The sequence below is a fragment of the Dendrobates tinctorius genome, unplaced genomic scaffold (genome assembly GCF_039654945.1).
Source record: "Dendrobates tinctorius isolate UK_male_01 unplaced genomic scaffold, ASM3965494v1 ptg000186l, whole genome shotgun sequence".
Taxonomy (NCBI): Eukaryota; Metazoa; Chordata; class Amphibia; order Anura; family Dendrobatidae; genus Dendrobates; species Dendrobates tinctorius.
Window position 1 is genome coordinate 4,272,727 of NW_027361853.1, and position 117,195 is coordinate 4,389,921.

The 117,195-nt window shown below is 44.7% G+C and overlaps 2 protein-coding genes across 5 annotated transcripts; one reads left to right on the plus strand and one right to left on the minus strand.

Moving 5' to 3' along the window:
• Window positions 1-821: 821 nt before the first annotated feature.
• EXD2 (exonuclease 3'-5' domain containing 2) lies at window positions 822-17,679 on the minus strand. 4 transcript variants are annotated; one of them, XM_073552168.1, is made up of 9 exons: window positions 17,526-17,679; window positions 14,621-14,969; window positions 10,058-10,314; window positions 9,060-9,186; window positions 8,175-8,449; window positions 6,043-6,149; window positions 5,830-5,965; window positions 4,855-5,211; window positions 822-3,713 (listed from the first exon to the last, which is right to left on the minus strand). In XM_073552168.1, the coding sequence occupies exons 2-9, from the start codon at window positions 14,954-14,956 to the stop codon at window positions 3,497-3,499; spliced, it is 1,812 nt and encodes a 603-aa protein (XP_073408269.1). In that variant the 5' UTR covers window positions 14,957-14,969; window positions 17,526-17,679; the 3' UTR covers window positions 822-3,496. The 4 variants fall into 4 exon arrangements, with proteins under 4 accessions (XP_073408269.1, XP_073408270.1, XP_073408271.1 ...); XM_073552169.1 differs by having other exon boundaries at window positions 14,915-14,969; window positions 17,526-17,676; XM_073552170.1 differs by having other exon boundaries at window positions 14,941-14,969; window positions 17,526-17,675.
• A 2,111-nt stretch (window positions 17,680-19,790) lies between these two features.
• On the plus strand, window positions 19,791-99,612 carry DCAF5 (DDB1 and CUL4 associated factor 5). Its single transcript, XM_073552167.1, has 9 exons — window positions 19,791-20,157; window positions 47,667-47,810; window positions 49,037-49,073; window positions 49,158-49,297; window positions 59,679-59,808; window positions 71,085-71,298; window positions 89,282-89,348; window positions 93,777-93,904; window positions 94,718-99,612. The coding sequence occupies exons 1-9, from the start codon at window positions 19,950-19,952 to the stop codon at window positions 96,404-96,406; spliced, it is 2,757 nt and encodes a 918-aa protein (XP_073408268.1). The 5' UTR covers window positions 19,791-19,949; the 3' UTR covers window positions 96,407-99,612.
• Window positions 99,613-117,195: the final 17,583 nt, after the last annotated feature.

Here is a 117,195-nt window from a genome sequence, read left to right on the forward strand (position 1 = left end):
TATCTTCAGTAGGGTTCCTGTCCTGGCTGGGCGGATCCCCTCTCTCATGTGTGCCGTCATGGGAGACAGGAAAACAGACCATATTTCAGCAACATTTTTCAATTGCTCTCAGAAGAAGAGTTCAATTGTTCACCAAAACTGACTGTACATAAGGCAATTCCTTTTACACCCTGAAATTGTCAGATGTTGCCCATGTGGTTACTGATTTACCACTAATTCAAGTTAGTGAAGGGAGGTTGTTTTCTAGCCTTAAAATAATTAAGTCAGATTTGAGGTCATCGATGAAGGATCTGATGGAGCCACTACTATTTCTCAGAACAAATTCAGAGACTTCAACCAAAGTGTACTGAATATCATTTGTGCAGACTCTCTCTCCCCCCCCCCCCCCATGCAGTGTATAATAAATTTTAAATCTTCAAGAGTTTTCTAAAGTTATAGTCCAACAAATGGATTGAAAATAAAATATAAGTGGCTTGATTATTGTATCAATGATGAAAAGCCTAATGTTACCTTTTTACTACAGTAAATTTATCACTTAAACATGAGCCATTTTTGAGGGATTCTGCATTTTGGAGTCAGAGTCAGGGAAACTGAGGAGTTGGAGGTTTGGCTTACCGACTCCACAGCCCTGGTTTGCTGCATCCTGAGACCGCATTAGTTCTGAGACCTGGGCAGGTAACACTGCTACCCCTTTTTTGCTATATTAACATTAGAGTCACATTAGCTAATAGACATCCAATTTCTAGTCTCACATTCCAAATCTGGAACCAGCCAAGTTTAGATTGATGGCAGACCCAAAAATCCCAGACCACTCCTGACAGTATGGAGAGATTCCACTTAATTTTATTGTGCAAGAATTGTTATACCATAGGGAAAAGAAACATATACAAAAACAAATGTCAGACGCAGCCTCAAGGTCTTGCACCTGCAGGACATTTTATATAACACTCATGTCAATGGAATAATACAATGAAGTAACAGTAAGGAGGCTTGATATAAAAGGTTGTTAGCATTAGGTGTCTGGCCAGGGTACTGAAAACATGGCTACTATGAGAAAACACTTTATATCCTCCTAGGAGCCACAGACTGCTATACGGGTGTGCTGGTGCAGCTACCAGCATTGCGAGTGGCACCTCAAGGAACACCTGACTGACAGCAGTGTTGTGAGCAGAGACTACTAGCAAACCTGTCAATTAGCAGCTTCCAGGAGGAACAAAGTTCATTTTCTCCCAGTAGCTGTGCTTTCCATACAGGAAACTTCCTAATACTATTAACCTGCAGATTTATAGATTCCCTTTATTAAAGTCATAATGCAATGGGGAGCCATTTAAATTAAGGTTTGGTTTTAAAAAAAAAAAAAAAAAAAAAAAAAAAAAAAAGTGTAATATTGTTCAAAGTAAAGCCCAGATTTAGGCCCCAATTCATCAAGCATGGCGATCTTCATCCAGAGGTGGAGTGGAGCACAATGCTCTTTGTTCATTAGAAATCTTAGGAGCTTTGGATAAGTGGCTGGCACCTCCCCACAAACATTACTCCAGTGCCTGCAGGAGTAAGAATTATGGAGTAGTGAAAGCAGCCACTTGTTATGAACTCCATACCATTTTCTTACCAGCACTTCCAAAAAGGTTTCAAAGTTTTAGCCTAGCTTCAAGATACACAAAAAAAAAAAAAAAAAAAAAATTCAGTATGCCAGAACTCTGGTGCAAATGCTTGAGTTGGCCCTTCGGTCTGTGTAGGCAGGTTTTGAGATGTAACTTAAGTTTGCCGTGAGCGGAGTTGGGGAGATTGACCACCATTTTTAGCTGCCCCTTTGGAGTCTTGTAGTCTAATTACAAACATATTATATATAAAACAGTGTAAACTGACCTGCAGTGCATGTTTGAAATCCACAACATAAGTTTCTCTTGTGGGTACACCTAATTCTACATATATTTTTCCCCATGGAATTGCATTAGATGCAGGAAATCCACAAGTAAAAACCTCTTATGCATTCAGGTTGAGAAAACACATGTAAATCCATACAGAGACTATCAATAAAGTTCTGGCAATACCAAGAAGAATCAAACAAAGCAGCTTTATTTAAAAGAAAAAAAAAAAAAAAAAAAAAAAGAAAGTAACCCAATAGGTGCACAAATGCTGCAACAGCAAAACCCAGCAGATACTCGTGGGTACAAAGCCTGGGTGTGGCATTCAGTAGGTTGCACTGACGACACATTGGCTCCCATCACTGCTGTGTATGGACAGAACTGAGCTCCTAAACCCATGCATGTGATGTGGGGTTCTGGCACCAGATTTATGCAGCCCTATGCAAGTCACATTGGACTAGAGGAGAGGCATCATCGCTCTGGTAGTACTGATAAAAATCACTGCTTACCAACTGCAGTGATAACCAAGCACTCTAGTCCTTCCTTTTACATGAAAGCAGAGTGGAGTCCACAGCATTCAGGAGAAGTGGCTGCCACCAAGCTCCTAGTCCCATGGCTCCAGCTAAATGGATTATTAATACAAGAAAAAAAAAACCCAGAAAGAAAAACAAACAATGATTGGACAAGCAGCCATGTTAAATACTTATGCTCTTCCATTGCATGGCTTTAAGAAAAATCAGATTTCTCCACACTAGTAATAAATAAGTCACATGGGAGAATTAAAACATAAATAAGGAAATTAATGCACATAAAACAGGAAACCCTGTTAATTGCCAAATAGTATGGCACTCAAGAGTAAAGAACATAAATATCAGCCTTAAAGAGAAACTAAACCAGAGAAAAATAAATAAGGCATCACAATTAAAAGCATGATGTCCTCAGCCAACATAGAACGGAAGTGCCCGGGATCAAAAAGTCATTAAAATGACTGCATCGGCCATTATACGAGCCAAAGCATAAGGGGGCACAAAGCCTATAGAATCTAGATGGCTTCATGGATTTAATTCTAGTGCAGATCCAACATTCAATATCACATAATGCAGCCAGATTTTCACTTACTATCCAAGTCACAAAATAAAACGTGGCAGGTTGACAAAGAAGTATCAGTGTTTGTTCACTGCACCAGTTTTAAAACATGGTCAACTAACATAGTCAGTCCAAGAAAATCAGAAGCCAGAAAGTATATATACACACACTGCATAAAATAGTCAGCTGATACACCAAACAATTAATAGGATTAGTTTTCTTTAGAGAGCAAGATTAGCACACCACTCCATATACTAGCTGGATGCCAGCACTAAGGTAAAAAGTGTTTTTTCCTAGTTTTTTGCTTCAGTATTTTTTTTTTTTTTTTCATGCTTAGAGCCAAACAAGGCTTTTTTTCCAATTTTTTTTAAAAATAAATTTACCCAGCAAAAGCGGGATTCACAGTTTCAAAACTATGGAAATGTTAACGACAAGTCACTTGTAGCATTGTAGAGTGTAGCTATTGTTTCAGCACATTAGACTGGACCATTCCCTGCGTTAGTGTCAGACAGCCTTTACAACAAACTGTCCAGAGAGTAGGCTTTTTATCCGAGCTGAACCGGCAGATCTACACCGTACTTCTTGATCAGTTTACTATGATTATGATCAACAGACCACTGCTTTGGAAGAAATTTGGGTGTCATCCTGTCCAGGAAGTGTTGACGCCAGCGTCTCTCCAATCCCATTAGAGATGTCAGGCCGCCCCTTGCAAAGCACTGCACCACTTTCAGTCCATGTGGTGTATAGGTCTCATTGAAGATTCTAAGAATGGAATTTGACAGAAGTTAATAAGGGTAGAAAGACTTTGGCTATAAGATTCATCTTACCATAGCACACACCTGGTTTAGACCACAAAAAAGGAAAAACAATTAAACTTCTGTGACAGTGTAAAGCGGAGGGGGTCATCATCACCAATTTTAATGTACTAGGGTAGAATAAGGAGCTTAAGGACTTTCCACTAATATTAACTCAAGGACCTTTAAGGTTATGTGAACAGGAACACTACTTGAAAGGTCCTTGAATTAACCAGAGGAAAAGGTCTTTCAGCCTCAGTTCATTCCCAGTAACTTCATTTCCTGCTGTGCAATGGTCACAAAGATCAGCGTGAGGCAGGAGGGGATCTGTTCTCTCAGTGATCGGGAAGGATGTGGTGTAAGTGTTCTCCATCACAGGAAGTTGATTCTGGACTAAAATGCACACACTTTAACAATAGTTTGTTAAAAAGTACATTTAAGTCAGAAAACTAGAGTATTTTAACTGCTATAAATAGACAACCATGGTTCAATTTAGAGACCGTTCAGGTTTTTGCATTGACCAATATTTCACCCCATAGCCCAGTAGATAGTAAGACTTAGGCTAGAGTGGCAAGGGGGAACGTAAATTGCTTTAAAAAGAAGTATGGTTGAAGCCTGATTCAGAAGAAGGATGCATAATATCCAGTTTACATTAGGTACAAGGACTTATCCCATAGTTAAAAGGGATTTTTGGTCTACATTTAAAAAAAAAAAAAAAAAATAGATAAACAAAAACATGTCTGAACATCAACCTAATCCGAGACAGAATCTCAATCTACAATTTTACATACATTATAGCAGTATGGATTTTCTTCTCCAGCCTCTTTACAGATCTCAAAGTCAGAAAACTGAAGGTTGAAGTGACAGATGTCACATTTATTTGGAAGAGTAACTAAAGACTCAGTGCTACCCTGCAGACAAGTGGTTATGGCAGGGAGAAACAGGTCTTTAAAGAGGGGACTAGCCAATAGCAAAAGAACCATGATGATTTACCATAAAGGCATGCGTGATACATGCACACAGCTAGAAGATCAAAAAATAAACCCCCCACACAAGTGTCTGAATAAGGGCCTCGCCTGACTTGTCAAACAACTTATTATGGTTCTTACCTGGTCTCCAGGTTTGCAGCTTCCCGCAAGGTCTCCTCAGTAACTATATTGATTAAGTAAAACGCTCTGATCTCAGCCAGCAGCTGTTGTCTGCGGTTCTCTGGTAGGCTAGTTGCATGGAGAATTGCTCTTGCTGCCGAACGCACCTGCCGCCTTACAGGATCCTCCAACATGCGCACCCCCTCTTCACAGCCAATTGGTGCAGAGAACTCGATGGCCAATTGTTGTTTTAAGTTGTTGTCATGATAGTTGGACACAGCATGGCAAGCTGTGCAGAGCAGCAAGACATCATGAGAATTATGGTCCTTCATCTGAATAGGAAAGTGGCGTCTGTACTCGTGAGGTACAATATTCTTCCTACACAGAGGAAATTAGAGTGAGGTTCAGATTTAGAGATACAAACATCTACAGCTGGGTTAAAAAAACAAAAAACAAAAGAAAAGGCAGTACTTCCATGGTTCCATTTGCATTTTGTGTGTTAAATACTAATAGCACTGCGGTATATACACACACTGAGTAGACTCAAGCTTTTACACCTCCAAACTCTGGTGTAAGAAGCTTTGAAAAGTCACAAGTTTTGGCACAACACTGCTGAAGTTATGTGACTCACCATGCTCACAAAGTGGGTGGAAGTGGGGCGAGACAACCTCTGCATGTCAAATTCATGACAAGTGGTGGCAATCCTTACACCACTACTCCTGCCTGGAGCAAGGTATACAGTGAGGTGCACATCACTTGTCGGATGCTTTTGATTCATTAAGAGGCTTGTGTCCATCAATAAATCAGGAGCATCTTCCCTCCAGCATGCCACCTCATTTTCAAGACTGGTGTGAGAAGTGATGAATCAGGGTCATAGACGCAAGTCACACTGACTGTTCAGTATAAGGCACAAAGAAACAGGACATCCAAATTCATGAAACAAGCAAATGCCAGGAAGTGAGCATGAAACCGAGGAGACCAATCACAAATACCTACCGTATATAGGACTCCTTTTTCCCGCAAACGACACAAATATTTTCCTTCACAGTTAGGTAGTAGTCCACACTTGACTCCGGACGACCAGAAGGTTCAAAGCGTAGTCTCACCACAAACGGGTCACTGCTGATCAAGTCTAGGAACATAAAACAATATTAGGAAGCAAAGGCAAGGTGCAGCAATACATTTTTCACACACTCGAGGCACACAGACCTCCAATGCCCTTGTCAAGATACCACTGGGCTTTCTTCCTATCACAAGTACACAGGGGCTGCCCATCAGGAGCATGCAGGAAACAGTTGTCATACAGCGGTGACTTCCTGCAGGGACAAATTAAACTGTTATTTAAAAGAAAAAAAAGGTTTTATAGAATCAGGTTGGCACAAAAATGCAGCCTGCGTTTCCCAAAAACACGCATCATGCTTAATTATGAGGAAAAAAACCCAAGCAAGCCACAAAATCCTGACAAACTCCCAAGCTGTGTGCATGTGATTTCTGAAGTCTCAGGCTTTGAAAACTGCAGCTGAAAGCATAAACCCCCCCCCCCCCTCACATTTGGGGTCTGGCAGATGGTGCCACGTCTTGTGAAGGGCAAGGATCTGCTGATGTGGCCACGTCCTGGTGCCAGTGTATAGACTATTAAACGTATGGCTAGATGTTAGCACAGCCAGTGGAGGAGGTGCCGTGCAGTAGGTTCCCAAACCTTAAGTATATATAGCAAATACTGGGCACACTCGTGAATTGCAGATGTGAAGCCATGACCTCTCTCACCTTCTCATACAATCCTGAAGAGGCATCCAACATTACTGCCTTATCTAAAGTCCCCAGTGACTTTTTAAATATCCCCCCAGTGAATCTGGAGGACGGGACTGGGAGAGAGAACTCCGTCACCTTACGAGCTTAGAACGGCATGGGGCTACACTGACGGAGTATCTCAAAGCTAGTTGAATACCACTGGGTCTCATTAAGCCCCACACTTTAGTGACTCTGTGGATTTTTGCTCAAAGTTTGAGTTAATTCTTAAATGCTCTTTCGATCTTATAGTCCTCACACTAGAGAATCTTCACAAGAACATCTCCATTAGCCAAGAAAGAGTAAAGACTATAGAGAACCAACTATCCACAACCACTCCCGCTGAGGAGTTCATCTCCCTCAAAACCAAGATAGAGAAGATTACCCAACATCACTGGGACATTGAACAATGCAAGAGAGCCAAGTTTCAGTGGGACCTTGCTTGTAGTCAATATGTCGTCCAAATCTTTGGGCGTGGCAGAACACCAGGTCTTCCAAAAGGGCCTGTCGTTCTGCCCCAGCTATAAAAATAATACCTTTAACCTCGGTATGAACCTCCAATGCTTCTATAGACTACTACGTCTTAAAGTACATTTTGCAAATACCACTGAAAGTACCATGTTGTCCACATCTCCACCAGATACATATCTATCTGCGAGAAGCCTTGGGCTACACAATAATAGTACCTATAGGCCACCCCTGGGCTCTCATGCGGCAGAGACTTATTCAATTTGATACCAAATTGCCAAAATTACAGCATGACACGGATAGGGGCCTATTACACTACCCCTCAAACCTCTCCGCTTTGAACCGACAGGCACTCTGTTCCCTACAACAACACAAAGAACTATTTTAATATAATTTTTCACATCCGCAATTCACGAGTGTGCCCAGTATTTGCTATATATAGACTTTTAAAGACTGGGGAAATCATTGGCCACGTAGGATTGTGATGTCTTGCCCACCCTTCTGGATTTGAGAAACTAGTCTGAGGACTGTTGTTGCATTTTGATTGGCATTGGATTACCAACTAGCACCACTGGGTTTATTCCTTTTGTTGCAGCCACATTGCAGACTAAGGAATCATATCTATGTTTGGTGGAAAATTCTTCCTGTTCCAATAAAGGTCTTTTGGATCATTCACTGGTCTGCTGTCCCTGCCTGGTCACAAGGTCTTCACTTTGGGGAGATGGGAAAATCTCTTTAATAAGAGGGATGCTAGGCGTCAGGAACACCAAACCAACATACGGATATGTAGCTGGGCTTTAGTGGATGTTCGTGAGCAAGAGCTTTTAAGCTTTACCCCACATGAGTTGAGGCCTCTCGTGCAGCACAACTGAGCACATGCACTAGTAATCAGATGGCAGTAGCAGTACCCCTTCTTACAGAGTAAGGAACAGGAGTACAGAGCTGGTCTGCATCTAGGAATGGACATTATGTGGTTGGAGAGGTGACCCCCTAATTTAGACAAGCAATGTTTTTTTTTTTTAACCCTATACTACCCCATGTAAAACAGCTTATCAAGTACTTCTGTGAAAGTCAAACTTAAATACCTCACAGAATATCCCACTCCCAGAGGTTTCTTCTTATTTTTGCGGGGATCACCCTGGGAATTTGTGCTGGACTGTTCTTGAAGACCTTCCTTCTTCTGTCTGGGAATAATGTTTATATCTCCATTTACACCTTTTCCTTTAAACGGAACATCAACCAGCCCTTGGCATTTGCTCAGAATGAAATCCCATGGGGTCGGAGAATCAGAAGAGAAGAAGCCAAGTAGCTGTAGGAAAAGCGCAACAGAAACCTGGGCATCTCTGGCAGCATAAAACACCTTAAAAAAAAAAAAAAAAAAAAAAAAGAAAATGTAATTTATGATTGTGAGGAAGCAAGCCAACTAACTCAGCTGTAGTGTTAAGACGCTGAAGGTCTCACCCAGACTTTGCGTTGAAAGCTTTAAGGAAATCTGTCCCCATGTTTTTGTAACCCCATCAGAGCAACAAAGTAAAAGGAAGCGGCCTCGATTACAGCAATGTTATTGTGCTGCTTACCTTCATTTTCATAAAATCACTGGCCTGCTGCAGATCTAGCAATGCACTGAATGTTGAGCTCTATATAACTCCAACCTCACCTGATTGGCATCTTTCTGTGTACACTGTACATAGGCAGAAAGTGGCTCATCAGTGGTGGGGTTATACTGATCTCACGAATATGGATCACTATACGGCAGCAAGTTTACTAGTCCTCTAATGACAAAATCAGTTTTAGCAGCCGGAAATCAAAGGTAGCCTACACAGTCCAGCAAGTGACATCTACGGAATCAGTCTGACTGTTATGGTGCCCTTAGGTTAGATGGCAAACCTGGTGACAGTCACTTCAAAAACAAAGTTGATAGATGTATTATGCAAGCGGCAAAGGAAAGTCCATACTGTGTACATGCACACCTGATCCTGTGTGAATTCTTCAGCGTCCCAGTTACTGCAACGAAGCTGAAAAGATTTGTCCAGAGGATAGCACAGGATCGTTTCAGACAAAGATTTAAGACTCAGGCTGTTTTGAAAAATGTCCCTCCTGAGAAAAAATAAATAAATAAAATAATTAATATAAAAATCGCTTGACTAAATATTTTAGAGGTGCTGAATAGGCTTGATATGAGAATGCAGTTGCCATGAGACTGCAGGCTTTTGAATTCTCAGCGATGAAGGGCAGTCATTTGACTGCAAGCATGATTTACATACATGCAGTCATGCACCAGCTAGACATGTCTGGTTTTGCACACATCTAGTAGGAACGTGGCTAGAAGTAGGCAAATCACATACTTGCCTGTTCAGAGAATCCTGACACGTTGCACCCACTGTACTCTTCAGAAGTCTGCAGTCTTTAACAGATCCATCGCAAGTCTGCACAACCCCCTTTAAGACCTTTGACAGTGTTACAACATTGCATAGCTTGTTTCTGAACAAGACATACTTTAAATCAATAAGCTAAACTTGAGTTAAGGTACTGTCACACCTAGTGATGTACCAGCGATATGACGCGGTCAGGATCGCTGGTACATCGCTAAGTGGTCGCTAGTGAGCTGCCACACAGGCAGATCTCACCAGCGACATCGCTGGGGACGGGAGTCGCTACATACCTGTCATAGTAGGTGATCCTGCATCCTCCCGCCCGGCTCCACAGGAAGCTGACGACGAGAAACAGTCCTGGACATTCTCACGCGATCAGCAGCGGGTCGTAGGCAAGTATCACACACACAGCAATATCGCTATAATGTCACAAGTTATAGCGATATCGCTTAGTGTGATAGTACCTTTAGTCTAGAACTTTAAAGCAACCCCTAAATTACTGTGGCATCACGTACTGTATGAGAAGTATTACAATAACTGGCTAATCCCAATTTGCACAACTGTTGGGCAAATACAAAACTTTAATAGACACTTACCTATGTCTCATTGCAAGATAGCGTATGTCAACAATGCCCTTCACAGAGAGCCCATACTCATTCATCAGTTTGGAGGCATCATCCCAACAACCTACTCCGACTTTCAGAACATTACTGGACGCCAGAAGAGCCACTAAGGTGTTGGGAATGTTGCAGCTAGTGCTGACCAAGCGAGGCAGACGTACCAGTACACAGAAGCCACTGTGGGAGGCCATCTGTAGCAGGGAGATGGGGTTTGCTCTCCCATCTACAGATACCTGGAACAAAAAAAAAAAAAAAATTATATATATGAGATAAAGGATTACAATGTGCAGTTAGAATACATCTCAATTAGATTCAGCAACTTGTGCTAAGAAGAATACCGCATACTCATGTAGTAAAGAGTTTGCAGACAAAGCTAGTTACTACAGCTAAACAAATAATCTGTAGAGGCGGTGCTGGAAAGTGTCCGCAGGAGGATACTGGTTAATTTCCTCCCTTTAGCCACTGCTCTCGTATGGCTGTCCAACATGATTTTAAAGTGAACTGGATTTGTGCACAGTAACCTACAGACACTGTTAGATTTTAATTAGTGTAGCTGCACCAATGATACCTGGGGTAATGAAATCATTCTTGAGGTTGTTGTGGAATCAGTGTTACATGTTTTCCGTTAATGAGATGCCAGTGCTCCGGGGCGAGATAGTAGGCAGAGTTGTCTTCCTGCTCTAAGCCAGGGAAGACAAAAAGGAAAGACCCAGGCAGCCCCAAAGTACAAACATGTTCCTCATCATAGCAACAGACCACTTGGGCTTCAGGGCAGCCTGGTCAGGTCTTTCCTTGGTTTCTCTGGCATAGAAGAGCAAGATAAGGGTGTGTGCACACGCTGCGGATTCTGCTGCAGATTCGCAGCAGAATTAGCTGCGTTGTACAGTACCATAATATCCTATGGGAAATGGAAACCGCTGTGCAGACGGTGTGGATTTTTCCGCGCGGATTTGCTGTGGATTCTAATCCACAGAAAGAATTGACATGTCAATTCTCTCTGCGGATTCTGCTGCGGTTTACCATTTCCTCCATTGTAGAGGTGATAAACCGCAGGGGAAAACTGCAGGCTAATCCACAGATAAACCTTTGCTAAATCCGCGCGGATCAATCCACAGCGTGTGCACGTACCCTGAGACTGTCTACAGTCTCATCCCGAAGCACAGGCAACTCATTAGCTGCAAACTTCTAACACTGATTACACAACAAGATGGATTTCTTCACCCCCAGTATCATTTTAATCAGTACAACAGCAGCAACATGACAATGTCTGTAGTTTACTCAGCATAATCCTGCCGAGAGGTTCGCTTTAATGCAGTTTACCTTCAAGTTAACCCTACATCTGCAAGTAAATAGTGTTTCTGGGCATGAAAAACCTTTAATATCTCAATAACGGCTGAAGGTTTTAATAAGCAGTAAATTACTTGTATTTACAAGCACTGACAGCACCCATTTATGAAGATGGGAATAATCCTTTAAAAAGGAATCTGTCCGTGGGATAAACCCTCTTAAGCTGTCTATATGAGCATGTAGGTCATAGGAACCTGAATAAAAAGATAAACTTCATATCTGCAATCAGAGGTCTTATGAATCTAGGTTTTTCTTAGCATTCAAGTGAGCTGCTCAGATCCATGGACCAGACATAGATCTCCCAAGAATCTGCCTCCAGAGCTTATTTTAAGTGAAAGGGATGTTATCAGTGTGAGACTTGTGATGACTGACAGTCTCTTCTCCTGATCTACAGTACCTGCAGAGTGAGCCTATAATATTGATTTTTACTGGTGAGTGCCATCTGCTTTTTCTTCTATATTTGGATTTAGTGGCTTGTTTTTGCTGGAGAGGCACCCGGATTCAAAAGCTGGAGCAATAGCCGCTGAACATATGCACATGGCTTAACCGACTTGGCAGCTGGGCTGAGGCTTGGATTCTTCACTGTGCGGACTAAGGTCTTTCTGGTGTACATTTATGTCTGCTCTACTCTGGTAATCAGGCAGTTCTGCAGTGATATGAGGAGAGAAGTCAGTCATTACTTGTCTCCCTGGTAGCTCCCACTTCCATTTAAATTAAGTTTTACAGGCAGAGATCAGGGAGATCCAGGCCCAGCCCAGAGGTCTTAGTAGCGCACTTACATACAGAAAAAAGGCAATTTCTCTTGAATAAAACATCGAATCGCAGATATCAAGGTGATCTTTTATTACCAACTTTCTATGACCTACATGCCCATAAGACAGCTTTGGAGGGTTGATTCAAATGACATTCTTTAACCCCTTAGTGACAGAGCCAATTTTTTAAATTCTGACCAATGTCACTTTATGTGGTGATAACTCTGGAACGCGTCAACAAATCCCAGTGATTTTGAGATTGTTTTTTCGTGGCACATTATAATTTATGATAATGGTAGATTTAGGTTGATAAACACAAAACATTTATAAAAAGTTTCAGAAAGTTGAATGATTATCCCTTTAATCCAGATCCTATATATTGGAAGACCCCAAATGTGATACCATTTTAAAAACAGCACCCCTCGACATATTGAAAACTGCTGTCAGGTAGTTTATTAACCCTTCAGGTGATTTTCAGGAATTAATGCAAAGTGGTATAGCAGGAATGAAAAAAAGTGTTTACCTCCTAAATGACGCTGACTTCTGAACTGACCGCTAGAGCCGGGAGACTCTAAAGGTACTGTCACACTTAGCGATGTACCAGCGATCCCGACCAGCGATATGACGCGGTCAGGATCGCTGGTACATCACTAAGTGGTTGCTAGTGAGCTACCACACAGGCAGATCTCACCAGCGACACCGCAGGGGTCGGGGTTCGCTACTTACGTATCAGACGAGGCGATCCTGACGTCCTCCCGCGTCCACGCGTCGCTCGTCTCTCCACACGAAGCTGACGACGAGAAACAGTCCAGGAGGTTCTCGCGCGATCAGCGATAACCAGCAGAGGAGCGGTCGGAGGCAAGTCTCAGACATGGCAGTATCGCTATGTCACAAAAACCAGTGACGTTATAGCGATATCGCTTAGGGTACCGTTACACCTAGCGACTCACCAGCGATCCCGACCAGCGATATGACGCGGTCAGGATCGCTGGTGAATCGCTAGGTGGTCGCTAGCGAGCTGCCACTCAGGCAGATCTCACCAGGGACGGGGATCGCTACTTACCTGTCAGACGCGGCGATCCTGCATCCACGCGTCGCTCGTCGTCACAGCAGGAAGCGCCGCAGGAAGCTGACGAGGAATGGTCCAGCAGCTTCTCGCGCGATCAGCGATAACCAGCGGGGGAGCCGGTCAGAGGCAAGTATCACATGCAGCGATATCGCTAGTAATATCGCTGTAACGTCACAAAATCGGTGACTTTACAGCGATATTGCTAGCGATATCGCAGTGTGTAACGGGGGCTTTAGTGTGACAAGCCCTTAAGGCTGCTATTTGGCCATGAACTGCTATAGAAAACATCAGGACCACACAATCATAATCTCGGTGTGTCCATTAGATTAAAGCAGAAGCCCCCACAACCTATTAACCATTTATTAGATGTAGTCACTTGACAGCAGCAACTAAAGCCCCCGTTACATAGCAGCGATATCGCTACATGTGATACTTAGCTCCGACCGGCTCCCCTGCTGATCGCGCAAGAAGGTCCTGGATCATTTATCGTCAGGCGCTTCCTGCTGGGCTTCCTGTGGCGCCGACGAGCGACGCGGGCGTGAGGACGTCAGGATCGCCTCGTCTGACAGGCAAGTAGCGACCCCAGCGATGTCGCTGGTGAGATCTGCCTGTGTGGCAGCTCAATAGCGACCACTTAGCGATGCACCAACGATCCATATAGTTGTCGGAATCGCTGGTGCATCGCTATGTGTAACGGTACCCTAAGGGGTTAAACATCTGGATGGTGCGAACACTAATCATTTGTGATACAGCAAGTTGTCAGCTATAGTGTACAGCTGCTGGATTGTCACTTGTGTGGGGATGATATTCTCTAATATCTCAGGTCAGTAAAAAGACGTATTGACTGTCATTAATGGGTTAAAGGAGAAATAGAGGCTAAAGAAATTTTATCCCCAAAAATCAATCTTGAAATAGGCATTTCACATTAGCTTTATTATTTGAGACATGCCTTCTCTGGTCACTTTACAGCAATCACGTATCCCCTCTGTTGTGATCCAACCACAAATCATCAGTTTTTCCAGTTTACACATGTGCCTTTCCAGTTTACACATGTGCCTTTCCAAATGCATACTGACATGCCAAGAAAAGGGATGTCGCTAATGACAACTCCGGTTACAAAGCTGGTCTAGTGTGTCTATATAACATGTGCTCAGTAACTGCAGCCAGATTACTACAGAGGGGTGAGGGAAAAGTCACATGACCATTATAAAGTGGGCAAAGCAGGCACTTTCAGAAACGTACTTGTAAGCAAGTCAAAGTTCACGTGGTGCTGGGCGACTGAAGATAACCATTTTATTCTTGAAAGTCTCTAAACTTTTCAATGTAAGTTAGCAAGAGTGGCTAGGAGAGTCCAAACATCTGAAAACATACCCACTCGCAGTCCACCCCAAGTACTGGGTATTCATCAAGATCTCGCTGTAATGAAGGCCACACCGCCTCCCATTCTTCAGCCTTAGAGACTATTTTTATTGGAGCCTGCAGAAGTTTTTCCACGGAAAATACAGATTGTTCTTTTTCTAAAGATTGATGCACGTTCTGATCCGATCCATGGATCTCTGCGGCCAACACAGTACACAAGTCTTTGTGGTCAACATTAGTACCCAGCTGCTGCCTCCGGCGATTAATAAGCTTCCACAGAACAAGACATCCAACTGTAGTACCCACCAGAGAGGCAACACCAAGAGTTATACCTGCATGTCTGGGCATTCTGCTGCAAGACCTGTTAAAGAGTAAAAACATCCTGAGGACACTTGTGCAAACTATGTATCATTTTGCTTTTAATATTTGACAGCTTGAAATTAGAGATGAATCTTCATTTTGGGGCTCAGGCTGGTTTCACACAACTTTCATGGTCCATGTACAGAATACGATGTTCAGAACACAGCTCACTCAACTCAGCCTTGTATATGACAATGAGGCTGTAGAGTTCAGGAAAACCATAGCCAGTCACTACATGGAAAGTTAGAGGTGTTAAGTCACCCTAAGTGTAGGTGCAGACAGTATTTTAATTTCCGATTTTTTTGTTGGATTGCACATGGATCAATGCGCATATCATTTTTTTTGTCTTTAGACCAATCCAATGGAGCGTGGGGAGAAAAAAAAAAAAAAGTTACCGAGTAAGTTCCAATATTTGGATCACGTTCAGCCATGGAAGTCAATAACCCAGTGGAAACCATGGAATGAGTTTTTTTTCTAATGTTTTTATTTATCACTTCTATAGCTCCAATAAGTCCATTACCATAATTGACCTAATTCAATCAGATGAGATTACACAGTGACTGCACCTGCCCCTAGTCTCAGCTACTTCTCTTTTTTCTAATGTTTTTATTTATATCACTTCTATAGCTCCATTAAAGGCCACACAGACAGCTTCACCAGCGATCAGCACAGCGATGCCGAGCGCCCGGCATCGCTGGCTATCGCTGTAGAAAATAGTATCAAAATAAAAAATATAGTTACTCTCACCTTCCGACGTCCCGTTTAGCCATCCCGCCTCTCTCCACGCTCTGGTCCCAGTGATCCTTTGCACGAATGACCGCGAGATGTCACTGTCTCGCGGGATAACAAAGTCTCGCGGTCATTCATGCAAAGGATCACTGGGACCGGAGCGTGGAGAGAGGCAGGATGGCTGAACGGGACATCGGAAGGTGAGAATAATTTATTTTTTTTATTTTTTTTTTTTTTAACACATGATCGCTGGTCTCCCGCTGTCACACACAGCGATGCGTGTTGGCCAGCGGGAGACCAGCGACCAAAGAAATGTCCAGAGGTTTCTTGCAGCGATCCCGGCAGAGGGGCCGCTCGCTGATCGCTGTCACACACAGCGATCTCGCTGGTGAGATCGCTGTTACGTCACAAAAGTTGTGACTCAGCAGACGGGGCCTTTAGTCCACTGCGCTTTACAGACATCACCACATGGAGAGAACATACAAACTCTTGCAGGTGTTGTCCTTGATTGGATTAGAACCCAGGACTCCAGTCCTGCAAAGCAACAATACTAGCCACTATGCTGCCCCCCCCCCCCCATAGAAGATCACTAATCAAAATCTGATCAGTGTGATTAGCATAATTGACCTAATTCAATCAGATGAGCATACACAGTGACTGCACCTGCCCCTAGTCTCAGCTACTGCTCTCCTGTGCATTAAACTCCATATAGGAATAACATGTGAGGGAAAGGAAGATGAGGCTTAAAGCATGTTCACATGGTTGTTGAACTGTGATATTTGAAAACCATAGCGACTCAGTGGTTAGCACTGCAGCAGAGGTTTCAAATCCCACCAAGAACAACATTTGCAAGGAGTATGTATGTTCTCCCCATGTTTGCACAGGTTTCTTTTGGGGGGGTTCTCCAGTTTTCTCCCACACTTCAATCACATACTGATAGGGAAATTAGGTTATCCCCAATAGGTGTGGTAATTATGTGAAGAGCAGCAGCCAGATAACCTCATAACAAATTGCTCAATGTGCTTTCTCAACAATATTATAATTGGGGCAAATCCTCTTTCATAGAATACTCATTTATAAGGTGACCTCAGCCACACAAAGTGGTAAAAACAGCTTTTGGTGCATAGGATCTAAGGTCTTGTGCAAAACATGACTCCATGAGACTAGTACAAAACACATGTCTTCCTTGTGCTACTCTCAACCACCCTCTCAGACTTGAATGTCCAAGCATGAACCAGAACACTGGACCAAAGTTGCACAATTTACAAGGTTGCTGTGTTTGGTTTTTTTAAGGTTTTTCACAAACAGGGTATATGGATCTAAAATGTAGTTTATATCCACACTATTACAGAACTGTACAGCAACCTGGAATAAATGAGCACTGCTCCTAAAAACCAACATGTTAGTTTATCCCCATTAATACCTGAAGCCTTTGAAAAAGGCTACATTGTAAGTCTGGAGAACCAAGTGGTGGTGTGCAGTCATGTTAAGGATGTGCTCGTTATTCCACCACCACAGATCAGCTTCAGGAAAACTGCACTTGCTAGGAAAAGAGATAGGTTCGTACTTAGATCATAGGCAGCTTTCAGTGCTACATAAGGGGACCAGATATAAGATACCAGGACACAGATCTGGACGAAATGCCTATGGTTTGTATATAAGAAGCAAAACCAGCATGGAGGACTATGCAGCACTAAACAGTAAAATAAAGCCCTCCCCAACGGGCTCCTATAATGTGTATTAATAATGGCTGCCACAAAGATAAACCACCCACAGCAGCCAGGACACGCACCAAACACAAAGCAGCCATACAGCACACGGAAAATACCTGCACACCGCCTGCGTTCCACCGCTTCATACACTTCCTCTTCCGGGTTTGACGTCAGCACGCATGCTACGTGATCCTCTTATACAGAACGACGTTCTGCTTAACCCCTTCCTGTCACACAGGCTCAAAACCTGGACAGGCCATTGCTCCATAGAGTAGAGTAATGTCTTCCCTCACCTGAGCGCAGCCATAGAAGAAACTCACCACCACAACATATTAATATATACGAGGCTGAAGTTGGTTTCTTATTCGTCCAGTTTCTTATTCGGGGCTGAAGTTGGTTTCTTATTCGTCCAGTTTCTTATTCGGGGCTGAAGTTGGTTTCTTATTCATCAGTTTCTTATTCGGCAATTTTTTCTTCTCCTGTTTTTACAGATTTAACAAAAAAAAAAAGCAACACAATAATAAAAAAAAACCAATGCACTGAGGTGCCCTGATGTGAATACACTTAAAATCAGCGTCAAAAATTATAAAACTGACACAAAAATGGGCATCAAAGTGGGCACCAAAGGGCATTAATGAAAGGGTTAAATGACTTTGGGCCACTGATATCACACTAAGAATACACAGATAGTGAAGCCCCGCATCAAACCCAGGTCCCTCCAGTCTAGCCCAAATGGGTTATTGGCACCAGAACTGGCATCAAAGTGGGCACACAGTCAATTTTCACAGATTTGAATAAGTAACTGATGTTTTTAAGGGGTTAAATGACTTTGGGCCACTCATGTCACAACAAAAATACACAGATAGTGATCCCTTGCATCAAACCCAGGTCCCTCCAGCCTGGCCCAAATGGGTTATTGGCATCAGAATTGGCATCAAAGTGGGCAAACAGCCAATTTTCACAGGTTTGAATAAGTGATGTTTTTAAGGGGTTAAATGACTTTGAGCCACTCATGTCACACTATGAATACACAGATCGTGATCCCCTGCATCAAACCTGTGCGGTAATGTGGGGTACAGTGTAATATATGAGACAATTTGGGGATCAGAAGGTAATGCGCCCACTAATGTGAAGGTAATAAGGTAGTAGTGGGATATGCGGAGCCCTACTGGGAATGTGAGGACATAATAGACAGTGATGACGGAGATGTCAGGTATTGGGGTGGCGCATTGTAGAGAATGCAAGGGTCGCACACTTAGGTGTGAGGTAATGTGGTGGATATAACATGGAGGTAATGTTGGGGGGTGTAAATATATTGGAGGTAATATTGGGGTACACACAGGTGTGAGGTAAACTTGGGATGCACCCATGTGTCACACACTGTAGGTATGAGTTAATATTGGGGTGTACACATACTTGAGGTAAATGGGGTGTGCATATGTTAGGTGATATTTGGTGTACACGTTTGAGGTGATATTGGGGTGCCCACACGAGATAATATTGCAGTACGCAGACATATAAGGTAATATTGGGGTGTAAGGTGATATTGAGGTTTACATGCATGAGTTTTAATGTTGCGGTCCATACACACAAGGTGAGGTTGGTGTGACACATAAGCAGTAATGTCAGGGTGCACACAAACCCTCAGTAATGTAGGGGTTCACACAGGTAAGCAGTCATGTTAGGATGCATACAGGTAAACAGTAATGTCTGGGTGCATACATATGAGGCGGTGTTGGGGAGTGCACCCCGATAAGCACTCAGTAATGTCAGGGTGCACACACATATCTGGTAATTTTGGGGTGTACTAGTAATGTTGGGATGAACACAAGCAGTCAGTAATGTCGGGGTGCACGCATGAGGCGGTGTTGTGGGGGCACCCCAACAAGCAGTCAGTAATGTCGGGGTGCACACATATGAGGCGGTGTTGTGGGGGCACCCCAACAAGCAGTCAGTAATGTCGGGGTGCACGCATGAGGCGGTGTTGTGGGGGCACCCCAACAAGCAGTCAGTAATGTCGGGGTGCACGCATGAGGCGGTGTTGTGGGGGCACCCCAACAAGCAGTCAGTAATGTCGGGGTGCACACATATGAGGCGGTGTTGTGGGGGCACCCCAACAAGCAGTCAGTAATGTCGGGGTGCACACATATGAGGCGGTGTTTGGGGGGCACCCCAACAAGCAGTCAGTAATGTCGGGGTGCACGCATGAGGTGGTGTTGGGGGGGCACCCCAACAAGCAGTCAGTAATGTTAGGGTGCAAACATAGGAGGTGTTGGGGGGCACCCTGACAAGCATTCGGTGATGTCGGGGTGCGCACGGGCCACACGCCGTTGCTGGTGACAACGGTGACCGTCGGCCTGGCCGTTGTTTGCTCCCGGGGACAGTCAGGGGGAGGAAGCGGAGGATCAGCTGAGGAGGCAGGAGGAGGAGCTCGCAGCGGCCCCGCAACTTGTGTCTAAACAGCTCGGTGCTTCCCTAGCTGCCATGTCTGTATGACGAGTCCCGGATCACAGGGCGAGCCCGGGCCGTGAGCTGCCGCCATGAGAAGGGACGGGGGTTGCGGCATGAGGTCGGTGGTCGGCTTCCTGTCCCGGAGGGGCCTACACGGGGACCCGCTGCTGAAGGAGGACTTACAGCGGCGGAGGCTGCAGGCCTGCAGAAACCTGTATAAGAAGGACCTGCTCGGCCACTTCGGTTGTGTCAATGCCATCGAGTTCTCCAACAACGGTGGACACATGCTGGTGTCAGGCAAGTAGCCCCCACATCTGCCGGCCGCACCCCGGGATCTGCGCCTCGGCCCTGTCTGCTGCCTGTGGGGGACTGCCAGTCCCAGCATTCCCTGACAGCTGCGCAGCCACAGGTTGTTTACCTCCGGCCTGTAACATGGTGTCTGACATATGAGGGGTCTCTGGTCACCCCCGAGGCTGAGTACTGGGGCTAGATGTGCTCTGTACTGCAGCCTTACGGGGGTCTCTGCTTTTTGGTTATGTATTGACATTGTCACAGTATGAAACATGAGTTGTGATCTGTGGGGGGTAAAGCGGTGGTCGTAGTGAAGGCCATCTTACGGGGTATCCCACCAGCCACATGTATCGGCTCCCCACCCCTGTGTAAGGCCATCTTACGGGTGTATCCCACCAGCCACATGTATCTGCTGCCCACCCCTGTGTAAGGCCATCTTACGGGGTATCCCACCAGCCACATGTATCTGCTGCCCACCCCTGTGTAAGGCCATCTTACGGGGTATCCCACCAGCCACATGTATCGGCTCCCCACCCCTGTGTAAGGCCATCTTACGGGTGTATCCCACCAGCCACATGTATCTGCTGCCCACCCCTGTGTAAGGCCATCTTACGGGGTATCCCACCAGCCACATGTATCTGCTGCCCACCCCTGTGTAAGGCCATCTTACGGGGTATCCCACCAGCCACATGTATCGGCTCCCCACCCCTGTGTAAGGCCATCTTACGGGGTATCCCACCAGCCACATGTATCTGCTGCCCACCCCTGTGTAAGGCCATCTTACGGGGCATCCCACCAGCCACATGTATCTGCTGCCCACCCCTGTGTAAAGCCATCTTACAGAGTATCCCACCAGCCACATGTATCTGCTCCCCACCCCTGTGTAAGCCAATCTTACGGGGTATCCCACCAGCCACATGTATCGGCTCCCCACCCCTGTGTAAGGCCATCTTACGGGGTATCCCACCAGCCACATGTATCTGCTGCCCACCCCTGTGTAAGGCCATCTTACAGAGTATCCCACCAGCCACATGTATCGGCTCCCCACCCCTGTGTAAGGCCATCTTACGGGGTATCCCACCAGCCACATGTATCGGCTCCCCACCCCTGTGTAAGGCCATCTTACGGGGTATCCTACCAGCGACATGTATCTGCTGCCCACCCCTGTGTAAGGCCATCTTACGGGGTATCCCACCAGCCACATGTATCTGCTGCCCACCCCTGTGTAAGGCCATCTTACGGGGTATCCCACCAGCCACATGTATCTGCTGCCCACCCCTGTGTAAGGCCATCTTACGGGGTATCCCACCAGCCACATGTATCTGCTGCCCACCCCTGTGTAAGGCCATCTTACGGGGTATCCCACCAGCCACATGTATCTGCTGCCCACCCCTGTGTAAGGCCATCTTACGGGGTATCCCACCAGCCACATGTATCGGCTCCCCACCCCTGTGTAAGGCCATCTTACAGAGTATCCCACCAGCCACATGTATCGGCTCCCCACCCCTGTGTAAGGCCATCTTACGGGGTATCCCACCAGCCACATGTATCGGCTCCCCCCCCCCCCTGTGTAAGGCCATCTTACGGAGTATCCCACCAGCCACATGTATCGGCTCCCCACCCCTGTGTAAGACCATCTTATAGAGTATCCCACCAGCCAGATGTATCGGCTCCCCACCCCTGTGTAAGGCCATCTTACGGGGTATCCCACCAGCCACATGTATCGGCTCCCCACCCCTGTGTAAGACCATCTTATAGAGTATCCCACCAGCCACATGTATCGGCTCCCCACCCCTGTGTAAGGCCATCTTACGGAGTATCCCACCAGCCACATGTATCTGCTGCCCACCCCTGTGTAAGGCCATCTTACGGGGTATCCCACCAGCCACATGTATCGGCTCCCCACCCCTGTGTAAGGCCATCTTACGGGGTATCCCACCAGCCACATGTATCGGCTCCCCACCCCTGTGTAAGGCCATCTTACGGAGTATCCCACCAGCCACATGTATCGGCTCCCCACCCCTGTGTAAGGCCATCTTACAGGGTATACCACCAGCCAAATGTATCTGCTGCCCACCCCTGTGTAAGGCCATCTTACAGGGTATACCACCAGCGACATGTCTCGCCTGCCAACCCCTGTGTCTGGTGGCGGAACAGCAGTTGGGTATATGCAGTGCAGGTAATGGCTGGAGAGCCCCCCCTATATCAGCTTCTGTACATGAGCAGATGGGTTATTGCCGGCAGATAATGCGACCCTCAGGAAGGTCCTGTACCTAGCATTGTTTATGGCTGATTTCTGCTCAGATATCAGTTTGGTTTGGGGCTGGTGATGACGATCCAACCTGCGATGTGACGGCTGCCGGCCGGACCTCAGATGTTGTGTGTAAACACCTCTGTTGTGATCACAACGTTACACAAAAACCTCTGATTGTCATTTCTAGACACCATTGGTTTTGTGAAGATTGCACATAAAGCCCACCCGGGATCAGAGAAGGTATCTGACCAGGTATTCACAGATAATTGTCCTGCTGATATCCTACAGAATGCGGTGTAGTTTTCAAACGTCCCTTGCTTGTTCAGTGTCTGCAATATCTGCCAGAGTGAACTATTTGCTAAAGAGGTTGTCCGGCATCATGATATCCATGACCTATTATTAAGGACAATAATATGGGGGACTTGGTGTTTGTAGGCCCCTCGAAACAGGTCAGCAATCGCCAAAAAACTGTTTCAAGACTTTCCAGCGTCACTCTGGCCTTTTTCAGAGTCACTTGATTTCAACTCCAACTAACCTGAACACACCAGGGTTTATGTGTAGTGATGAGCGAGCGTGCTGGGATAAGGTGTTATCTGGGCATGCTCGGGTGCCAACAGAGTGTCTTGGCATGCTCAAAAAATATGTTTGAATCCCCACGGCTGTTTGACAGCTGCAACACATGCAGGGACTGCCTAACAAACAGGCCATCCATGCATGTGTTGTAGCTGTCAAACAGCCGTGGGGACCCGAACATGTTATTCGAGCACACCGAAGACACTCGAGCATGCCCAGATAACACTTTATCCCAGCACCGCTCTCTCATCACTGTCACTGGAACAGCGCCGGCTTGGGAGGTGAGTATAAGGTTTATTATTTTATCTGGGCTCATCATTTACGGTACTTTAGGAATGGGTTGACCTTGTACTGGACGACCCTTTTCACTTACAGCTGCTCGTAGGTGACGCTGACTTTTCCTAAAACTATGTAAGTTAGAAGATATGTGCCCCAATTACTCCAGCGCCTCTAATAATCCAGACTAAAAAAAAAAAAGCAATGTTATGTGTAAATGTGATCCACAAGACATTATAAGCTTTATTCACACTGGTTATAGATTGTGCCAGATATCCATTTATTTTTGACAGGCAGATTTGTAGATGGCTGAAAACACAGGGTTTTATTTACTAGGAAGAATTATTACATAATTGTGTCCCCCACAACATACGAATTGTGGAACTTTATAGAAAAAAAAAAAAATTTCGGCAGAATTCTGGCATCCATGCCCTGTGCCACAAATATTTAACCCCTCCAGGACTGTGTGATTTTTTTTTTTTTACGTTCATTATTTCTTCGTCTTCTTCCAAGAGCCATAACTTTTTTTTTTATTGTGTTTTTCGTTGGCCAAGTTGTAGTTTACATAATTCGTTTTACCAAATTGATGGACTTGAAAACATTCCAAGTGCTGTGAAATGGCAACATTTGCGTTTCCTATTTTTTTTTTTTTTTTTTTTTGCAACATCCAATGTGTTGTAAAAATGACCTCCGGCATGCTTTTCCATGTCAGTATAATTATGATTCCATATATTTTTTTTCTTTAAGTTTGTATATTCTTTTGAGACCTGTAATGTTTTTGGGAGGGGAGACAACGGGGGGGGACTTGTTTTTTGCATGTTAATATCAGTTATAACACTTTGGGGTATAAATGATGTTTTCATAGTTCTTTGTTTACCTTTTTTTAGCGAGGTGTGACTGAAAAACTAGAATTCTAGTGTTTTGATTCATGTTTTTTTTTTTTTTGACATTATACCATATGGGTTAATTGATTTTTATGCAACATACTTTTACAGAAACAGCAATATCAAATACGTTTAATTTTAATTTCTTTATTTTTATTTGGGAAAAAGGTTTTATTCCATTTTTTTGTCTTTAAAATTTTTATTAAACATTTTTTAATTACATTTTTTTTTTTAGTTTCTTTAGGGGATTTGAGCCTGCTATTGTCTGAGTGCGCATTACGATGTACTGCAGTACAAAAGAATTGCAGTTTGTAGTGAAAATTCAGGTCTCATCTGAAGCTTTACCTGCAGCTGAGCGTCACAGGACTACCAAAATGGAAATGATGGGGTCTGGCTGCTATGGTAACCCATCGGTCTCCTAATGAGTGTGTCATGGACCACAAAGGGCCTATAGGAGCCAGAGCTCATGCGCCCTGGCAGTGACATCATTTAAAGGGAATCTGCCCGTTCAGTGCGATGCGGTTATCGCAGGAGAAATACGCCAGTGTGTCTCTGCCCTTAGGACAGAGACAGACTCCCGTATAACTCATGCGAAGATCCCATCGCACTGCACAGAGTGGCCTGGCACTTCTCCTGACCGGAGCATGACAGCTTGATGGATTTCTATGCAGCTGTCAAGCTCAGATCATGAGAGCAGACAGCCAGTACGAAGTTTGCGATGTGATCCTCACAAGAGACGTACGTAGTGCGCTGGCGCCAGACTCTCTCCTGATGCCTGCGCACTGCAGTACTCTGCTCTGCCCTCAACGGGGCAGAGCAGTGCGCTTGCGCCGGAGCTACTACAGGAAGGGAAGAAGAGGACGGCGTCGGACCGGACCGTGACACCCATCGGACCGGACCGCCCCCTCCGGTGAGTATAATCTAACGTCTTTTTCTTATCTTTCAGGTTACATCGGAGGCTTATCTACAGCATTACAGAATGCTGTAGATAAGCTCCTGATGTCTATGCCGGCAGGAGAAGTGCCAGGCCAGTCCGTGCAGTGTGATGTGATCTTCGCATGAGCTATATGGCAGTCTGTCTCTGCCCTTATGCTGAATCTTTTCCCACAAACCTACAGATCGATTTTGTGACGCAGCAGCGATATTGCTAGCGATATCGCTATGTGTGATACTTACCTCCGACCGGCTCCCTCGCTGGCTATCGCTGATCGCGCGAGATCGTCCATGTCCATTTCTCGTCGGGCGCTTCCTGCTGGCGCCGACGAGCGACACGTGGACGCAGGCGGGAGGGCGTCAGGATCGCCTCGTCTGAAAGGTAAGTAACGACCGCTGCTACGTCGCTGTGAGATCTGCCTGTTTGGCAGCTCACTAGCGACCATTTAGGCTGTGTTCACACAGCGGTTTTTTAGCGGTATTGATAGCAGATTTTCCTATAAAACCGCTAAAAATAAGCTTCCCATTCATTTCTATGCATTTTGCACTTTGTGCATACTGATGTGTTTTTTACCGCGAAAAAAACGCTTTGTGGTAAAAAACGCAGCATGCTCATTAATTTCGCGGATTTTTTTGCGTTTCTGGCTATTTCTTTGCGTCTTGAAAACGCGAGGAAAAAAACGAATAAAAACCGTGCATTTTTGTGCAGAAAACGCGCAGAAAAAAACGCGCGGTTTCTGGGAAGGGAGTCAGGTTTTTCAGCAGAAATTTTCTGCTACGTGTGCACTTAGCCTTAGCGATGCACCAGCGATCCTAACTGGGTCATATCGTTGTCAGGATCGCTGGTGCATCGCTAAATGTAAAAGGGGCTTTAGGCTATGTGCACACGCTGCGGATTTACCCGCAGATTTGTATCTGCGGATCCGCAGGTAAAACCGCAGCTAAAATGACTTGCGGTTTATCTGCGGATTGGCCTGCGGTTTTATATATATATCTCACAAACACAGTATATGTTAGGGTATGTGCACACGTTGCGGATTCGGCTGAATCCGCAGGTAAAATGACCTGCAGATTTTGTGCGGATTTCCCCTGCGTTTTTACATTGCGGATTCCTATAATGGAAGAGGTGTAAAAATGCTGCGGATTCCGCACAAAGAATTGACATGTTGCAGATTCAAAACTGCAGAAAATCCGCAACATGTGCACAGCGGATTTGGTTTTATAGGATAACATGGTACTGTACACCGCATGGAAAACTGCTGCGGATCCGCAGGGCCAAATCCGCTGTGGATCCACAGCCAAATCCGCAACGTGTGCATGTACTCTTAGGGTGTGTGCACACGTTGCGGATTCTGCTGCGGATCCACAGCGGATTTGGCCCTGCGGATCCACAGCAGATTCTGCTGCGTTGTACAGTACCATTAAAGTCTATCTAAAACCAAAAACGCCGTGCACATGCTGCGGATTTTTCCGCATGTATTTTCTGCGGATTTAAATCTGCAGCATGTCTTCTTTGTGTGGATCCGCAGCGTTTTTACACCTCTTCCATTATAGGAATCCGCAGGGGAAATCCGCACAAAATCTTCAGAAAATCAGCAGGTTATTTTACCTGCGGATTCAGCCAAATCCGCGCAGAAAAATCTGCAGCAGAATCCGCAACGTGTGCACATACCCTAAAAGTATGCAAAAATTCCACAGTACTGTATTACTGGACTGAGGGACTGGGACCGAGGCGCAGGTATGATTTTGGGGGGGCTCCTGGGGTGGGAGAGAACTGAACATGGCAGACATGATTTTGGGGACTCCGTCCTGGGGAGAACTGAAGCATGATGGCCTGGCTGCTCATGAATGGGGGGCCCCAGGCCTGGGGAGAAGGGAAGCATGGCCTTGGCTGCTCAAGAATGGGGGGGCCCCTGGGGAGAAGCATGGCTGCTCATGAATGGGGGGGTCCCTGGGGGAGATGCTTGGCTGCTCATGAATGGGGCGGCTCATGGGGGGAGAAGAAACATGAATCAGGCGGCCCACATTTATATCACCTGGAGGCTATGCTGGGCTGTATATATCACCTGGAGGCTGTGGTGGGCTGTATATATTAACTGAAGACTGTGCTGGGCTGTATACCATATTTTGTTTGGAGGCTCTGCTGGGCTGTATATATTAACAACTAGAGGCAATGCTGGGCTAGTGGGCTATATATGTTATTTGGAGAATGTGCTGGCCTGTATATTTAATTTGGAGGCTGCAACTGGCAAATAATAAATACAGCCCAGCAGCACCCTACAGATATTTTATCCAGCCCTGCATAGCCTGGTACATTTACAGTGGGAAAATCTGCAACAAAAATTGACATGGTGCAGATTTTCCCGCTCTAAAAAATGCAGCATATCCGCTGTATATTTTAGTGGCACCATGTAACGCGGATCTAGCACAACTGCACTTGCCGCGGCCGGCCGCAAGCCCGATAGAGAATGAATGGGGCTTGCTGGATCGGTGCCACAAGTCGCCCGTTAGGCGGCAGAGGTGCAGAAGTCTGCCAGATCTGCTGCTAGTGTCGAAAAACGCCAGTGTGAAAGCATCCTTAAGGGCAAAAAGAAAAACCGTATCAAGTCAGATGCAGTTTTTGCCTGATCTCATCGGATACAAAAAACTTGCCTATGTGAAGGCACCCTAACTTAAATATTACAATCGAAAAATTTCTTGCACAGGGGCCCACTACAGTCTGTGTCCGCCCCTGGACTGCTGTATATAAATAACAGGAGACATGGGGCTGCGGTATATACATCACAGTCGACATGGTGCTGGGACATATACATCACAGGAGACATGACACTGGAGCATAGATATCACAGATGTAGGGTTGCGGCATGGACATCTCAGGAGAGGTGTTGCTACGGCATGGTCATCTCAGGAGAGGTGTTGCTACGGCATGGACATCTCAGGAGAGGTGTTGCTACGGCATGGACATCTCAGGAGAGGTGGTGCTACGGCATGGACATCTCAGGAGAGGTGGTGCTACGGCATGGACATCTCAGGAGAGGTGGTGCTACGGCATGGACATCTCAGGAGAGGTGGTGCTACGGCATGGACATCTCAGGAGAGGTGGTGCTACGGCATGGACATCTCAGGAGAGGTGGTGCTACGGCATGGACATCTCAGGAGAGGTGGTGCTACGGCATGGACATCTCAGGAGAGGTGGTGCTACGGCATGGACATCTCAGGAGAGGTGGTGCTACGGCATGGACATCTCAGGAGAGGTGGTGCTACGGCATGGACATCTCAGGAGAGGTGGTGCTACGGCATGGACATCTCAGGAGAGGTGGTGCTACGGCATGGACATCTCAGGAGAGGTGGTGCTACGGCATGGACATCTCAGGAGAGGTGGTGCTACGGCATGGACATCTCAGGAGAGGTGGTGCTACGGCATGGACATCTCAGGAGAGGTGGTGCTACGGCATGGACATCTCAGGAGAGGTGGTGCTACGGCATGGACATCTCAGGAGAGGTGGTGCTACGGCATGGACATCTCAGGAGAGGTGGTGCTACGGCATGGACATCTCAGGAGAGATGGGACCTACGGCATGGACATCTCAGGAGAGGTGGTGCTACGGCATGGACATCTCAGGAGAGGTGGGACTACAGGCATGAACATCACAGCGGAGAGGTGGGACTACGGCATGGACGTCACAGCAGACGCTTTGGGGCCACGACATGGACGTCACAGCAGACGCTTTGGGGCCACGGCATGGACGTCACAGCAGACGCTTTGGGGCCACGACATGGACGTCACAGCAGACGCTTTGGGGCCACGGCATGGACGTCACAGCAGACGCTTTGGGGCCACGGCATGGACGTCACAGCAGACGCTTTGGGGCCACGGCATGGACGTCACAGCAGACGCTTTGGGGCCACGGCATGGACGTCACAGCAGACGCTTTGGGGCCACGGCATGGACGTCACAGCAGACGCTTTGGGGCCACGGCATGGACGTCACAGCAGACGCTTTGGGGCCACGGCATGGACGTCACAGCAGACGCTTTGGGGCCACGGCATGGACGTCACAGCAGACGCTTTGGGGCCACGGCATGGACGTCACAGCAGACGCTTTGGGGCCACGGCATGGACGTCACAGCAGACGCTTTGGGGCCACGGCATGGACGTCACAGCAGACGCTTTGGGGCCACGGCATGGACGTCACAGCAGACGCTTTGGGGCCACGGCATGGACGTCACAGCAGACGCTTTGGGACTGGGTAAGTCAAAACTCAAGGGCCAATAGCAATCAAAATGCAGCTGCTGACCTGAGGACTGCTGTCCCTGGGAATCTGCCCATGGGCCAGAGAAAAGTTCATCACGACGAGCCGTAAATGGCCTATGGGCCTCGGGTTCCCCACCTCTGATGCAAAGAATTAAAATGTTTATTCACCAACTCATCCATAAAGGGCATTTTTTACCCCAATAATTTATGTATACGAGCAGGACATTTCTGGGTCAGTGGTCAACACAATCCTGTTCATTTCTGCAGTATACAGCAAATAATAGCAATGCTCATAAAGAACTACAGATTGCAGCAGTTCTCACACGTGATAGCCATTTCACTACTATATAGATCTGAACAGAATTTGTTTATTAACTAATGAACTAGCAATGTCTTTCCCATAAACAGTATACAGATAAGCCACAGACTGTAAGCCCTTTTCTAATGCCTCACCCTCTTATAGGCCTCTGTGCCTTCTTATCTGTCCAGAACCAAGCGACAGCTACAACAGGCATAATCTAAGGCAGGTGTCTCAAACTAGGCCTGGTGAAATTTTAAGTTGACAGGCCACACTGCTTGTAGGATGAAATTATGTTTTCAGTGATACCATTTTTTTTCTGTACGACTTTTTGATCAGTTTTTACGGTAGATTCACACTATCGGAGTTAATTCAGCTGCGTGAAAACCTGAACATCCGCATGATTCCCACACCTCAGCTCACTTGCGTTTTTGTATGTGGCAAAAACACATTAGTTTTTTTGTAAAATATAGATAGATATGGGGTAGATAGATATTCATGAGATTAGTGTCTTGCATGTTTAGTTTACTGTACTTCTATTAACCTAATAAAGGGGAAAAAAACGACGTGGTATCCCCTCTATTTTTAATAACCAGCAAAGGTAAAGCAGACAGCTGCGGCCTTCTATTATTAGGCTTGGAAGGTCCCTGGTTATTGGGCTCTTCCCAGCCTAAAAATAGCAGCCTGCAGACACCCCAGAATTGGCGCATCACATTAGATTAGTAAGAGGCGAAAGTAAGAAAGGGTCGAATTCTAGAAATGTTTTTGAGGTGCAGATAACAAGAGCGAGCCAGTGATCTGATGTGGGGGGGGGTGAATGTACATTTGTGCATTTCTGTACAGCAACCTGTGGATTCTCGTTCAGAGAACAATATGTCATAGGTCGCTTCCAGTCATGTCTTATGAGTGTCATTGTTCGTACTTGTTGGCTGAGAAGGGCCAAATTGCCATTGGCCTTCCTAGCCTAATAATGTAAGCCCGCAGCTGTCTCTTTAACCTGGGCTGGTTATGAATGTGAATGTGGATCATATCACCCCATATCATTGATGAATGTGGACTATAAGATCTTCACTAAAATCCTGGCCACTAGATTAAATTCAGTGATACTAGAAATAATACATCCAGACCAGACCAGTTTCATGCCCGGGAAAAATACATCTATTAATATTAGGAGAGTTAAGTCAGTGGTCCAGTACAGTTCCCTAGTGCCAGATAATGAATGGGCCTTGGCTTTGCTGAATGCGACTAGGGCCTTCGATTCTCTGGAGTGGTCCTTCTTATGTGCGTGTTTACAAAAATATGAATTTGGTTCCAAATTTAGGAAGTGGATATGCGCGATGTACATGAAACCAAAAGCCCGAATAATAATAAATAACTGTAACCGAATCGTTCTCTTTGGCAAGAGGAACACGCCAGTTGTGCCCCCTTTCCCCGACCCTTTTCGCGCTTGCAATCGAAGCGTTGGCGATCCGTATAAGATCCACTCCAGTTATTAACCCCTTTCTGACATCAAATGTACTATCCCATCCACAGTACCTGGGCCCATATGACCGGGGACTGGATAGTACATCTAAGCGATCAGCGGCGCCCCCGTGGGGGATTGCGGCTGGGTGTCAGCTGATTATCACAGCTGACACCTGGCACTGTCAGCACGTTAACCCCTGGCACACTGCGAGTAAACATAAACAAAAAAATTAATTTATAAAAAATCCCTAAATAAATTTAAAAAAAAAATATTCCCTAATAAATTCGTTTTTTGGAAATAAAAAAACAAAACAATAAAAGTACACATATTTAGTATTGCCGCGTCCGTAACGACCCGCCCTATAAAACTGACCCACTAGTTAACCCCTTTAGTGAACCCCTTAAAAAAATAAAGTAAAAAGCAATGCTTTATCATCATACCGCCAAACAAAAAGTGCAATAACGCGCAATAAAAGACGTATATAAATAACCATGGTACCGCTGAAAACGTCATCTTGTCCTGCAAAAAACGAGCCGCCATACAGCGTCATCAGCAAAAAAATTAAAAAGTTATAGTTCGCAGAATAAAGCGATGCAAAAATAATTATTTTTTTATATAAAATTGTTTTTATTGCATAAAAGCGCCAAGACATAAATGAGGTATCGCTGTAATCGTACTGACCCAAAGAATAAAACTGCTTTATCAATTTTACCACACGTGAAACGGTGTAAACGCACCCCCCAAAAGAAATTCATGAAATGCTGGTTTTTGTTCATTCTGCGTCCCAAAAATCAGAATAAAAAGCGATCAAAAAATGTCACGTGCCCGAAAATGGTAACAATAAAAACGTCAACTCGTCCCGCAAAAAATAAGACCTCGCATGACTCGGTGAGTCAAAATATGGAAAAATTATAGCTCTCAAAATGTGGTGATGCAAAAACTATTTTTACAATAAAAAGCGTCTTTTAGTGTGTGACAGCTGCCAAATATAAAAACCCGCTATAAATAGTAAATCAAATCCCCAGTTAGGGAAAAATAATAAAATGTAAAAAATGTATTTATTTCCATTTTCCCATTAGGGCTAGGGCTGAGATTTTGGTTAGGGGTGTGTTGGGGTTAGGGTTAGGGCTAGGGTTAGGACTGAGATTAGGGTTAGGGGTGTGTTGGGGTTAGGGTTGGAGTTAGAATTGGGAGTTTCCACTGTTTGGGCACATCAGGTGCTCTCCAAACGCAACATGGCGTCTTATCTCAATTCCAGCCAATTCTGCGTTGAAAAAGTCAAATGATGCTCCTTCCTTTCCAAGCTCTGCCATGCGCCCAAACAGTGGCTTACCCCCACATATGGGGTATCGGCCTACTCAGGACAAATTGCACAACAACTTTTGGGGTCCAATTTCTCCTGTTACCCTTGGAAAAATAAAAAATTGGGGGCAAATATATCATTTTTGTGGAAAAAAATGATTTTTTTTATTTTTATGGCTCTACATTATAAACTTCTGTGAAGCACTTGGGGGTTCAAAGTGCTCACCACACATATAGATAAGTTCCTTGGGGGGTCTAGTTACCAAAACGGTGTCACTTGTGGGGAGTTTCCACAGATAAGGCACATCAGGGGCTCTCCAAAGGCAACATGACACCCGCAGACCATTCCATCAAAGTCTGCATTCCAAAACGTCACTACTTCCCTTCCGAGCCCCGACGTGTGCCCATACGGTAGTTTTCTCCCACATATGGGATATCAGCGTACTCAGGACAAATTGAACAACAACTTTTGGGGTCTAATTTCTCCTGTTACCCTTGGAAAAATAAAAAGAAATTGGGGACTAAAAGATCATGTTTGTGGAAAAAATTTGTTTTTTTTTGTTTTTTTTTATTTTCACGCCTGGGCGTTATAAACTTCTGTGAAGCCCTTGGGGGGGTTCAAATTGCTCACCACACATCTAGATAAGTTCCTTGGGGGGTCTAGTTACTAAAATGGTGTCATTTGTGGGGGATTTCCACTGTTTAGGCACATCAGGGGCTTTCCAAACGTGGCATAGCGTCCAATCTTGGTTCCAGCAAAAAAAAGTCAAATGGCGCTGCTTCCATTCCGAGCTCTGCCATGCGCCCAAATAGTGGTTTACCCCCACATATGGGGTATCAGCATACTCAGGACAAATTGGACAACAACTTTTGGAGTCTAATTTCTCCTGTTACCCTTGGGAAAATAAAAAATTGGGGATTAAGAGATCATGTTTGTGGAAAAAATGATTTTTTAATTTTACGGCTGTATGTTATAAACTTCTGTAAAGCCCTTGGGGGTTCAAAGTGCTCACTACATATATAGATAAATTCTTAAAGGGTCTAGTTTGCAAAATGGGGTCACTTGTGGGGGGTTTCCACTGTTTAGGCACATCGGGCTCTCCAAACGTGACATGGCGTCCAATCTGAATTCCAGCCAATTGCGTTGAAAAAGTAAAAACAGTGCTCCTTCCCTTCTGAGCTCTGCCATGCGCTGAAACAGTGGTTCCCCCCATATATGGGGGGTATCAGCGTACTCAGGAAAAATTGCACAATAACTTTTGCAGTATAATTTCTCCTGTTACCCTTGGTAAAATAAAAAATTGGACCTGAAATAATTTTTTTGTGAAAAAAAAAAAAAGTTAAATGTTCATTTTTTTTAAACATTAAAAAAATTCCTGTGAAGCACCTGAAGGGTTAATAAACTTCTTGAATGTGGTTTTGAGCACCTTGAAGGGTGCAGTTTTTAGAATGGTGTCACTTTTGGGTATTTTCGATCATATAGACCTCTCAAAGTGACTTCAAATGTGATGTGGCCCGTAAAAATAAAATGGTGTTGTAAACATGAGAAATTTCTGGTTAACTTTCAACCCTTATAACTTCCTAAAGAGAGAAAAAAAAAAAAAAAAAGGTTCCAAAATTGTGCTGATGTAAAGTAAACATGTGGGAAATGTTACTTATTAAGTTTTTTTTGTGTTCCATATCTGATTTAAGGGCATAAAAATTCAAAGTTGGAAAATTGCGACATTTTCGCCAAATTTCTGTTTTTTTCACAAACGCAAGTTATATCAATGAAATTGTACCACTAACATGAAGTACAATATGTCACCAGAAAACAGTGTCACAATCACTGGGGTCCATGGAAGCGTTCCAGAGTTATTACCTCATAAAGGGACAGTGGTCAGAATTGTAAAAATTGGGCCGGTCATGAACGTGCAAACCACCCTTGGGGTTAAAGGTATAGAAATAGCGGGCTGTTTAGATACCATTGGCTTATATGCTGATGATATGGTGATATTTATGGATAAAGCAGAAGAAACACTACCCCATGTGATTGCTACTATAGACAAATTTAGTAATTATTCGGGATTATACATAAATTGGGATAAATTCGCCTTGCTCCAATGGATCACCTTGAAACACTATCCCCATTGCCTGTTGTAACTAACTTTAAGTACCTGGGAATAAATATTTCAAAATATAGTAGACTTGACTTAAAAATGAATATTCTCCCGTTGTTAGATCTTATTAAACTTAAATTTGCAATCTGGAGTAAATTGCCATTATCTGTTTCCAGACATATTAACCTGATTACAATGATCCTACTCCCCAAACTTCGTTACTCCCTCCAACATAGTGCAGTACTGATCCCTACATCTTTTTTCTCAGATAAACATACTACCTAGGCCCATATCCTTAAACACAGGAAGGGCAACACTTAACAAAATGTTCAAACATATTGATCATGTGGCTGCTAGGCCACCCAAGTGATCAAGAAGTGATCAAACAGAAATAAGACAATAATATTTTTATTGAAATACACTGTAATAAAATAAATATTGGTGCCTCAAACCAGACAAAGAGAAAACAGAGTTCAGACCAATTTGAGGACCATAGAAAATTAATATTATACAGGCAAGCAAATTATGGTCATAAAAATATATATACACCCTTATCTCTTAATAAGAGCTTAGACATAAAAAAACAGTTTGCTTAAGTATAATTCAGTACCCTCACTATATTCATTCAAAAGATAGAGCACTCTAGTGAGATCCAGCACTGGAAAATAAACCTAAAAAAAGTGCATATGTATGTAGGAAAAATTCCACTCTAAATAAGAGTATGGCATGAGAAACAACCCACTTCAATCTAATTTAATGCACTTACTACATTTTTTAGGAAAAATAATTTTTTATAATCCAGTGCTGAAAAAATGCTCCCAAATAAGGTGTGTGTGTGTGTGTGTGTATATATATATATATATATATATATATATATATATATATATATATATATATATATGTGCCGCATTCATGCAGATACCATACCGAAATGGCTATTTGTGCAACAATCTGTTAAATCCCATTGGCAATTTGACCTTATAAATTCAATTGAGTCCCGCTCCTAATGAAATCCATATATCTAGACAGAGGGATAATCTATATGTGCTGCACAAATTCAGGCACATGAACCCATAAAAGATACGTATTACCTGAAAGATGTTCCCCGCAAATAGAATGTCAAATGACAGGCCAAACTCCTGGACCCCGACGCATGTTTCACACCGCAAGTGCTTCTTCCTGGGGGCGTGTCAATGGACAGGCAACGTAGGAGTTGTATACCCTGACTCAACCAATCAAGACTCACTGGGAGGGACCAAGATGTGTACACACAGACCGGGGCTGCGCGTGCGGCTCAAAATCACCCTGACAATCAGTGGAAGCGTGTGTGACGTAAGCCCGGCACGATACTACAAAGGTAACCTGAACAGTCAGGCTCAGATCACCACAGCGCATGCGGCTCTGAATCACAAGAACAACAGACTGGGATCGTGCATGCGGCTTAAAATCACTGTGACGTGACGTAAGCCCAGCACAATACTATAAAGGTAACCGAGCTATCAGGCTCCGATCACCACAGCGCATGCTGTTATGATTGAGTCACCGTAGGGGGCAAAAACAGAAATGCTAGCTAAGTCCAGAAAACCAGAGCAGTTGGCAGCTATCGGATTGCAGACCCCTGATCCTATCACAACAACTAACAGTAGCCGTGGGGGGTTCCTACGATGCCCTAGACCCCTCGATCACAGCCGGAGAATTAAATAGGCCTACAGAAAGAAAGGGGAAATCTAAACTGCCCCAGAGCAGACCCCAAAGCAATAGGCAGCCCCCAACATATAATGACGGTGAAGCAAGATGAAAACACTAACACAGACAGAAAGATAGACTGAGCAAAGACGGGGCCCAAACTACCTAGATAGGAAAGGACAGGAAGGCTGCTGTCTGCAATCCGTGAAAACCCCTATGAAAATAAGAGCCAACAGACTGACAGTGAAAAAGGCTCTGAAGACGCTAGGCTTCAAAAAAGCTATGTCAGTACTCAGGAATATTCTGAAGACAGATCAACAGGCAAAAGGAGATTCAGCTCACCCCAGCAGGGAATGGCAGAATCCAGAAAAGCAAGGAAAACAAAAACAAAACATAAATGCAAACAGGCAAAGCAAAAAACTTAGCTTTAGGGAAGCAGGAATCAGACTGGTGTCCTAGAAGTCCAAAGAGAAATCACCCGCAGGGCAGAAGGGCGTCGGCAGCCTTATATCCAGTCCGTGACTCCAGTCAGCCAGTCATCCTCATTAATCTCAAGTGCCTGACAATCAGGCTCACTACCTTCCTCCACCAGAATAGGGAGCTCACCAGACCCCAGTGACGAAGGGGAAAATGAACTCACAACAGCATGCGGCTCTGAATCACCACACCAGACAGGCTTAAATAAGCCGAAAGATATTAAATGAAACGGGCTGCTTCAATTTCAACTGCACACGCGGTTCAATCCAGACTAAGCTGGCAGAAATGTATATAGATAATAGAGAGCCTCACAATATAGTGTAGCGCCTACATGGGCTAAATGAGTCAGGTGCCAAAAATAATGAGATCTTATACATGGGCTCACACGGGGAGGAACTAGTGAGTCCACATATTAAACCACAACAAATAACCACTCAAGGTCAAGAAAGAGAAAAAGTTAATCCAATTAGATAAATACCCATACCCAGTTATTCTGTTAAGGATAATCAATAATAATCCCCTAAATAACAATTAGAACCTTTTGGGACAAAATATACATATACATGAAAACAGACACTAGGGGCCAAAAAGTGCAATGAAGTGCAAGTGAGTGCTAAAGAAATGAAAATAGTAGAAGTGAACAAATGCATAAAATGCAGCACCGAAGAGAGCACTGGGATCCACAACTGAAAGTGAGGACACAAGACAGCCACCCCTGCAGGAAAGAGGCCAGCCATTAGGCCATCACTCAGGGCGTGATCCAGCACTCATACTAATATGAATAATAAATAAAAATCAATATTATTATTAATAAAAAAGTGCAAAGATATGCTAAAGTGTACAGGTGCAGTACAAATACAAAGGTTATCGAAAGTGCAAAATACACGGAAAAGTGCCAAATGTAACACTGGGATACATGTACAAACCCTCAAAACATGAAAAAACTAGATTCATATTTTAATAGTGTAGTCATGTAGACCATAAAAAGGCCCTAAATGTCCCGCAAAATTCCATATATCTAAAAGAATAGTCCATAAAGGACTTAAACTGTTCATAATGAAAAATAATGAAACCCCAAAAAGAGCCAACAAAATAGATCAATTTATATGATCAACATAGTATAATGTTCATTTTAGACAGAATTCTTGATTGTAGAGCATACACGGATGTCTTTTGTCCAGGCATTTTCATTCTTCAACAGTTCTCTCCAAGAAACCGGACAATGACAATACTGTGTGGTACAGATGAGCCAAGATAACAATATATCCTCTTACGAACAAACAAAATAATTAAAAACACATAAAAATGAAACCCAACCAAAACCAAACACAAACACATTAAAATTGTGGACCCACGGAATGAAAAAAGCAAATTATAAGAATGCACTGAAACCAAGGTTTGCTTGCCTGTTTAATATTAATTTTTTATGTTCCTCGAATTGGTCTTAACTCTGTTTTCTCTTTGTCTGGTTTGAGGCAGCAATATTGATTTTATCTTATTACAGTGTATTTCAATAAAAATATTATTGTCTTATTTCTGTTTGAGTGGACACTTCTTGATCACTTGGGTGGCCTAGCAGCCACATGATCAATATGTTTTAATCTTTTTTCTCAGGCCTAAATTCATTAATCTCATCCTTTATATGGGGGAAGACTAGACCTAAACTCAAATTGTCTACCTTACATAGGTCTAAACAGTTGGACGGGGCGGCATTGCCGGATTTCCTCTTATATTACTTGACTGGGCAAGTCAGAGCCCTGAGTAGATGGATGCTGTTGTGAGTTCATTTTCCCCTTCACCATTGAGGTCTGATGAACTCCCTCTTCTGGTGAAGGAAGGTAGTGAGGCTGATTACAAAGCACCTAAGCAGAATGATGATGACTGGGTGACTGGAATTGCTGACTGGATATAAGGCAGCCGACGCCCTTCTGCCTTGCGGGTGATTTCTCTGAGGGATTCTGGGAGACGAGTCTGATTCCTGCTCCTCAAAAGCTAAGTTTTCTGCTCTGCTTTTTGCATTTGTGTTTTGGTTTTGTTTTGCCTTGTTTTTCTGGATTTCTGCCTTCCCCTGCTGGGTGAGCTGAATTCCTTTTTGCTCTGTCTTCAGAAAATACCTGAGTACTGATTTAGTCTTTTTGAAGCCTAGCGTCTTCAGGGCTTTTTTCCCTATCGGTCTGTTGGCTCTTGTTTTGAGAGGGTTTTGGCGGATTACAGACAGCAGCTTTTCTATCCTGTCCTATTTTGTTAGCTTGGGCCCCATAGTTTGCTCAGCCTATCTTTCTATCTGTGTGAGTGTTTTTTCATCTTGCTTCACCGTCATTATATGTTGGGGGCTGCCTATTGCTTTGGGGTCTGCTCTGGGGCAGTTTAGATTTACCTTTCAGTCTTTAGGCTATGTAGTTCTCCGGCTGTGATCGAGGGGTCTAGGGCACCGTAGGAACCCCCCACGGCTACTGCTAGTTGTTGTTGTTAGGTTCAGGGGTCTGCAATCCGATAGCTGCCAACTTCTCTGGTTTTCTGGACTTAGCTGGTATTTCGGTTTTTGCCTCCTACGGTGACTCATTCATAACAGAATCACCCGCCATACCGCAGATCCTAGGGTACTCAATAGCAGGAAAGAATTGTAAAAAAAAAAGTGTGTATATTTTTTCCTCTATATCTCTGAGGCCGTAGGGGGAATTTTTTTTTCTCTCAATGGAGATAAAGCAATTGTCTGATCGTGTGGAGCAGCTCGCTGCGGAAGTGCGGGGAATTTCCGCCTACCTTGCTCATTCACATGCTGCTGAACCAAAGATCCCTACTCCTGATGTGTTTTTTGGGGATCGATCTAAATTTTTGAATTTCAAAAATAATTGTAAATTATTTTTTGCCTTGAAGCCTAACTCGTCAGGGAGCTCCGTGCAGCAGGTTAAAATTGTCATCTCTTTGCTGCGTGGCGATCCCCAGGATTGGGCGTTTTCTTTGAAACCAGATGATCCTATTCTGACTAATGTGAACGCATTTTTTCAAGCCTTGGGGTTGTATGATGAACCTAATGCTATTGATCAGGCTGAAAAGACCCTGTTGGCATTGAGCCAGGGTCGAGATTCTGCAGAATTGTACTGTCAAAAATTCCGAAAGTGGGCGGTCCTTACTACCTGGAATGATAATGCCTTGGCAGCTCTCTTTCGGAAGGGTTTGTCAGAAGCCGTAAAAGATACTATGGTGGGATTTCCTGTTCCCTCTGGTCTTGACGATTCTATGTCATTAGCCATTCAGGTTGATCGGCGTTTACGTGAACGCAGGACTGCACGAAAGGTGTTGCCACCTGTTGAACAAGTGTCTGAACCTATGCAATGTGATAGAGTTTTGTCCAGGGAGCAACGTCAGGAGTTCAGAAGGCGTAATAAGGTGTGTTTTTTTTTTTTTGTGGAGATGCCTCGCATATTATTTCTGTCTGTCCTAAACGAGAGAAACGTTTTGCACACACGTTTTCTGTGGGTGGTGTTCAACCTAAGTTTCTTCTGGCAATTACTCTGATCTGCTCCCTGTCCACATTTTCCGCCAAGGCTTTTGTGGATTCGGGAGCAGCCCTGAACCTAATGGACTTGGATTTTGCTAAACGTTGTGGATTTCCGATGACACCTCTGCGGACGCCTATCCCTTTGAGGGGGATTGATGCTACTCCTTTGGCGAAAAATAAATCTCAGTTTTGGACCCAGGTGGTAATGCGGGTCGCCCCAGACCATCAAGAAAATTGCATATTTTTGGTGTTGCATAATTTGCATGATACCATTGTTCTGGGGTTTTCCTGGTTGCAAATTCATAATCCAGTTTTGGATTGGAAATCTGTGTCTGTGGTGAGTTGGGGTTATCGGTGTGCCCTTAGTGAGTCTCCGTTTTTTTCCACCTCTCCTCAGTCGCATGATATTCCTGACTATTTGGCGGACTCTTATGATGTATTTAGTGAGAATGAGTCTACGTCTTTGCCTCCTCATAGGAGTTATGACTGTGCAATTGAACTGAGCCCGGGGTGTAAATTTCCCAAGGGTCGGCTCTTCGATTTACTGTATCTGTTCCCGAGCACGAGGCTATGCGATCCTATATTAAGGAGGCGTTGGAGAAGAGTCATATTAGACCATCCTCTTCACCCTTAGGTGCCGTTTTTTTTTTCGTGGCCAAAAAGGATGGTTCATTAAGGCCTTGTATTGATTATCGTGCCCTCAACAAAATTACTATTAAATATCCGTATCCGTTACCCCTGATTTCGGATCTGTTCTCCTGAGTTAAAGGTGCTTGCTGGTTTACCAAGCTTGACCTCAGGGGGGCGTATAATCTTATCCGCATTAAGCATGGGGATGAATGGAAGACGGCGTTTAATACTCCGGAGGGACATTTTGAGTACCTGGTGATGCCTTTTGGGCTCACTAATGCCCCTTCTGTCTTCCTTCTGTCTTCATGAACGACATTTTCCGAGACTTTGTGGATAAATTTTTGATTATCTATCTGGATGATATTTTGATCTTCTCCAAGGATTGGGATTCTCATGTGGAACATGTTCGGACTGTGTTCCGGATCTTGAGGGAGAATTCCCTGTATGTCAAAGGATCGAAATGCCTTTTTGGGGTACAGAGGATTTCATTTTTGGGATTTATTTTGTCTCCGTCAACTATTGAAATGGACCCGGCCAAGGTACAGGCCATTTATGATTGGGTTCAGCCCACTTCTTTGAAGGCCCTCCAGAAGTTTTTGGGTTTTGCTAATTTTTATCGGAAATTTATAGCAAAATTTTCTAGTTTTGCCAAGCCACTGACTGATCTGACTAAGAAGGGTGCTGATGTGCTGAATTGGTCTCCGGAGGCTGTTTCTTCCTTTTAGGAGCTGAAGCGAAGATTCACTTCTGCCCCGATTTTGCGGCAACCTGATGTCTCACTCCCGTTCCAGGTAGAGGTGGACGCTTCTGAGATTGGTGCAGGAGCTGTTTTGTCCCAAAAGGATCTTGTAACATCTAAAATGAATCCCTGTGCTTTCTTTTCCCGAAAGTTCTCTCCATCTGAACGTAACTATGATGTGGGGAATCGGGAACTGTTAGCCATGAAATAGGCATTTGAGGAGTGGAGACATTGGTTGGAGGGAGCTAAACATCAAGTCGTGGTTCTCACTGACCACAAGAATTTGATTTACCTGGAGTCGGCCAAACGCTTGAACCCTAGACAGGCTAGGTGGGCCTTGTTTTTTACACGTTTTGATTTTGTGGTCTCTTTCCTTCCTGGCACTAAGAATGTCAAGGCAGACGCCCTCTCTAGGAGCTTCTTTGCTGATTCTCCTGTGGTGACCAAGCCTGCTACCATCTTAGGCGAAGGGGTAGTTCTTTCTGCCATCTCGCCCGATTTGAGACGTGCTCTGGAAGAGTTCCAGGAGGACAAACCTGAGCATTGTCCCAGTTGAAAGTTGTATGTTCCTGACCAGTGGAAGAAGAGTGATATCTGAAGTTCATTGCTCTGCATTGGCTGGTCATCCAGGTATTTTTGGTACTAGAGATCTGGTGAATCGGTCTTTTTGGTGGGCCGCCTTGTCTCGTGATGTCAGGAATTTTGTGCAGTCCTGTGGGACTTGCTCCCGGTCTAAACCTTGTTCTCGCTCTAGTGGGTTGTTGATGCCTTTGCCGGTCCCCAGGAGGCCATGGACCCATATTTCAATGGATTTCATCTCTGATATGCCTGTTTCTCAGAGAATGACTGTTATTTGGGTGATTTGTGATAGGTTCTCTAAGATGGTTCATCTTGTACCACTCCCTAAGTTGCCATCTTCCTCTTGAGTTGGTGCCCCTGTTTTTGCAACAGGTGGTTCGCTTGCACGGGATTCCTGAGAACATTGTATCTGACAGAGGAGTTCAGTTTGTGTCTAGATTTTGGAGGACTTTCTGTTCCAAGCTGGGAATTCAGTTGTCCTTCTCCTCTGCTTTTCACCCTCAGACCAATGGGCAGACGGAGAGAACAAACCAGACCTTGGAGTCGTATTTGAGATGTTTTATTTCCGCTGATCAGGATGATTGGGTTTCATTTTTGCCCTTGGCCGAATTTGCTTTAAATAATAGAGCTAGTTCTGCCACTTTGATGTCACCTTTTTTTTGTAACTTTGGGTTTCATCCTCGATTTTCTTCAGGGCAGGTGGAGCCTTCTGCCTGCCCAGGTGTTGACACTGTGGTGGAGAGAATGCACCAGATCTGGGACCAAGTGGTGGATAAGTTCTCTCTCTCCCAGGAAAAGGCCCAGCGGTTTTCCAACCGACATAGGACCATTGGTCCCCAGTTTAAGGTTGGTGATATGGTTTGGTTATCATCAAAAAATATCGCTATGAAGGTGGCTTCTCCTAAGTTTAAGCCTAGATTTTGTTGGACCTTACAAGATTTTGGAGATTATTAATCCGGTCTCTTTTCGTTTGGCTCTTCCTGTCACATTTTAAAATTCATAATGTGTTTCGTAAGTCCTTGTTGAAGAGGTTTGTTGAACCAGTTGTTCCTGGGGTGGCACCTCCGGACCCTGTATTAGTTGAAGGTAACATTGAATATGAGGTAGAGAAGATACTGGATTCCCGCCTGGCTAGACGGAGACTCCAGTATTTGGTTAAGTGGAAGGGTTATGGTCAGGAGGATAATTCCTGGGTCTCTGCCTCTGATATTCATGCCAAAAGATTGGTGCGTGCCTTTCATCGGGCTCACCCTGATCGCCCTGGTGGCGTGGATGAGGGTTCGGTGACCCCTCCTCAAGGGGGAGGTACTGTTGTGAGTTCATTTTCCCCTTCACCATTGAGGTCTGATGAACTCCCTCTTCTGGTGAAGGAAGGTAGTGAGGCTGATTACAAAGCACCTGAGCAGAATGATGATGACTGGGTGACTGGAATTGCTGACTGGATATAAGGCAGCCGACGCCCTTCTGCCTTGCGGGTGATTTCTCTGAGGGATTTTGGGAGACCAGTCTGATTCCTGCTCCTCAAAAACTAAGTTCTCTGCTCTGCTTTTTGCATTTGTGTTTTGGTTTGGTTTTGCCTTGTTTTTCTGGATTTCTGCCTTCCCCTGCTGGGTGAGCTGAATTCCTTTTTGCTCTGTCTTCAGAAAATACCTGAGTACTGATATAGTCTTTTTGAAACCTAGCGTCTTCAGGGCTTTTTTCCCTATCAGTCTGTGGGCTCTTGTTTTGAGAGGGTTTTGGAGGATTACAGACAGCAGCTTTTCTATCCTGTCCTATTTAGTTAGCTTGGGCCCCATAGTTTGCTCAGCCTATCTTTCTATCTGTGTGAGTGTTTTTTCATCTTGCTTCACCGTCATTATATGTTGGGGGCTGCCTTTTGCTTTGGGGTCTGCTCTGGGGCAGTTTAGATTTCCCTTTCTGTCTTTAGGCTATGTAGTTCTCCGGCTGTGATCGAGGGGTCTAGGGCACCGTAGGAACCCCCCACGGCTACTGCTAGTTGTTGTTAGGTTCAGGGGTCTGCAATCCGATAGCTGCCAACTTCTCTGGTTTTCTGGACTTAGCTGGTATTTCGGTTTTTGCCTCCTACGGTGACTCATTCATAACAGGATGCCCAATAATTGTCTGCCTAAGGCTAGTTTCACACTTGCGTTCCTTGGAGCTGCAGAGGGATGCGTACGTCCTCCATGAAGCTCCACCCACGGCGCACATCCTCCGGTCAGCTCCTCCTCCGTCGGGGTGCGGCTGCATGCGGCCTGCGTACCATTTCTTTAGCATTGGGTACGCATGCCGTGCACAGGTATGCGTTTGCCGCCGCATGCATCGTTTTGACGGTGCGGCGTCCATTGCCAAACGCAACGTGTTGCATTTTGGTGCGCTCACCGCACCGTCAAAATGACGCATGCGGTGGCAAACTCACACCTGTACACGGCCTGCGTACCCAATGCTAAAGATAGGGTACGCAGGCAGCCGCATGCTAACGGAGGAGGAGCTGACTGGAGGAGGTGCAGCTGTGGGCAGAGCTTCACGGAGGACGTACGCATTCCTCCGCAGCTCCAAGGAACGCAAGTGTGAAATGCCTTACTTGGAGAGCCATTTGGCTCATGCTGCAGGGACTGATTGCTTGTTGGGGTTTTTAGAAGTAGACAAACCTAAAGTCTCTGGATTATTACCCTTACTCCGATTGGCAAGGTCAGTCTGGAGACAACTTATACAAGTGGTTTGCTTTGTTGACGTTATAGCTGAAATGCCATTATGGAATAATTCCTATTTCCCGATGCTAGTAAATCACCCGTCCACTCAATTCTGGATTTCATATAATGTTTCCTCGATTAACAATTTATATGATCACAGTGTCCTAATGTCCTTTGAGCAAATGCAAATTAAACACGGTGTCCCGAGGTCCCAATTTTTTCGATACCTACAGCTTAGATCAGCAATTCAATCACACTTACGTAACAGAAATAACCCAAGCAATATCGTCCTTTCCTTTGATAGGGATTCTCAAATCACAAGGCCCCCAGGGTCTTATTTCTACCTTATATACTTACTGTATATGTTGTCCGCAGGCTCTGATTCTGCTTTATCGTCAGCAAGGGAGAGGTGGATGTCTCTAGTTCCAGATATCCAAAATGAAGATTGGGAGGAGATACTCAAATGTATCTATAATAATAAATGCCCTAAGCAGCTTCCGGTTGTAACAACTTCCATCCAGTTGTAACCGGTGACATCACCGCACACCTCTTTCCATGTTAACCCTCAACACACCACTCCTCAACACACCACTCCTCAACACACCACTCCTCAACACACCACTCCTCAACACACCACTCCTCAACACACCACTCCTCAACACACCACTCCTCAACACACCACTCCTCAACACACCACTCCTCATCTCACACACACTCCTCATCACACACACTCCTCATCACACACACTCCTCATCACACACACTCCTCATCACACACACTCCTCATCACACACACTCCTCATCACACACACTCCTCATCACACACACTCCTCATCACACACACTCCTCATCACACACACTCCTCATCACACACACTCCTCATCACACACACTCCTCATCACACACACTCCTCAACACACACACTCCTCAACACACACACTCCTCAACACACACACTCCTCTCACCTTTCACCATCTCCACTCACGTCCACTCACTCTTTCACTCCACATACGACCCCTTCTCTCACTCCGTCTCTCATACTCACGCCGTCATCGCCGCTGATCCACGATCCCCGACATCTTCCGCCGGCGCCATCCTGGAGCCAGACGTCCTCCACGCCGGCGACATGTTCTCGCCATCTTGAATATCGTGAAATCCCGTGATACTCAAGATGGCGTCGCCGCAAGAGCATGTCGCCAGCGTTGATGCCGTCGGGATCCAAAATGGCGTCGGCGAAATCTCGCAAGATTTTGCCGACGCCATTTTGGATCCCGACGGCATCTCCACGCCGGCGACATGTTCTTGCGGCGACGCCATTTTCGATCGGCGAAATCCCGCGATACTCAAGATGGCGTCGCCGCAAGAACATGTCGCCGGCGAGGCCGACGTCGGGATCCAAAATGGCGTCGGCAAAATCTAACGAGATTTCGCCGACGCCATTTTGGATCCCGACGGCATCCACGCTGGCGATATGCTCTTGCGGCGACGCCATCATGAGTATCGCGGGATTTCACGATACTCAAGATGGCGTCACCGCAAGAACATGTCGCCGGCGTGGAAGGACGTCTGGATCCAGGATGGCGCCGGCGGAAGAAGATGTCGGGGATCGTGGAGCAGCGGCGATGACGACGTGAGTATGAGAGACGGAGTGAGAGAAGGGGTCGTATGTGGAGTGAAGGAGTGAGTGGACGTGAGTGGAGATGGTGAAAGGTGAGAGGAGTGTGTGTTGAGGAGTGTGTGTGTGTTGAGGGTTAACATGGCAAGAGGTGTGATGCTATCGCATCCTACCGATGCGATAGCATTGGGCCATAATCTAATATATATATATATATAGTGCACCAGTCATATCTGACCCCACTACTGCTATTTAGGATGAGATGGTCCTAATCCTCAGAATGTTTAAGATGTGATACAATGGATGCGGATTTTATCCATATGGTGTGGGGATGCCCAACTATTCTATCTTTTTGGAGCAAGGTGACCTCGTTGTTAACCTCCCTCATAGGTACTCCTGTTCCTCTCACTCCATTGGTATGTCTGTTTGGTGTGCTGGAGGAAGAGATATGGGGCCACCACGTCAGAATTTTCCTGTGGGAGACACGTTTTTTAGCCAGGAAAATATTGGCCTTACGCTGGATGGGTAATCAACATCCTTCTCTTAGAGCTTGGATTGAACTAGTAGATTCAATTGTACCTTACGAGCGGACACTGTACCAGAATAGGGGTTGCTTGGGGAAGTTTAATAAATTTTGGGATGTACGGAATACATCTTGTCTTACTATAACAACGTGTAGATAGTGGTTTGTTATTAGCATAATAGCTGTAGTGAATAACATATTGACTTATACTTTCAAGGTTTATAATGTAAATTATGGAGGGTGTTTTGGAAGCACGGTAGGAGTAATAGTTTTTAGTATTATGTTAGATATGTTGGTTGTAATTTATCTTTCTGGGTTATGCATAGCCAAACATTTGTATAGATGAATAGCGGGTTCTTGTAACTATTCCTAAATTATCCATAGGCCTCACAAGAGAGTGAGGACCTGTGAAATTGAGATCTGTACAAATAACTCAATATGCAGACTTGTTGGTTTTCTCCCTTTACAGATATTATGAAGATCGTGTATACATTGCATTGGTTATTTACAAAATGTGTACATCTGTTTGTTGTTGTTTAATAAATGAATTTAACAAAAAAAAAATTCATAAATTTTTGAGGTTGAAGGTCTATTGTGCCAAATTTAGCCAAGCTGCAAATACCGCACCCAAGCAGTCATTCAGTTGTAAAATATGTTCATGCAGGGGGACATTGTGTAAGTGTCACATAAACACGTTTTTGCTTTGTAAATATAACTTCTGAATTGCCTTCTTATAGGGGGAGATGACCGCCGTGTGTTGCTGTGGCACATGGAAAAAGCCATCCAATCCAAAGCGAAGCCCATTCAGCTTAAAGGGGAGCATCATTCAAACATATTTTGCTTGGCGTTCAATAGCTGCAATACTAAGGTGTTCTCCGGAGGTAAGATCTTAAAGTGGTTTTCTCTGGGATAATTATTTTTTAGATAATGTTTCTGAGGGGTCTAGTTTCCAAAATGTGGAAACTGTGGGCAGTTTCCACTGTTTCGGCACATCAGTGGCTCTCCAAACACAACATGGCATCTGCTAATTATTCTTCCCTTCCAAGCCCTGCTGTGCACCCAAACAGTAGTTTTCTTCCACATATTGGGTATTGACGTATTGTATGGTGCAATTTCTCCTGTTACCCTTATGAAAATGCAAAACTTGGGTCTAAAAAAAAACATTTTTGTGGGAAAAATGTAATTTTTTTTTTTTTTTAGATTTTCACGTTATAACACCTTGTTCGAGTTCGCTCATTACTAGTTATCAACAAACTTTCAATCTTTGCTTCAATGTCGTGTGAATTTTGCCTAAGAGATGAAAAGTAGATCTGGAAAGAAGGCAACTCCAGGTTGCAATCGTTTTTTGTTTTATTAAATTAGACCTTTTTTATTGCAGCTTTCTTATTAAAGTCAGACAATAAAATAAGTTTAACAGTACACCCTGCAGAAACAAGCTCAAAAAGAATGCAATTTTTAATTTTACTGTGTGAATCACAATTTACGTTAACTGCAGCACCAGACACGAACAGGTGTGGTGCTGTTTCTCAGAGAAATCAGCCATATATATTTATATTATAGGCCCCTTAGCATCTATAATATGATCTCAATGGCCTAATGTAAGTGAATGTGTGGTCGTCACACCCATGTGAGCTTGTTGGACATCCTTTGCCAAAACCAGGGTCCAATTCCACATGTGGAATTGGACTTACTTTTGCACCTTTTATCAACCTACACCCTTCTGGAAGGTTTAATGTGTCTGAATTTGCGCTTGTTTGATGTCAGCATCCCATTTATTGCAAAAAATTTTCTCCCCTATTCTTGTCAAAACCATATTTTTGTTGGACCTTTGTATACAAGAGCACAGTCATGGTAGAATAGAAAAGTGCTTGACACTAATTTGAAAATGGTTTTCTACCAAATGTGACTATGCATTGTGCATTACTAATGTTCTCTGGCATCAGCCAATCCCAAACTCTTCGATCCAGCTGCCAGATAGTGCCACAACTCTTCACTTCGGAGAACATGCTTCCTCTGCTCCAGGGTTAGGTGTTGGTGTAGTGAAAATATGCTATAATAATTCTGATTTTATTAGCAGACACTTGAAAAAGTTTCACTTGCTTTGCAGGAAATGATGAGCAGGTGATCCTCCATGATGTGGAGAGGTAGGTGTGCTTCACATATGACAACCATTGTGAATGTGTGTACCAGAATAAAAATTGTTTTTGCAATATTTATCTACTTTTTAGTGGTGAAACACTGGATGTATTCACTCATGAAGAGGCGGTGTACGGACTGTCGGTCAGTCCAGTGAATGACAATGTGTTTGCCAGTTCATCAGATGATGGAAGAGTGTTAATATGGGACATCAGGGAGTCTCAACAAGGCGGTAAGGAACATTATTTGTATTATTCTCTGCAAACTCCACTTTTACCTATTAGCTTACTTTAGTCTCCGTTCACAATGGCACTTGTCATCATTGTTAACTTCTGAGATGGCATAGCCACAGGTAAGTCGATATCTGTAGAGGACTTTATGACAAAACACCCCATTTAATGCAACTAAGAGTCAAAAAGTGTTTAACTGTGCATTTTCCCTTTTTGACCCCATCTACATTTTCCTTCTTTAATTCGAGAGGCAATGTTTCCTAAAGGTGGCAAAGAAACACCTTTTAGCTGTCTGGTGCTTTCTAAAAACTCCAGCCGTGTGCTAGAAAGCAACAGCCCTCAGCGTATCGCTTGTAACACCCATTTCGTAGTCTCTGGGGGCTTCAGCAGCTCATTTTTAAGAAAACGTCAACGACTTTTAAAGGGTATAGCTCACCAATTTACCGTACATGGGTTTTCCAGGATTGTAATATTGATGAACTCTGCCTAATATAGGTCATTAACATAAGATCGATTTTGGCCAACTTCTGGCACCCACACCGATATGCTAATTTAAAGGGGTCGTCCAACCTTAGTGAAATCTTCAGCAAGCGGTTGTCATGTGAGCGCAAGTGTGTTATTCATTGTTATGTGCCTGCTAGAGTCTCAGTCGCGTCTCCAAGTGCTCTATATAATTGCGGATTAAGTTCATCACACAGATTAAAATCCAATAATCTCTGATGTAAATCCCTTAAATTATAGAAGAGACAGAGGCGTTTTGCTGACGCGTTTCGAGTCACTCCGACTCTTAATTTTAGATGAACCCTATCGCTATATGCATTACTCTCCATCCGGTTTCAGCAAGCTGCTACACTTGCCAATGATTTTACAAGGGGCAGACAATAAACTTTGAAGGTCTTGGTGCACCAAAATAGGCACAGCTTCATACATTTTGTAAAAGCTTTGAATGTAACTGCAATTCTAACAGGAAATATAAGTTTACTGTATGGGGATGGACTCTGCCTTTTGAATTAACAATTACTTTATTTTTGAACCCCCTACAAAAGTATGACACGCTTGACGTTTTTCAGTCACTTTAACCCTTAGTGGTTGTAGCTTATAATTGATGGGTTTATACTTTTGACTGTGAGGGCTGTTGCATGTAAGATTGTGCCTTAAGCTGGCTGCTGGCTTTTTCGGAAACACTTGTGCTGCTGTGGGTCTCTGGGAGGTTACCACAGCGTACCCTGCTGTGGAATCTCATCCCACTGCTGCCATTAAGCGTGGAGACATGTGAGTGCTCCCGTCCGCTGGGCCGAGACCACATGGACTAGAGCTCATCCCACTGAAAGCTCACTCTCCTTTCCCATGGGCAGAATAGCACCCAGACAACACAGGGTGAGTATAATACAGCGTTACAATCCTTTATTAAACCACCAAACAGACAATAACTTATAGAATAGTCCAGGCAAATACCCAAGATGGTGCAAATTACAGAGTCGCACCCTTCCGCTGGCTCGCCGGGATTAGAGCAGCTGCGACTTCGGGGCTTCCAGGGCTTACTACCCCCACAAGTGGCATCCGCTTTTGGCGGGCACCCACAGAGAGGAGGTAACGAGAAGCTTAGGAAGCTGACGGTCCATTGAGGTACATGGCCAGGTGACCTGATGGTTCCAACCTGGTTTCTCCAAAAGTCTTTGAGGGTTCAGTGATGGTCAAAGGAGCAGCTCTGTATTCCTTCAGTTGGAGCCATGATGCCATGGCTACGGTCATGTAGAGTCTCTCTCTTTATGGAGTCATGGTGTCCTGGCTGTTGTTCTGTCAAGTCACGATGGAATCAGATGCAGATCCCCCTTTTATAGTTCACACTTTTATTCAGGCATTTTTATACAGGATTGGAGGAAGGTAGCAGGAGCTCATCTCACAATGTTCAAGGGTTCATAGTTTATCCTCCAATGTTTGCAAGTCAACAAACTGAATGGCCTGCTACAAAGGGTAATCACATATTAGCAAACATCGATTGTTCAATGACCCTGCATCCCTGTCCTCCAAAGATAGCAGACCGTAACCTGTAGGAGACAATATAAGAGGCAAACAGCAGCCATTCAATAATTTACAAACATCAGTTGACGAGTCAACGTTCAGACTCTTACGAACAATAGTCTGTGTTTCTTGACCAACCAAAAAAATATATAAATTCATTAGTCAACGTTCAGATAATAGCCAATGTCTCCTGGCCCACTGAAAATTGACGTCTGACATAATTAAGCATAAATGTTGTGTCGTCACACCTGCCTATGGCATTACGTGCAAGATTGCATTACTCAGTTCTCTACCTGACGCCGGTGATGGAATTACCGGACCACTCTCGGCTTTGTACGTACAAACTTATATTAAAATTAGAGATAGCAAAGTACTGTTGCTGACCCCCAGGTAGTCCAAGGGGATATGTCAAAAGTAAAAGAAAAGTCAAAGATGCTATAGGATTTTTACAGGATGAAAATGATGAAATGGTAAGACAGGATGTTGAGAAGCCCGAACTTTTAAATTCCTATTTTGCATCTGTTTTCTCTCAGAAAGGAAATGTAACATCAACTGTTCTTCACTGTCCTATTAAGGGAATAGAAGAATCCAGGATATCTATAAACAGAAAGATAGTGAGGAAACACTTAGCTAACCTAAATGAATTCAAGTCTCCAGGTCCAGATGAATTACACCCCAGAGTACTGAAGGAGATAGCAGAAGAAATTTTTGAACCCCTCTCCATAATCTTTGAAAATTCTTGGAGAACAGGAGAAGTCCCAGAAGACTTGAGAAGAGCAAATGTTGTTCCTATCTTCAAAAAGGGGAAGAAGGTGGACCCAGGCAACTATAGGCCGGTGAGTCTGACTTCTATACCAGGAAAGATCTTTGAACAAATTATTAAACAACATGTATGTCAGTACCTGGATAAGAATGAAGTGATTAAACAGAGTCAGCATGGGTTTGTAACTAATAAGTCATGTCAGACTAACTTAATTTCCTTCTATGACGGAATCACTGATTGGGTGGATCAAGGAAATGCTGTAGATATAGTATATCTTGACTTCAGCAAAGCATTTGACAAAGTATCTCATACAATCCTTATTGAAAAAATGACTAAGTATGGAGTGGACAAGGCAACTGTTAGGTGGATTCATAACTGGCTTAGTGATCGGACCCAAAGAATGGTCGTAAATGGCTGCACATCCAGTTGGAAGAATGTCTCAAGTGGGGTACCACAGGGCTCTGTCCTGGGCCCTGTATTGTTCAACATCTTTATCAACAATTTTAGATGAAGGAATTGAGGGTAAACTGATTAAATTTGCTGATGACACAAAGCTAGGAGGGATAGCTAATACTAGAGAAGAGAGAGGATTCAAAAAGATATAAATAAACTGGAGAAGTGGGCAGCAACTAACAGAATGGTTTTTAACAGGGAAAAATGCAAAGTACTACATCTGGGCAATAAAAATGAAAAAAGCATATACAGAATGGGAGGAATAGGGCTAAGCAACAGCATATGTGAAAAAAACTTGGGTATACTAATAGATCACAGACTGAATATGAGTCAACAGTGTGATGCAGCAGCAAAAAAGGCAAATGCAATTCTAGGATGTATTAACAGAAGCATACAGTCTAGATCACGTGAAGTCATTATTTCCCTCTACTCCTTTTTGGTCAGACCTCATCTGTAATATTGTGTCCAGTTTTGGGCACCACATTTTAAAAAAGACATCAACAAACTGGAACAAGTTCAGAAAAGAGCGACCAGAATGGTGACCGGTCTGCAAACCCTGTCTTATGAGGAACGGTTGCAGGATTTGGGAATGTTTAGTTTGCAAAAGAGAAGACTGAGAGGAGACTTAATAGCTGTCTACAAATATTTAAAGGGCTGTCACATTGTAGAAGGATCAACTTTATTCTCGTTTGCACAGGGAAAGACTAGAAGCAATGGGATGAAACTGAATGGGAGGAGACACAGATTAGATATTAGAAAAAACTTTTTGACAGAGTGATCAATGAGTGGAACAAGCTGCCACGAGAAGTGGTGAGTTCTCCTTCAATGGAAGTCTTCAAACAGAGGCTGGACAGACATCTGACTGGGATGATTTAGCGAATCCTGCTTTGAGCAGGGGGCTGGACCAGATGGCCCAGGAGGTCCCTTCCAATTCTATGATTCTATTCTATGATTCTAAGTCCATCTCGCTTTATATATTGTTTTTTTTTTTGTTTGTTTGTTTGTAAGCAATGCTCTTAAAAAAACACAGAAACTGAATCTTTGCAGTCACACAGTAATTGCATTTTTCTTGACAACAAACTTTGTCACAGACGTAAACTTGGTATCAATTAGATCTTGTAGGAGAATTGTTTAATGACAAATTCCTCCCCTTATTGTATTCTTTTCTCTGGTCAGCCAGTCCTCACTACCTGTTTTCACTCTGGCCTAGAGGAACAGTCTATCAGATTTACAATTTTTCCCATCTATCCAAGTGAAGTTTCTTAGGCTTCAAAGTCTATTTTCACTTGCCAATTGTTGTTAAAAAGCATTTCTAGGAACATTTGTTTTATGATAATTGTGCCCATCGCCTAACAAATGAGGAAAATGCTCACTTGTCAGGTGAAATGATCTTTTGTGTTGCAAAGTGTGGTTTCCTCACTTTGGTAGGCATTAGGTTTTAGGTATCGTTCACACAGGCAAAGCAGTTTTGGTCCACACGTGCAGTTTTTATTGCCTTCTACAGGTTTCACAGGATCAATACAGACTTGTAAACATAAATCCATAGCCTTGTATAGGCGCTAAATAAACAGAACAGACTACTCATACACTGCTCAGCTAGCCCCAGCTCGGTCACACAAAACAGCTATTATCTACGGCACTGATATTTGCAGTTCTCTGCACCTCTGCCTGTGCATGTAATCATTGCCCAAGCTCCAGAAGCTTCCAGTACACCGAATAGGCTGCAGCTTCCACACAGTTCTCAGTAGCTCCCACGAACAGACTGCTCAGCGCAATCTCCTTTCAGAGCGAGACCCCAGCATGTTTCTCGCTGTCTCAGCTACAGTTCACATTTTGGCTGTTCACTCGCCAACACCACACTCGACTCTGTTTCATCCAGCGGACTAAGGCAAGAGAGGTACATCGCACACTAATTCAGGTGATGCATGATTTTATTATTCATGAAAACAAGCATATATACAAGTTGCTGTGAAATGTGTGACAAAGTTACAACATTTCCACCCGTCCAGGGTCTTTATCACACTGTCGCTGTAAAAGAAAGACAAAATGTGAGCATTGTACAAGAGAAAAACATAACAGTGTATAGTATGTGACCCAGGTGATATATAAAAAAATTAGACATTTTGTCATGTAATATATACAATATGTACAAGCAAAATTTAGTAAGGCCAATGGCCTTATATTGACTGTAGGAAGAAGGCATAAGGTGCCATCGCACAAACCTGTGCCAAAAAAGCTCAGAGGGATTCCACATCCATGGGGGACTTAATGTGAGAGATGACTTGTGTATTGATGGGGAACCCATAGGAGTAAAGGATAAAGCCACACTTAGTGCTTACTTGTTTGCTGATACAAAAGGAAACACCTTCAAATATAGTCACCAATTGAATGGGGCTTATCATGGATACTGTAAAGTAGAAAGCAGTGTTAGCCATGGGAAGTAAGTTTAAACACAAAACCATGGTGTGTTTAACACTCATGAGACGCAGAGATACCTGTGCGGTTTGGGCAATCCGGGTTTCATGTGGCGCACCTGCGCCTATACATTGATAGCTGTCTCATGGGGCCTTTTAAACCGGTGCTAGGACAACACACCTTTTAATCTTAAATATCCAGTTGTGTATCTTAAGTAGGCATAGACTATTATCTTTATGTTGACTTTTTTTAATTTTTTTTTTTTATCTCTTTGGTTGCTCAAGAAACACACTATTGTTCATGTGAGCTTTTGAGTTGATGTTTGTTGTAACTTATTGTTTATCTTGGACAGGGTGGATTGATTTAAATCACGCCGATTTAAATCATGATTTAAATCACGATTTAAATCAAAAGATTTTTTTCTATTTAAATCGGATCGATTTAAATCATGATTTTAATCATGATTTAAATCACTGATTTAAATCAAAAGGTTTTTTTTTAATATAAATCACGATTAAAATGAGAAGTGAGAGCAGTGTGCATGTGCGCCCATAGTTACACGGACGAAACTAGGGGCAACGATCTAACGCCAGGGTGAGGGGGGGACCCCAAAGTAAGTAAAAATCTTTTTTGTTTTACTATATGGCAATAGGTAGGTGTTTAAAAGCAGCATGTCTTAATTGTATAAACTATTAATAGCCTCCACATTTTGTTCATACTGCCCCTTTAATTCCACACTTCTAGCTTGGTTTCAGTTTTGGTTTAGTTTCTTTTTCCCTGCATTCAGTTGACATGCCCAAACTTGTTGGATAGTCAGCAGTACTTGGCTCAGGCTGTAGTAACAATCAAACTTCATAAGTGATCTGTGTGAGCCATGGCAGCAGGTCGTAAGAGAGACCCTATTTGGGTTCATTTTGTTGAGATGCCAGCAGCAGATCTTGGAAAGAAAGGTGCAAGAGCAAAGTGCAAATACTGTCAAAAGGATATCCAAGGACTTGTTTGCCGTTTGAAATCACATTATGAAAACTGCAACCAGAAGGGAAATGAAGATGTTGATAGTGATACAACTAATGTCAATGAACCCCCACAGCTTCTTATGCACCAGGAGCCTAGTACTAGTGGTAAGTCTGGCAATTAATTTACAACCTATTTTTTTAACAGACATTTTACTGGGATGGTTAAAGTCTATGAAAAGAAAAATGATTTAAATCAAAAAAATCTGATTTAAATCAAAAAAATCTGATTTTTTTGATTTTTTTAAAAAAATCAAGATTTTTATCCACCCTGATCTTGGATGACAAGGACGCAGGGTAATTGAACAATAGATGTTTGTTAAAGGGAATCTGTCACCCATATTTAGTGATATCGTGTAAATATATCTCCCAATTGTGCGTCCCATAAGGATTCTATTAGGATTTTTTTATCCCCCTGACCCTACACCTTTGAGGCATAAATACTTTTTTTTATCTTTTTGGGGATGTATGCAAATCCCCGTGGTCCGGTCCTATGGGCGTGGTTTAGTCGCCTTCTCTCCCCTCCCGGCTTGCTGAACGTAATCTTCATCTGTAAATATCACAGATAACGTTGGTTTCCGTGTTTGCGCATTGTAAAGGCCTGCGCAGTATGCTTTGCCCAACTGTGGGTGAAGCATATAATCGCTACTGCGCAAGCGCCGGTATTTTCCAGCGCGGTCTATGCCCCGGAAGTGTGTCCTGCATGTGAAGACTTCTGGGGCATAGACCACGCTGTAAAAAACCGGCGCATACGCAGTAGCGATATGGGTGGCAGATATGTTGATTACACATTGTCCAGGCCAGCTAGTTTGCTGACCTGCAAAACCGAGGATGACGATCTATGCAGATTGATTAAATACTCAAACAATGAGAGTTAAACTCATCCCACCTCCCCCGTAACCTGTACATGATGACCTGAGCCACAGAAGTGGATATAAGAGGGATTTCTGTCTTTCTGCAACGAGAATCAAGTGACTTGCCAGAACAGTCAGGACACCATGGCTCCATCAAGAGAGACACAGATTTGACATTCCATAGGATTTCAGCTTAGGGGACTGAAGCCCCAGCTGAAAAATACAGATCTGCTCCATCACTGAACACATGGATACGTTTGGGTAAGCCAAGATTGGGAACCACTGGTCACCTAGCTCCTTGGAGACATTTGGAGAAGCCAGGCTGTGACCCTCCGGTCTGGCCACGTACCTCAATAGACTGTCAGCGTTGTTAAGTCCTCTCTGTAAATGCCCACCAAAAACAGGGTGGCACTGGTGGGGGGGTAGTCGGGCCCCTTGAAGCTCTGAAGTTGCAGCTGCTCTAATACCAGCGAGTCAGCGGAAGGGTGAGACTTTGTCATTTTGCACAATCTTGGGTATTTTGCTGTCACTGTTCCATGTTAATGTCTGCTTTGTGGTACAATAAAGTATTGCCACACAGCACAGGTCATATTCTAAGGTGTTCTCCCTACAATTCAATAGAAATAGAATAAAACAGTGTAGTTCTCCTATACATATTGAAAACTTGTGAAACCACCTCGATGCCCCAACTCGTGTTTCGCATAACTTTTTCAAGGGTGTTTGTTGTCCCTGGGACTTTATGGGTAAGCACCTGTCATTCTGAACTTTGTATACACTGTAGTAATTATCCTGGTGTTCAGCGGGTCCTTACTAGCACTATGATTATTTCTATGTGCACTTGCTGTTTTTTGACCTTGGTATATTAGCTGGGGCTCCCAGGGTTGCTCCCATATTCCACACTGGAATCTGCCTATCCATTCACTTTTTCATGTTTCCTCCTTATTAGACGTTGATATTTTATGTTGATATTTGTAATTTTTACATTTTCTCAATAAACTTGTACTTTTTAATTGGTGGTTTGTGGTTGCTCCAGCTCCTGGTGACTTCACAAGTTTTTAATTATCTGATAATGTCTCCTCATGCCTATAAAACATGCAGAGAAATGGAATGGTAATTTCCCTGTGGTTGGACCAATAGTAAGTACACTTGTGTAGAATTATTCATTTTTTTTTTTTGTAAACACCACCTTATATCCTTATACTTGTGGTAAGTAATTAATTTGCCATATATTAGTAGATGAAATGTTTATTGAGGTTTCCCAGTCCATATATATATATATATATATGTATATATTGTATATGTATTATAATATAATTTTTTTTTCTATAATAACAGTAACAGAATACTGTAAAAAAAATAAAATAAAGACACACATTTTTACCAATGCAGTAATGCTCCATCCTGGTGTTTTCTGGGACCCTTTGCTGTTCTCTGCTTCCTTTTCTTACTTGACACAGAGGAAATGACTTCTCAACCAATCACTGATGGCAGCGGAGACCCACCTGAGCCGGTCGGTGGCCGCGGCGGGGACTCGCTTGAGCCAGTCGTTGGCCGCGGCGGGGACTCGCTTGAGCCAGTCGGTGGCTTAGCTTCATCTCTTGTGTGTTGAGTGGGGACCTGCTGTGGCCAGTCGTTGGCTTAGCTTCATCTCTTGTGTGTTGAGTGGGGACCTGCTGTGGCCAGTCGTTGGCTTAGCTTCATCTCTTGTGTGTTGAGTGGGGACCTGCTGTGGCCAGTCGGTGGCTTAGCTTCATCTCTTGTGTGTTGAGTGGGGACCTGCTGTGGCCAGTCGTTGGCTTAGCTTCATCTCTTGTGTGTTGAGTGGGGACCTGCTGTGGCCAGTCGTTGGCTTAGCTTCATCTCTTGTGTGTTGAGTGGGGACCTGCTGTGGCCAGTCGGTGGCTTAGCTTCATCTCTTGTGTGTTGAGTGGGGACCTGCTGTGGCCAGTCGTTGGCTTAGCTTCATATCTTGTGTGTCGAGTGACCAAGAAGCAGAGATTGACAGGGAAACCGGGAAGTGCTGGAAAGGGGTCGTGGAGTGGGTTATTTCTGCAGTGAGTATGACTTTTTTTATTTTGTTATCAGGCATTTTAAGTCTGTTTTAAAAGGGGTTGACTTTTTTTTTTTTTTTTTTTTTTTTAATAATCTTTGGACAAATATATATTTTTTTAGACAACATGCATGTTCTGTTAATAATATAATGGGCCTTACTTACCTCCCTGTCGCTCCATAGCTGCTACTCTAAGGGTATGTGCACACGCTGCAGAATGCTCTGCAGATTTTGTAAAATCCGCAGGTCAAAAGACCTGCGGATTGCTCTGCGGTTTTGCCCTGCCTTTTTTCATCTCCACAATGGAGGAGATGGCAAACCGCAGCGGAATCCGCAGAAAGAATTGACATGTCAGTTCTTTCTGCGGTTTAGAAACCGCAGGAAAACCGCGCTGAAAAATCTGCACCATCAGCACTGCGGTTTTTAATATCCATAGGATATTATGGTACTGTACACCGCAGCGTGTGCACACACCCTTAGTCTCTGTTAGTATGGCTGCAGTGGGAATGTCTATAGTGACCTCTGCTGCCAATCACTGGCCTCGGCAGTCTCATGCTGTCTACCTCGTCATCACCACTTGGCTGTGATGGTCACATGTTATTGTTTTGATGACAGCATGGCAGCTATGTTTCCAAAGACGGAGGGCAGCAGCAGAAAAGCAGCGCTGGAGCAGCAGATGGTACGTAAAGTGTATTTTTTTGTTATGTTTTAAACTGCCATTTCTGTGAATTAAAAAAAAAAGTGGACAACCCCATTAACCTACTTATCCTGATACAGGATATATCACTGAGAAATGTCGTCTTTTATCCGCAGATCCTTTCTGTTTGGCTCATTATCCCTCGGCCTTTCATAGTGTTATGTTTAACCCCGTTGAGCCCAGGCTGCTGGCCACTGCCAATTCCAAGGAAGGTGTCGGACTCTGGGACATCAGAAAACCTCACACGTAAGATTTGCTTCTCACTGTGTTGCCAAAAATTTGCTTATAAGTTACATGAGCACCGTATACATCTATCCTCCAATTATTTAGTCTTTTGTCATACTGAAAAAGAAATGCACGATATAGAAAAAGTATCTGTACAGTACCTGGATTACAGTGTGTGTTTTATAAAAAAAAAAAAAAAAAAGTAATGCATCTATTTATTATTAAATTGCTGTTAACACCAACTTGTCACAAGATTATCTTAGCGTACAAATATTGAGGAACAGGATAGATGGGCTCCAAAATGCCAAAACAAATATCGCTTGCTTAAGCCCTCGCTGCCTCTTTGCTGTTCCCGACTGGCTGCTCTTTATAGAGCTACCGATGTGACATCACGCCTACAATAAGCAGATGCTGCCCACTGATTGGCTGCAGCAGTCACGTGTTGTAGACATAATCTCACTGGCAAAGCCCTGTAAACAAAAGGCCCGTAGAGAGCATCTGGAGTGTTTTCAGCTGATGGTAAGCACTGCTGGTCTTATTATTTTAAAGTATTTCCTGCCTGTCCTTCAATGTTGTAGAAATCGGCATTGTTTTTAGTGAATTATTTTGATATAATTCTTTTGAAAATGAGAAAGCAGGAGAAGTAAATGCATATTGCATGTTCACCAGTAGGTGGCACCAGCTGCTCATTCTGCGAGAGGCTTCGCTCCCTGACCACAGTACAAAAAGAAAAAAAAATCCTGTCTTGTCCTGACAAGAAGCCTTCCAGACATCTCACAGGGAGCCACATTCTTCAGATTTCAAACCTTGCTTGGAAAGCAGGATTTATCAAACATGACACCCTATTTACACCATGCCTGCGGCTGGGAGCACACCGGGGGTGTAGAAAGTCAGGCACTTGGTTAGGTGAAAGCATACTTATAGCAGTTGATCATATAAGGAAGAGTAGTGGGTGATTTGTACAGCTACGTATGCTAATGATAGCACACCACATAACAAATAAAGCTTATACAAGGTACTTCTCCCATTTGTCATCTGATAGAGCTGGATGACATAGTGATAGTTGGTGCACACCCTATCTAGAAATTAGATTTATCTGGATCACTGTGAAAGTTGTATCCAAGTTTAGTACTGCCACCTCCACTGTGCGCCCAATATAATTTTCCTGTAGTTCTGTGGTTACACCACTGCACTACTAAAGTACCACTTACAAGAGCTGTTGCCTTCCAATGACCCAAATGCTTAACCAGATCCATTATATATGAAAAGGTAGACTAGCCTGGCACTGGCTTCTCCAGATAAGTTTATCACTAACTAGGATCCCCAAGTCCTTCTCCATGTCAGATTTACCCAGTGGTTTCCCGTTCAGTGTGTAATGGTGATATTGATTCCTTCTTCCCATGTGTATAACCTTACATTTATCATTGTTATACCGCATCGGCCCAAGTTTCCAACTTATCCAGAGCCATCTGTAGCAGAATACTACTATCTTCTCTTTTATTGACTGCTTTGCATAGTTTTGTATCATCTCTGCAAATATCGATATTTTACTGTGCAAACCTTCTACCAGATCATTAATAAATATGTTGAAGAGAATAGGTCCCAACATCGACCCCTGCGGTACTCCACTGGTCACAGCGACCCAGTTAATAATAATAATAATAATAATCTTTATTTTTATATAGCGCTAACATATTCCGCAGCGCTTTACAGTTTGCACATATTTTCATCACTGTCCCTGATGGGGCTCACAATCTAAATTCCCTATCAGTATGTTTTTGGAGTGTGGGAGGAAACCGGAGTGCCCGGAGAAAACCCACGCAAACACGGGGAGAACATACAAACTCCTTGCAGATGTCGTCCTTGGTGGGATTCGAACCCAGGACTCCAGCGCTGCAAGGCTGCAGCGCTAACCACTGAGCCACCGTGCTGCCCTTCCCAGTTAGAGAATATACCATTTATAACCACCCTCTGCTTTCTATCACTAAGCCAGTTACTTACCCATTGTTAGGCAGTGACCCCTGTTGCAGCTAGGGGGCACTGTATCTGCTCATCAGTTTACGCACGGAGGCATAATAGTGATGGTGAGATAGGGACTGGCATTATTGTAAATGGCCGGTATGTGTCGCACAGGAAGTCTGCACTGTAAGCCCGAAATGTAGTTGCTCTGGGACTTGTAGTTCCACAAATGTTTGTTTGTTTACTAGGGGGCTTATAGGGTTAGTCAGAGAGCTGAGTGGGAATGACCAGCCACACATGTGCCTCCCACCTATGGGGGTGGCTAAAGTATATAATGTGACCAGGTTGTGGGTCACATGGGTCCCAAGGAGAGAGTCTGCTGATTTGGCATCACTGGGGGCGCTGCAAATGCGGCATGGCGTCCATAATCTTTTCTATTCAAATACTTCAAAAATCAAACAGCGCCCCTTCTCACCTGAGCCAAGTAGATTTTGACCACATGGGATAGTACCATGTTTGGGATAAACTGAAACAAATTGTGTTCTCTGTTTTTTCCTGTTCTCCATTGTAAAAATGAAAACTTTGGTGCTAAAACATCATTTTAGTGAAAAAAAAAAAATGTAGTTTTTCTTTTTTTTTTTTTTTTATTCCACTTTGCATTCTTGTGAAGCGCCTGCAAAATTAATATACGTCCCAACAACAATTTTGAATACCTTGAGGTGTACAGTTTTCACAATGGTATCATTTTGTGGGGCTTTAGGTATATAGGCCCCTTAGTTATTTCCAGACTGAATAGGTCTGTAAAAAATGTTTTGTAAATTTCCTTTAAAAAGAAAAATTGCTGCTAAACATGTAACCCTTCCAGCATCCTGACCGAATAAAAGAAATTTGAAAACTGAGGACGACGTGAAGTAGACAATGACATCCTGACCGAATAAAAGAAATTTGAAAACTGAGGACGACTTAAAGTAGACAATGAGGAATTTTATCATCTCATTTGTGTTTTATGATTATCTGGGATAAGGGCATAAAAATGCAAAGTTTTAAAATTATAAATTTTTTGTCAAATTTTCGATCTTTACATAAACGCAAATGAGATCAACCTAAATTTGCCTCTAACATAAAGTACAATGTGTCACAAAAAACCAGAGCCAGTGGGACTTGTGAAGGTGTCACAGTACAATGTGTCACAAAGAACCAGAACCGTTGGGACGTGTGAAGGTGTCCCCAGTACAATGTGTCACAAAGAACCAGAACCATTGGGACGTGTGAAGGTGTCCCCAGTACAATGTGTTACAAAGAACCAGAACTGTTGGGACGTGTGAAGGTGTCCCAGTACAATGTGTCACAAAGAACCAGAACCGTTGGGACGTGTGAATGTGTCCCAGTACAATGTGTTGCAAAGAACCAGAACCGTTGGGACATGTGAATGTGTCCCAGTACAATGTGTCACAAAGAACCAGAACCGTTGGGATGTGTGAAGGTGTCCCCAGTACAATGTGTTACAAAGAACCAGAACTGTTGGGACATGTGAAGGTGTCCCAGTACAATGTGTCCAAAGAACCAGAACCGTTGGGACGTGTGAAGGTGTCCCAGTACAATGTGTCACAAAGAACCAGAACCGTTGGGACGTGTGAAGGTGTCCCAGTACAATGTGTTACAAAGAACCAGAACCGTTGGGATGTGTGAAGGTGTCCCCAGTACGTGTCACAAAGAACCAGAACCGTTGGGACGTGTGAAGGTGTCCCAGTACAATGGGTCACAAAGAACCAGAACCGTTGGGATGTGTGAAGGTGTCCCAGAACAATGTGTTACAAAGAACCAGAACCGTTGGGACGTGTGAAGGTGTCCCCAGTACAATGTGTTACAAAGAACCAGAACTGTTGGGACATGTGAAGGTGTCCCAGTACAATGTGTCCAAAGAATCAGAACCGTTGGGACGTGTGAAGGTGTCCCAGTACAATGTGTCACAAAGAACCAGAACCGTTGGGACGTGTGAAGGTGTCCCTAGTACAATGTGTCACAAAGAACCAGAACCGTTGGGACGTGTGAAGGTGTCCCCAGTACAATGTGTTACAAAGAACCAGAACTGTTGGGACATGTGAAGGTGTCCCAGTACAATGTGTCCAAAGAATCAGAACCGTTGGGACGTGTGAAGGTGGCCCAGTACAATGTGTCACAAAGAACCAGAACCGTTGAGACGTGTGAAGGTGTCCCAGTACAATGTGTCACAAAGAACCAGAACCGTTGGGACGTGTGAAGGTGTCCCCAGTACAATGTGTCACAAAGAACCAGAACCGTTGGGACGTGTGAAGGTGTCCCCAGTACAATGTGTTACAAAGAACCAGAACTGTTGGGACGTGTGAAGGTGTCCCAGTACAATGTGTCCAAAGAACCAGAACCGTTGGGACGTGTGAAGGTGTCCCAGTACAATGTGTTACAAAGAACCAGAACTGTTGGGACGTGTGAAGGTGTCCCAGTATGATGTGTCCAAAGAACCAGAACCATTGGGACGTGTGAAGGTGTCCCAGTACAATGTGTCACAAAGAACCAGAACCGTTGGGACGTGTGAAGGTGTCCCCAGTACAATGTGTCACAAAGAACCAGAACCGTTGGGACGTGTGAAGGTGTCCCAGTACAATGTGTCACAAAGAACCAGAACCGTTGGGACGTGTGAAGGTGTCCCAGTACAATGTGTCACAAAGAACCAGAACCGTTGGGATGTGTGAAAGTGTCCCAGAACAATGTGTCACAAAGAACCAGAACCGTTGGGATGTGTGAAGGTGTCCCCAGTACAATGTGTCACAAAGAACCAGAACCATTGGGATGTGTGAAGGTGTCCGCAGTACAATGTGTTACAAAGAACCAGAACTGTTGGGACATGTGAAGGTGTCCCAGTATGATGTGTCCAAAGAACCAGAACCGTTGAGACGTGTGAAGGTGTCCCAGTACGATGTGTCACAAAGAACCAGAACCGTTGGGACGTGTGAAGGTGTCCCAGTACAATGTGTCACAAAGAACCAGAACCGTTGGGACGTCTGAAGGTGTCCCAGAGAGAACGTTCAGAGGCTTTTTGGTACCTTGGATTTTCTTAAATGACTGTACTTGTAATTCTTTGTGTTCAGCCCTCGCAGGATTGATATATAGTCAGACGTGAGAAATATTTTGTCTTGACACATCTGCTAAAACTTCCTGGAATTTGGCAGCTTCCACAGACGTGTAGGATTTGTTATAACATGAATTGTGGAGCGAAAGGATCATATAAGCTGGTGTAAAAACTCATATGCTGCACATAGATCAAATTTTGTCCTTGTCCAAGTTGGGAAATCTCTAATTGTGGCTTTTGATTATGTGCCCAGTGCAACTGCCTAAAGTTACATTCCCTTGTGTCTGTCTATATACAGCATGCGGCCGGGCAGAGTTCTGCCCATATACGAGCTTCAATTGATGTTTATTTAAAAGCCTTGTTTATACAAAGTGTATAGGAAGAAAATGATTATTTTGTTTGTTCTGGCTACGTAGAGCGCACATATTTTCCTTGCTAACGTGAGGCCTTGAGCTGACGATAACATTATTATTATATCCGCAAAAATGATCCCATCATCAACCAAACTGCAGCATGTTTACATGGCCAATGATTTGGAAAGAACGTTCTTATGTACACTACTCTTATTGATTTATAGTCATATGTAAATGGACTTTAGAGGTCGATTTTACACTGCAAGATGACAGTGAACTACTGCTGCTAGTAACGTTCGATTTAGGATAATCTTGCAGTCTAAACAGGCTGACGATCACCCGATGACCAAGGAATGAGCTCAGTCGTCGTATGAAACAATCATTTGTGCTGCACATAAGATAATCTTTCTCGGCAGCAAATCATCCCATGTAAATAAGGACTCGTGCTGCCAAGAACAGTGGCAGCTGATGTGCACTGAGTTACAGATTGGTCAGTTCACACCTAAAGCTAGATTGGCCTGTGTGACCACAGATCAGCAAACCAGCAGCTGGTGGGGACTGTTTAGTTATGCCTGTCGTGGACAGGTGTAGATCTTCTCAAGCCCCTCCTACACTTGTCTTTTAGACAGGAGCACTTGATCTGCTTCTTCTGTGTTGCTTATAAGAGAGACATCTCTGGTGAAGGCTTATCTCTAGAGAAAAAAAAAATCGACAGTCTGAAATTGGATATGCCAAATCCTTAACGAGGACCTTTCTACAAGTTTTAATGTTGAACTGCATGTAATAGTAGGCTGGAAACTGAGCAATTGCTAAAATAAAAGCGACCAAGTGCAATAAAATTATATATATTTTAGTTGGACTGTCTTGGTCGCTTTTTTTGGAGCAATTGCTCAGTTTTCTTCTCAATTGCAATTGTCCACATTGTTCTTTCATTGTGTCAGCTGATAGTTTGGTATGTCATATTAGAATATGAAAAATGCGGACACTGGTCATTGGCACTCTAATTTGTAATAGCAAGCTGCAGAGCTGAATATTTATTTTTTTTTCGCTTCTCCGTTGCATAGATAATAACCAATGTATTTGACACCTAATGAGTTAATTTTAAGTCCAAGTGAGTTGTTTTCACTGGGAGCATGTACTTCTTTCTCCTGTTTGATGCTGAGCACTAAGCAGACAGCAGCTGCTGGGGCTCCTGACTCACTTGATTTATAATGAACCCAGATGGCTGGTGATGGGGCTGAAACGCTCACTCCTGTGATAAAACGGGCAGGGAAATGTGTTGCCTTAGAAAGTAGCAGCTTTGAGCCCCTCCTCTGTCATGTTTGTATACTTGAGTATCATAAGGGACTCCAACCACCCCCACCAGCCAGGAGCTATGGTATATGCCGACCAAGAACTGGAACAGCTCTCTATGGTCTTTACACAGTATATATCGAGGGCACATTTATAAGATTATCTCATAACAGGAATATTTTTTTTTTAGCACATCAATTGTGAAACTTATTATTCATATATCTGTTGATTTAAAACTTCCTTTTTTCGTGGGACAACCTCTTTAAGGCACAAGTTAGGTCTTCCAGCATTTCTTATATTTGATCAAGAGAACGAAGTGATGTACTTTCTGTATATACTTGTGTATAAGTCGACCCGAGTATAAGACAAGGCACCTAATTTTGCCACGAAAAACTGGGAAAACGTATTGACTAGAGTATAAGCCGGGTATGCATTGTCCCTGCATCCCCATCCTTGTATGCATAGCTCCTTATCCATGTCCTGGTATGCATGGCTTCTCATCCCTGTCCTAGTATGCATAGCTCCTCATCCCTGTCCTAGTATGCATAGCTCCTCATCCCTGTCCTAGTATGCATAGCACCTCATCCCTGTCCTAGTATGCATGGCTCATCATCCCTGTCCTGGTATGCATGGCTCATCATCCCTGTCCTGGTATGCATGGCTTCTCATCCCTGTTCTGGTATGCATGGCTCCTCATCCCTGTCCTGGTATGCATGGCTCCTCATCCCTGTCCTAGTATGCATGGCTCATCATCCCTGTCCTGGTATGCATGGCTTCTCATCCCTGTTCTGGTATGCATGGCTCCTCTTCCCTGTCCTAGTATGCATGGCTTCTCATCCCTGTCCTTGTATGCATGGTTCCTTATTACCGTCCTGGTCTGCATGGCTCCTCATCCCTATCCTGGTATGCATGGCTCCTTATCCTTGTATGCATGGTTCCATATTACCGTCCTGGTCTGCATATCTCCTCATCCCTCTTCTGGTATGCATGGCTCCTTATCCCCGTCCTTATCTGCATGGCTCCTCATCCCTATCCTTGTCTGCATGGCTCCTCATCCCTATCCTTGTATGCATGGCTCCTCATCCCTATCCTTGTATGCATGGCTCATCCCTATCCTTGTATGCATGGCTCCTCATCCCTATCCTTGTATGCATGGTTCCTCATCCCTATCCTTGTATGCATGGCTTCTTATCCCAGTCCTTGTCTGCATGGTTCCCCATCCCTGTCCTAGTATGCATGACTCCTCATCCCTATCCTTATATGCATGGCCCCCCAATGAGAAAAGCATAAAAAAAAAAACTACTTACCTTCCCTGCGCGCCCTCGCAGCATCTTTTTCTTCCGGCTTAAGGCAATGAATATTCACCTCTCTCCACTAAGCTGAGACACGTGATTGCTCTGCCGCAGGAGCTGCTGAAAGCCGGAACAAGATGGTGCTTGTTTTTTTGTTGTTTTTTTACAGCTGCAGGAAGCCGGTTGCTGTAACTGTGCGCGCGCTATAAGAGAAATGAATATTCATTGCCAATGCAGTGAATATTGATTTATCTTTAGCAGCGGGCACAGTTACAGCTGCTCCCGCTGGCTGCTGCCCCCCTCCCCCGCCGGCTTCTGGGACAATGACTCGTGTATAAGCCGAGGGGGGGTGTTTTCAGCACAAAAAAAGTGCTGAAAAACTTGGCTTATACACGAATATATACGGTATGTTTGCTTCTTAAGCCCCCGTTACACATAGCGATATCGCTATAACGTCACTGGTTTGGTGACGCAGCAGCGATATTGCTAGCGATATCGCTATGTCTGATACTTAACCTGCGACCGGCTCCCCTGCTGCTCATCGCTGGTCGCGTGAGAACGTCCTGGACCATTTCTCGTCATCGCCGACGAGAGACGCGTGGACGCGGGAGGGAGGACGTCAGGATCGCCGCGTCTGACAGGTAAGTAGCGACCCCCGACCGCTGCTATGTCACTAGTGAGATCTGCCTGTGTGGCAGCTCACTAGCGACCACCTAGTGATGCACCAGCGATCCATATCATTGTTGGGATCGCTGGTGCATCGCTAAGTGTAACGGTACCCTTACATTCTACAGTTTCTTGAGAAATGCGACACTATAGCGCTTTATTACTACTCCGCATTTACAGGTAATGTTAAAGCCTCCATTACTCTAATGGGAAACTTGCACACGTGTATTCAATGCTTAATTTTTATTTGTACAATCACTCATTAAGGAAATGACTGCTGGTAGAAGCACTTACCTGCCAAATCTCCATAATCCTTCCTGTAATCAGGCCATGACAGATGAGTTTGCTGTGTACAGTTTTATTGAATGTAATGAATGGAGATGAAACAATCCTGGTTTGTAACTGTGCCCGCAGGAGAACACAATATAAAACTCGTCTCGTTTATTCTGAAGGATATCTCGTTATATTGTGTACTTGGAACTGGACTCCATACTACACTGTTTCCATGGCCAAATCTGCCTGCCAGACAGTCCTCAGCTCCAGAAATGAGGTTCTGCTTTTGCCACACTCAGGAAATGCAATACCGATGTGCAAGTATTTGAATTGAATCACAAAGAGCGAGGCTGAAATTCAGGCTGTGTATGAGAATATATCAAAGAGGTTGTTTGCTCTGGAAATCGTCTTGTTACAAGGGTCCTACAAAAACTAAAATAATTTGATAACTGTATCTTTTTGCTTGGACACCCAGATGCCATCTTTGAGGAAATGAGACAGCATGCTGAACTTGTCATCACATTTACAGCCACTAAACCCCCAACCTAAAGGTAGAAAGTGTGTAGTGTCAGGCGATTAGTTTCCAGAGGAGTCCCGCAGTGTTTGGGTCATTGACTTGCCCCAGGCTTAGGACATCTGGTGCATGTGCAGATGATGGATGCTGTGGACATTATGCCTCCCTTCACTGAGCAAATGCATGATCATTCTATTGGAGCTGGCTTGTAATGATGTATCCCAGCCTGTAAGACGACAGTCCAGTCCGGAGGGGATGACCACATGACTCTTTTTATTATACAGAAAAAGGTTGTCCGGCCTCTTAAGTTAGTCTGTGTCTGCTGACTTGTAAATCCTCACATCTCGCACTGCAAGTTGTCAGGATTCTCCTGTGCTCGTGTCGGCAGGCGCATGGCGCAAGTATGTGACTTCCATACATGAGGACACATGCTGACTAAATGGGCACAGTCTTAGGAAATGCAAGTGTATTGAGCAAGGCCGGACATGTCTAGTCGGAATGTGGCCGGAAGTCTGCAGATTGCATATTAACGTCACATTACCGCCCAGTCCCAGTTTTGAATCTTAACATTATGCAATGTGAGGTTTCACAAGTCTGCAGTCATACAGAGTGACTGCAGATTTGTATCCTAAGGCCGGACAACCGCTTTAAGGATAATAAAGAGTCATGTGGGTGGCCCCTAGCCCCTCCTGTCATGACTGTCATCTCACAAGCCAGGATATGTAACTAAAAGCCATTGTAGGGTGACTGCACACTTGTACCCTAACGCTAAACAATGCAGAGAATGACATGATGAGTAACTTGTAACCATCTGGTATGATGCTACGGTCGTGGTCATGTAGCTGTACATGAAATAAGAGGATCCTATTAATACCCTCGTATCATTTCCACCACGGAAATCAAATGTTGCAAAGCTTGCATTGAAGCCAATAGGCTGTTTATGTGCACGGACGTCCTAGACGCTCCTTGTAGTCTTTCCTGACTAAATCTTGGACAGGGTCCTGACTACCTGTTTACCTACAATAACTTTGAATTTACTAAATAGTTATTTGAAAAAAGAAGTTTTCTCAACTAAATAACACCTTGTCTCCTTGACCAAGACCCCATTACAGATTAGACAAGGGCACACAAGCACATTAATGGTATTGATGGTCTTATAGGTTCTGTTTCTTTCAGAAAAAGGTATGTTCACACGAAGGGTTTTTTTTATGTGGATTTCGATGCTTGTAAAAAGTGAACATACCCTCATATATTCACTCTGTGGCTCACCCGGCCAGCTCAGGATGCCCATAGTAATGAAATAATACAAGTTCTTACTTGCGTCTTATTAAGTAAAGACTCGCTTGTGATGAACTAAATACAGCCTTGAGTCACACATTTTTAGTTCAAGAACACCGTGATGTGTGTAAAGCAGTTTCCGGTGAGAGTCTTGTGGCCCTTAGGCAGAGGTGGGGACTAATTATACATAGTGAGACATACTAGAGCTCTGCAGCGGGATCGCAAACCACTCAGTATGTGTGAGAGACGTGGGCTTATTAATGAGGAAATGTAATTATGAGCCTATCAGGCCAGGGTGCATTACTAAAGCACACGTCATGATAGGACACATTCACACCTATCTCATCACCTGTGACGTGCTCCTGATATCACTTTATTTTTACACTCAAAATTCTAAATTGGAGGAGTTGTGGCCAAGATATTGGTTGCCTCCCAGCTTTTCCAAAAACACACAAAGTATATTCAGTGGATTTTATTTATTTTTCTGGGATATGCTTACCTAATGGCTAGCTGTATGTGATGTCATTATTTACGCCGTACCTCTCCTTTTTTTTTTACTTTAGATCTCTCCTACGCTATGGTGGAAATCTTTCCCTACAGAGTGCGATGAGTGTGAGGTTTAACAGCAGCGGGACTCGGCTGTTGGCCCTGCGCCGGCGACTTCCGCCTGTCCTGTACGACATTCACTCACGTCTGCCAATATTTCAATTTGACAATCAGGGTTACTTTAACTCGTGTACCATGAAGAGTTGTTGTTTTGCTGGAGACCGAGATCAGGTGAGGAAATTGATAAACTATATAGAATATTATATATATATGTATGAATGCTTTCTGCACATAGTCCACATTCATTAAAGTGGCTTAAAGGGAACCTGTCATGTCAAAAAATGCAATTAACGTGCTGATATTTAGGTAATCAGCAGGTTAATGGCATTCTAAAGCCGTGCGGTTGTAGGGAGGAAATTAACTTTATTGCAACCGGCTCGTTACATTGTGAGCTGTAACTACGCAGCAGCACTAAACCTGGAGTCACACATAGCGACTTACCAGCGATACCGACACCGATATCAAGGTGTCAGGATCGCTGGTAAGTCGCTATGTGATCGCTGGTGAGCTGTCACACAGACCGCTTCACCAGCGATCAGCACAGCGATGCCGAACGCCCGGCATCGCTTGCCATCCCTGTAAAAAATAGAATTAAAATAAAAAATATTGTTATTCTCACCTTCCGACGTCCCGCGCAGCCTTCCTCTCTCCACGCTCCGGTCCCAGTGATCCTTTGCACGAATGACCACGAGACTTCGTGCTCCCGCGAGACGTCACGGTCTCGCGGGAGCACGAAGTCTCGTGGTCATTCGTGCAAAGGATCACTGGGACCGGAGCGTGGAGAGAGGAAGGCTGCACGGGACGTCGGAAGGTGAGAATAACAATATTTTTTATTTTAATTCTATTTTTTACAGCTGATCGCTGGTCTCCCGCCTGTCACACGCAGCGATGCGTGCTGGCCAGCGGGAGCCCAGCGGCCAAAAAAATGCCCAGAGGTTTCTAGCGATCAGCGATACCGGCAGGGGGGCCGCTCGCTGATCGCTGTCACACACAGCGATCTCGCTGGTGAGATCGCTGTTACGTCACAAAAGTTGTGACTCAGCAGCTATCTCGCTAGCAAGATTGCTATGTGTGGCTCCAGCTTAACAGCCTGTTCTATGGATGCTCTGCTGAGCCAAAGGTCAGTGCTGCTACATGGTTACAGCTCACTATGTACTGAACAGTTATGCATGTACTCATGTGTGTCCTTTTTTTTTTTCTAACCACCTGTAATCCTGGAGAGCCTCTTTAAGCCTTGCTGGCACATAGCGTAACACTGTATCACTGAGTGTGTTCTGTAGTCAAGCAAGGAGGTTTTGTAACCTTTGTAAGACATGCTAATAAACCTTCTAGTGCATGTTTTTGTAGTTGTACATGCAGCGCTCCTCATTAATCTGAGGCCCAGACAGGGTAACCACAAGTCTCATTCATGCATTTACATCACTATCCACTCCCACTGTCCTTGCTAAATTTTAATGGGCGCTAACGAGGAATGCACCATCTGCCTGAAGGCCAAATTCTGTGTAAACAGAGCCAGCTGACAGTCTGTCTGTAATTTGGCATCAGACATGAGATGATCCTTCTATGAGAACAGTTTCTGGTCACTACACCCTCCATCAATGTTTCTGGCCGCACAGTCCCATACTTTGCATACTTACGGATTATGGCTCTGAGAACTTTGGTCTAAATCATATACATTTATTGTCTTTGTCAATGTGGTTAGGTTCAGTGCAGAGACCAGGCTTGTAAATGAGCCTCCGGTAACGATTGCTGCAGTGTCACAGTCCAAGGAGAATAACTCATGTTTTTCATGCGGTCTTTAAATGTCGGGCCCCAAGGATTTAGACAGTAGTGCTCACCCTCCTTGCTTTTGTCATAGCCCTGGTGCTTTTCTAAAACTTGCTTCCATGTAAGGCAGCTTCTGCTCACGGGTGCCTGAAGGCTTCCCCCCCACCCCCTGTAATTGCTTCCAGGAACAAAAATTCAGCCCTCATGAAATGAAAGCAGGACTCTGGTTTTCATGGCTTCTGTTCACATTCCTTCCAGACATCAGCACATGCTCTGAGCTCATATCAGATCATCTGTCAGCACCCTTCTGCCTGCCTGTGGGGTGTGAATGGCAGGAGGTAAAGGACTTTCAGTCTTCTCTGCAGCACATGGAATGTACCAGGGTTGTGCATAGCTGATGTGGACCCTATGCTAGAAACTGTGCCATAAAAAAACAAGCAGCGAGAGTCTAAGTAGGGATAGGAGTGACTTTCAGAGCAAGCTTAACAAAGTTCACCATATAAAGGGTTAAATAGAGCGGACATGCCATTTGTGCAGATGCATAAGGGCCCAATTCCACCCACAAGCCAGCATGCAGCGCCTGTTGCTGACACATGTTTACACTGCAAAAGGCCCATATATTGTTCTTCCACATGGGCCCTTTCGTAAGTGTAATGAGTGTAGTAATATACCCACAGGTCGTCATCTTCTGCCGTTTTCAGCGATCCTCCATACGCTCCAGTGTCATGTGACCTGCCGAATCACAGTGTCTCCTGGGTTGCAGCGGAAGTCACTTATTACATTTTCTCAATGGGAGTTTATAAGACTCGGATTGAGTAGCTCCTGCTCCACACATCAGACACCGAGTGATCCAGCAAGTCACAAATGCTGTCACATGACAACGGAAAGACTGGAGAGGCGCAGAAAACGGAAAACGGGTGAGTATGTTACTCCTCTATTTACATACACCTGATTACTACTGAAGGGAGAAATACCAAATTTAGTAGGAGTGGTTCTATAAGTCACTTTTCTTTTGTCTTGTGGTATTAGGTGTTGGTTTTTGGGGGTTTTTTTTTGCACCAAATTCTTTAAAATGGTGCATGTGGTTCTTTGATTTTGTGAAAAAAAAATTTTTTCTTAAAAGCTCCCTTTTTCTTTTTGTCTCACATGTTATGGGACTTTTCAGTGAAAAAAGTCACGTGTCACTAAATGGGGCAAAATTTGAGCTAAAGTATCATAAGACTGGAAAATACCAGAGAACATTTGGACTAAAGTTTGCGACTTTTTAAAGAGTTGTTACATCACCCAAATGGCAAACATACAAAATAGAAGTCAAACACCTATAAAATAGACTTAAAAAAATGCAAATTAATAAAAGAAACACCAAAAAGATACAAAAATGGCGCAAATGCAATAATGAATTGGACCCTTCATTTTTCTCTATTTAGACTACAATCGCCTATGGGGATAGCGAGTGATGCCTGTAAATTGCTACGAAATATGTTGGCGCCATGCAAGCAATCATAATACAGTAACACGTTTCTTTGAGTATCGTACAAGTATTTGTCATGGATAATCTGTGTTCAGTGCCCGCCCATGTGTGTGGCGGGTCTGTGCCGCCAGCCGTAAACCCAGGGATCTACACACATTCTCCTTGACAAAGAAAAGAGAAAGGTAGAAACGTCGCAACATGATCTGTTAATTCACCACCACATTGTATCTACTTCATTGTGCTGGGATTGCTACAGGCTACTGTCCTTTCCCCAAGAATGAGGGCTTATACCATAATATGGTTGCATGTGTCGGGGCTGTAAATTCGGAGTAAATGATAAAAGCATTTCATATTGTATATGTGGAAGGTAAGCCAAGAAAAGGGTGTTCCTACCGTTATCATACATTAGATGATTCATAATTCCTTATTAATGCGGTTCTCCACTACCTCCCTCCACCCCACACAGTAAAATAGTAACTTCTACTCCCCTCCAGTGCAGACACAGTGACAATGGCACAGGAGGTGACTATAAGTGTTATTACAGTGCCTTGCGAAAGTATTCGTCCCCCTGGAACTTTTCAACCTTTTCCCACATATTATGCTTCAAACATAAAGATACCAAATGTAAATTTTTGGTGAATAATCAACAACAAGGGGAACACAATTGTGAAGTTGATCGAAATTTATTGGTAATTTTAAATTTTTTGTGGAAATTCAAAAGCTGAATAGTGGGGTATGCAATATTATTCGGCCCCTTTAACTTAATATTGTTGCGCCACCTTTTGCTGCGATTACAGCTGCAAGTCGCTTGGGGTATATCTATCAGTTTTGTACATTGAGAGACTGAAATTCTTGCCCATTCTTCCTTGGCAAACAGCTCGAGCTCAGTGAGGTTTGATGGAGATCGTTTGTGAACAGCAGTTTTCACCTCTTTCCACAGATTCTCGATTGGATTCTGGTCTGGACTTTGACTTGGCCATTCTAACACCTCGATACGTTTATTTGTGAACCATTCCATTGTAGATTTTGCTTTATGTTTGGGATCAGTGTCTTGTTGGAAGACTAATCTCCGTCCCAGTCTCATATCTTTTGCTGACTACAACAGGTTTTCTTCAAGAATGGTCCTGTATTTGGCTCCATCCATCTTCCCATCAATTTTAACCATCTTCCCTGTCCCTACTCAAGAAAAGCAGGCCCAAACCATGATGCTGCCACCACCATGTTTGACAGTGGGGATGGTGTGTTCAGGGTGATGAGCTCTGTTGCCTTTACGCCAAACATATCGTTTGGCATTGTTGCCAGAAAGTTCAATTTTTGTTTCATCTTACCAGAGCACCTTCTTCCACGTGTTTGGTGTGTCTCCCAGGTGGCTTGTTGCAAACTTTAAACAACACTTTTTATGGATATCTTTGAGAAATGACTTTCTTCTTGCCACTCTTCCATAAAGGCCAGATTTGTGCAGTGTACGACTGATGTCCTATGGACAAACTGTCCCACCTCAGCTGTAGATCTCTGAAGTTCATCCAGAGTGATCATGGGCCTCTTGGCTGCATCTCTGATCACTCTTCTCCTTGTTTGAGATGAAAGTTTAGATGGACAGCCGGGTCTTGGTAGATTTGCAGTGGTACGTTACTCTGTTGTGAGTTCATTTTTCCCTTCACCATTGAGGTCTGATGAACTCCCTCCTCTAGTGAAGGAAGGTAGTGAGACTGATTGCCAAACACCTGGGCAGCTAGATGATGACTGGGTGGCTGGAATTGAGGACTGGATATAAGGCTGCCGATGCCCTTCTTCCTGGCTGGTGATTTTCCTGCTGCATTCTTGGAGACCAGTCTGATTCCTGCATCTCAAAGCTAAGTTTTTCTGCTCTGCTTTGTACTCTTCAGTTTTGTTTTTGTTTTGCCTTGTTTTTTGGGAGTTCTGCCATCCCCGGCCGGGGGTGAGCTGAATTCCATTTTTGTCTCTGATCTGTTGATATTTTGCTCTGTCTTCAGAATATACCTGAATGCTGATATAGTCTTTTGAAGCCTAGCGACTTCAGGGCCTGTTTTTCCTATCAGTCGGTTGGCTCATTTTGATAGGGTTTTTGCGGATGGCAGAGAGCAGCTTTCCTATCCTGTCCTATGTAGTTAGCTTGGGCCTCATCATTTGCTCAACCTATCTTTCTATCTGTGTTAGTGTTTTTATCTTACTTCACCGTCATTATATGTTGGGGGCTGCCTATTGCTTTGGGGTCTGCTCTGGGGCAGTTTAGTTTTTTCCCTTTCTGTCTTTAGGCTATATAGTTCTCCGGCTGTGATCGAGGGGTCTAGGGCACCGTAGGAACCCCCACGGCTACTGCTAGTTGTTGTGGATAGGTTCAGGGGTCTGCAATCCGATAGCTGCCAACCTCTCTGGTTTTTCTGGACTTAGCTGGTATTTTGTTTTTTCCTCCTTCGGTGACTCATCATAACAGAATCACCAGCCATACCGCAGATCCTAGGGTACTCAATAGCAGGAGAGAATTGTAAAAAAAAAAAAAAAAAAGTGTCAGAATTTTTTTTTTTTTTTTGTGTGCATATTTTTCCCTCTATATCTCTGAGGCCGTAGGGGGAATTTTCTCCTTCGTCTCATTGGGGGACACAGAGACTGTGGGTGTGTGCTTCTGCCGTCTGGAGGCTGACACTAAGTATACAAAAAAAGAGTTAGCTCCTCCTCCGCCGCATACACCCTCGCCCCCAGACCGGGCGTAACTCAGTTTTTTGCTTAGTGTCTAATGGAGGCACACGCAGTCTGGATCTCCAGACTAGATTTTTTTTTTTTTTTGCTTTCTTTTCTATGAAGATATGACAGGGGCGACGGATCCTATAGAGAGGGTCCGATCTCCCCAAATCATCAACGGGCGACCACGTGTGAGTAACCCTCCACGTGTTTCTCTCCCGCACCGAGGGACACATCTGGGACTTTTCCCCAGACTACCATTTTTCTTTTTTATTTTGTAAAGAGGCGGCAACGCATCCTGATAAGAGGATTCGTTTTCCCCATAACCTCATCGGGCGAGCACGTGTGAGCGACCCTCCACGTTGTTCCTCTCCTGCAACGCGATTCATTGAGGCCCCTTCCTCCCCTAGGTAGTGAGTCCAGGGGTTGAGTTGGAGGCGCAGGTGAGCTGAGGGATCGATGTTTCGTCCCCATTCCAGAAGCCTCCCCCTCCCTGTCGGGGATGGAGTTGAGAGCACCCCAAGAGAGCCCCCACGGCGTACCTATGGGTGAGTGGAAGGCCCTGCTCACCTTTGATAAATGGGAAGGCCGCCTCTCTCCTGACACCGCAGGTACCCGGTGCTGCCCCCGGCGAGTAGCGCCGCACGCCGGAGTGCAGCCAGAAGCCCCGCCGGCGGCCGCGGCCCCCGCGGCATGAGGAAGTCCGTGGGTATCGCGCGAGGCTCCGCCCGCCGACTTCCGGTGGTAGCCGGAAGACCCGCCCACTAACTTCCGGTACGGCTCAGCCCAGGGGGTGGAGAGCGGGGGCGCACACAGTACCGGAGCGGAAACTCCCGATCCCCCTCCCCCCTCGCATTTCCGCGGTCGTTCGACAGGAGTGGAACGTTGCCTGTGGGTGAGTGCAACCACGTTTCGAGAGCCGCACTGGTACTCAGGGAAGGGGTTACCCTCCTCCTCCTTCTGCCCTACCTTCAAGCTTGGGCAATATGTCTGGCAAAGGGAAAGCTCACTCTTTCCTATACGCTGTTTGCGTTTCCTGTGGGGTCAGACTGCCAAAGGCGCAGGCGGGTAAATTTTGTGAAGCCTGCGAGTCGGAGCGCGCCCAGGAGCCTCCCACTGTTTCAGAGCCCAGAGGTCAGGACCCCCCGGAATGGGCGATATCTTTATCAGATTCTATGTTGTCCCTTACAAGGGCAATTGAATCCCTTCGAGGCCCGGGCAGGGACAAGGATGGTGGTCTGCCAGCGGAAGACAGCTCGTCCACGTCTCAGGACCCTCCGATCATTAGAGGCCGCTCCAGTTCCAGACAAGCTCATGGTAAAAGAGCTCGTTCCCCGTCGGCCGGGCCCTCCGGGGCTTCGGCGGCGAGTATTAGGGCATCTCGTTCCCCGTCGCTGAGCTCAGGGAGCGATCAGGATGAGGGTGAGGAGGAGGAGGCCTGGAATCTAGAAAGTCTGGGGTACCAAGACTCGGTGGACAGCCTCATTGAGGCAGTCAATCAGACGTTAGAGATCGAGGACGATGTGTCCACGGTCTCAGGTCACAAGGTCTCCTTCAAGAAAACCAGGCGACCACATAGAAGGTTTGCCACGCATCCGGAGTTTGAGGATTTAGTCCAAAGACATAGAGAACACCCGGATAAGCGTTTTACAATGCAAAAAGCGCTGCAAGCAAAGTATCCGTTTCCTCCTGAGCTCCATAAAGGATGGGTGGAGTCGCCAGTAGTGGACCCACCGGTATCACGTTTAGCATCAAGGTCGCTATTGTCGATACCCAGTGTTTCTTCCATCAAGGACCCAACTGATCGCCTCCTAGAGGGGCTTGCCCGCTCAGTGTATGAGGCAGCAGGGTCGGCTCTGGCCCCCTCCTTTGCGGCAACTTGGGTGGCTAAGGCCATGGTTTCATGGGCAGACGCTCTGCATAAGGCCCTCCAAGACAGGGATCTGCCCGCGGAGGTCTTGGAAGTTGCAAATCAGATATCAGGAGCGAGTGAGTATCTCATCAGCGCCTCACTGGACGCGGCCGAGTGTTCGGCTGTGGCAGCAGCAAATGCGATCGCCATTAGGCGAGCATTATGGCTGAGGTTGTGGAAAGCGGATTCTATCTCTAAAAAATCCTTAACCTCATTGCCTTTCCAGGGCAATCGGTTGTTCAGTGAGAAGCTTGATAAGCTTATCTCAGAAGCCACAGGAGGGAGAAGTAGTTTCCTCCCGCAGCAGAGAAGTTGCCCGGCATTCAGGCAAACGCAGAGGCGTTTTCGGCCTTTTCGTAGCCCCTGGGGGGGGACTTCGGCCAGGGCATCCTCCTCCGCAAACAATGGCCAGAGTAGGGAAAGGCAAACCTCTTACAGAGCCAATCCGCTGGGTAGAGGCCGTTTGCCCAGGGCAAGGGGGGCCAGATCCCAAAAGCCTCCGGCAAAATGACTCGAGGCGCTTCGTACCTACGGACGACAGAGTGGGCGGACGCCTACTAGGGTTCAGCCACGTTTGGGTCGCAGTGGCACGCGACGCTTGGGTGGCGGAATTGATATCGTCCGGGTACAAGATAGAGTTTGTCGGACTCCCGCCACAGCGATTCTTCCGTTCCCGACTTTCCGGGACAGAATCGCAGGCGGAAGGGTTGTTACAGGCCATAATGACGCTTCAGCGCAAAGGGGTCATTGTCCCAGTGCCGCAAGGCGAAGAGACGCAGGGTTTTTACTCCAACCTGTTTTCGGTCCCCAAAAAAGACGGGATTGTGAGGCCGGTACTGGATTTAAAGATCCTGAACAGATTCATCAGGGTCAGGCGGTTCCGGATGGAGTCCCTCCGCTCGGTCATTGCAGCCATGGATCCGGGGGAATTCCTGGCCTCGATCGATGTGCAGGATGCATATCTACACATTCCGATATTTCCTCCACACCAGAGGTTCCTGCGTTTTGCGATCGGAGGGCGACATTTTCAATTTGTGGCTCTGCCCTTCGGTTTGGCCACTGCCCCCAGAGTCTTTACGAAGATAATGGCGGTGGTTATGGCCATCCTGCATGCACGGGGCATAACGGTACTACCGTACCTGGACGACCTTTTGGTAAAGGGTCCGTCGTTTCTAGCGTGCCAGAGGAATGTCAGTATCACTCTGGATACCCTGGCCCGTCTAGGCTGGTTGATCAATCGAAACAAGTCGTCCTTGGTTCCAGTCCAGAGAATCGTATTCCTGGGCATGGTTTTCGACACCTCCCGGGGGCTGGTGATCCTCCCTCAGGACAAGGCGCGAAGGATCAAGCAGGGGGTACGGAACCTTCTACAGCCAGGCACCAGATCCATCAGGTACGGCATGAGTGTGTTGGGCAGAATGGTGGCGGCGATGGAGGCAATCCCTTTTGCCCAGTTCCATCTCCGTCCCCTTCAGCATGCGCTCTTGTCAGCATGGGACCGGGGGCTGCTGTCTCTCAATCATCAGTGCAAGTTGCTTCCGCCGGTCCGGCGATCACTCTGATGGTGGACTCGCGACTCGTCTCTGGTCCAGGGGAAACCTTTTCCCCCGGAACAGTGGTTGGTGGTGTCGACCGATGCAAGCCTGCATGGTTGGGGAGCAGTTTTCCAGAGTCACACAGCCCAGGGGCGGTGGTCCATTCGGGAGGTGAATCTCCCGATCAACATTCTGGAGATACGGGCAATACGATTGGCCCTGCAACACTTTCAGCGGTTGCTGAGACACCGGCCTGTGCGCATTCAGTCAGACAATGCTACAGCAGTAGCATATGTCAACCATCAAGGGGGCACGCGCAGCCAGGCAGCCATGCGCGAGGTTGGGCTGGTACTGCGTTGGGCAGAGAAGAACCACGTGGTAATTTCAGCGGTGCACATTCCGGGAGTCGAAAACTGGGCGGCAGATTTTCTCAGCCGACAGGGGGTCACGGCAGGGGAATGGTCCCTGCATCCCGAGGTCTTTCAACAGATCTGCCAACGGTGGGGGACACCAGACGTGGACCTTATGGCATCCAGAGAGAACGCCAAAGTACAAAGGTTTGTCGCTCGATCCCTCGACCCGCAGGCAATCGCAGCAGACGCTCTGGTGCTTCCGTGGAGCCAGTTTCGTCTCCCGTACTTGTTTCCCCCGCTGCCTCTGCTTCCAAGAGTCATCAGAAAAATAAGGAGAGAGAAGGTTCCAGCAATTCTGGTGGCCCCAGACTGGCCCCGGCGGGCCTGGTATGCAGATCTGGTTCAACTAGTGGTGGACGTACCTTGGCGTCTCCCAGATCGGCCGGACTTACTGTCCCAGGGTCCGATCTGCCATCCGAACTTAGGGGCCCTGTGTTTAACGGTGTGGCCATTGAATCTTGGCTGTTAACACAGGCAGGATTCAGGCGCGATGTGGCGGCCACGATGGCGAGTGCCCGGAAGCCTTCCTCGGCGAAAGTATATCACCGGACTTGGGAAGTTTTTTTCCGTTGGTGTAGGGATCGCCGAGTGGCTCCTCTGGTTTTTTCGATCCCCAACGTACTGGCTTTTCTGCAGGCAGGGCTGGACGCAGGATTGGCTCCGAGTTCGCTCAGAACGCAAATCTCGGCCCTGTCGGTGCTTTTCCAATGAAAGGTCGCTTCCGTCTGGCAGGTTAGGACGTTTATGCAGGGGGTCGCACATTTAGTACCCCCCTATAAGGCGCCGACGGAATCATGGGACCTGAACTTGGTGCTCAGAGCCCTTCAGGAGGCTCCTTTGGAACCATTGCAAGAAGTCTCCTTACCTTACCTGTCCAGAAAGGTCGTTTTTCTGGTTGCTATAACGTCTATTAGGCGGGTTTCGGAATTGGCGGCCTTATCTTGTAAACCGCCGTTCCTAACCTTTTATAAAGATAAGGTAGTTTTAAGGCCAGCTCCTCTCTTCTTGCCGAAGGTTGTGTCTGCGTTCCATATCAACGAAGACATTGTCTTACCCTCGTTTTGCCCGGCACCGGTGCACAGGGTAGAAAAGGCATTGCACACCCTGGATCTGGTAAGAGCTCTTAGGAGGTATGTGACAAGGACAGCACCTTTCCGCCAGACAGACTCTCTATTCGTGATCCCAGAAGGGCGGCGGAAGGGGCTCGCTGCGTCCAAAGCGACTTTGGCCAGATGGGTTCGCCTGACAATCCAAGAATCTTAAGAAATCAGTGGCACGCCGGTTCCGGCAGGGATCAAGGCACACTCGGCTCGAGCAGTGGGTGCCTCATGGGCACTACGACACCAAGCTTCAGCGGAACAGGTGTGCAAAGCAGCTACCTGGTCCAGCTTGCATACGTTTGTCAAACATTATAACGTACATACCCAGGCATCCTCGGATGCAAGCCTGGGAAGAAAGATTCTCCAGGCAGCAGTTGCGCACCTCTAATCAGGGGCGCAAATTAGCTTGGATTGGGTGAGCTAAGATCCCACCCAGAGGACTGCTTTAGAACGTCCCACAGTCTCTGTGTCCCCCAATGAGACGAAGGAGAAACATGGATTTTTGTGAGTACTCACCGTAAAATCCTTTTCTCCGAGACGCTCATTGGGGGACACAGCACCCACCCTATTAGCCAGTTGGCATTTACTTATTTTTGAGTTATACAAATCCTTGTGTAGGGTTTAGGGTGGCCCCTTTTTCAGACATATAATTTCTTGCCTGAGTTTAAGGCGCGTTCTCCTACTGCTTATGCACTAAACTGAGTTACGCCCGGTCTGGGGGCGAGGGTGTATGCGGCGGAGGAGGAGCTAACTCTTTTTTTGTATACTCCAGACGGCAGAAGCACACACCCACAGTCTCTGTGTCCCCCAATGAGCGTCTCGGAGAAAAGGATTTTACGGTGAGTACTCACAAAAATCCATGTTTTCTCTCAATGGAGATGAAGCAATTGTCTGATCGTGTGGAGCAGCTCGCTGCTGAAGTGCGGGGAATTTCCGCCTATCTTGCTCATTCACATGCTGCTGAACCAAAGATTCCTACTCCTGATGTATTTTTGGGGGATCGGTCTAAATTCTTGAATTTCAAGAATAATTGTAAATTATTTTTTGTCTTGAAGCCTAACTCGTCGGGGAACTCCGCGCATCAGGTTAAAATTGTCATCTCTTTGCTGCGCGGCGATCCCCAGGATTGGGCGTTTTCTTTGAAACCTGATGATCCTATTCTGAATAATGTGAACGCATTTTTTCAAGCCTTGGGGTTGTTGTATGATGAACCTAATGCTATTGATCAGGCTGAAAAGACCCTGTTGGCATTAAGCCAGGGTCGGGATTCTGCAGAGTTGTACTGTCAAAAATTGTGAAAGTGGGCGGTCCTTACTACCTGGAATGATGGTGCCTTGGCAGCCCTCTTTCAGAAGGGTTTGTCAGAAACTGTAAAAGATACTATGGTGGGTTTTCCTGTTCCCTCTGGTCTTGACGATTCTACGTCATTAGCCATTCAGGTGGATCGGCATTTACGTGAACGCAAAACTACACGAGAGATGTTACCACCTGTTGAACAAATGTCTGAACCTATGCAATGTGATAGTTTTGTCTAGGGCGCAACGTCAGGAGTTCACAAGGCGTAATAAGCTGTGTTTTTTTATGTGGAGATGCCTCGCATATTTCTGTCTGCCCTAAACGAGAGAAACGTTGTGCACACACGTTTTCTGTGGGTGGTGTTCAACCTAAGTTTCTTCTGGCAATTACTCTGATCTGCTCCCTGTCCACATTTTCCGCCAAGGCTTTTGTGGATTCAGGAGCAGCTCTGAACCTGATGGACTTGGATTTTGCTAAACGTTGTGGATTTCCTATGACACCTCTGCGGACTCCTATCCCTTTGATGGGTATTGATGCTACTCCTTTGGCGAAGAATAAACCTCAGTTTTGGACCCAGGTGGTAATGCGGGTCGCCCCAGACCATCAAGAAAATTGCAGATTTTTGCTGTTGCATAATTTGCATGATACCATTGTTCTGGGGTTTCCCTGGTTGCAAATCCATAATCCAGTTCTGGATTGGAAATCTTTGTCTGTGGTGAGTTGGGGTTGTCGGTGTGCCCTTAGTGATGCTCCTGTTTTCTCCACCTCCCCCCAGTCACATGATGTTCCTGACTATTTGGCTGACTTTTATGATGTATTTAGTGAGAATGAGTCTGCGTCTTTGCCTCCTCATAGGAGTTATGACTGTGCAATTGAGCTGAACCCGGGGTGTAAATTCCCCAAGGGTCGGCTTTTCAATTTATCTGTACCCGAGCACGAGGCTATGCGATCCTATATTAAGGAGGCATTGGAGAAGGGTCATATTAGACCATCCTCTTCACCCTTAGGTGCTGGGTTTTTTTTCGTGGCTAAAAAGGATGGTTCATTAAGGCCTTGTATTTACTATCGTTCCCTCAACAAAATTACTGTTAAATATCAGTATCCTTTACCCCTGATTTCGGATCTATTCTCCAGAGTTAAAGGTGCTTGCTGGTTTACCAAGCTTGACCTCAGGGGGGCCTATAATCTTATTCGCATTAAGCATGGGGATGAATGGAAGACGGCGTTTAATACTCCGGAGGGACATTTTGAGTACCTGGTGATGCCTTTTGGGCTCACTAATGCCCCTTCTGTCTTCCAGTGCTTCATGAACGATATATTGCGAGACTTTGTGGATAAATTTTTGATTATCTATCTGGATGATATTTTGATCTTCTCCAAGAATTGGGACTCTCATGTGGAACATGTTCGGACTGTGTTCCGGATTTTGAGGGAGAATTCCCTGTATGTCAAGGGATCGAAATGCCTTTTTGGGGTACAGAGGATTTCATTTTTGGGATTTATTTTGTCTCCGTCAACTATTGAAATGGACCCGGCCAAGGTACAGGCCATTTATGATTGGGTTCAGCCCACTTCTTTGAAGGCCCTCCAGAAGTTTTTGGGTTTTGCTAATTTTTATCGGAAATTTATAGCTAATTTTTCTGGTATTGCCAAGCCATTGACGGATTTGACTAGGAAGGGTGCTGATGTGCTGAATTTGTCTCCGGAGGCTGTTTCTTCCTTTCAGGAGCTGAAGCGAAGATTCACTTCTGCTCCGGTTTTGCGGCAACCTGATGTCTCACTCCCGTTTCAGGTGGAGGTGGACGCTTCTGAGATTGGTGCAGGAGCTGTGTTGTCCCAAAAAGATCCTGTGACATCTAAAATGAATCCTTGTGCTTTCTTTTCCCGAAAGTTCTCCCCATCCGAACGTAACTATGATGTGGGGAATCGGGAACTGTTGGCCATGAAATGGGCATTTGAGGAGTGGAGACATTGGTTGGAGGGAGCCAAACACCAAGTCATGGTCCTTACTGACCACAAGAATTTGATTTACCTGGAGTCGGCCAAGCGCTTGAATCCTACACAGGCTAGGTGGGCCTTGTTTTTCACACGTTTTGATTTTGTGGTCTCTTTTCTTCCGGGCACTAAGAATGTCAAGGCAGACGCCCTCTCTAGGAGTTTCCTTGCTGATTCTCCTGTTGTGACTAAGCCTGCTACCATCTTAGGCGAGGGGGTAGTTCTTTCTGCCATCTCGCCCGATTTGAGACGTGCTCTGGAAGAGTTTCAGGAGGACAAACCTGAGCGTTGGCCCAGTGGAAAGTTGTATGTTCCTGACCAGTGGAGGAAGAGAGTGATGTCTGAAGTTCATTGCTCTGCATTGGCTGGTCATCCATTGTCAGGAATTTTGTGCAGTCCTGTGGGACTTGCTCCCGGTCTAAACCTTGTTCTCGCTCTAGTGGCTTGTTGATGCCTTTGCCGGTGCCCAGGAGGCCATGGACCCATATTTCATTGGATTTTATCTCTGATATGCCTGTCTCTCAGAGAATGACTGTTATTTGGGTGATTTGTGATAGATTCTCTAAGATGGTCCATCTTGTACCATTCCCTAAGTTGCCATCTTCCTCTGAGTTGGTGCCCTTGTTTGTGCAACAGGTGGTTCGCTTGCACGGGATTCCTGAGAACATTGTATCTGACAGATGAGTTCAGTTTGTGTCTAGATTTTGGAGGACTTTCTGTTCCAAGCTGGGAATTCAGTTGCCCTTCTCCTCTGCGTTTCACCCTCAGACCAATGGGCAGACGGAGAGAACAAACCAGACTTTGGAGTCGTATTTGAGATGTTTTATTTCTGCCGATCAGGATGATTGGGTTTCATTTTTGCCCTTGGCCGAATTTGCTTTAAATAATAGAGCTAGTTCTGCCACTTTGATGTCACCCTTTTTTTTGTAACTTTGGTTTTCACCCTCGATTTTCTTCAGGGCAGGTGGAGCCTTCTGCCTGCCCAGGTGTTGACACTGTGGTGGAGAGAATGCACCAGATCTGGGACCAGGTAGTGGATAAGTTGTCTCTCTCCCAGGAAAAGGCCCAGCGGTTTTCCAACCGGCGTAGGACCATTGGTCCCCAGTTTAAAGTGGGTGATATGGTTTGGTTGTCATCAAAAAATATCGCTATGAAGGTGGCTTCTCCTAAGTTTAAGCCTAGATTTATTGGGTCTTACAAGATTTTGGAGATTATTAATCCGGTCTCTTTTCGGTTGGCTCTTCCTGTCACATTTAAAATTCATAATGTGTTTCATAAGTCCTTGTTGAAGAGGTTTGTTGAACCCGTAGTTCCTGTGGTGGCACCTCCTGACCCTATATTGGTTGAAGGTAACATGGAATATGAGGTAGAGAAGATACTGGATTCCCGTCTGGCTAGACGGAGACTCCAGTATTTGGTTAAGTGGAAGGGTTATGGTCAGGAGGATAATTCCTGGGTCTCTGCCTCTGATATTCATGCCGAAAGATTGGTGCGTGCCTTTCATCGGGCTCACCCGGATCGCCCTGGTGGCATGGATGAGGGTTTGGTGACCCCTCCTCAAGGGGGAGGTACTGTTGTGAGTTCATTTTTCCCTTCACCATTGAGGTCTGATGAACTCCCTCCTCTAGTGAAGGAAGGTAGTGAGACTGATTACCAAACACCTGGGCAGCTAGATGATGACTGGGTGGCTGCAATTGAGGACTGGATATAAGGCTGCCGACGCCCTTCTTCCTGGCTTGTGATTTTCCTGCTGGATTCTTGGAGACCAGTCTGATTCCTGCATCTCAAAGCTAAGTTTTTCTGCTCTGCTTTGTACTCTTCAGTTTTGTTTTTGTTTTGCCTTGTTTTTTGGGAGTTCTGCCATCCCCGGTCGGGGGTGAGCTGAATTCCATTTTTGCCTCTGATCTGTTGATATTTTGCTCTGTCTTCAGAATATACCTGAGTGCTGATATAGTCTTTTGAAGCCTAGCGACTTCAGGGCCTGTTTTTCCTATCAGTCGGTTGGCTCATTTTGATAGGGTTTTTGCGGATGGCAGACAGCAGCTTTCCTATCCTGTCCTATGTAGTTAGCTTGGGCCCCATCATTTGCTCAACCTATCTTTCTATCTGTGTTAGTGTTTTCATCTTACTTCACCGTCATTATATGTTGGGGGCTGCCTATTGCTTTGGGGTCTGCTCTGGGGCAGTTTAGTTTTTCCCCTTTCTGTCTTTAGGCTATATAGTTCTCCGGCTGTGATCGAGGGGTCTAGGGCACCGTAGGAACCCCCCACGGCTACTGCTAGTTGTTGTGGATAGGTTCAGGGGTCTGCAATCCGATAGCTGCCAACCTCTCTGGTTTTTCTGGACTTAGCTGGTATTTTGATTTTTCCTCCTTCGGTGACTCATCATAACAATACTCCTTCCATTTCAATATGATCTCTTGCACAGTGCTCCTTGGGATGTTTAACGTGTTGGAAATCATTTTGTATCCAAATCCGGCTTTAAACTTCTCTACAACAGTATCACGGACCTGCCTGTTGTGTTCCTTGGTCTTCATGAGGCTCTCTGCGCTTCAAACAGAACCCTGAGACTATCACAGAGCAGGTGCATTTATACGGAGACTTGATTACACACAGGTGGATTATATTTATCATCACTAGTCATTTAGGACAACTTTGGATCATTCAGAGATCCACAATGAACTTCTGGAGTGAGTTTGCTGCACTGAAAGTAAAGAGGCTGAATAATATTGCACGCCCCACTTTTCAGTTTTTGAATTTCCACAAAAATTTAAAATAGCCAATAAATTTTGTTCAACTTCATAATTGTGTCCCACTTGTTGTTGATTCTTCACCAAAAATTTACATTTGGTATCTTTATGTTTGAAGCAGGATATGTGGGAAAATGTTGAAAAGTTCCAGGGAGTCGAATACTTTCGCAAGGGACTGTATATCATGGAGATTCAGAAGGGGTTGTCCGAGTAGTGCACAATCCCTGTAAGAATATTAGTTTTATACTTGTATCTCCATCTTGCCTGTGCTAAATGTTAGTATTAACGATTGAATGGTTGTAAATGTTTGGTCATCTCTCCAGACGCCCAAACACATGAGCTTTCATCCCCCAGGTTTATTTCTGTAGGGAGGTATACTCTTTCCACACCTCTGGCTGCTCTTATTAACTAAGGGAACACAGAATTGGGCATGTTAAAATCCAACATGTCTGATCCTTTTTTCCCTTGACAGCAGACATCTGAGGACCATGCACATTAGATTGCTAGCTGATCAGCTGAAGGGCCATTGTCTTGATTTTACCAATTATGTGCCTGTTTGCAGAAGGTATTCTTGTATTTGGAGTCTTTTAGTGTACGTGGTCTGTCAATAGCAACCGCCTCCTTTCCTGGTTTAGGTTTACTGATCCTCGTACATCATTGCATTCCTTAATCACAGGTCACGTGTCCCTGTGTCTCAGACATTAGGCAGCTATAATCTGGCACTTAGTTATCAACTCTGACTCCCCCGTCACCTGTATTTCCGGTGACAGCAGACATGGATGGGGACTATCTGGCTACCGCTCCAAATACATGAGAGTGCTGATTATTCTGGCCGAACTTAGCAGTTTCTCTTGGCAATAATATGTCATGGGGGGCCTTCGTCTAACTTGTATTAAGTTGTACAGTCTGAGTCTATTTCTAACAAGTATGCGCTCCTTGGATTTACTTGTTTCCTGAGTAAATCCATTGGGATCTATGCTGCTTGTTCAGATGATGTAAGGGGAATTATTTTTGCTGCCTAATAAATGTGACTATGAATGGAAGCTGAAGCGTATCTTGTGTGTCATGAAGAACAGATGTCTGCTAGTCTGCAGAACGCTCCTGTCGTGTGGGGATTAACATATAGCATGTCTCTATCCTATGCCTTATAAACTTCTAGAGCAACCTGATAAGGAGAGATTCATATAGTAAAGTATTTCTTTTTTTTTTTTTTCAGTACATCCTCTCCGGGTCAGATGATTTCAACCTGTACATGTGGAAGATCCCGTCCAGCCCAGAAGCAGGTGTGTTAATGCATTTGTACCTTATTTTTAAGACTATAAGACGCACCTAGGTTTTACCGGAGGAAAATAGTAGAAAAAAAATTGAAGCAAAAATATGGTCAATTCTGTACTAATATGCCCCATGCTGGTATATATATGTCCCCAATCCAGTTATACATGATCCCTTTATCTCCATCCTGGTATGCATGCCCCCCTCTTCCCTATCCTGGAATCCATGGCCCCCTCATCCCTATCCTGGTATGCATGGCCCCCTCATCCTTATCCTGGTATTAATGGCCCCCATCAGTAGAGCGTTTAAAAAAAACATAAACCATCCTACTTACCTTCCCTGCGCTCCCTCGAAACGTTCTGTTTTGATGCCAGCAGCTGACTTCAGGTTGCAAGCAGCGCATGATAGTGACGAATGTATGTGCCCTCATCCCCATCCTGGTATGCATGGCCTCCTCATCCCCTATCCTGGCATGCATGGCCCCCTCATCCCTATCCTGGCATGCATGGCCCCCTCATCCCTATCCTGGTATGCATGGCCCCCTCATCCTTATCCTGGTATTCATGGCCCCCATCAGAAGAGCATTTAAAAAAAAACATAAACCAGCCTACTTACCTTCCCTGCTGTCCCTCGAAACGTTCTGTTTTGATGCCAGCAGCTGACTTCAGGTTGCAAGCAGCGCATGGTAGTGACGTCATGCGCTGCTTACAATCAGAGGACAGCTGCTGGAATACTCATGCTGTGGGCGTGTCGAGCAATGAACATTCATTCATCTTTAATGAATGAATACAGTAACATCAGCCGCTGGCTTCTTGCAGCCACCGGATGACCACGTGTGTCCGCTACTAAAGGGAATTAATATTCACTGCTCTCCACTCCCATGTGCGTGTAGAGCAGTGAATATTCACTTTGTTTAATAACGGAAAACGTGATCGCCCTGTGGCTGCAGGGAGCTGGCTACTGCGACTACTGTGCCCGCTATTAAAGATCAATGAATATTCACTGCTCCCAACGCCTATGGGAGTGGAGAGCAGTGATTATTCCTTCCCTCAAGTAGCAGACCCTTCAGAGCCCAGCAGCTGCAGGAAGCAGGTGGCTACAGCTAGCAGTGTGTCTGCTATTAAGGAGAAATTAATATTCACCGCTGTCCACTCAAATGGACGTGGAGAGCAGGTAATATTCATTTTTCTTTAGCAGTGGGCATAGGTGTTAGCTGCAGCCGCTGGCTCCTGCCTCTTGTGACCTGCTGCTCTGCCACTCCCCTACCCCCATCCAAGGCCACAGCAGGTACATCCGGACTGTGAGACACGCACCCCATTCTCCTACAGATTTTTGGAGGAGAAAAGTGTGTCTTATAGTTTGAAAAATACAGTAGATCTTTTATAAGCAGCTCACACAATAGGTAACCTATCTGTGGACGGTTTACAACCTTTCCAAGCCTGGCTTCATCCAGCAAAAGACATTGGGCAATCGTGATTGAAACATGAGCGACGCTTTATTTCTTTCCTAAGCCGAGGAGCAGCAAATGAGGTGAAAGAAAAAACTCACATTGGAGCAGATTTACTATGTGCCAAAACTTTGCTGCAAGTGGTGTGCATCACATTTATTAAGGGTTAGACACTTATTTCTCACCTCCTTTGACATGGGGTTGATATTTTTGTGTAAATGGGCCATGACTTAAAAGAGCCAAATTGCACCAAAAACTGGTCTAAACTAAGCCAGGAAAGAGATGGTGTAAAGTTACACTGCACAGTCTAAAGCAGAGATGTCAAACACACAGAGGACCAAAATGAAAAACTTAGACAAAGTTGCAGGCCAACCAGTATACAGTACAATTTGCCCCACATAGTCCTCCATACAGAATAATGGCACCAACATAGTCCTCCATACAGAATAATGGCACCATATAGTCCTCCATACAGAATGATGGCACCACATATTGCTCCATACAGAATAATGGCACACATAGTCCTCCATACAGAATAACGGGCCCCACACAGTCCTCCATACAGAATAACGGGCCCCATGTAGTCCTCCATACAGACTAACGGGCCCCACATAGTCCTCCATGCAGAATAATGGCACCACATAGTCCTCCATACAGAATAACGGGCCCCACATAGTCCTCCATACAGAATAACGGGCCCCACATATTCCTCCATGCAGAATAATGGCACCACATAGTCCTCCATAAAGAATAATGGCACCACATAGTCCTCCATACAGAATAATGGCACCACATATTGCTCCATACAGAATAATGTCACCACATATTGCTACATACAGAATAATGGCACCACATAGTCCTCCATACAGAATATCGGGCACCACATAGTACTCCATACAGAATAATGGGCCCCACATAGCCCTCCACACAGAATAACGGGCCCCACATAGTCCTCCATACAGAATAACGGGCCCCACATAGTCCTCCATACAGAATAACGGGCCCCACATAGTCCTCTATACAGAATAACGGGCCCCACATAGTCCTCTATACAGAATAACGGGCTCCACATAGTCCTCTATAAAGAATAACGGGCCCCACACAGTCCTCTATACAGAATAATTCCACTACATAGTGCGTTATACAGAACAATGGTCAAACATAGGGGTGGTGGTTCTGGTGTCACGGGACAAATGAAACCACCCTGCGAGTCAGATTTGGCCCACTGGCCAGAGTCTGATATGTATGGTCTAAAGATACGGCAAATGTATCCTCCAGGACGAGCCACCAGGATAAATTTGGCACATTATAATCTAATCCAGTCTGTCAGTCAAGCTGATGTCAGTAGCGAAGTCCTGATCACTGATAAAACCGGAAGAGAAATGATTAAAGTAATGGTCAGGCAGTCAGCAGAAGTAGAATACCGCAATTAAGGCCAAAGACGTCATGTGGCGCCCACAGCAATAGGGCTGCCTGGGGATGAAGCATATAGTGACTATAATGGACATGGTTTGCATTCTTCATACTGATTTCACAGAAGAATAACTGGACTCTTAAAGTAAATTTGCCCCCTGTTTGTGAAACAAGTCTGAGAAAAAGTTTAGTGCAATTTTTCACAACACGATAGAACACCTTATATACATAATCACTATATTAAAGTGCTTTAGTCTACCCTGTGGAAGCCACTTAGGCAGTGGCGATACACGTGGGGCCTTTTGCTTCCCTCCCACAGCTGCACTCGGCACTTTAACTAAATTTGGCCACACACCTAGAAACCATTTTCAAGCTCTCCTGTGCTGGTTTGGCCACACTGAATTTTGTTTGGCTGGCCCATACATATCTCATGCAGTCACTTTATGACTACTAGGTCTTTTTTGTCTCTATGTATAGCATTTTTTGCATGGTGCTGTGAATAGCCACTTAGGTGTCAGGTGCAGGCCTTTTTTGCCATCAACACGGATGCCATGGTATGGTAACCATATTCATTATTAACTCACTTTTTGACTATCAGGTCTTTTGTGTCTCTACATATGTATAGCATTCTCTGCATGGTGCTGTCAATTGCTACGTATGTGTCAGGTGCAGGCCTTTTTTGCCATTAACATTGATGCCATTGTATGGTAACTATATTACTAACTCTTGCAGGTTGCCCTGTGTTCACATTATCATTCTTATATAGGCTTTTCTGTGTGGAGGGGTTTTTGATGTGGGAGAGTCAGTACATCATTATTTCATGACATGACTTGTTTGCTTTTCTTGCAATTTTAATTGTTTTTAACTTGGATACTGTGCTTGTTCTATATCTGTGTCAGCATTTAGTAATAAAGTTTGTTCATTTTGTCTTATCTGATTGTGTGTTCCCAATTTATAGACCTGTTTCTTTCCCCTACTTTCTTACCTAGTATAATAGTTGTTACCTAGTATAATAGTGTAGTTACTTAGTATAATACTTGTGTTACCTAGTATAATAGTTGTTACTTGGCATCTGAGTTGTGTTACTAGCATCTGAGTTGTGTTACTAGCATCTGAGTTGTGTTACTAGCATCTGAGTTGTGTTACTTAGCTTCAGAGTTGTGTTACTTAGCTTCAGCCTTGTTACTTAGCATCTGAGTTGTGTTACTTAGCTTCAGAGTTGTGTTACTTAGTTGTGTTTCTCTCTGTGACTTTTGCTTGTCCTAGCAGTGATTCTCTACATATGAACAGATTGCGTCCCAAGCATACAGGAGACATTAGGCCTGCAGTCACAAATAGGCTAATGTCTTCCTGAGCAAAGGAGATTATTGCATCACAGTTGAGTTGTAAATGACTTGGCATGAATCCAAAAGCTTCTGATTACTGTGTAACATGCTCAGGACATAACTGGCTTTCCTCATGAAAAGGCAAGATGCAAGAATAGTAATCCGTCTTAATATAATCTCTGTGCTTCTTTACTCTTTGTTAGATTGACAATTATCATGTCTGTGTTACTGTTTCCTGCTCGTTTCTCTCCTAGGTGGACCAGGAAGAGTTGTAAATGGCGCTTTTATGGTACTAAAGGGACATCGGTCAATTGTTAATCAAGTGCGATTTAACCCTGACAGCTACATGATCTGTTCTTCAGGCGTAGAGAAGATCATAAAGGTGAGGTGCTAAATAAAGCTGCTTGTATTATTGTGTGAATCCATATAAGAAACTCCACCGAGCATAGCTACATATACGCGTCTCCTTACATTAATTTATGTCCACAGTAACATTTAACCCAAAATGATGTTCTGTGGTAAACACCCAATTGGTTGAAGGGGAAAATTTGCAACATTACTACTGGAGGGCATAACTTCATAAAGGAGGGGCACAGAAGAAAAAGAAAATGTTCCATGATCAGTAGAGCAGGCAATCCCCTAACAGCCGTGAGACATGCAGCAGCGGGGACTCAAATATATTTTTCAAGCGCACCTGAGCTTGCTCTGATAACACCTTATCCCAGCACGTTTGTTCATCACTAATGTTTATATCTCCTTTGCCTTAACCAGCCTCAGTTGTTCAAAGAGGACACCTGTATAAAAAATAATAAAATAAAGGTCTAGTAATTGTGACCTCTTATCTACCCATGGAGAAAATAAGTTTGGATTGAGAAGAGAGGATTATTCTTTGGTTTTATTGTGGTTTGTTATCAACTTAAAAACTTTAACAAAAAAAATCTCATATAAGAAAAAAAATAAAGGTCTTGTAATAAATGAACATGGTTGGTTAGTCTAAAACAGAGGTGGCCATATTGATTTGTAGCCAGTGTCTATATTGTAAGCCTACAAATATCCCCTTTACAGGCAGCCAGTTGAATAAATCCCATCCATGGATACTGCCGCTAGTTTTCCTTCTCACTTGATGATTGTTGGTTGTGTTTTATGAACATTATTTTTTATGAATGATAATTCTTTTCTGTCTTTTGTCTTCTAGTTATGGAGCCCGTACAAGCAACCAAACTGTTCTGGGGATCTTTATGGAGAGAGAGAGGATGATTCCCGCAGTTTGTACACACATGAAGAATATATTGGACTTGTGCTCAATAGTGGAAGTGGATTGTCCCATGATTATGCCAACCAGTCGATCCAGGAAGACCCACGAATGATGGCGTTTTTTGACTCGCTAGTCAGGCGTGAGATAGAGGGTTGGAGCTCAGACTCTGATAGTGACAGCACAATTCTGCAGCTCCACCCTGGCGTCAGCGAACGCTCGGCATATAGTGACTCTGAGTCATCCGCTTCCCTACCTCCTTCTCCCGCACAGATCCCCGGAGAGTCTGATGAGACGGCCACAGCTGGGGAATCACAGAGATCAAATGACTCTCCCTCTAGAAGATCTAGGACTACATCCCAAAAATTACGACTATTAGCACTTACAAAATACCAGGACAAATATCTAGCAGCCATTGCCAACAACTCGGACTCTGAGGACAATGCAGGGGAAACAGAAGCAGAGGATAGCACACTCCCTCGCCCTTGCTCCCCAAGCCCTGAGGAGGACCGATCCAGCAGCAGCAACACCAGCAGCAGTAGTAGTAGCAGCAGCAGCAGCGATGAGGATGACACACTAAATGACCGTAGGAGTTCAATGCGACAGCGCAATGCATTAAGGCAGAAGCAGAAAATGCAAAAGGAGGAAAAGGCAAAATTGAACTCTGAAAGTACCTCAGCAATAATTGGCGAGGATGCGTATGATTACCCCCAGATTACAGTGGATGAACTGTCTACATCTGCTGAGTCTTCACCAGACAGAAGAAGTCCTACCCGAGTGGACCGGAAATCTTCACTCTGTCCTAATATAGACTCTGTTGAGAGAAAAATCTACAAAGCTTACAAATGGCTTCAATATTCTTACATATCTTACTCTAAAGGTAAAGATGGTGAATCTTCCACTATGGATGGAGACAATGATGACACAAGGCCAGGAACCAGCAGAAGTAGTAATACATTGCCACCGTCTGTAGAAAACGACCATACTTCTGATAGTAAAGACTCCTTTTTAGATAGCCTTATCCACCAACAGAAGCATCACAAGGAAAAGAAGCTTTGTGTGGAAGATATAGAAAATTCTTCTCAAGAAGCAGGGTCTACGGAATATCCATCCGAGTCAAAAAAACTGAATGGAACTTCCATTCATAAAGAGTTTACGTCCAGCTCTGAGGACTCTTGTGATGTGCACGATGGCTGCACGGTGCAAACGGGCACCGAACCTCGTCCGGTCACAGTAAGCCAGCAATCCCCTTGTAGCAGCACAGACAGCAGCATAAAGGGCCAGGAGGGAGAAATAAAATCTGAGGATGCAGATGTGACCTGTAATCACCAGACCAATGGTCATTTGCATCTTCATTCATCCATAGACTCTAACAATGGCGGGCAAAGTTATGTGGAGCAGGTAGCCCCTTGTTGCCGTATGCACCCCAATATAGACAGTACTATCTCCCTGCCAGAGATGGCATCACTGCATAGATGTGTGTGCTTAACAGACGTGGGCTCTTCTAGGGGTACCAAAGAAAATGCAACATGTCACACAGACAAGGGAGGTTTACAGCCTCCAAGCGGACTGAAAAGACACTGGCCAGAGGAACATGAAAATTCTTCCTCTGAAAAGAAAATGAAACTTTAGTTTTCTCTTTTCGTCTCCTCATGTTGTTGCGGAGATTTCCTAAAGTGTGTACAATTCATAAAAAAAAAAAAAAAAAAAATCTGGAGCTATGTCTGTCAGTTTGTGAGCCATAGCCCGGTTGAGTTTGCACTAAAGGCAGCAGTGTTTTCTTTCAGCTATTTTTATAATTTTTTCTCTCCCTTTTTATGTTAAGGGTAGGTATGAAATATCTGCCAACAGTAGGTACCTGCACTGCTGGATGTAAAAAAAAAATAATAATCTTTTAGTGGAGTGGAAGTGACCCAATGCTGCGGCTAAATCCCAAGGTAACAGGTTTCTTTTCTGTTTATTGCCAAAGCAAACACTTGATCTGTTTTGGATCGATCTATATCTGTGACTGGAAAATCTTAGGACTGACCCAAGAAATTAAAGAAAATCCTTCTTTTCAGTCACTTCTTGTTGGGGTGGTTTTGTTTAGCAATAGGGTGATGCTACATCCATTTAGTTTGGCGCTGCTGGATGTTTACCCACTAACAATGAACAATGAGGAACGAAACTAATGTCACACTAGTGATATGAAAATTTATATTGGCCATCATCTTACGACAGCAAGGTTTTATGCCAACACAACGCTACCATCAGTCGGTGTTTTTAGTCCTTTCATCTTCATCATCATCATCATCATCATCATCCCAGGTGTGCGCCAGCAAAAATTACACAACAATGACCGCGAACAGCTGAAACTTCAAATTAATTGTTAGCGGCCGCTCTACCTCACAAGTAGGCAGCAGCTTTACCAGCAAAACTGCATCCATTAACAACCAATGTTATAGACCAGTGTTTCCATAGACCCATGGAAGGGAATTGAGCAGTGATCACACACGATCTAGTGCTCTGTTCACATTGGACTTTGTGACCCCCGTTTTCCAGATCTGTCAGCGGTCATGGGATAACCCTTAGATCTATTCACTCCATTACAGTAGATCATGAAGAGAGATACATGGTGAAAAGTTTTCTTTAATGCTGAACTCTCTAACGCAAAAGCCCTATTTTTAGTCTGCGTTTTATAATTGGTCCTCGTTGTCTTTTGTATGTTTGCGGCTTTGGTTTTTAGAGCTGGGAATGAACTTCCTTTATTTGTGTCTGTGAATCAAATGTTCCAAAACGGTGTATTCTTCTTAATCGTGGCATGAGAGATTTCATGAGCTTTTTTCAGTTGCTATTGTTGGATGTTTTTCTCCCCTGTCTTATCTGTTTTCCATCCATTTTTTTACATTGTCATGTAGCAATGTATCCGTCAGGCTAGTTTCACACTAGCGTTTATTCGACGCAGCGCACGGGGCCGCTAAGCCCCGCCCCCTGCCCACCCCTTTCGGTCATCGCCGCCTACTATCGCACATGGACGCTTGCGATCTGCGCACCCTATCTTTAGCATAGGGTGTGCAGATCGTGCGCTGGCCGTGCACTAGTAGGATTTTGGCAACATGCTGCGTTCGGCACGCACGGGCGCACCTTCAAAAGTGCGCAGCTCACGCCGTGCGCTGCGTCGAATAAACGCTAGTGTGAAACTAGCCTTAAAATGGATGGAAAATGATGCCTTATAAGGGAATCTCAGTTGGATCAACCCTCCTAAGGTGTCGGTATGGGTATGTGGATCACTGAAAGCTGAATAAATTAATACCTTCATATCTGCAATCCGATTAATATTATTCCCCAGAAATCCACGTTTTTCTTATATGTAAATTAACTGTTAAGATCTATGGGCCAGACATAGATCTCCCAGAGAATCTGCCTCCAGAGCGTACTTTAAGGGTGTGTGCACATGCTGCGAATTCTGCTGCAGATTTTTCCGAGCGGATTTTGTAAAATCCGCAGGTCAAATCTGCAGATTAGCCTGCGGTTTTCCCCTGCGGTTTGACACCTCTACAATGGAGCAGGTGTAAAACCGCTGCGGATTTCTCACAAAGAAGTGACATGCTGCGGTTTTGAAACAGCAGCAAATCCGAACCGTGTGCACTGCGGTTTTTATTTTCTATAGAATATAAAGGTACTGTACACCGCAGCAAAAACTGCTGCGGATCCGCAGGGCCAAAACCGCTGCGGATCCGCAGCAGAATCCGCAGCGTGTGCACACACATCCTAAAAGAAAAGAGACGTTACCAAACTGCTGATAATGTCCTGTTTCATCTAAAATAATCTCTTCAGGCAGATTCTCAGGGAGATCTGTGTCTGGCCCATAGATCTTAATCGCTCATTTACATATTAAGGAAAAATGTGGATTTCTCAGGAATAAGACATCAGATCGCAGAAAGGTATCATTTTATTCAGCTTCCTATGACCTCGTGTGCCCTTATACAGCTCTGGCAAAAATTAAGAGACCACCATATCAAAACCCTGTCATGGGCAGCCCTTTCTGCAGACCTGAACCTCACTGAAAACATCTGGAATGTAATTAAGAGGATGATGGATAATCACAAGCCATCAAACAAAGAAGAACTGCTTATATATTTGTGCCAGAAGCAGTGTAAAAGACTGGTGGCAAGCATGCCATGACGCATTAAAGATGTTTTTAAAAATCATGGTTATTCCACAAAATATTGATTTCTGAACTCTTCCTGAGTTAAAACATTAGTATTGTTGTTTCTAAATGATTATAAACTTGTTTTCTAAATGCATTATTTGAGGTCTGAAAGCACTGGGGTTTTTTGTTTGTTTGTTTTTTATATTTTGACCATTTCGCCTTTTCAGAAAAAAAAAACTACATTTATTGCTTGGAAATTTGGAGACATGTCAAAAGTTTGTAGACTAAAAGAACAATTTACATTGTACTCAAAACTATACCTATAAAGAGAAAAATCAGACAAACTGAACATTTGAAAGTGGTCTCTATTTTTTACAGAGCTGTAGAATGCTTAGGAGGTTAGATTCTTCTGACACATTCCCTTTTAAAGGGAACTTGTCACGATTTATGCTGTCCAGCCTGCAGGCAGCATGAATCAAATCTTAGCTGCACGAGTGCAGCCAGGTATATTTTTCTATGTACGGTAACCATTTCAGAAAGATTATACTATCTTAATGGCTTAATGTACAGGTGTTCTTTCCCAAAACAAGTTGGTCTAAAAAAAAAATTTTGTGAAAATTTCAAGATTTCAACTTTTCATTTTTAGTACAGATTATGATATAGAAAAAATAAATCTAAACACAAAAAAACATATTTTAACAATTAATCATTTTCTGATTACGAATTTGCTTTACTATATACTGATAGGTTCTTCCTTATCTTCTCTCTTGGGTTGGGAAATCCCAAGATTAATGGTATAGATACAGAATGACTACCTTTAGGCCAGAAAAAAAAACAAAACTTTAACCTCTCAGGTAATGTAATGCAACCTTTTTTGTTTTTTTTTGGTTTGTTTTCTCAAAAGCTAGAGATTTAACACCTCTCAACTCTGAAGATCTGAAAGGTGCATGGGATCTGCTAATTGCAAACCTTAATTGTAAATGCAATGAACCTTAATAATGCTGGAATTTGGAACATGGTACCAAAATGTGGATGAGATTAGATGACATTTTTCACTATTCTGTGCTAAGGCCTTTAGCAAACTTTTTTTTCCTTTTTTTTTTATGTACAGATTCTGGGGTAGCCCATGACCATTGCTTCTTTAGTAGGAAAGTATAACTATAGGCGTTTATAGGGCAGCAAAACTTTGTGCAAGAACTCTGTTAAGTGAATTTTACTGAAAAGTCCATTAACTCCACCCTCAAAAATAGCTGTACTGGGACATGCTATATGTATGCACAAGAATAAGCATTTGTTGATGGAGTCCTAGAAAGGTTATGCAGGTGTCAGGTTCTCTGTAAGGAGAATCTGTCCTAACTATAAACCCTCATTGCTCAGCAGTCTTACCTGGCTGTGGACACAATTGCTGCTGGCGTTCCCCTGCACAGCAGAAATGCTGTAATAGAAATACTACTGCAAGTGTTGCAACTCCTCTCTCCTTCATAGGACTACTATATGAGCTTTCTGCTGGCTGATTTTCTGTCTGTGAATCACTTTGGGGTTACACAATGCAGCTGCTTTGAAAGTTATATTTCCTGTGACAAAATGACTTTCAGTACTTTTCCTGTGATTGTTGAGCTGTTCAATTTTTTTTTCCACAAAAGAAGTAAAAAAAAAAAAAAAAAAATATATAGAATCCTGCTTCTCCCCACTTTGTTCCGGTTTTCCAAGACTATTTACTTGTATCCCCAACTCAACTAAGGCCATGATTAAATAAGGTAACTTTTTCCCTTTTGTCCTGTCTTTGCCGGAGCTTTTTTCAGTTTTGCACTTTCATTTTTCACTCCCCTTCTTCCCAAAGCCATAACTTATTTTTTACTTTCTGTCAATATGGCCATGTGAGGGCTTATTTTTTGCGGGATGAGTTATACAGGGTGGGCCATTTATATGGATACACCTAAATAAAATGGGAATGGTTGGTGATATCAACTTCCTGTTTGTGGCATATTAGTAAATGGTAGGGGGGAAACTTTTCAAGATGGGTGGTGAACATGGCGGCCATTTTGATGTCGGCCATTTTGGATCCATCTTTATTTTTTCCAATGGGAAGAGGGTCATGTGAACTTATTGTTACTATCAGTGTGTCAAGAGCGGGAGATTAGGGTTGCATTGACAATCCAAGACAATGGGCAGCACTTTGAACACATTTTATAAGTGGTCATAAACTTGTAAATAACTCACAAAAGAATAGTTACGTTAAAACCAAGCACACCATTGTTTTTCTTGTGAAATTCTTGTGAAATTCTCAATAAGTTTGATGTGTCACATGACCCTCTTCCCATTGAAAAAAATAAAGTTGGATCCAAAATGGCCGACTCTAAAATGGCCGCCATGGTCACCACCCATTTTGAAAAATTTCCCCCCTCCTATATACTAATGTGCCATAAACAGGAAGTTGATATCACCAACCATCCCATTTTATTTAGATGTATCCATATAGATTTTATTAGTACTATTGTAGTTTATTTATGTCTTAATCATATTTAATTTCATTTTTTTACAGGACTAACTTTGCAATTTTTGTGCAGGATAAATAATATAATATTGTTATAGTTTACATAGTAAATTAAAAAAAAGCAGCTATACCACTTTTTTTTTTTTTTTTTTCAAATTTTAACAAATGGTAAAAAGGGGATAGTTTAATCATTTTGTATTTCTTAATCCAAAATATTTTTAATTATTTTTTTTCCTCCTCCCACTAGGCGACTTGAATGTATTATAGTGTATTGATCTCTGTTGAGATGGCACATATGGCCCCAGGCTGCCATGACAATCTACCATCACACCCAGACTATGTGTCAGTCTGGGGGTGTTGAAATCTAGATATTGAGGTCTCCATTGATATTGGTAATCAAGCAATTAAACCTCAGAGATCAATTATAACATTTTGGAGCGGATGTCTGTTTCATAATACAGCCAGTACAGCTCAGAACTCAGAGTACCTTTCACTGAATTTTTCATGTTATAACTGGACACACAATGTAATAGTTGCTCCAGAACAGAATAGAACACTTTTTTTTCTTTAATTTCACCTCTCCATTGCTGAGCTATTAGCAGTCAAAGTATTTGGCACCTACTGAGACTGTTATCACTGAGTGCGTGTACTTCTTACCCTTGTTTGATGGTAATCATAATTGGGCAGCAACACTCAATAAAAAGAACATGCCCCCATTATAGCTTAGATCAGGATACTCCTGTGTGGGATGTGATGAGACTGCTCTGTTCTCACTGTAGAGCCAGTACAAGTTGCTGTGATTACTGACACCATTGAGCTCTCATCTCCTAGCAGTCCCCTGAAGGGTGAGGGGCTATAAAGCACAGGTGATGGTGCTATGAGAGGAGGAGAGCAGAGAGAGGGGTTTATAATGTGACACAGATAAATTCAGCTGTACTGACCCCCCCCACGCACGAAATGAGTGCTCAAAGGTGTCTACAGTCACACTTATGTCGTTTGTAATCACAGCAACTTATACCAGCTCTGCAGTGAGAGCAGAGCAGGCTGTCATTGCATCACAAAGGATAAGCCTATTCTTAGTCAAGGTGGGGCATGTTCTTATTTATATTATTGCTGCCTGCTTATAATTGATGGATTGGTCAACATCATATACAGGGGACAAATTACACTCCCCCAGGGAAAACTCTCTTGTAACACCCACTTGCACTTAAATGTAACCAGCTATTTATTTTTTTATCTTAAATCAATAGTAGAAATGATAATGTGTCAAGTACTTTGTTAATATCTTTAATGAAAAGATGAAATTTAAAAAATGTGTCATGTGTGGAAGAAAAGTGTCACGGATTTACCATGACAGAGGGGCCAGAAGACTGCCGTGTCTGATTCCACATACTCCTGCACTAATTAGAAGCACTTCACAATCATATTAAACTGTGCAGGATTCTGTTAGCAGTGCAGGGGTTAAAACTGTTCAGCGTAGAGTCTTTGGAGTTTACCTACTTTGATGATGTCAACTGTTCAGTGTTGGCCACTCCCCTCTGATATATTTACTTGCCTCTGGCAATCAGGGATTTCCAGTGTTAGGCCGGGGTCACACTTGCGAGAAACTCACACGAGTCTCGCGTCTCAATACCCATCACAGCCGCCTGCACTCAGGACTGGAGCGTTCAGCTGCATAGAAATACATGCAGCTGCACACTCCGGTCCTAAGTGCCGGCGGCAGTGCCGGGTATTGAGATGTGAGACTCGTGAGAGTTTCTCACAAGTGTGACCCCGGCCTTAGTTTCATACTGCCTGGTTCTGGAGTTGGAGGTGTTGGTTGTTTGAGGTGGCGTATAGAGCAGGGTTCCCCATCTCCAGTCCTCAAGGCCCATCAACACTTCATGTTTTCAGGATTTCCCTTGTATTGTACAGGTGATGCAATTATCACCTGGGCAATACTAAGGAAATCCTGAAAACATGACCTGTTGGTGGGCCTTGAGGACTGGAGTTGGGGTACCCTGGTATAGAGTGTTGTTCTGGAGACTGTTGCTTGGTGATTTGGCTGGGTGCATAGCCTCATCCTCTATTTGGTTGTTCCTTCCTTTTAATTCCACTCTGTTGTTTGAGAGTACATATTTGTACGATTGGTATTTTCATTTATCCCTGTACGTCTTCCCTTGTTAGTCTGATTTGTGTGTTCTTATATACAACTACTCCCCACTTGCCTGGGTGGGGGAGGGGACAGATAAGAGCTGATTTAGGAGCTCAGAGCTCAGTAAAGGCCCCATCACACTGATTTTGTGACGCCACAGCGATCTCACCAGCGAGACCGCTGTGTGTTACGGGGATCTGCGACCGGCCCCCCCCCCCCCCCGGGTATCGCTGATCGTGCAGCATTGGCCTCGGCCATTTTTCCATTGGTGCTCTCCCACTGGCCAGCGCGCATCACTGCATGTGACAGCAGGAGCCAACGATGCTGCAAACGATCAGCGAGGCTCCCAGCGCTCTAAGCAGGAGCTGGTCTCTAAGGTAAATATCGGGTTACTAAGCGGCGCGCGTCATTTAGTTACCCAATGTGTACCTTAGAAACCTGCGTGCTGGCAGCTCCCGGCACGAGCATGCAGGTTTCTAAGGTACACATCGGGTAACTAAGTGACGCGCGCCGCTTAGCAACCCGATATTTGCCTTAGACACCAGCGTCCTCGCTGGTGCTGATCGCTGGTGAAGCTGCCTGTTTGGCAGCTCACCAGCGATCATGTAGCGATGCACCAGCGATCCTGACAAGGTCGTATCATTGTCGGGATCGCTGGTGCATCTTTATGTGTGACGGGGCCTTTAGGTGCATGGCCCCAGCATCTTAACCATTAGAAGTAATCCGGGAACAGGGATAGCTAGGGCACGGGCACCCCTAGCATTATAAACGGAAGAAGCCCCTGGACCCAGGACACCAAACTACAGTCATGTGACAAAAAGATTGTGGATCAGAAGTATAAAATTACACTGTAGCCATTCTGAAGTATATTGGCAGCTGCTCCAGGTCCGTTCTCATCACATGTTAGATGTGATAGTTTATATAATCTGGGTAAGTGACAGCTTAATGTCTCCCATTATCAGCAGCACCGCCTAGTTTTAGCTTTGCAGCCTCTTGTCGGTTACTATTTTTATTTCTCAAAAACCCCCCTGGAGAGAAAAGTTAATGACACTTGTGTGGAATTTCTTCCTGAAATCCTTCAAGTACTTTACTGTACCGATGGAGTCCTACATATTTCCTTTTACTCCTCACATCTGCTGATCAGATGTTCTACTCGTCCTGAGGTAAGGAGACAACGGCAGACAAGAGCTGCTCCCAAAGTTGTGTAAACTATCTGTTGTAGTTGAGGAACTATGATAAATCTGTGCATGATGGATTTTATTGATGATTACAAATACATCAATAAAACAGCTGCTCATTGACCAAGTCGGATGGTGGAAAAAGATGCGGTTGCAATAGATGATAATTTAAAGGGGTTGCTTGGCCTTAGACTACAAATCTGCAGTCACTCTGTGACTGCAGACTTGTGAGTTCTCACACTGTGCTCTGTAAGGATTCTCTGGTGCCGGTAACAGGCGGCCATGTGACCGCAATGTGATTTGCATACTTCCGGACACACTTCAACTAGACTTGTCCGACCTCGCTCAATACACTTGCATTGAAAGAGGACGCACATGTCTAGTCGTCGTTACATGACCGCATGTTCAGGGGCATGTAAAAGTATCGACACACCCCTGGCCAAAATTACTGTTACTGTGAACAGTTAAGCAAGTTAAAGATGAAATAATCTCTAAAAGGGCTAAAGTTAAGGATGACACATTTCCTTTCTTTTGTAGGCAAATATTTATAATAAACATTTTTTATATTTTTTAAAAATTACAAAAAGGAAAATGCGAAAGTTTGGACACCCTTGGAGATTTGTGTGCTCAGAGAACTATGACTAAGGTTTCAGACTTTAATTAGCCTGTTAATGTTATGGCTTGTTTGCTATCGTCGTTATGAAAGGACAGGTGGTGCAAATATATTCGGCCGTCCATGACAGCACCACCTGAGAGAGGGAATCCGCCCTTCAGGAACAGGAAAGCTACAGATACAAAAGGGCGGCACCTCTCCCACGCATCAGTTGGTTTCCTGTTCCTAGAGGACAGGACTTCCTACAGATTGTCCGTCATGGATCGTCAAGGAAATTCCCAGGTCGGCTGACCAACCCAAGTAGCGGGGGGTCTCCTACCTCGGTCAGTGCGGGGTCCCTGGAAGACTACGGTGGGGCCGGGCAGGTCACCACGGCAGTGTGCGGAGCAGGTGGAGCAAGGGGTCCGGAGGACAGCCATCTCCAGAGTGCTGGCACCAGAGGTATGTATTCCCGGGACCCTTCCTGGTGCGCCCCCCCCCACGGGGTCCGGTCTTCATCTTCGGCCCGGTCCTGCGTTAGCGCCCAGTCAGCGGTACATGTCGGCGCACGGAGGGCTGGAGGCATACCGTGCCTGGGGCGCCGTGCCAGCTCCCTATCGCGCGTCCCGCGGTCTCAGTTTGAACGGCGGAAGTGACGCGGAGGGGGCGGGGCCGGGAATGCCAAAACAGAAAGTTGGGTGCCGGCCGGCTTTTTTGTATGCGCCGCAAGAGTGCGGCTGTCCTAGGTTGCGTGCAGCGGCCGGGGGGAGGGGGGCCGGAGCACGGGGCGAGGAGGTCACAGGAGGGTCCAAAGTGGTAGGTGCTCTTGGCCAGAACCCTGCTGGCCGGATATCCGGAGGCAATATAAGGCAGGCTGGGACGCTGCTGCGGTGCTTCTGAAGGCCCATTGTAGCAATGGATACAACGGAAGCCCCCATAGACCAACAGGATGAGGTGCAGGAGCACCCGCAGAGGCAGACCTCAGTAAAGCCTCATACAAGTGGTCAGCAGAAGAAGCAAGGACGAACGAGCGGGCAGAGCCGCAGAAATTCCTCCAGACTGAAGGATCCCGCTGCCTCCCTCCGTGATCCGGTACCTGCTTTGACTGCATGGGTAAGAGATCTCCGTGAAAGTGCCCTGATGCAATATTCCCTTATGGTTTTTTTTCTCGCAGGGGAAGAAAAGTTCGGGTAAACAGAAGCAAAGGGAGTGTGCCCTCTGTAGTTGCCCCTTGCCAGATGCCCACCCTAAAAAGTTGTCAGCTGTGCGTGCGACAGACGGTAGGGTTTAAAAGGGAACGATAGTCCATGGCTAGATTGACAGGCTCTTACACTCTCCCCCGCTTATACAGGTAGCGGAAGAGACGCCTGACTTCACCACAAGCCTGAGAGAAATAATCAGGACAGAAATGAAAGCCCTATCACAAGGGGAGTCTTCTAGGAGAAGAGAAGCTAGTCTTTCGGGTTCAGAGTCCTCGGTCGCCCCTAGGAAGGACGATGACTCCTCAGAGTCCCCTGCCTCCTCTTCATCTTCGGAGGAAGACTCTAGCCGTTTCTGCTTCCCATTAGACCAAATGGATAGGCTAGTCAAAGCAGTAAGATCCACCATGGGGGTAGCGGACACAAAACCAGAACTCTGCACAGGATATGATGTTCGGTGGTCTAGATCCAAGGAAACGCAGGGCCTTCCCTCTGAAACACAAGGTCCAGAGCCTGATAGACAGAGAATGGAAAAGGCCTGAAAAGAGGGGCACCTTACCACCGGACTTTAAACGGCGGTACCCCTTTGATGACCCAGTCGTAAGCAGATGGGACAAGGCCCCTAAGTTTGACGCAGCAGTAGCCAAAGCCTCCAAAAGATCCTCCATACCATTTGACTACATGGCCTCTTTGAAAGATCCGTTGGATAAAAAAGCAGATTCATTTCTAAAAGGAACATGGGAGATGTCAGCTGGCGCTCTAAGACCAGCAGTAGTCTCCACGTGCACAGCCAAATCCATGATGGTCTGGCTGGGTCAACTGGATTCTCAGGTGAAAGACAGAGCCTCGAGAGCATCCATCCAGAAGACCCTGCCGATCATTCAAAACGCCGCTGCTTTTTTAGCTGATGCTTCGGCGGATTTGGCAAGGATGGCGGCCAGGACCGCAGGATTATCGAATGCAGCTCGAAGGGCTCTCTGGTTGAAATGTTGGCCGGGAGATATCCAGGCCAGGTCCCGACTCTGTTCCATTCCGTGTGAGGGGGAATATCTATTCGGTCCCGTGCTGGACGAACTTTTAGAAACAGCCGGGGATTATAAAAAGAAATTCCCCAGTCTGCCGAATCCTTCTTATAGACGTCCCTTTACCAGGAAGGGATATTTCCGATGGAGGTCGTCCAGGGATCAAGGCAGATGGGATGAAAAAAGGAAAGGTACAGGATTTATTTTTGGAGGAGGGGGGCGCCAGGAAGGGCCAGCGCGTGAGGCTAAAAAGCCACCCCAATGACTAGTTGCTCCGGTAGGAGGGAGACTAGCTGCTTTCTACCCGGCCTGGTCGCTGATTTATAGTAGCAACTGGATCTTGGGCTGGATAGCATCAGGACTACGGCTAGAATTTTCCTGTGTCCCCCAAAACAGATTTAAGGTTACCCTACTTAGATCTTCCCCATCAGAACAAGCTGCCCTGGAGGCCGAGGTTCATGATCTATGCCGCAAGAAGGTCCTGACAGAGGTGCCGGAGGCAGAAAGGGGAAGAGGTTTCTACCCCCTCTGTTCCTAGTCCGTAAGCCAGACAGCTCCTTCAGGACTATAATAAATCTTAAAGCCCTTAACGAGTTTCTGGTCATACGTCCGTTCAAAATGGAAACAAATCAATTCCACAATAAAATTGCTGTTTGAAAATTGCTTTATGGTGGTGTTAGATTTAAAAGACGCCTACTACCATATACCCATTCATGCAGCCCATCAGCGTTTCCTCAGAATGGCGGTTCAGTTAGATGGGTCAGTTCAACATTTCCAATATGTAGCCCTCCCCTTTGGGGTTGCAGTCGCTCCACGGGTAATTACTAAAGTTGTATCGGAGGTTATGGCCCATCTGCGTGAATCAGACATTCTAGTGGTCCCCTACCTGGATGACTTCCTTATTATAGGCAAAACGGCGAAACATTGTTTGGAGCAGTTACAAAGGGCAATGTCTGCCCTAGAGCGGTTAGGATGGCTACTTATCATCAAAAAATCTCGATTGCAGCCAATGAGAGTCCAGCAATTCTTAGGCCTAATCTTAGATTCTGAGAAGCAGGAATGCTGTCTGCCTCCTGAGAAGTTAGTTTGCCTACACTATCAGGTCCTGAACGCTTCCAATAACCCCACCATGTCCCTCAGAATAGCCATGTCCCTTCTGGGCTCTCGTCCTGTATCCCCGCGGTCCGGTGGGCCCAGTTTCATACAAGGAAACTACAGGGCGAGGTTTTATTACATCAGAGTCCTTGGGGGTTACCTGGAGGGCCAGCTAACTTTATCCCGGAACATGAGAGAATCCCTAGAGTGGTGGTTAGAGAAGAATAACTTATCCAGGGGGTGCCCTGGGAGTATAACATAACCCACATAGTCACCACAGACGCAAGCCCTTCCGGTTGGGGGGCTCATATGGGTGAGATTTTAGTCCAGGGCCTATGGGAGCATCATCAGGTAGAAATGTCGTTTAACCTGAAAGAATTGACAGCAGTGGAGCAGGCAGCTAAAAAGCTCCTTGTGTATCTACAGGGTCATCACGTGCAAGTGTTCTCCGACAATCAGGTCACCGTGGCTCATATCAATCACCAAGGCGGGACTCTTTCCAGACCCCTGATGAATGTAGCAGAGCGTTTGTTCCAAGTAGCAGAGCAGCATTTTCTATCTTTAACAGCTCTACATATAAAAAAAAAAGAAAACACCACGGCGGATTTCTTAAGCCGCAATCTGCTAAAACAAGGGGAATGGCCCCTAAAAACCTCCATCTTCGACCTGATTGTACAAAAGTGGGGGCAACCAGAGGTAGATCTCTTTGCCACCAAGGAAAACAGGAAAGTGAGACAATTCTGCTCTCTAAATACCAGAGAGGACCCTCTGGCGGTAGACGCTTTTCTGATAAAGTGGGACTTTGGGCTAGCCTACGCCTTCCCTCCCCTATCTCTACTACCCCTGGTGAGGAAAATCAGAAAGGACAGGGCAAGGATTATAGTGATCACTCCATTTTGGCCCAGGAGGGCATGGTTCTCATGCCTCAGGACCATGTCTGTGTCCGACCCGTGGGTACTTCCGGACATCCCAGATCTCCTATCCCAGGGCCCAGTTTACCATCCTCAGGTGGCTGGCCTACATCTGACGGCGTGGATTTTGAACGGTCACTGCTGAGAGATAAACGTTTCTCCCCAGACCTGATTAACACCCTGCTTAAAAGTAGGAAAATCATTACAACCAAAATTTACGTTAGAGTCTGGAAAAGATTCCTTCAGAACTCAGGAGTAGTCGCTGGGGAATCAGCACCTATAGTTCAAATCTTGGAATTCCTACAGAAAGGTCTAGACATGGGGCTTTCCACCAGTACCCTTAAAGTACAAGTATCAGCCTTGGGGGCCCTTTCTAGCTGCGACATCGCGGGTAATTACTGGGTCAGTAGGTTCATTAAGGCGGCAGGTAGATTCAGACCAGTAGTGAAGGATAGGTTCATGCCGTGGGACTTAAACCTAGTTCTCACGGCTATGACGGAAGCTCCATTTGAACCTATCTCATCAGCTTCCATAAAAAAATCTGTCCCTCAAAGTAGCCTTCCTGGTAGCTCTGACGTCAGCTTGTAGAGTAAGCGACATCCAGGCATTATCTAGGCTTCCTCCTTATATACAGTTCAAAGACGATAGCGTAATACTTAGGCCTGATCCAGCATACTTACCTAAGGTAGTTTCTAGTTTTCATAGGACACAGGAAATAGTCCTTCCATCCTTCCTAATCCAGCTGAGAAGGAAAAGAAACTACACACCCTAGATGTTAGGAGATCCCTCATAGAATATCTGGCAGTTACTGATCCCTGGAAGAAGGATAATGCCCTATTTGTCTCCCATCAAGGCACTAGGAAAGGTCTTCGAGCATCAAAGAACACACTAGCCAGGTGGATTAGAGAGGCTATTTCCCTAGCATACACCTCAAAAGGCAGATCGGCACCTGGGAAGCTGAGGGCGCATTCCACCAGAGCCATAGCGACCTCGTGGGCCGAAAGATCAGAAGTCTCCATTGACGAGATAGGTAAGGCAGCTACTTGGTCCTCTCCGAGCACCTTCTATAGTCATTATAGGCTAGACCTGGGTACTTGCTCAGACCTCTCCTTTGGTGTCGGGGTTCTGCAGGCTGTAGTCCCTCCCTAAAGTAGTTATTACTCTCTGTAATTCTCTCAGGTGGTGCTGTCATGGACGACCGAATAAAGTCTTAGTTACTCACCGGTTAACGGTATTTTTCGAAGTCCATGACAGCACCCGTAGATTCCCGCCCTGGCCTTTAAGTTTGGGTGTGCACTTTTTTTCTCTTGTATATATCCACTGGTGATAAATAGTTAAGTAATAATAGTGTACATAAATCATGCCATTAACCTCGGAGGTCCTCTTGTGCTCTGTAATCCAACTGATGCGTGGGAGAGGTGCCGCCCTTTTGTATCTGTAGGTTTCCTGTTCCTGAAGGGTGGATCCCCTCTCTCAGGTGGTGCTATCATGGACTCCGAAAAATACAGTTAACCGGTGAGTAACTAAGACTTTCCCAACTTTATGAAAACCCAGCCTCCTCTTACCTTGTGCCAAAAATTAGCAGCCATGGGTTCTTCTAAGCAGCTGCCTAGCACTCTGAAAATGGTGAAGGCTCAGGAAACAGGAGAAGCATATAAGAAGATAGCAAAGGGGTTTCAAGTTGCCCTTTCCTCAGTTTGAAATGTAATTGAGAACTTACAGTTAACAGGAACTGTCGAGGTTAAGTTAAAGGTATGGAAGACCAAGCAAAATTTCAGTGAGAGCTGCTTTTAGGGTTGCTAGAGAGGCAAATCAGAACCCCTGCTTGACTGCAAAAGACCTTCAGCAAGATTTAGCAGATTGGAGTTGTGGTACATTTCTCCTACTGTTCAGAGACACCTGCACAAATATGGCCTTCCTGAAAGTCATCAGAAGAAATCCTCACCATAAAATTCTGCATCAGTAGTATGCAAAAAAAATATAAACAAGCCTGCTGCATTTTGAAAACAAGTCCTGTGAACTGATGAAGTTAAAATAGAACTCTTTGGTCACAATGATCAAAGATATGTGTGGAGGGAAAAGGGCACCGAAAGTAAAAGAACACCTCGCCAACTATTAAGCATGGGGGTGGATTAATCATGCTTCGCGGTTCTGTTGCAGCCAATGACACTGGGAACATTTCACAGGTAGAAGGAAGAAACTGAAGGTTTTATAATGGCCCTCAGTCCCTGATCTGATCGTCATTGAAAATCTGTGGCTGGACCTTAAAATAGCAAAGGATGCAAGACAACTCAGGAATCTCACAGAACTGGAAGACTTTCAAAGGAAGAATGGATGACAATCCCTCAAGCAAGAATAGAAAGATTCTTGTCTGGCTACAAAAAGCGTTTACCAGCTGAGATGTTTGCAAAAGGGGGTGCTACTAGGTACTAACCATGCAGGGCACCTAAACATTTGCAGCAGCCCATTTTCCTTTTTGTTATTTTTAAAATATAAAAGATGAAAATATAATTATTTTTTTTGCCTAAAATATAAAGGAAATGTGCCATCTGTAACTTTAGGGCTTTTTAGAGATAATTTCGTCTTCAACTTGCTTAATTGTTCATAATAACAGTAATTTTGACCAGGGGTATGCAAACCTTAAGGCTGTGTTCACACACAGTGTTTTTTTAGCGGTTTTTACCTCGGTTTTCACTATGAAACCGCTAAAATAAGCTTCCCAGTCATTTCTATGCATTTTGCACTTTTTGTGCACATTGATGCGTTTTGTACCGCGAAAAAAACGCATCGCAGTAAAAAAGCGCAGCATGCTCATTAATTTTGTGGATTTTTCCACGGTTTTGGCTTCCATGCGCTTTGAAACCGCTGCGGAAAAAAACACATCAAAACCGCACAAAAAACACTGCGGAAAAATAGGTGCGGTTTCTGGGAAGGGATTGAGGTTTTTGAGCAGAAATTTTCTGCAACGTGCGCACTTTGCCTTATGCCTGTTTCACACTTCCGTTTTTGACCATCAGTCAAAATCCGCCGTTTTTGCAAAAAAACGGATCCGCCATTTTTTTTTTTGGCGGATCCGTTTTTTTCCCCATTGATTTGCATTAGTGGCGGATCTTGACGGATGGCCATTCGTTGGATCCGTTTTTTTGCAGATCCGTTAATTTTTTTGCGTCCGCCGAGATGCCTGGACGGACTATGTAACGTTTTTTGTGGTGAAGGATCCGCATTTTTATAGTGCGCATGCCCGGAGGAATGAAGTCAGCCGGAAATTTAACCCTGAAATCATTTCTGGCGGACGAAAAAATTCTCATTCTCTCTCTCTCTCCTTCCCGGGCAGCGGTTCCTTTAAAATTTTTCATTCGGCGGATCCGTCAAAAAAAAAAAAACGGTCCGTTGGCATCCGTTAACATCAGTTAACAACGGATCCGCTTTCCGCCATTTTGGCGGATTTTCACTGACACAAAAAAACTGAAGTGTGAAACAGGCCTTACATGTCACTGTGTACAAAGTCACGTGCCCGGAGAATCCTCACAGTGCATGTGATATGCCGATGCTGGTTGTTACCTTCATGGGTAACAACTTTATTTGTGTTTGCATTCTTCTTGACCATTGAATCCATTGTATCAGCAAGAATTATACATTTGTGACCTAAGAAAGATCTTTATCAGGTTACATCCATAAAGGTACTGTCACACTTAGCGATGTACCAGCGATATGACGCGGTCAGGATCGCTGGTACATCGCTAGGTGGTCGCTAGTGAGCTGCCACACAGGCAGATCTCACCAGCGACATCGCAGGGGTCGGGGGTCGCTACTTACCTGTCAGACGAGGCGATGAAGACGTCCTCCCGCCCGCGTCCACGCGTCGCTCGTCCTCACAGCAGGAAGCGCCGCAGGAAGCTGACGACGAGAAACAGTCCTGAACGTTCTCGCACGATCAGCGATAACCAGCGGGGGAGCGGTCGTAGGTAAGTATCAGACATAGCGATATCGCTATAACGTCACAAAAACCAGTGACGTTATAGCGATATCGCTTCGTGTGACAGGCCCTTTAGTAACATGAAAACTGTACTGTCAGTGCTGTGTGCCATGTGCCGAAGCCAGGGACTACAGGCCGCCAGCAGCAGCACTGACGGGCAGCGCATGGATGGTGGTAGAGCTACATTGGAAAGCTGATTGTGTGATTTCTGTCTCAGGCCAGGGAACAGAGCTGGTAGAGAATGCATCCACGCCTCCGGAATCCTGTCTCAGTACACACTGGCGCTATGCGCTGCGGTATCCCAGGACGCGGCTTCCCGACGGCTCCGATCTCAGACACTACCTGCGGAGCACTGACACGATCAGCGCCTTCCAGCAGCATGACGTCACAGCTCCGCAGCCAATCCGCCGGCGGCCTGACTAGAGCATGTCCATATAAGGAGATGCTGCGCTGGGCTGCTGCACGTTACCTTACATGGCAGGGAAGCTCCCGCAGCCTCCGCCCCGCCCTCTGCGTGCACTGCAAGGACTGTGAAAAAAAACCCGGGAAGCAGCGCGGTCACGTGTGCGGCAGCTCTGCTCCATGCATTACCTCACACCCACACACCGGGCCGGCCTTGGGAGCAAACTGCACGTTATACATAAGTGTGGAGCTGGCTGCCACTGTTATGTAACACAACGAGTGTTAGTGTGCACAACGAGGCTAAAGTTGGTTTCTTATTCGGCAATTTTGTATTTTCTGTGTTTTTTTTATATTCAGCCTCGTGTGTGCACAGGGGCCAATAATCTCCACCACAAACTGACCGCGGGCAGAAACATCCAACATGTCACGTTCTCTCTCCCCTCGCTGGACCCCTATACACATAGACTGTTAATGGTATCGCTCCTTTTCTGCATTTTTTTTTTAAATAAATTTCTGAGGAGTTTTTTCCTCCTTTACAGCCTTCTGACTGGACAGTGTTTAGTTTGGAGCATAGTGCACCAGGAATCGCTTTATAGAAGTGATAGGCACTTCCCTTTTTTCACTAGTTTTATTCAAAACCTTGTCAAGAAAATAAAACTCAAAAAACCTTGTATGTAAAGTGCATTTCCTATAGAAAATAACAGGTATAGGTTTTTTTCCAAGTGTTTTGGAGCTGATATGCCTTTTGGGTATGTCCACACAGAGCGTTTTTTTTTTTTGTTTTTTTTTTTTTTCCAACGTGTATTTTTTTGTGGCTGAAAAATCCACACCTAAAAAATTTTTTTGAAACGCGTAGATTTTAGCACTTTTTTCCATTATTTTGATGTGTTTTTTATGTTCACTATTTGATTTTAGTTATAGGGGTTCTTTTTTTTGGGGGGGTTAGGGTTTTTTTGCCCATTTTCACTGCAAAAATCTTGTCAAAAACCACATAATATCAATAAGAACAATTAAAATGGACATTTTACCGTAATTTATGCTAATGAATATGCCCCAAATATTGGACATGTTTTGTTATTTTTATTGAGTTCTAACCACACATCTAGAAATGTTTCTTGGGGGGTCTAGTTTCCATAATAGTGTCACTTGTGGGGGGTTTCCACTGTTTGGGCACATCAGAGGCTCTGCAAACGCAACATGGCATCTGATCTCAATTCCAGCCAAGTTTCCATTGGAAAAAGTCTCCTGCGCCCACAAACAGTGGTTTACCCGCATATATGGGTTATCCGCGTGCTCAGGACAAATTGCACAACTTTTGGGGTCCAATTTCTCCTGTTACCTTTGGGAAAATAAAAACATTTGGATCTGAAGTAATTTTTTTGTGAAAAAAAAAGTAAAACGTTCATTTTTTGCTTCCACATTGCTTTAGTTCTCCTGAAGCACCTGAAGGGTCAATAAACTTCTTGCATGTGGTTTTGCGCACCTTGAGGGGTGCCGTTTTTAGAATTGTCACTTTTGGGTATTTTCTGTTATATTGATCCCCCCCCAAACTCACTTCAAATGTGAGGTGGTCCCTAAAAAAATCGGTTTTGTAAATTTTGTTTGAAAAATGAGAAATCGCTGATCAACTTTTAACCCTGATAACGTCCTGACAAAAACAATTATGTTTCCAAAATTGTCCTGACGTAAAGTAGACATAGGAAATGTTATTTATTAACTATTTTGTGTGACACCACTCTCTGATTTAAGTGTAGAAAAACTAAGTTTGAAAATTGCAAAATTTTAAAAATTTTTGCCAAATTTCCTTTTTTTTCCAGAAATAAATGCAAGTTATATCGAAGAAATTTTACCACTAAGATGAAGTACAGTATGTCACGAAAAAACATTCTCAGAATCAGTGGGATACGTTGAAGCGTTCCAGAGCTATAACCTCCTAAAGTGACAGTGGTCAGAATTGAAAAATTGGCTTGGTCATTAAGTACCAAATTGGATCTGTCACTAAGGGGTTAAGCAAAAAAGAATGGCTTTGCCTTCTTTTCCACCCTGGCTTTTTTATAATCCTCTTCCTAAGATACACCAGGGCATTACTTGACCACCGGGATGGCAGGTTATTTTGGCAATTGGATCTATAACATTATCCCACAAAGTGGACTTTCATTAACAGAAATGGGCGTTATCCCTTCCACTGGCGAACACTGACAGAAAAAGGCACGTGTGGCAAAACAGTATATGGGCCCTTTGAAAAAATGGACCAATGGCTCATTATAATACACAATTCCACCTGCTTTGGAGGTAGAAATGGCCACCTTACCTCTTGGGTCTCTGTGCAGGTTGTGTCAGTGGTATGTCCGCACCTGATCTCTTCCATCTGAGACTCAATACAGCTTTTCCATACACTACACCAAAAATGTTTTCTAGTTAATCATTTTCAATTTTTAAAAACCCAATGTGCAATGTGATTTTTTTGCTTCAGATCTTTGAATTCATCCTCCGCATTAACATATCTGAATTTAATTAATAACTTTACAGGCAAACAACTGATGGCTATGCGATAGGTAGTCCTTTTGCCTCATCATGTGCAACCTCTACTTGGACTATTTTAAATAACACTATATCTACTTCAATAATCCTTTCAATAAAAACATCCTTCTCCTTCGTTGTTACATCGATGAGCTGTTTTTCTTATTGAAAGCAATGAGGCCATGGGTGGACATACCGCCGGTTCAACAGGTGCGACTGCACCGGGGCCCGGAGCGCCCTTCAAGGCGGCTAATGATGAGGGCAATCTGGCCGCTTTCTCCGGGCCCGAGGCTCCGGGGGCCCTTGGCCAGATTGCCCTCGTGTAGTGGCGGGCAGGGAGCAATCCAAGCAGCTCTACTGCCTGCAAGAGAAAATAGCAGGAGCGGAGCTGCAAGGATCCATCCTGCTTCCTGCCCGCCGCCCACGCTTCCTGTTCCTGTCTCTGACACAGAGAGGAGCGCCGCCGAATGACGTCATCATTCAGTGGCCGCTGCTGTGTCAGCGAGGAAGCGCGGGCGATGCTGCGGACAGGTGAAAGGAGAGAGGTGGTGTGTGTGTATGTATGTATGTGTCTGTGTGTGTGTATGTCTGTGTGTGTAGGTGGAGCCTGGCCCTGGAGGAGATGGGGACATGAGGAGAAGACCGTGATGGGGAGAGAAGGCCATGATGCCTGGGGTAATGGGAGAAGGCCACAAGGGGGTAATGGGAGAAGGCCACAAGGGGGGTGATGGAGAGAAGGCATTGATGGGATCATGGGAGTGATGGG

What these genes read in the sequence shown, in the direction of transcription:
- EXD2 (XM_073552168.1), bottom strand. Translation starts at nt 14,956, where the DNA reads ATGCCCAGACATGCAGGTATAACTCTTGGTGTTGCCTCTCTGGTGGGT. An exon ending in GGAGTGGGATATTCTGTGAG is followed by an intron (nt 6,150 to 8,174) that starts GTATTTAAGTTT and finishes TTGTCCCTGCAG; the next exon opens with GAAGTCACCGCTGTATGACA. An exon ending in AAAAAGGAGTCCTATATACG is followed by an intron (nt 5,212 to 5,829) that starts GTAGGTATTTGT and finishes TCCTCTGTGTAG; the next exon opens with GAAGAATATTGTACCTCACG.
- DCAF5 (XM_073552167.1), top strand. Translation starts at nt 19,950, where the DNA reads ATGAGAAGGGACGGGGGTTGCGGCATGAGGTCGGTGGTCGGCTTCCTG. An exon ending in TACTAAGGTGTTCTCCGGAG is followed by an intron (nt 47,811 to 49,036) that starts GTAAGATCTTAA and finishes CTTGCTTTGCAG; the next exon opens with GAAATGATGAGCAGGTGATC. An exon ending in TTGCTGGAGACCGAGATCAG is followed by an intron (nt 71,299 to 89,281) that starts GTGAGGAAATTG and finishes TTTTTTTTTCAG; the next exon opens with TACATCCTCTCCGGGTCAGA.